Here is a 144,179-nt window from a genome sequence, read left to right as displayed (position 1 = left end):
CTCAAGGTGAATTTAAACATATAAATGAGCTTTTATAAGTTTATTTGGTCGTTTAATATGTGGTACAATCACTTCACAATAAAAGTTGTCTGTCTGAATCTCAGACGAGACCTTTCTGTGTGCCGTTTGTCTGGTATGTGGTTGGCTGTCACCCACATTACATGTCTATTAAACGGTGTTTGGACTCACTTCTAGGGATAGAAATCAAAAGATTGATCACAAACCAAAATCATTTTGATCAAATGGATTAGAATTTAATGTTTGCCTACATTATAAGCTTAGTCAGCTTAGTTGTCTCTGAACAACCGTTTAAACAACCATGTTGTGACATGAAAAAAAAAAAAAATTAAAATATGATTTATTACTGAGCTCAATTAGATGTTTATCTGTCCTTTTCACAAGAATAAACTCAAATACATTCTGTACATGCATCTAATCTTTGTCTGTACCTACTGCTGCGAAGCAAGAGGAAAGGCCAACACAAACAGACAATCACACATAGACACACACCCATAAACACAGCTATAGAGAATTTAGTAACACCAACCGAGCAAACATGCATGTTGTCCATATGCGGCAGGAAGTACCCAGACAAAAACCCACACATGCACAGAAGCAACATGCAAATGAACATAGAAAGGTCGCGGCCGGGGTACGAGTCAGGAGCCTTCTTGCCATCAGGTGACGGTGTGAACACATTCTCTATATTGTGGGTTAAAATATAAAGAAAATTGAAAGAATATATTTCTTTTTGTTTTAATTAAAACAGCATGTGGTGTAAACGTTAGCAAGGTTTATTGTTTCTAACTTATAATAAAAAGGCAGAACAGTCTGACTTCACACACCACACGTTTTATACCTGAATTTTCCTTTTTAAATTAAATATATAATTTTGATTGTTAGAACAAAGCAAACAAAACTAATTCCACTTTATCTCTCTTAAATGTGTCACACAAATAATATCTGTCAATGTTTTCCTTTGGGTCTATCAAGCTTTTGGCTTCATAATAACTGAAATATCGACTTTGACTTGTGTTTTCTGACATCCCCACCATTTCTAAGGCCACGTTCTACAAGAACATCATTTTGTCAAAATGTTTACATTTTTCTTTAAAAGATAGAAACCAATGTGAAAAAAAACACCAAATCAATGCTACATCCGGAGAACATCAGCGTTTTTCTCGGACCTTTCGCACATCAGAACTGTGGGAAATCATTTCACCATTTATGGCAGCTACACGCATCACAAATGAAATAGGAGGAGTAAAGAGTTTTTAAGAAACGGCCTGAAACAGCCTGACTGGGAACAAAACTTTCTGATTACAAGGCCTGTCTGGTAACTGGGACCTTTTTTTTTTCTTGAGAATTGGTTTGCAGATAGAAACTTCTCAGAACCATGCAAAGAAAGAATGATTTAACATATCAAGTCACTTAATCAGCCTTATCAAACAGACAAGTTCCTACATTCTTGTTAGTTGAGAGAAAAAAGAAATGCCACAAGCGTTTCCTTTAGTGGTGAAGAGCCCATTCCTACGCTAACCTGACACAGCTATGGTAATAACTATATTCCTTATCACATCACAAGGCTCCAAAAACCATAAAACAACCTATTCTGGTTCATTAGCAAAAGAGAGGAAAGGTTTTAAACTAACTAGATATATAAAAGTGTTCTTGAAACTCTTCATTTTTGGTAATTAAACGTGACCAAGTGAGTTACAGAAAGTGTGTATTAGATTTACATATTGGCTGTTGTAACAGTAAAAGTGCCTGCTCTCTATTCTAAGCCCTGAATGTTTATGTAGTAGTTGGGGAAGAAGGTGTGGCTTGGATGAGAAACTATGTCACAGCTTCCCCAATTTCTTTTTTTGTTTGGACTTCAGTTTACAACATCTGGAGTTGTTGCAAAAACTGTTTTGTTTCATTCTCTTATTCAAACGAGCGTCTCGTGTCACAGTGTCCTTTCCCCCTTTTCTTCTGCTATTTTGTTGTCTCCTTTCCTGAAATACTGATTTCTGAGACGCGACAAGAGCAGTGCAAACATAAGAGGAAGAGGACAAGAGACTACCTACTGAATGTGTGCTGTCAGTTCCTCTCTGCAGTCACAGCTGTGACCACAGGGAGGTGAGACAAAAATGGATTGCAAGCGATGTGTGGATGTGCTACACCCTGATGCACACGGTTTTTCCTCCACTCTTTGCACGATGCACCTACGCTTTGTATGTGGGTTAAAAGTTTCAGGTATCATCTTTCTGCAAATCCTGTTTTTCAGTGTTTGTCTGCTGGTTTTAAAGCTTCAAATGTGACGTTGAGGTTTTGCTTCTTACAATGGCCCAAAAGCAAATGTGTGATAAGCGTGTGTTCAAACCTGCTTTCTTTAGCAGAAATCCTCTTTAGAGTCACTGGTTAGGATTTTTTTTTTTTTTTTTGGAGGGGGGGGCTCAGTTTTTGTGCTGTTTCATATGTGGTATTTTTACCTTTTCATGACCTGTTTTACATTTACTTTGAGCACATTTTTCTGTGACTATAATGAGTTTTTATTAATTTTCTATTAATTTGACAAAAAAAAATAAACCTGCCACAACAATCTTTATGGGCTGGGGTTTGGGTTACAAAAGCCAAAAATAGGTGCTTGTTATGTCATTCCATTGCTTATTTTTCACTCTCATCTATGCCATGTGGTAAAAAAAAACATTTATTCCTATTATCAATATTGTCCTAATAAAAAGAAGAAAAAAAAATCAAATAATCATTCTTCTGTACATTTTTCCTTTGTGTGAACTTTAAATGCTTACATTTAAACACTTTAAATTTGTAAAACACCTACCTTGACAAATCTTCTTATGTAAAGAATATCTCAATGGGACGTCCTGGTAAAATAAATAAATAAATAAATAAGTAAATAAATAAGTACGTACGTACATACATACATACATACAACAACAAAAGCCCAGAAAAACGTTGTTTTATAAAAAGTGACATGTAAGACTACTCTATTTAGTTCACCCCAAAAATCCATCCGCATTTATGCTCACATAATTTCTGCTATTCGGTTTCAGGGAGGAAGAATTAAGAAATGACTAAACCAGTAATGTCACACAGACTAGCGAAAGACAGATTCATAGACATTATACGTATATTTTTATGATGTCTATATTCTGGCTAAAGTTAATGCAGCTGATGCCTAACAGCACCAGTGTAGCACCGGTAATCTTATCTTAGCTGCTGGGTGATGTAGGTACATGTGTAGGGACGCTTGTAATTGTAAAAGCAGCATCACAGGAAGATTAGAAGTTTAGAAATGGGTATAGTGCATATACCCGCGTACACGCTGGACTACACCACTGCATACATACATATTGTAGTGTCTGACCCACATTATTCTACAGGCATGATTACTAATTAACTACCTGTACAAAGTGTCTGTGCCCCATATGGTTTGGATGGGGTGGTCTTGGGATTAATTCAGATGTGAACTCAGGAGTGACCTGGTCTATGTTCTATTTAAGGAAGCTGATACGGAGGGTCCGTGGGATTTTCCACAAACCGGCTTTGGAGTCTTCACACATTCTGCAGATCTGTTTCTGATGTTGAAGTTTTTTTTTTTTTTTTTTTATTCATCAAGTTGGTGTCCAGACACCTTTTAGCATCCAAGCTACTTCCTTCACCTCAACCCCATCAGACTACACCTCAATATCCTTTGTGAAATGTTTCAAACTAAATAGAGGCTAGCTTCAGATGAAGTGTTTCATGTTATGGACTACATTACCATTATTTGTCCATATTTTCAAAGGAGTCCAAAAACAGACCTTTTCAAAAAGATATACCATAAAAGTTCAGCCTGCAAAGCTCCTGTTATGCTTCAGCATGAACAAAAGACGCTCTTCTCTCAGTAATAAGAGTGAATGACACGTGATGAATAAATTCATTCATTGACAATCCTTAAAAAAGCCCTTTTTCTGAGCTCCCCACCACTCTTTAGCTTAAAGTGTTAAATGAAACTGATTCATCAAAGGGACTGTACAGAGTGTTGAAAATGTCAGAACAAGTTATTTTAGACTTCCCTTTTTCCCTTCCTGTCTGTTGTCTTTAATACACAGTCTTTGTACCCTGTAACACTGTCAAGTTTCTCTTTTTACCCCTCCTACTCGCTGCTATACCACCCATGAAGCCATGTCTATCCAACTTAAGAAGAGTGTTTTACAGTTCTTCCAGTTCCCAAATCTCTACAGTACCGGAGCGGGCCTCATGTTGTGTTACTTAACCAACAAAGTCAGCCTGCACTTCCTGAGTTTCACAACACTTGTGCATCATCTGCTGGTGAAGCAACAGAAAAACCACTGGAGGGCAGTGTGGCATCATGTTGCACTGCAGCTTTTCCTCTTTTCTCACATATTTCTCTCCTGACTTGTTTTTTTTTGGAATAGCCAAGCGGCTGAATGCATTTTATACACACACAAACACGTGTACACACACATACACACCCGCTCACTGTTGCGATTTGGACTCCGTTTGGTTCCTCTCTGCCGATGACTGACAGGTTCTTAACGAGAGCAGCCTCGAGCGTTTGCCCTCCAGGCCTGTACATCAACCATCAACATACAACGCACGCACTCACGCACATGCACGCTCACTCCCATATTTATAAACACATGCGCACACACATCAGACACACACACACACACACACACACACACACACACACACACACACACACACACACACAAGCATGCACTTTCTTTCTTTCTCTGCAGACATTCTCTGTCCCATATCTGAGGCTTGATCCGTTGGCCCATTGCTGGGGGAATGTCTGACAGTCACTGGGAGACGTTTGGCTTTAGCAGCGTTATTATGTTTCTATGAAGCGGCCTTAACCACCACAGAAGGAATGTCAGCTGCATCACTGTTCAATAAGGTTCAATGCAAACGCTGCACCACACAATGCCACAAAGGGCGAGCTGAAGTCCATGTGCATGGATGTACGCGGTCGCCTGTAGGAACTGCGAAGGCCACAATGATGAGACGGCATAGCTGTAGAGGTGAAGATGGAAACCCAGAGCAGCACCCTCCTACCCCTCCCTCTCATGATTAATCCCTCCTCTCACCTTTATTACCTCTCTTTCTTTCTGCGGAGGAGAGGAAGCCCAATTAAAATACTCTGTGGATGGATACGATGAAGAAAGACATACCTCCTCCATGACATTCTCTACCCCCCGTCAGGTGACAGATCTGGTGCATTGAAGAAGAAGAGGAGGAGGAGGGAAAATGTGCAGGCTCCCACCCTACTGCTGCCATTAAATGTTGATGTACAGTATCAAAAAATTATACATACCACATCGAGATGAATGTATAAATCAGAATCTACTGCAGACACACCACACATACATACATATAGTGTTTGTTTGTATGCTGTTGTGGGACAGATTCCTGCACGCCAAACAAATACCTGATGCAGCAGGAGGTGGAGGATGTATCTATTTTTTACATTTCACTTACACACACACACACATACGCATACCAACACACAGATTCATGTCTTCCATGTGTATCTCTCCCTTACCCCTCTTCTCTTCTTGTTTTCCTCTCGTGCTGACCCAACATCCGGCCCTCCCAGGAGATCCCGCTTTCTGCTGCCAGACTGAGCCTGCATAACGCACAAACTCACAGAGACTCAGCACACTGACTGGCTTTGTCTCTCTGTGGACACATGAACTGCCTGTCAATCCAGCAGCAGCTCAGTGCATATCTCAATGCCTCGACGTAGCAGGGGTCAGGTGCTGGAGATGTTTGTGTGAGTGTGTGCCTGCACAGAGGAAAACACAGGGTCAAGGGCCTGGACCTGTGTGAGGACTCCTCTATTCAGGCCCACTAAATAGTATATGCTGCTGATCTTTACCTGCTTTAGTCGTGCAACAAAACACCTCAGGATGGTGTGTGTGTGTGTGTGTGTGTGTGTGTGTGTGTGTATCCCCAGCAGAAGGGTAAAAAACTCCACAGTTCAACTCCAATTACAAGTCAGCAACACAACATGTATACAAACATCCCTATTAAACACTTTTCCCCTGTGAGAACATGCTGGAGGGATTTGGAAAACTGCAGTAAACAGATCACCCTTCAGTGAGAAAGTCCAGAGAGACAGTGGTAATACCAGTCTCCCCTCACACACATACACACTCATACAGATCTAGTTCTGGGCTTTGAGTGGCCATTTAGTAATCTGGACGGCAGTTCACTGACCCAGCACTAACGAGGCAGCGATCCCGGCTTTGAGGAGTAGCGCCTCTTATCTAGTGACCACACAGACTTGGCTATCTCTTGACCGGGTTCAACCACTGTTTAAAATGTTTAGCCCATCCTCCAGTAAAGTTACAGTAAGCAGGGATTACATGAAGAATATTTTTACTTTTTTCTTATGAACTAATTGTGCAACATGAGGTACCTTCTTGTATATTGTTGCAGAAGTTTGCAGCTCCATGTTTGACTGTATTAAAAACCCCTTTTTGAACTCAGAAGTGCAAACAATAGCACAGTTTCTCTGTTAATGTCTGTCTGGTAAGATTGGATAAATGGTCAGTGGTTGAGAGATGACAGGGTGGACATGTGATGGCCGAAGTGTCAGGGACTGGGGATTCACCCGTTTAATGAGAATCTATGGCCTGGACTAATAAAGGGTCTGACTGAGAGGCTGTGACAACTCTTAATGCTCACATATATAAATGGTGTGGGTGGCTGGCTGAAGGGGGTGTAGGATGTCTGAGTGGACATAATCCTTCAGAGAGGATGACTGGCATGTATCCTCATATATCCCCAACATGTTAGAAATAGACAAATCGCAGAAAACCACAAAGCCGCCCAGAGAAGCAAAGCAAAAAAAAAAGAAAAACAAAAGTTGGTAATTGCATGGTGTAATTAGTCAAACATTAAAGGGAATGCAGAGCTACATTTAGAAAACACTTTAATTTGTTTTTTCTGAAACAGAGCTAGCTCGATAACATGTGAGTGCCATACCTGAACATGAAAGGTACAGTTACTGACATCTAGTGGTGAGATGGGCATAGCAACGGCTTTAAATGTCAGTTAAGGGCATTTTTTTCCAGATACAAACATGGTTTCATCTGTGATTGGACCTGGTGGCCTCAGGTGTAGCAAAGACTGCACTCCAAGTAACTACATTTATGGCTTTTAAGGCATTATTTAGTCCAAATGGTCCACAAGCAACTATCAAACAAAACTGGTGCTGCATTTTTAAAAGTCAGATTGTTTTTGCCTCACAGAATTATTTGTCCATTTAGAGAGACCATGGTGAAAATGGTGGCACTTTACGGCAGCTGCCATGTATGTGGACCCACTGCACATGGATGAAATGGCTTGTTAAAAGTGGCTTACATAAACGTTATTTCAGTAACGCCATTAAATAACCACAGAAATACAGTTATACTAGATTTTTCTGTCAGCTTGTTACACTGCATTTTTAAATGTGTGCCACAGGTGGTTAGCTTAGCTTAGCCTAAAAAGTAGCAGTGCTGCTAACCTACATGTGTTTTATGGAGTTCGATCCACAAAGAACTCATCTAAATGTGATCTAACAATGGCATTTTTGTGCTGCTTACTGGGAATGGGGTTGCGGGGGGCGAGGATGTGACTTTTCTAGGTTAATTACCAAACTACCAAGCGTCCACACAAAATTTTTGCCTATAAAATAGTCTGGCTGGGAGCCTCTTTCATCTTAAAAAAAGATTTGTGTGAAGATTAAAAAGGTATAATGTTATAATTAGTCAACTTTACAATAAGGTTACTGGCATACATGTTGCTGCTGACAGTCAAGGTCTTTTTTTTTCACTCTGCTTCAGATTTTGCACAAAGCTACCTCAGCTGTTGGTTGTTTCTTCATATAAATACCAGACACTGATATTTGCACTCATTTAGATAACCTCACAATTTTTCCAAAGTGTACATTTATTACATAGGAAGCTGATTACAAGGAGAACAAAAATTAAGTGAAAGGTAAATATAAATACAACTCCTGGTTTTATTTGCATTTGGGCAAGTGAAAATGGTATTTGATCCCCCCTGTGTGGCAGCTATTCAAAGAGGTACACATTTGAAACAACAATCCAAAGAGTGCACACATGTTTGGAAACACACACATACACACACACACACACGCCCAGGCTTTGTTATGTTGAGAGCATTTGTCTCTGTACGGCAGAGAGGGGTTAAAATCCGATTGAGTCAATATCACTGGAGAATAGCACATTCAGTGTGCAGTCTGAGTGTGTGTACGACTTGTGTACACGTGTGTGTTTGTGCGTGAGCAACATGGAGCCTAGGGACTTCCTCCCTCTCCGTCTTCAGCCCTCAGTTGAAATAGAATTGAATAGTCTGAATCCTCGATGGTAAATGTTCACAAAGTCAATACCAACTGTTAAGTCTCCCCTGCATTGGGGTTAGGGGCATTACCATTTCTGAGACTTCAGAAAAACACACACATACATAGACACACATACACAAACAGCGCAGGCATACTCACCAGATACCCCATGAGATGATAAAATATTTTTGAATCTTTTGCAAAATGCTTACTGTACATCCTGCTTGAAAATTCCCTTTTAGTGTAACACATTCATTGAAGGTTTGTTTTCATTTTTGTTCACTAATCTCAGAACAATGAACGTGGCGGGCGTGTGCCGGTTTTAAAGTGACATCAGTGCCTGAGGGACAGTGGTTTCACTGATCTGACTAAGCACCAAATCCAGTTCAATGCAAAAATCTTCAAACACGAAAAGGGAGAGGGGAATCGTATTAATATTAACTGCAGGGAATACTTAATCATTAAAAGATTACAGGTCCAAAATAGACTACTGCTGGCATGCATTACTTTGCAAAAGTCAACACTAAAGACTACAATGTATTCTGGTTTGCTTGGATATATATATATATATATATATATATATATATATATATATATATATATATATATATATATATATATATATATATATATATATATATATATATATATATATATATAAATGTATATATATATGTGTGTGAACAGTATTTTGTAGCTTTCTTCTTTATAATGAGTCTTACACCCCAAATTAATTAGATATATTTTCAAGACTAAATCATGTTAATGTCTTGTCAGAGTAATTACTTTATATGTTGTAGATTAATGACACAGTTTGTGCCACAAAGTGGCTCTTGTGTTTATCTTCGCCTCTAAAATAAATTTAAATGGGAAATTTCTGGAAACCATAAATACATCTAGTACATGGTCACAGTGGTGTCTACAACAAACCAAAACAGAACTGAAACTCTGATTAATTGAACTTTGTCAAGTTAGGCTGAGTTATCACAATTATAGCTGGTAACTGAGAAAATGCCAGACTGGACATCTATGTGAAACATTTCAGCTTCTACCAAAGCAAAATAAAATGGTGAACACACCTATAACCTCAGTGTTGCAGCCATCTTTCTCCCAGTTCTGCATGTTTGTAACATGCTACATCATGAAAAGCTGTTTTTTTAGGCAGTAATTTCATCTTTTCTCCAACCTAAAGTTTTTTATGCCATAACCAAACAACAGCATGTCATACCTAAAGAATATAACAGTGTTGTAAGGAACTTAAATAACTTGAACAATGAATTGTGGCGAATGATGGTAAAAAATTATATTTTTTATGCAGTTTTTTAGTCCTAAAGTCCCACCACCTCTTCTGTCTCCTCACATGCACTTTGTTGCCACATTATTGAAAGCCACACCTACAAGTTGCTGGAGCATTTGTGGTTTGGTTGAGCTATTACCATCATTGTGCTGACAACAAGGAACAGCTTGGGTGTGTCGTTTTAGAAATGCTCAGATTATATTAGTTGTTTGCAGTAACTTTTTAAGGGGACAGCATGATTAGAAACAGGCTGGGACATAAACTGAAGTTTATTGCACGCATCAATGCTTACAGGGATTGACTGTTAGATAGATTCACTGTTCGTCTTCATATTATTACAGCGCTGCAGTTGATTTATTGGTTATTAAACTTTGCCACAACACATGCAAAAACATATTCATATAGCCTGAATGGCCTGCCGTGTGAAGAACCACAGCATACGTTTAGTGCCCTCTGCAAGCATTCAAAATGCGTGCAGTTCCTTTTGGCTCAGGTCAGGCACAGGTTAGGGCCATATGAGGCGGCATTCACACGGGGCTTCTGTGCAGAACCATGAGTTACTTTTAGGAAATCTTTTACCCAGTGTGGTAGCTCGCCTTTACGAGCAGAGCAGCCTCTAATACGTCCTGCTGGCCATTAGCGGTGGGGTTAGTATGGACCTTTTACCACATCGCAGTGTCTCATTGGAACAGCAAGCCACAAAACCCCAGGCTCTGTCACTCAGTGTCATTTAAACCAGGACTGATTGGAACTCTTTGTGGCCTTTGCTGTCCTACCTTCCTCCCTGCTTGCGCCCTTTCCTGGTCGGTTCATGAATAATGAATGAGGATATATGCAGGCTGAGCTCAGATATTAATGGAGCTGAAAAACAGAAGGATAACCATCCTTTGTGCTGCCAGCCATTCCTTCTCTGTGCTGCTAAAGCTGCCCCTGCCCAGTCCCCCCTTTTTCTTACCTGGCCTTTTCCTTTCCTTTTCTTCCTGTCCTTCCTTCTGCTATGCGTGAACCTGCAGCACAAGACAAAGCTCAGCCTGCGTCTCTATTGCCTACAGTTATTCTCTTCACTCCTGGCTGTCATTGTGGTGGCAAAGGGTGGACAGAAACTGTGAAATGAGCAGCTAACTTTCAAATAATTACATGGGGAAAAAAAAGCAGAGGACATAAATGAAAGTTGGCTTGGCTGGATTTTTGAGGTGGCTATTGTCTTTTATCTCACATTTATTCAAGGGCATGGCAGTAAGGGTTCTGCTTTGTTTGCCCCTGTCCTGGATTTCCTCTAACCCTTCTATGATTTGTCGATGCTGCCCAGTGAAGCCTCCGGCCAATCTTTGCCAGTCAAGGGCATGAGGAGTAGCAGTGTTTGGGGGTGGGAAGCTGAGTAAACCCTCATAGTTTTACAGAAGTCTAACAGCAATATTCCACCATACAAAAACCTTTTCTCAAATGAATTAATGATAATATGTTTTGACATGTCTATGGCAGGAAAAAAAAAAGCTTGACATGTTGCACAATATTGTTGAGAACAACCAATAAAGGCTTTCTGAAAGCATGTGGCATGAGAGGCCTGGCAGTCGGTGGAGTCTGGCAGAGTCGCTGCTCATCCTTGGATGACTTGCCCATCTGAGCCAGAGGGCCAAATAATGGGCAAAGTCTTCTAACCCTTTATCTGTGCCAGAATGTCTCCACATTCAACAATGTCACATCTACACCTTATAAGGTCAGACATGGAAATCGCTACGTTTCAGGCCAGAAAACTGCGAATTGGCTGCTGATGGAGGGTTGTGGTGGGAAGGTCGGATCAAGCTGCCCTCAACCTCTGACCTGAAGCTGTATTATCATCTGTGGACCACATGCCATCTTTCATCACCAATTTATCGCAATAAAGTCAATCGTTTAGAAGAAACAGAAACAAAAAAAATAATTAAGTTTCACTTGGTAGATTTACTCTTCATATCAAACTGAGTCACAGGATCTTCGTGATGCTTTTATGTGACTTTATCGCTTCACAATTACAGCTCATTTGAGCATTTTGCAGCAGTGGAGTCAAAATAGCCTCCAAACTGTTACAGGCAAGACGGAGTTACACCATTTCAAAACAGTGGTCAGTGCATCCAATTACTCTGTCACTCTGTTTGTATTTCATCTCTATATTCATGTTTTCTCACAATCATTACTTTTTTCATGCACACACATTGCACAGTTTTAACTTTGCACAACTTGTTAGTAGGACTTGCAAGTTGGCAGCACTGTTTTGCTGTCCACATACTCCAAAGACTCATCTAAAATATATTTCCACCACGAAGGAAGGTTTTGATCTTGGAAGTGAAGCAGAGTGTCAGAGAAATACCGTTAAAAAAAGGAGTAGAGTTCAAAAAGTTGAAAATCTAACTTTTTGTGCTTGCTTGGGTGAGCGTTTCAGCTAATTACGCGCAAATCCCTCACGCTCACAGCTCCAATCCACCGGCGCCGCTGTCTCAGCAGAGGACAAAGAAAACAAAGGAGACTGACAAACAAACAGTGAGTGAAAAAAAATATAAAAGAGAGGAAGCTTTCTTTCCATATAGCAGCAGAGCTGAGGTGACAGTGGCGTTTAATCAGTTGGTTTTTGCAGCGCCGTCAGCATGAGCAGCCTCAGCGGTGCAGCCCTCTGATCAGTGCTGGGAGAGGAGCTCCCCACCGAGCTGCTGCCGCCCCTGAACCACAGGTCAGTCCTTGGTGAGTAGGTTTCATTCTGCTGTCGCCTTCTTAGCGCCATCTCCTTCTCTCATTAAGATACAGAGTGTGTATGTGTGTGTACTGACGCATGCATGTGGGCTTATGTTTGGCTCTGTGCGTGTGTGTGTGTGTGTGTGTGTGTGTGTATGCATGGAGTAAATGCACCCCAGGACTAGCCTAAAGGGGATGTGGATTCCCGGCCTCCGCTGAGATGCGGCAACACAACTAGGATTTCTACCAGTGGGGGGCTTGTGTGGGTGTGTGTGCACTTGTGTGCGTGTAAATGTTTGTTAGACAGAGATGCAAGATGCATCAAGTGACTCGGTGCCCCGGGGTCAGACACACACACATGCTGGTGCTGCAGCAGGGTAAACAAGAGCAGGCTGTTAGATCTTATCAGCCTCATCACAGGCTTTATTATGCTGATTTGGGAGTATACTGTAAACTAATCAGGAACCAGGGAGTCACGGGGGGGACTTTTGGCTTAAAGGTTAGGCGCACAGAGGGAGCAAAACTTGCACTGCATCTAAACTCTTTAACTTTTCATCTCCTTGTTTCCCCCTTTTTTTCTGCTCACGAAGTTCCAGTGCAAACGGGGACAACATGCAGCGGAAAAAGTGTAACCTTTCACCCGGGTTTGAAAGGTCCGCTTCATGTCTGCCTTCAGAGGTGTGTGGTGAGTGACTGGCACCCAGGAGCTCGGTGTGGACTGGGGATTTTCTATTGAAGTCAGGACTCTGCCTGCCTGTCGCTGTATGCTAATATTGGCCTTTCACAAAACACACTTCAGCTTCATGTTTGTTCACTTGAATAAATGCATATGATTCTTATTCTGTGCTGAACATCTACTCTGACTCGCACAGCGACATGACAGCAGAGTGTTATAAAGTTCACAATGTCTATTAATTTTGAGGCATCTGAATAACACCGCAGTGTTTATTAGACCAGGCTGCATCCTTAATAAATAATGAAAAACAATTCCCTTCTCATTTTGTGGACTTTATAAAAAACAGTTTTTTTCCTTTCTTTGATACATTTTCCCTCATTTCAGCCTTTTCTAAATCAGTTTTTGAAGGTGAAAATGTAAAAAAAAGGTTTTAATTTGGCTCTCTGTTCACCCGTGTTCTTGTCTCAGCAACATTTAGGTCCAAAAGAACACAAGCACACAGATTTGTGGCGCGCTGAATAGCAAACAAACAGGATGACTGCTGAGAATATGCAGGTGAGAAGTGAAAGTTACCTTTTTTTTCTGGTCCTGGAGATGAGCAGAGACTATTAATTAAGTGTTTTGTGGAGATGTAGTGATGGACTGGGACACTGAAGCAGCCTCTGGCAGATTTGTCACATCATCAGCAAGCAGGCGCATTTAAAAATATACCGAGTACTTCTGCAAGTGTGCAAAATAGATTCAGAGGTAGCTGGTCTTGAGAAAAAGCTGAAGAACATGCAGAATGGGTTGTAAATTAAATACATACAAGGTGCAAGTGGTGAGACTAAACTTTTGAAGGAGACTTTTACTAAGATTTCACTTTACTGTGTCACAAGTTTTACATTTCATCTTACTTTTCTGTTCCAACAGATTTAGACCTTCTTGTTTGCCTGTTTTTAACTGGGACATGTAGTGCTTCCCTAATCAACACAAGACATTTTAACCAGTTCAGGCGGAGCTGTACTTGCTGCTGTGCACAGTGACCACGGTTGTACTGAACAAACCAAAAAACAGCTAAACCTCAAAATAGTGATCACATATTAAATACAATCAGTTAAAATCTTCAGTTTCAAGTCTATTCAGTGGAGAAATATCTTTTTTTATATATATTTTATACCTTCCTCATGCCTACTTCCTCCTGTATTCTTTTCATTCATTCATTCATTTTCTGAACCGCTTATTCCAATTCAGGGTCGCGGGGAAGCTGGAGCCTATCCCAGCTGGCTTTGGGCGACAGGCAGGGTACACCCTGGACAGCTCGCCAGTCCATCGCAGGGCCTCCTGTTTTCTGCACAATGCATTTCAAAAACAGGCATTTTACTATTCACACCACTGCTTTTTACTCTTTTATCTTTCTCATTCTAATATTTAGCTTTAAACAACAGCCGAGGTTCATGGAGCACGTTATATTTTTTTACAGAAAACATTCTTCCAATACGTTCCAACAGCATCTAACTAACCATTAAAGACCCATGGACTCGCCACATACTGGACTGTCCTTGATGGTTGCACGGTTCTCTGTCAGCTCTGCAGTGAAGTGAAGTACAACTACAAAATCAGCCAGTTGTTTTTGTTTTTTCTGCTGCCACTTGGAGGCACTCTTAGAAATATGTGGACCAATCTGAGGTAACGGCTACTCTTACCTCTCTCTGGAGGACCTGTAGACATTTTAATGCTACACTGGAACAGTTTTAAACTGATGTGATGTATTATCAATGTTTGCAAATCCTCTGACACTAATAATACATTTGGTGGTTTTCTATATTTCATGTTATTAGAGCACAAGGTTTTTAGATGCTCTAAAGGCCTCAGCATTAAATAAACATAACATTTGTTAGACAGAGCATCAGTTTTAATCTGGACCTGAGTGCATTGGAGAACCTTGCTATAATAATAAGCTGTCTTGTGCGTTTTTGTGCAGGCTGTCATCATAAGATCGCTTCTGTGTTTAAACCAAGCAGACCCCCTTGCATACCCCCCTTGAGTAGGGCTGTCTGTCGTTTAGGACTCATAAACAAGGTGCATGTTGAGAGTCGAAGGGTCCTACCGCTTCAGCGTCTCCTGTCTGCTGTCAGAGAACATGCAACAAAGCAGAGCGGCAGAGAAGAGACAAGGACGAGACGGGAAAAGAGGACAAGACAGAAGCAGACATATGGAGGGGGAAGACAGAGAGTGGGCTGACAGGAACATGGACGCAACAGGAAGGAGAAGGGAAGAAAGAAGAAGATAGATGGAGAACAGGACAGGACAAAAAAACTGGTGAAAAATTAGAAGAAGACAATCCAGTCAGTTCGTGGACACTTAAGAGAACAAATGGAGAAAGACATGATGAAAGAAAGAGATGGACAGAAAGAAAAGAATCACAATTTCACCTCCTGAGTAGGAGGAGGAAATATTTAGGAGAAATAAAGCGATGGAATTTAACAATAAAATACACAACTTTATACTATTGAGCCAAAAGTATCGACGATACAGATGCAGTTTACAGAGACCCAAAAAATATCACAAAGTCAATCCCGGGTGTTGTCAGGTGTCAAAGGGAAACTAGTTGCTTCAGAAGACTTAAAGGTGGAGTATGTAAGATTTTCAATATTTTCAAAATAAATTAACTAAACAAATAACTACAATCATAATTAGTTGTTTTTTTTTTTAATGTAGGTTCCAGTCTGTCCATATTTGATGTGTTAATAAGTTACAAGTTTAATTAATGACAAAGACCCTTCTTAAATGTTTGCCTACCAGTAAAAAAAAAAAAAGTGCTTTTTGTCATTTGTCATTAATTAAACTTGTAATTCAATAACGCATCAAATATGAACACACTGGAACCTACATGTTCAAAAAACATCTAATTATGATTGTAGTTATTTTATTAGTTAATTTATTTTGAAAATATTGAAAATCTTACATACTCCACCTTTAAAGAATAATCAGTTTCTTTTTGTACTAGAACACAGTATGCTGTATGCTGGAGAGACCACCCAGGACATGTTTGTACCACCAGATGTAGATTCACTCAGTGAATGTTTTTGCCATTAATCTATTTTTCCATGAATTTGTTTGTTTATTTTGCCAGGTAAACAGCAAAGCAAAAACTGAAAGTCTGCATGTGAAAAGAGCTGAGCCTTTAGCTCAGGAAGTCTTCATTGGCTCTGTGTGTGTTAACGGCGCAGCGTTGTGTGTGTTTATTTTTTAATTACAGGGCTACAGGATTCTGACATGCCTGTTATGATTTCCTCATTTGTACTTTACTCAGCAGTGTGTTTCCATTTTGGCTGTGTAGATTCTGGGTGGGTACAAGAGCTTCAGGGCCCGCAGCTTACAATTTATAAAGTTTCTGGCTGAAAACTTCAAGCCCTGGGCTACAAGCTCACACTGGCTGAAGACATAGCTCTAACCCTTTATGGTCTGAGAAGACCATTTCCAGAAACACTGTGTAAAATGTAAATGTAAACAAAATGTGATCACTTGTAAATGTCAAAAACCAATATTTCACCAGCATAGACATGTACATCTACAACTTGCCTGTGAAAAGTTGGGACAACTCCACGGATTGCTGATTGTACTGTTTTTCTAGTCTTGTTGAGCACTTCTCAGTCTAAACACAGGCTATGCGAGGGCGTGGTTAACCAGCAATGGAGTAGGTCGCATTTTCGAGGAGCTCCGCACCAGCCTTTGAAAATGTAACATTTTTTTTAAATATCGAACTCCTTTTGATGGGTGCTTCTGCCATTAACACTGTTAAGACTGTTTAAATGCCACCAAAGAAGACAAAGAAACTTGAGAGTCGCGCCAAGACGGACAAAACTGAAGAAGAAACTGTTAGCAAGTTAGCCACTATGGCTACCAAGGGCACGCTAGCAGACGAGCTAACCCCAGGGGCGGCAGGTGCTGACCCTTCGCCGTCAGACCTGATGCAGGCAATCGTTAGCTTGCAGTCATCAGTGGATAGCAAGTTTACTGATATCTCTACAAAGATTACCGCCATGCAGACTACTTTATCCTCAATATCTGGGAAGCTAAATGATATGGAGGAGTCTGTAAATGATCACGAAGCCAGGATAACGGAGCTGGAGTCGCTGTACAGCTTGCTCCCAAAGGGACAGGATTTGCAGCACAAAAAACTGGACGACCTCGAATCCAGATCAAGACGCCAAAATATCAGAATACTTGGTGTCAAAGAAGAAGCCGAAAAGGGGAGACCGCTGGAGTTTGTTTCGGACCTTATTCCTAATTTGCTAGGGATTGAAAACTTTCCGAGTAAGGTTATTGTGGACAGGGCTCACCGCGGACCGGGTCCCAAGTCAGCTGACCAAGGCAGGCCTCGTCCTTTCATTGTGCGGCTACACTATTATCAAACGAGGGAGCTCATCGTCAGGCTTGCTGCGAGAAAAGGCCCTCTGCAATATGATGGAGCGAAAGTGTTCATCTTCCCGGATTTGTCCCAGGACGTGGTTGCTCGGCGCAGGGAGTTCGACAAGGCCCGCAAACGGTGCAGAGATGCTAATCTACGCCACGGTTTTCTTTATCCGGCCCGCTTTGTGGTGACTTTGGACGGGGACACTCACACTTTTAACAAGCCGGACGAGGCATTGAAGCTCCTTGATGAGAAGCTACCCACTGATACTAATAACTGATTGGAAATGGTCAGCTGCAATGCTGTTTCAGCGCTTAAGTTGTGGACAAGTTGAGACGGACTAGTAATTTTGCTTTTACTTCTACTAATATTATTTTTATATACATATACATTCTTATATTTTGTGATTACTATTATCACGAGCTCTATGCATATATATTTTTTTTTTCAGTAGACTTGTATTAGCAACAGGTAACATTTGTGTGGATTGGTGGAAACGTTTAATTTTTTTTTTGTATTTTTTAATTATTTAACTGAATATGGTACAATTGCAACATTTGGGGATTTAAACGTAATTTGACATTGTGTTATGAGCCAGTACTTTTTATATCTTGTGTTTTATGCTGGTGCGGGGCAGTGGGTGGGGTTTTAGAAGGATGGTGGTTATTACAATGTTCCTATTGGGAAGGGGTAAGGTAGAGTTGGGCTTCGTTAACTCTTTGTTAGTTTGGTTGTTCTTGTGTTTCAGATTTTTTTGTTCTGGTTGGTGGCACCATAATTCAGTTTTTGTATATGTGGAGAGTTACTTTGTTTACTATTTAAATTACAACAAGAAGAATAATGTCTCCCATGGCTAATAAATCTACTTTGAGATTGGTCAGCTGGAATGTAAAAGGCCTGGGGAACCCTGTTAAAGGGCCAGAGTGCTTGCACATTTAAAACGTTTGCTGCCTGATATAATCTTTTTACAGGAGACACATGCCAAACGTTCAATCCAGTCAGTCCTTCGCGCCACTTGGTTTGGACAGGCATATAATGCAAATTTTGGAGCTAAAGCAAGGGGAGTGTCAATTTTGTTTAGAAAAAATATTCCTTTTTGTCAGGATGCAGTTGTTCTGGATCCGGAGGGAAGGTTTTTAATTCTTACAGGTCTTTTGAACTCTGTTTCTGTTACTCTAGTTAACATATATGGCCCCAATTATGACTGTCCAGAGTTTTTCCAAAAGATTTTTAAACTAATACCAAACCTGGACGGCTCTAGTATTATTATAGCAGGAGATATGAATATTACTTTGGATACACATTTAGATAAAAGCTCAACAAAGCATTCTCAGCAGTTAAAATCAAGTCAGGTTGTCAATAATGCTCTGAAAAATATGAACATTTTAGATACATAGAGACTGTTATATCCCACAGGTAGAGCATATTCTTTTTTTTCTCCTGTCCATGGAACATATTCTTGCATAGACTATATTTTTTTAGATTCTAAGTTGATTCCGGTTGTGAAGGACATAACCTATCATCCTATTTTGGTTTCTGACCATAGCCCAGTTTCTGTGGATCTTGACTTAGCTACTTTGGCTAATGCTGGAAGGAGAGATTGGCGGTTTGATCCAACTCTGTTGAAGGATGAATCCTTTCTTAAGAAATTTGAAGATCACATTATAACTTATATACAAGAAAATGACAAGGGTGACGTAAGTGATTCAATTCTTTGGGAGGGATTAAAGGCAGTGATTCGGGGGCAGGTTATATCTTTTACAGCAGCAAAACGTAAATCCAATGAAATAGAACTTAAGAACTTGGAATCAAATTTACAACGTTTAGAGCGTGATTATCAAACATCTCCATCAACAGAATTAATGGGTAAAATTACAAAACTGAGGTGTGAATATAATTGTTTACTCAATAAACGAGTATGTTTACAAATTGCCAAGTGCAAACAGAATTTCTTTGAATTTGGGGATAAGCCCCATAAGCTACTTGCTCGAATGCTTAGAAAAACTCAAGCCTCACAAACAATTTTGTCAATTAATGATAAGAATGGACAAACTGTTAGGGACCCTCGTGATATAAACAAGTGCTTTAAAGATTTTTATTGTGATTTATACAGCTCAAAGAGTTCAACTAATTTGTCAGTGATTGAAGATTTTCTTGAGAAATGCAACCTTCCTAAGCTGGATGATGCCGCAGTTACAGACCTAGATGCGGACATCACACTGAGTGAAGTAAAGGCTGCTATTAGTCAGCTTTCAAATAATAAGGCTCCTGGGCCTGATGGCTTTGGGGCAGAATTTTATAAAGCCTACTGTACATTGTTAGCTCCTCTTATTTTTCGGATGTTTAAGCATTCAAAATTGTCTGGCTCTTTACCTTGCACTTTGTACCACGGAGTTATTTCATTAATTCTTAAAAAGGATCGTGATCCTCTGTCTGTTTCATCTTATCGTCCAATTTCTCTCCTTTCTGTTGAGACTAAAATACTGACAAAAATATTGTCAAATCGCCTAAAGGACCATATAGCAAAACTTATCCACACGGATCAGACTGGGTTTATTCCCCAAAGATACATCTATTTTAATATGCGTAGACTGTTTAATTTAATCTATAGTCCAGATAGAAGTGTAGACGACTCTGTGGTTATAGCTTTAGATGCTGAGAAGGCTTTCGACCAGGTTGAGTGGCCGTATATGTTTTCTGTGCTGTCCAGGTTTGGTTTCGGTGAGTCTTTTATCAATTGGATTAGAATTCTATATAGTGAACCTACAGCTTCTGTTCTAACGAACAGTAATATATCCACACCATTTCGACTGCATCGTGGTACTCGTCAGGGTGATCCCATTTCCCCTTTTATCTTTGCTTTGGTTTTAGAACCTCTTGCTGCTCGAATACGTCTGAGTTCTAATATTTTGCCAATAACACATAATGGTATTCCCCATAAGATTTCTGCCTATGCAGATGATGTTGTACTATTTCTAACAAAACCGTCTGTCTCTCTTGATCCCTTGTTACAGCTAATTAACTTGGACGAAAAGTGAGCTCATGCCTTTGTCAGAGAAGGCAGATTTGAATTATCTGGGTACAGTTCCGTTTAGAGTTGTCACCGATAAATTTGAAAGTCTTGGGATTACAGTAACACGTAAACCATCACAACTTTTGAAGTTGAACTGGGATAAAAAAAATCTCTCAGTTAGGTAAAAATATTGAATTTTGGAATACCTTGCCCATTTCAATGGTAGGGCGAATTAATGCTGTCAAAATGATTGTGCTCCCCAGGTTTTTATACATTTTTCAGTCAATTCCAGTGTGCATCCCTCAGACGTATTTTCAGAAATTGGATTCAATCCTTTCATCATTTATTTGGTCAGGTAAAGTTCCTAGGATATCTAAAAAGCATCTTGCAAAACGTAGGGTCAGTGGTGGTCTTGGCTTACCTCAGTTTAAATTATACTATTTGGCTGCTCATTTAAATATTTTCTCATACTGGCGAAGATGCACTCCTGGAGCAGATCTGGATGGGCAGCCGTCATGGTTACTCATAGAACACTTTTCATGTAAAAACACTTGTCTTCCTGCACTTTTGAACAGTCCTGTTAAGGTTAAAAATACATCTTATCATAAAAATCCTATAATTCATAATTCTTTGAAAGTTTGGAATCAGCTTCAGAGGACTGTCAAAGCACCTAAAATGTATTTAGATGCTCCCACATGTCACAACCATGCCTTTTTGCCTGGATTGGAGGATAATATATTTAATATATGGCGTGAAAGGGGAATCTCTTCACTTAAAGATTTCTACATGGATGGACGTTTTGTGTCTTTTCAACAGCTGCAAGTTAAATATAAACTTCCAAATTCTCATTTCTTTAGATTTCTACAAATACGTCATTTTTTTAGATCTGCTGTTCCTCATTATGAATCTGTTCCCCAAAACACAGCACTGGATAGTTTTTTGTCTGTCGAACCATATTCTAAGGGTGCTGTTTCTAGATTTTATAATGTTCTTCTACATGTGCAAAGTCCATCTTCCGATGTCTTCAGAGCTCAATGGCAAGAAGAACTTGGGGTAGACATTTCAGAAGAAATCTGGCAAAATTGTATCAAGAATATAAGTGGCAGTTCTATAAATGCTAGGCACACTCTTATCCAGTTTAAAGTAGCACACAGACTACATTTTTCTCCAACCAAGTTGAAAAAGATTTATCAGAATGTGTCAGACGTTTGTATTAAATGCTCACTGGAACAGGGGACATTATCACACCTTTTTGTTTATTGTCATAAACTTCAACCATTTTGGAACAACATTTTTGATTTTCTTAGCAAGGTTATTGGCAGAAGCATTCCATGTACTCCTCTTACAGTTCTGTTTGGTGTAACGGATTTGGACTGGGCAAGAAGTAAGAATGTATTAAAGGTTATATCACTGTGTACATTATTGGCAAGGAAGATGATACTATTGTGCTGGAAGTCCGACAAGCCACCTTCTTTTGATATGTGGTTGAAAGATTTGGGTAATGTGCTATACCTGGAAAGAATTAGATATACTCTGGCTAACCAATTGACTAAATTCGATAAACTCTGGCAACCGGTGTTTAGCTTGCTGGACAATCTCAAGTAAATGGAATCTGTTTTATTTTATTTTGATTCTCGGTTTAATATTATACTTGTTGTACCACCACCAGTGTTGTTCTATTTTGTTCTGTTTGTCATTGTTGTTATGTCTCTTTTAAATTGAAAATCAATAAACATATTTTTTTTTAAAAAACCAAAAAAAAAAAAAAACCACAGGCTATGTAGGGCTTCTTTTCCTGCCACACAGTAATACACGTATCCAAGGCAACATGCATCTTGCTGAAATGTCTTGCTGAAGGACACTTTGACATGTACTTTGGGAAAGCCTTGGCTCTAATCACTGAGCTTCCAAATGGCAGATGTCCGCTCTTTCTACCCAACTAGACTTTGCAGCATCCAGTCTTCTTTTAACAAGAGCCCAGTCAAGTCTGGGAACTGAGGAGACAAGTTGTTGGACCTTCAGGAGAGGAATGTTGTCCCAGTTCTTGTCTAATATGGGAATTCTAGCTGTTCAACAATCCTGTGTTGTTGTTGTTGTTGTTGTTGTTGTTGTTTTTGTTGTTGTTGTTGTGTTTTACATACAACTATTGCAGTTTGTTTTCCATTTTCTCATGACTTTGTGAAAAGTCTGGACTGCAAGTATGAGGGGCCATTATTCAGAATTAGCCTCCCACAGACACGTGTGAAATTGAAATCATTCACACACTATACTGAAATATCCTCTCATATGATAAGCTAAAATCACTGTGTAAATTCCTAAATCAAATTTCACTACAATGTGTGAGAGGCATTTTACTAGTGTGTGTGAGAGGTAAATTTCACTTGTAAAGGAAGTAATTTCAGTTAAAATGGAAGTCACGTAGGAGAAAAAATTAGCGCAATTTCAAAACAAACGCTTCAGGACACGCTACATAGCCATCTAGTGTCGCTACTTCCATCCCACCAGCAAGAGAGTTTGACTGCGGCCTCTTGAAATCCAACACAAACCAGAAGTGTCTGAGTGCACTAGTCACAATGTCCATTTATTTGATTATTCTTCTTCTCCAAGTTCAGACTCCGTGTTTTAAGGTGAGAGGAAATGAAGAAAATATTACAAGTTTTTTTTCTTGTGCTCTACGATGTGTCGAGTCTTTGCAAAATGAAGACACCGTTGGGCAAGAAAGGCTGTATAGATCGCCAGACTATCTACGTTTATTACAGCCGTGTCCATGTATGACCAAGACCATGAAAATACCAGTAACCTACTAGAATCACTGTAAGGATGTTTTAGACATTTGTTGCAAGAATATGATGCCAGGCAGAGATCCACTGATGTAGGTGTCAATTTGACACTACCAACAACTCAGACTGGAGGTCCTGGTCGACCTCGTTATAGCATCACCGCGGAGCAGATACATCACTGCGTGTCTGTTGGGATGACGTGGCAGGGAATCGCAACATGCTTTGGAATAAATCGGAGAAGCCTATACCGGCACAGACAAACTCTGGGGACTCCGGCCTTTAACATATGCAGTACTGTCAAATGAAGACCTGGACAGTACTGTGAGTATTATCCTGGAGAACACCCCAAATGCAGGTGAAGCGTACGTTATTGGCAGCCTGAGATCACGTGGATTAAGGGTTCAATGCCAGAGGGTCAGACAGAGTCTGCAAAGAGTGGATCGGATTGGGTGATCATTCAGACGGCGACATGCCAGACACAGAAGAGTGTACAGTGTTCAAGCCTCCAACCACTTGTGGTAAGCGATGATATTTAAATGACTTCTAATGTACATTGTTCATTAACACTAGAATTGCCAGTGGTTCTCTTTGTATTTAAATCCTATGAGTCACATATTTCCTGATTCTATCTTTTTTATATACATTAATTACCATAGTTTTAATCATTGAAATTTTGAAATGTTTGTGATACAAGTTAAATTAGTAATACTTATAACTAGATCTGCTGAGAACATTTTATTGTTTCCAAGGAAAACTAACGCGCAGCTATCAGCTGTGATGTCGCAACATCAGTGTTGCTAGGCAACCGTATTGCGGTCCTGTCCAGACCTTAGACCGTACATGAAAGTTTTCTTTTTATATACAGTCTAGGTCCAGAGAAACGAGACTGACAGATGCAGCTTCGTGGATTTGATTCAGCTAGTGATTTTTACATCGAGAAAATTCAGGAAATTTAAACATTTCACCAAACTGATATAGACTTCAATACATAATGTGCTAGTGTTTGGATGTTTATTGGTGCAATTTAGTGACTCATTTTGTGCAAAAATTAATTTTTTAAAATATTAGCCCTCAATAATTTCAAAATCTCAGAATTTAATTGGTGGGTTTTGTCTTTTGTATATGCCTGAGTCATAAAATGGCTGGAAAGGCAAAATATACTATTTAAATGTAATTTTTATTTGACATGTTGTATTCATAGAGTGAAAATTATTCTCTGATAGTTCAAATGTTAGTAAAGTAAGGAAAAGCAGACCTATATTCTGCATAAATGATCAGTTTCAACAGTACTGTTAAAATGATAAATTATGAGACACATAATAATACAAACTGATTTTGATGTCTTTTTTCCAACGGGCACTTTGATGGGAACCACTAGCTCGTCAGACGGAGGATGGTTTTTCACGGCTGCATCGATGGCTTCAGTCATACAATAATATAACTGAGGTGCCTTTCAAACAACAGAGCCACAAGTGTCTTGACATTTTTTACAGGGAGTACAGACATTTGGCTCAGCCTTAAGAGTCAGATGTGACCATGGTATGGAGAATATTCAAGTTGCTCATTTTATGTTGCAAAGAGGGGGACTGAACAGTGTTTTTACCGGTGTTTCCGTACACAATCAAAGAATAGAAAGACTATGGTCAGAACTCTATTGAGTTGTGTCTAGACAATTTATGAACATTTTTAACTTTATATAGGAAGAAGGCATTTTGGATTTGTTGAATGAACTGCAGCTTTTTTGTTTGCTTGTTTATGTTTATTTACCCAGAACTGAGCGTGAAGTAACAGAATTTATAAACTCTTGGAACAATCATGGCCTGTCCACACAAGGTGAGCAGATTCCTCTGCAGCTGTGGCATACAGGTGTATCATAAACGATGTTTTTCAAGATAACTATGCTGTTGATGAAGAAGGCCCATTACCACAACTACAAACCAATAACAATGTCATAATTCCTGACATTGACATAAACATTAATGAAACCACAATGAACATTATCCAGCTGGTTAATCCACTTGAAAATGATGGGAACTGTGGAATAGATACATTTTTGTCACTTTTGCAGTAGATAATGGATCAATAGCAAATTATTTTCAAAGTGCGGTTCTCTCTTTAACATTTAAATAAATTATTTCTTTTCTATTTTTTAAAGTTATTTTTCTATTCAAAGAAAAGTCAAAAGAACACAAAGGATGAACAATGAAAACTACTGAGGAATGACTGGGAAATGCAGACGTCTCATAAAAAAACAAAAGTATACCACTGAGATTCATGACAGGGCATCATCTTCCTAATATGTCTGAAGTGTATCCTAAACAACTGTGAATGTGACCTGTTATCAAAGGTCTTTATAAATATTTACAGAACTCTAACCTTAGACAAGCAAATGCATGAAACCAAACCATAGAAGACGTTTTAAGTTTATGTTCCATGAACAACTCTTACGACCCAGACTCTGCTAGGGCAACTGAGCCGTACAAAAGAAAGACTTGTGGCAAGGTGTACATGTGGACCAATATAGATTTATTGTCCAATGGGGGAAGACGAGGCAAGAACAGACCAGAAATGGCCTCAAAACAGCCAAACCAAAAGCAAAACAAGCTCATAAAGCGGTTTTCCAAACAAAAGCAGCACCAGTTTAACCATTAAAAAAAAAAATCCAAAAACTTACAGATGTAACACTACTGGTTTTACATCCACAAACAAGATTTAAGAACTACAAAAAATAACAAAACAAGAGAAAACAATGCAGCTCTATTGAAGTCCTCTGGAACTACAACAGTTCAAAGTCCCCATGCCAAAGCCAGCTGAGGGAAGACGACTACTGAGCCAGTGGTTGCCGCTGAGTGAAGGACTCCTGGTGTCTTTTAAGTCCTGGCGATTAGTGGAATCAGCTGAGCTTGGAGCTCCAATTATCCAATGAGCAGGGTGGAGATGAGCATGTGATGGGTAGCACCAATCCCAGCCAGGAGGCAGCAATCAGAGTTGTGTTTGAGCAGGAATCCCAGCTGAAGGTTATCAGAATTAGTAGGCTGCTGAAGAGCCGTAACAACAACCAAATATGTTGATGCTCTGCCAAAGCCATATATGTTTCCTAATGCAAAGTCAAACTTTTCCTTGAACAGCTGGTATAACACATGTAGTGGCAACTTAATGCAGTTAACACACGTGTTTGCAATAGGGAACATTGGTGTGTAGGAGAAGTCATCATCGCCACAATGAATGAACTGAACAGAAGGCGTGGGTGAAAAGCCAACAGGTGGTACCATTGATGCACCAGTAGCAAAGGCCAGTATCTTCTCCAGTTTTGACTGTCCTTCCTCATCTTGTACAAAAACAGAAAATAAACATAATTAACTGTCTATAAACTCATTTCAGAACTTCTTAAACCAAAGCTTTAAACCTTCAGTGATTTAGGGTGATAGAGATATAACTTTGTGTTTAAAAATCCAACAGTGAAAAGGTGACATTGTAACAGGAGTACAATGACCTTGACAAGTTTGCCAGCAGTAGTACATTATTAATAGTAATACACAAAAGTGGATCATATTGGCTTAATACAAGATTTTAATATCTTTCACATATTTTTAAAACAGTTCTTTGCTAATGAAGGGGCGAAGCCACTGGAACGTTTAAGATCCAGAGGTTTTTCTGACCTGGTATAGATACCAATATGTCCATCAACAAACAGCATTCTGCGTGTTTACAGCATGTTCCCAGCAAAGCAGTCAAAATGGAGTTTTTCTTCCAGCCTAACACACACCCGTGATCCTACACACAATTTTCCTGTCTTACATGGACTTGCATCAATTGACCCTCACAGCTAAATTAATCAGCCTGTAAAATACAATACACACACCACACTTTTAAATAAAATGTTCATGAAAAATGTAGGACTTGTTTTCAGTACCAGGAGGATTTCATAATACAGTAAGGCTGCTGCCTCACTAAGATTGTTGCCAGGTTGCTGAGCAGATATCTGACCAGCATTTGCGTATCCTCCTACTAACTCCCCCACCACTTCTTCGATGGTTTGTTTTGAAATTGCGCTCATTTTTTCTAGTATGTGACTTCCGTTTTAACTAAAGTTTCTTCCTTTTCAAGTGAAATTTGCCTCACACGTTGTTGTGAAAGTTGATTTAAGAATTAACACAGGGATTTTAGTTTATCATATGAGACACATAGTGTGTGAATGATTTCAATTTCACATGTGTCTGTGGGAGGCTAATTCTGAATAATGTCCCAACGGCCTCTCATACCAGTATCTGGACTCTTTTACGGTGAAACCGTGCTGTTGTAATAGATGCAGTATGTGGATAAGCTTCTGCAACAGCATAAAATAAATGCATGAAGAAGACAGAAACAAAAAAATTATATATGCGTTCCAAAACAATCTGGATTTTAGAAAATCGTCATGATGCTTAAGATAAAAACTAAATGGACAAAATCCACAACATCCAAATGAGAATAATAAAAAAAAAATCTTTATACATTGGAAAAATGTTAGAAAGTATGACATAAACATAAATAAAAATGACAACTGAGAAGAAGTCAAAACATTAATAAAGCAGAAGAGTTAAGAAAAGAATAAAACGATGTGTACAACAAGAAAGAGGAAAAAATAAATCAACAGGAAGAGAAGGAAAAGGTACAAAAGAATAGCTAAAGTCAGGGGAATAAAAACCTAGGGAAGATATGGGAAAGAAAATGTTTAATAAAAAGATGAGATTAGAAAATCAAGACAGAAGCGACACAAGGTAACAGGACGGGAAAGACATGGAGTCAGAAAAGACAAAAATACTGAAGACTGATAAGAACAAAACTTAAAGAAGATATGAAAAAGGGATGGAAAAATTGGACAGGAAAGGAAAACTGGAGAAGCAAGGACAAGACAAAAGATGAGTAAGGAACTAATGAGAAAAGTAAAGAAAAGTGGTCAAATAAGAACCCTGAATCGAATGAGGCATGACATCTAGCAAGAAGAAGCTAAAAGGGGACAAAATAGAAAGGAAGACAACAAAAAAAAAGGACAAAAGTGTCCAATGAATACGACAAACACACTGAAAACACGAGACAAGACAGCAGAAGACAGCTGAAGTCAGTGACCACCAACTTGTGTGAAGACCTTCCACCTGACAGAACATCCGCGCTCTCCGTCGTCTCTGGGATTTCTATAAAAAATGCTTTGTGGTTTTTTTTGTGTGCGCACATGTACGTGTACAAAAAACATTTTGGTTATCCTGCATGCACACACACTGACACACACAGACACACTGCTCACCTGGAGGTGGTGGGTGGGAGTGGGAGGATGGGGTCTGTGTTTAGCTGTGGGCCCCGCAGACAGGGCGATCAAAGGCTCCTCAGTCTTTGTCTGCTAACGTTGAATAGACAATAGTAAAGAGGGCTCGCTTTGATTTCAGCTCACTTTTATTGATCACAGAAGAGCAGGGATTGAAATATGAGAGACAAGCCTGAACTGGATTCTTCTTTAGCTATTGATTATATCCAGAACAGACAGCATTTCACAATGATCCAAGTTTTTATTTTATCCTCTCTATTCTTTTTTTTTTAAACCATGAAAAAGTGTGTCTGGCTTCCTGCCTGTCTTTCAGGTGGAGCTCATAGCTCCACCATTACTTTATCAGACATTGCCTTGTCTTAAGTCTCATTTTCTAACTGCTTCTACAAGTTGACATCCCAAACTTATTTAGGATATACTGACAGACACCCCCAATGCTCCCCCCACCATCCCCCGTTGTTCTCTGTCATCTTTCCCGCTCTCCCTCCTTGACAACCCGTAAACCTGACTTTTAGGAGGACGTTTTGTTTCCATAACTTCAGAGGCGGTGCAGTCGGTGTATTTGAGAGGCAGAGGACCGGAGGGGCTGGGTGCAGCACAGAGAAACTGTGGGAAAACAGAAACACAGCCTTACACAAAACACAGTCTTAACGGGGCCCCAAGCAGAATATTTGGTGGGCATCTGTAGACCACCTCAGCACCGGGCGATTATTGTTATTAACCTTACAGGGTTAGCAAATTCAGAAACATGGCCTACTTTGATTTGTGCTTATTGTATGAGCTAAGGAAACAATTTAATGACTTTTGATTTTAAAATTGGGAAAAAAAAAATGTGCAAAGTACAACCTTCCACTGCTAAGTAGATTTAAACTCTATTATGACATCTTATGTCAGTAAACCTGAAAGATACTACAGAGCTCCGGTGCACTAAAACTACATGCACCATTCTTCAGAACTAGCAGGAATGAACTAAAATAGTTTTATTTATAAGATACCATGATCAAAATGATATAAAGTGGGATTTTTTGTGTGTATTACTATTTTGTTTAATTATCTAATATAATTTTGTTATTTCTTAAACATTGTTTTTTTTGTTGTAATGATATTTATACATATACTTATTAAAGGGCAGATTAAATTGCTAATGCCTTACTTTAACTTGGATGGCAACAACACAGCCATATGAAGCTATTTTCTATTGCATGGATGGCCTTAGCCCATCTCACATCTTTCCACCATGATGCTGATTTTAAATGCCTAAATATGAGGTGGACAGGCATTTTTTTTGCAACAAGGTAAGGTGAAGAACTGCTTATGACAGTTTAAATTTAACGTGACGCCCATTCAAGGATAAATTTTAATGTGCAACTATACAATTAACAGCAGCTGAAATGCGACCAACCAGCTTGCAGAGAGTTTGCTCAGCAGCACTCCTCATCAGCACATAAACACTTCTCTTCGTATCTACTTCTATTTATCTGATGGCAGGAATAAAGATGGCGAATGAGCAGCCGACAGTCCCTTTATCTTTAAGAGTGGCTCTTTAGGGCCTGTTTAAGTTGGCCTGACAGATGTGGTTATTTGGGGACAGCTCGTTGGCAAGTTTATGGCCAGAGTGCTTATTTTACTGGGGCCGAGCACATGTGCTTGTCGCAGGGAGGGAAGTCTGTTTGGAAGTCTGGCACATGGTTGAGATACTGGAGACTTAAGAGGGCATAAAACCTGCCTGATGTTTATTGTAAAAAAAGAGGAAGAAAGAAAAATGGAGGCTGTGAAGAAGGGATTAAAACAATAATAAAGTCTGACAGTGAAATCATAATCTGGTTATAATGGTGTTGATTAGTAGTTAAATGAACGATTATATCTGTAATATGCAGATGCATTCCTCTTCCAGCACAAATCTGTTATATTTGTACCTGTTCTTGTTGCTTTGTGTTGCTATTTTATGCTATTTTACTAGTTTCAAGAACATATTTTATAAAAAATAAATAAATAAATCAATCAATGAGGCGCTGACAACATCCACTCTTCCAGCATCTTGGAGCACTTAGCATAACTGCTCTGTGAGTCGTCTGCTTCAGCGTCTTCTATCCCCGACTGAGTCCATGATGTTGAAATCAGTACTCTGTGGTGATCAAACCATCTGTTTCTGGATGGTTCAGATGAAGATGATTTGAAGATGATTCTGGTTGGGTGGTTGTCATGCTGTACAGTGAAACTGGGACCATTCAGATGGCGGCAGTGTGCAGTGAATGTAAACCTAAATACATGATGTGCTTAAAAGTGTCGAGCAACTCTGCGTGTCTGCATTTTATCCTACAGCAGCAGGTAAACAACCGATTTAAAGATGGAATACGCTGGTTCCCTTTTCAAAATGTGAAAACACACACGCTTAGAGTATGATTTAGTTCACACTGCATCTTTCTCTGCTCACCGGATGTGGTGTGATGAACCCGGAGGAGGAAGAGATGCGGTCTCAAACTGTGTGCGTTGAGCAGGATCCTTCCCATGCGACACACCTTTAGCCACCTGTAAAGCATCTCGGTGAGTATCAAGTTTCTTTTGAACATGTTTAAGACGGCATTTGTTCCCAATAGTTTACAGTTTGTGAAAGCGCTTGCTCCGGAAAGCTGGGACGAGGCTTCCGAGTTAAGTTTTGCGGGGCGGCATTTTACAAACCGCCTGTAGGCCTGCTGGATGGGCGAGGGAGAGGGAGTGCATGGCTTTTAAGAGCCCCTGACAGGTTTAGTGAGCTACTTGGCTTTTTATTTTGGCTCAGCTCTCTGCAGGCTGCTTGTTCTTTACTATGCCCCCTCTGTGCCGGCCTGGTGGTTGCAGATTAAGGACATGCAGAGCAAGAGTCACTCGTTACATCAGTGTTTGTGTGTGTGTGTGTACACATGCTTATTATGTGTGGAGTTTACTGTGTATGCGCCTGACTTCACAGATGCTGGTGTGTCAGCAACAACGCTGATGAGTGACGCCAGCGCTGGCCTGCTGGATGTAGCTTCCAGCTGATAAATGACTGCAGGGACCGTCTTTCTTTACCTGAACCGCACAACTTTCCCCCAGGAGAGCAGCCACTGACAAATATTCTAACCTGAAAACCGAGCAGGCCTACAAGACAACTGTTTCATTCTAAATATGAGTTTAACCCGTTTAAAGTTACTGAAGTTCAAACAATAGCAACCTTCAAATGATGAACAGGATTGTGCTGCTGCTCCCGCCTGTGCTTGGAGACCGTCCCTGGTGATTCTTATCTCCCCGCAAACTAATATGTTTGAAGCTGAGGCTGCCATTGCCAAGCATGCGCCACAAGCTATTTCAAATGTGCAAAAAAATATTGATATTCCAGGCTTCTAAAAACAAAACAAACAAACAGAGAGAAAGGGGGGGGGGGGGGGGGGGGATCCAAGTCGATGTCCCCTGGAACGGCCCCATTTTTCTCCCGCAGAACACTCAGAGATCACCTGGGACGAATGATGAACTGTGAGAATATTTCTTCTTCTTCTTTAAATGTACACACAAGCCCAAGATGTACATTGGTTATAAAGTAACTTATAATTAAAACATCTTTCAGCTCACATGTTATTCAGAGACTCTCCATCTTCTTCTGACTTAATAAAGTTGAATTATGCACATTTCTGGGACCTTATTGTTTAAAAGGCTTATTTAAAAATGATCAATTATTGTGTTTTATTAATAAAACCATTGACTGTATATAAAGAGATGGACGTAGCCTCCATGACGTCACCCATAGGTTTCTGAAGAGCTGAATTGAAGCTCTGTGGGCGGTTTCTACCGTCGCCATGTTGGCAGCGTCATGCGCGTCGTCTCGCCCGGAAAATACAAAAATGGGCAAAGAGCTGGAGCTGAGAGGGCAGTCGTGAGTGTCATGGCGTAGGATTGACATCAAGCGAACTCCGAGCTTTCTGTAGCTAAAAGCTAAGTGAGCTAACTCGGAGATAACAGGAGCTAACCAGCTAACGGAGGTAAGCGGGCTAAAGTTAAGTCACGTTATTAACCATCTAAAAACCGCGGTTGTTCTACGTTCTTCTTACTTGAAGCCGGAGATTGGTACCTGTCAATCAAAAGGACCCGCCCCTAAATATGCCGAACTTTGAGATTAAATTACTTTAAAACGGGCGAGTTAGAAAAAAATTCACTCCCCCCACAGTTGTCATGAAGATAAACCTGACCTATAAACCGAAAATGGATTTTTGAACCAGGCTGTAAAATATTTATTTCTGCCGTGAAGTTGGCCTTTTTAACATGGGAGTCTATGGAGATTTGCTCTGTTTTGCAGCCCCTAGTGGGTGAAAGGGGAACTGCAGTTTTATGCACTTCCGCATAGGCTTCACTTTTAACCGCCGGAGGCTGAACAAAACACAAATGTGGATGCAGATTTCCTCCAGTGTTTATTCAACTTCTATGTCAAAAGCAGGGGTGTCCAGCTCGGGCCCTTGAGGGCCACAATCCTGCAGGTTTTCCATGTATCCCTAGTCCAACACACCTGAATCAAATGAATCCGTCACTGTGCAGAACTTAATTGACAGTTGGATCCGATTAATGTGAGCCAGGTGTGTCGGAAAGTTATCAAAACCCTGCAGGACATCGGTCCTTGAGGACCGACTTTGGACACTCCGGGTCTAAAGACTTCCAAAGGCATTCAACTAGGTTAAGATCTGGCATTTATGAATGGCAAAAACTATTTTCATATCTATGAACTAATTCAAAACAGCATCTTACAACACAGATGGGATTGTTGTCCTCCTAGCTGATATTATGCTCCCGTCCAGACAGGACAGCAACAAAAAAAAAAAGCCCAAAAGTCATTGAGTCGCTTCATTGTGAAGCTCAGCATTCATGCTTTTACAGGTTTGTTGAAATTTGACTTCTGAGAAAAAGCCAAATGATCACTTGTCACATCATATTTCTATTTTTACCATCTCTGTGGTTTGACACAAGCCTCACAACTGCAACTCCTGCCATCTGTGACGACAAAAATCTCTCACTTCATCCACAAAGGCAGAATCTACTGGTCCTGCTCGACACTTTTTCACATGAATTAATCACCGAGCGGTGCACCCGCGTATCAGCGTTCCTTGTGTTGCCACATTCTTTTATAATAAAGTGTTTTCTTTGCATCACCAGTCGGGGAAGGCTTCTGATCCGCGGCGTGTGCAGTGTGGAGTTTTCGCCACCAGATGGACTTCTGGATGCATGGATATGCACTGTTTGGGAAACAACAATGCAACCTATACACACAAATGATAACAAAAAAAGCATCAATACACACAACATGCATGGCCAGTTTGGAGCGCCAGTTTAGAGCTCCACTTTGAAGCGAGTCTGTGAGGGTGGGGGCTTAGATGCCGGGAAAGGCCAAACAACTTGTGTATTAATTCCAGATATTTACTTTTGTTTGTTTTCACTGTGTTCAGGGCTCCATGGGAGCAATTTTTGCTGTGATGAATCTGAACAGCAGTCTCTGTGGAGTTCATTACAGGGAGAAAGCCACTGCCCACCCCCACTGCTCGACGGCCAAGAGGGATTTGGAGGACCCAGAGGGATGGGTTAGTTAAAGGGGGGGGGTGCAATGGAAATAAAATAGAAGGAACGAACGGTGTTGAGTGAGACGAGTTGGGGGTGGGGGGGTTGGCCCATGGGATGCAAGGAGGAAGGAGACCACAAACACTCAGCTAATGACCTCCAACATGCTAACAACAGCGATAATTAAGAGAATGACACAAATGGCTGTGGAAGAAAAGACTGAATTGTTTTCTTCACTTTGACTTTGAGGGAAAAAATGAGAGTGAATGTTCTGAAAAAGCTCCTACTTTGGCTTTAGGCACAGAAAATTCCTTGAAGAAGTACCATCTTCTTTATAAGTAGAAAGATTTCTTAAGAATAACTGGGTGGCTGAAATGTAAATTCCTCTTCAGTGTGAATGCCATCCTGGAAGGACAAAAACAAAATTTTTTTTAAAAACCCTTTTTGTTATTTTAGAATAAACACTCTGAAAGTGCTCTGAAATACTTTCATCACCTTTTATGGTAGGTATCGAGTAAATTCATGTGTTGTCTCCAGTATACTGTGAAGCCATGACTCAACTCTTTGAATAAAAACTGATGTCTTGTCAAAAAAACTTCCTGTTATTAGAGGTTAACATACACCAGCACAAGTGGAAATATATCAGTGGTTGCTGTGTGTCTCTAACTATCACACACTGCACATACCCACTGTACCTCTGAGTATGGCGGGCTTGTGTATTCCCACGCTCCTGCTGGTCTGGGCTGGAATCCCCTTTTTGGCAACTTGTAAGTAAAATCATATAAAATTGTTATTTGTGTTGAAATCAGATTTTATTCAGCAGGTGCGGACATATAACCCTTTCATACATCTTAAAGTGGAGATGTGATGCCGCAAAGGTCTGGGTTGAAATGAAATCCAAGCTAATGTCTTATTTTTTTATATAAATGTACTTTGAATGTACTTTTACTTTTCTTGCAGAAGCACACATTTCTGCTAATATAATTTTTTTTCCTGTCTTATGGCAAATTTGTTTAACTTCTTCTCTGTATACACAAAAATAATAATGATAATGATTATTTTATTAAAAGACATAGGAATTGTCTTTAAAAGTAGAAAATGTTTAATACATGAAGCAGCGAGTATTTCTAATAACTTTATAGCTTTTGTTAAAAAAAAATATTAGAAAAAAAATAGTGAAAGAGATAAACAGATATAGATTTATTCTTTGCTTTAGACTTTTTTGTTAAAATCTAAAGTCAACCAAGATCGGTGTAAGAAAAAAGTTTGTTGTCTATAAACTACTTTATTATTGATCATAGGGGCTTTTTTCTGCAGTAGAAGCAAGGGGTGATACTTCCACAAATAATATAATTTACAGTAGTATGTTCAAACCAGTTCATAGTACAACATTCTCACTGTGTCAGTGCCGAGAATATAATTTACCTTATTTAAAATAAAAAATTATGATGGCTTGATTTTATGTATATTATGTTATTTTTCCATTTTAGTTTGTTTAGTTTGTTGCAAGACCTAAAAACCTAAATTCTTTCTCAGTGTTCACTTCATCAATACAAAGTATAATTTACTCCTGTTTTCTAAAAGTTTAAGTTATGAACATAGTTTCTTTATGATTGAGAAATAACTCAGGTCTGTGATATAGTTGCTGCTGGCAAGGCGTCCACGTAGTGTCATCAAACCTTCCTTTTTATTATTTCATTTGTAATGTTTTTCTGACGCCGCTGTTTAAATCATCCCCATAACAGAAATAAAGCAGTGTCATCTGCAAACTAACAAAAAAAGCATTAACTGATATATATATATATATATATATATATATATATATATATATATATATATATATATATATATATATAAATGTGTGTGTGTGTGTGTGTGTGCTCATATTTATTCATACCCTTTTATTATTATTTTATTAAGAAGGAAAAAAACAAAAGCCTATAAAATAAGCTGAAATTGACTAAAGTAACAATAAATAAAGATTTTATGAAAGGGTGGATTGCCCTCTCCGGGTCGGGAGTCAGGTCCTGCCTCAAGAGGAGGAGTTTAAAAATCTCGGGCTCTTGTTCACGAGTGAGGGAAGGATGGAGCGTGAGATCGACAGACGGATCGGTGCGGCGTCTGCAGTAATGCGGGCTCTGCGCCGGTCTGTCGTGGTGAAGAAGGAGTTGAGCCAGAAGGCAAAGCTCTCGATTTACCAGTCGATCTACGTTCCTACCCTCACCTATGGTCATGAGCTGTGGGTCGTGACCGAAAGAACGAGATCTCGTATACAGGCGGCTGAAATGGGTTTCCTCCGCAGGGTGGCCGGGTTCTCCCTTAGAGATAGGGTGAGGAGCTCGGTCATCCGGGAGGGGCTCAGAGTAGAGCCGCTGCTCCTCCGCATCGAGAGGAACCAGTTGAGGTGGCTCGGGCATCTGGTCAGGATGCCTCCTGGACGCCTCCCTGGTGAGGTGTTCCAGGCACGTCCCTCTGGGAGGAGACCCCGGGGAAGACCCAGGACACGCTGGAGGGATTATATCTCTCGGCTGGCCTGGGAACGCCTCGGGATCCCTCCCGCAGAATTGGCAAATGTGGCTGGGGAGAGGGAAGTCTGGGCTTCCCTGCTTAGGCTGCTGCGCCCGCGACCCGACCCCGGATAAGCGGCACGAAGACGAGACGAGACGTGGCAAACAAATAAGATATTTTCTTACATATGACATCACTCATAAACTAATATTTTGTTGAACAATCCTTGAATGTTTCCGCTACAGTCAGGTGTTTTCTGTTCCTCTCAGTCAGACTTCTGCACCTGTTGACAGGTATTTTGTCCCACTGTCTCTCACACCATAGTTATGCAACTTAACTAATGATGATCACGTTAGAAATAAATAATAACAAGCTGGAAATTTATCTTGCAGGATAAAAATTCCTACATGTAAAATAATAAAAGCAGAAAAAGAAAAGTTTAACACCGTGTACATTCAGACAGTTACTGGACATGTGGTTCTCAGTGCAGGAGAAGGAGTAAATGAACTAAAGGCTAACAGAGCCACACACTTACTACACATCGCAGCTATGATTACATGAGACACTTTGATCTGACTTGGAGCTTATTCAGACCATTTGTTCTGAAGGTCTTAACCAAGAGAATGAAGTGTTTTTAAAAAAAAAAAAAAAAAAAAAATCTTGTGAAAATAAACTGTCAGCTGGTCTCTTTTATGCGCAGATGCAGTTTCCCGTACGTGGAACTATATAATTAATATTGATCATAAAGTTGCCGCGTTCTCCAGGATTTAACTCTCACTCATACACACAGAAACAAACAAACAAGCGTGTTGTAGAAGCTTTCAGTTGAATGGTAGTAATCAGATAAGGACTTGCAGTCTTACAGCTCTTAAAATAAACGGAGAGATGATTCGTATGTTAAGAGCTGTTAAAGTCACATGTTGGTTTAAATGATTAGCAAGTGGTTTATTTCTTCTTGGGACTTTACTGAAATACTTTTTGAGCATAAACACAAATTATGGTTTTTATTGGTTTTAGATTTTCATTAAATAAAGTTGTATCTTTGAAAATATTTGAAGAAGTAATACAACCTTTACCAGCATGTGTAAATGATTTGCCAATTACTTTTTCTTGTTTGCTTTGTGTGTGTGTGTTTGTTTTCAGTCCTATAATATCCAGTTTCATTATTTCAATGGTCTACATATTTTCTCAAAAACTTCTAAAATCCATAGAAATTTTGAGGAAAATAACCGAGCATACAATACTACACAGCTACAGATTACACAGCTAGGATTATAATGATCAAATAAGGGTTTACAAAACCTATAAAATATCATTTTCAATATATTACACAATGATAACTCACAAGCTGACTGTGTGGAAAGAAAAAAATGATTCTATTCAAGACATACTGTACATTAATCAATATGGTTCTTGTTTTTTGTTAGTAATACTGCAAAGTCCATTTTTTACTCACTTTACTTAAAGGAACAAAAAGCAAAATGGTTTTAAATCAAGGTTGGCGGTTACCTGTAGAGCAAAACGAACTGTGCCACAAGCCACATGTGCAAAGTGGAAACACGCTTAGCAGAGGAATATCACCACTCTGTGGAACATGTAAAAATAACCTCAAATGTTTCTGTTGTTACTTTTGAGTGAAGAAGAGCTCAGAGTTGAACTGCAGCCCTTTTTAGCGCTCACGGCGGTAAACTTTACAAATACAAGGCCATTCCTATCCGACCCGTTCTTTATGCAGAAACTTCTTCACCAACAACCCTCGTTTTACTGGAGGTAACGCCAGATCCTGGTTGTCCTCAAAGTTTTGTTGTGCTCGCCGCCATTTTTGCTTTGAAAATACGAACTGCCATTGGTCGCTTGCTGTAGCCTGGTATAGAGAGGGAGGGTCATAAGAGAGGAGGCGGCGATTCATATGAACTGTGACCAGAGCCGGCTCCAGACTTTAGGAGGCCTAACCCTTCCTGCCATGAACAGGTTTTTATGTAGGCGCAAGACCCTAAATCTTAGTATAACATCTGTAAACACATAGTAAATAAAAATATGACTACACGTAGCATCTTTTTTTTTTTTTTACAGTGTGATATTTCAAGATAAAATAGCTGAGGAAAAGCCAGATTATAATCTCACAGCGAGTCAACCAAAACAGCCGGCGCGTTTCAACAACTGGCCTATAAAACTCTACGTAAAAGTGCAAAATATCAATAAATAGAAATAAACTGTTGTAAACTGTGTGATCAACCAGCGACTAAAGGAGATCTGTTTGTGTGGAGTGTGCAAAAATGAACTTTCAAAATATAAACAAAATAAACTTAGAATTAAATGAAACTTTTAATGTTAAAGTTAAGTTTGCTTCTTTTCTTTTTTAAGTTTGTTCTGAACTACATTTATTTATTAACTGTTAATCGATTAGTCTGAATTTTTCTTCAAATGGGAATATATCTAATATATATGGGCAAATACTATTGTTTATTAAAGAAATGATCACTCATTCAACTTTAAAATTCAGCATCTTAAACAAACAGTCTACGAAATCAATAGATTAAAACATATAATTTTTCCTCCAATTTTCTCTTTTGTGTAATTTTCTAGAAAATGAAATGATGTTGCTGTATGTTACGTCTGCACACACTCCAGTCTGAGGGATTAAGAATAATTAGTAGCCTATTCTGTGTGTCTGGTTGTAAATAAATATTCAGGCTCCACCAATGACCCAGTTCCAAAAAACATGAAATAAGTTCAGGAATCATATGACAGTGACAAAGTAATGAGCAGTCACTGAGTAAAAGCAAAAAAAAAAACGTATTTTAGTTTGCATACAAAGTGACTAATATGTAAGTATTCTTTTATATATATATAAAAAAAAAAAGGTTTATTGGTTGCTGTGAGGTGTTCACTAAAAGTCTAAAGACAGTTTTAAGTCTATAAACTGGATTAAGTGAATACGTTTTACATTGTTTCTAAAGGTGGATTGAGATGACTGTGTTAAAGTACCAGTGAGGTACAAATAAAGTTGAGTTAAATTACAATTAATTGATTTGAACTAGTTAATGAATGAAGCAGTCTTTATGATTAATAATTAAGACATGTTATTACCTTTTTTTATTAACTTTATTCTGGTAGTTTATCATCATTTATATTTTTTTCCTCTGAATTCCTCGGAGTAATTACAAGCAATTCCTCAATGATGAAATTCTCATTGATGAGTTCTTCTCTTGTCTTGTTTGGACCGTTCAGTTCAGTCGAGTTGGAAATGACATCATGGTGTTTGCATGTTTTCCAACTAAAGATTTAACTCAAACATCGTTACCAGATTCATTTGACTGAAATAATCCCACTCCAAACTCATCCATCATTTGCTAAAACAGTTCATATCGGGCCGTACGAAACTACTAAGCAACACAACCGGTTTAGAGACGGCTGTGAAGAGTCACTGCAGAGCGTGCATCTCTGCTGCGAAACAAGAATGCACCAAACCACATCCTGACACTCATCGTCTGACTGTCCCTGATCGCCTCAGTCTTCAGTGTTTAATGCTTCTTTTTAAAGGATGAAATATTTGCACATTTGCTGTATATGAATGGGTTTACACATGGATCAAATCTAATTTAAATCTATTTTCACTTGACATGATGAAATGATCTCGTATTGGGAGAAAAATCCTGATGTGTAGTAAAACTTTAAAAACAGCAGGTACAATGTAAAGAAATCTCTCTCTCTCTATATATATATATATATATATATACACACACACACACACACACACACACACACACACATATATATATATATATATATATATATATATATATATATATATATATATATATATACATATACATATATATATATATATATATATATATATATATATATATATATATATATACATATATATATATATATATATATATATATATATATATATATATATATATATACTTTTTCCTTTTTTTTTGGAGACTTTTCAGTGTTTTCCTGGATTTGAAGTCTTTGTAAATGAGTCAGAGATAAGGCCAAACTAAAACCAGTTCTGTAAGTGTAGGGTGGCTCTGTGTTTTAGTGCAAGGCAGGAAATAGCGGTTTGCCTACTGAAATAGCAAATGTGGTGTTTTTGTCACATTGTCATGGCAACCATGTTGAAAAGTATTGTCTCCTCCACATAATGCATTTGACCCTGTCGTTGAAAGATGAAATGTGGTACTTAAAAAGATAAATTGGTATATTAATATTATAAAACATTTTTGTTGTTTATATGTTCATTTGATCCAATATATGAATTTCTGAACAGTAGTAAAACATTTCTTTTTTTTTCTGTTTTGTATTTTCAGGTCAAGATGCAGGTGAGTAATCATTTACATTGAACTTACATATTATAATATGATGCATAATCATTACAATGTTAAAATCCTTCCAGTAAGACCAGTTTATTATTCAGCACAATAGTTTTTCTCTTTTATATTTCCAGGTAAAACCAGTGATTGTTGTCATTTATATTGAACTTAATGAATAATCACCACAGTGCTCTTCTGTAATTACACCTCCAGCAGCAGCAGAGTCACAGTCTTCTCCAGAATGTCAGTGAGATGAGCAAACATGCAAAACTCTTGGAAATTAAAACTGGATCTCGTTTCACTGAACAACCGCAATTCAGGATTTACCTACAAAAATGACAAGATAAAAACTAAAATACCAAAGTCAGCTTAAACACTCAGAAATGAGCCTGAATTCATATTAAATCTGCTTCATTCATTCATTTTTAATTGATTTTTATTCAAGTCCAATAAAGGAAATACTTGCAGTCTCTTTTCAGGTTGAGCTTTAATTGCAATTATTTATCATTTCATTTCAAAGTATAAATAACTTCTTATATGAATGTTTAGCAGTAACATGAGCTGAAAGTCTGAAACTACACCCTCAAGTCAAGATAAAACACTTTGTGTACGTGTTGAATTTATCAGATGATTTCCTGACTCAATGCTTGTTTATAAAACAAATTATACATTTTTTCATCTTTCATTTTGAGAAGTTTCAGCAAAATACATTTGAGCAAAGTCAGTTTTCTTTGTGGTAATCCAACATTTACGCTCATTTATGGAAGTGTTCATCCCAGTAACACGGCTGGAATCAGATCTGTAGTCCTGGACTGTCCTGAAAATGTCGATGAGTTTCATAAAGACGTTTCCACCACAGAAACAATGATGTCATTCACTTTCCAGCCAGTGAAACAAGCATCTTCCTGTCTTTCTGACGGTGACTCACTGCAGTCATCACTTTGACTTTGGACAGAATATTGTTGATAAAATAGGTTTTAGTAGAGACACTCCTTAAAATAAAATCTGTTTGTATTTGTTGTCTGTTTAGTTAAGAATTAGTTTCTATATTTATAATATATTAAACTTGAACAATTTTTCAAGTAAATCAGAATTACGCCTGGATAATGTGAAGTATAGATGTAGAGTGTATATGATGGAAATCAGCTCTGCTGAGGACAAATCGCAGATAATTGTGAAGAATTTACAGTTAGCTGTTTTTTTCATGAACATCAGGCCAGACGTTGCTTTTTTTGTTCAAACACTATAAATATTTTATTTTTCAAAAGGAACGTGTGGTAAATGTGAAGTTTTGTTCAGTAACATCGTCTCCATTTCCAAATAAAAACACATTCATTGACATTTTTAAAGGCAAAGTACAGTACGTATATATTCATGTTTTAATGTTTTATTTTTGTACTTTAATCACTGAAGCAGGAAACCAAACAAGTCCTGGACCAACCCCACCTCCACCGTGTGAGTATCAGTTTACATACCATGTTTTACAAACCATTGCAGTAAATGTGTCCTTTCTGTGTTTCTCTCTCTTTACTATAAAAGTATATTTACAGTAGGTGTACATATAATTTTAATTAATTTATTTTAACTGACATCAGAGTTTTGTTGATTTTTTTCTGGGCAGGTTTTTACCAAGTTGAAAGTATCCAAGGTGGCTTCAAGATTAACATGACGAATCCTTCTGATGGAAACTACAGCATTACTGTTACTGAACAAAACCAAACAGTGAAACATGAGAAGTTCATCGTCTCCAATAAAAACCCAACACATGAAATCAAACATCTGAAGCCCTGTACTGAATATATGCTCAGCGTTGTCAGAGCTGACGGACAAATAACCTGCCTGTCTGATAGACATAAAACTGTAACAGAAAACATGAGTAAGTACAAATACTTCATACTTTTGTTTTGTCATTTACTTTATATTATATTATAATATAATATAATGTTATAATTTACTTGATATTATTTGTTTCATCAGACTGTAAAACAGATATAATACGGTTATTATTTGTGTTTTCAGCTGATGATATTAAAGACTCCAACAACCCGCCTGGATATGTTTGTTACCAAAGTGACTGGAACGTCAGCTCTTTACTGTCATCAACACTTAAAGATAAATATGAGCAAAGAGAAAAAGGAAGATTCTGTTTCAAACTTGCTGACGAGGATTTTTGCTCAGATTTTAACATAAGCTTCTCTCTGGAAAACTGTACGGTGTCCTCCTTTAATCGCAGCAGATATATTTCTGTTGGTAAGAAAACAGATAAACACAAAATAAAACATTATTTTAAAAATCTCACCCTTTAGATCTGATTTTATCAAATTTTGTTTTTTTATTTTCCAGATTTTCTCCCTTCAAGCAACATCAAGCAGACTAAACCCACAGGACTTCCTGCTAAAATAGAAACAAAGTTGCCTTCAAAGTGTGAAAACGTCACAGTTCATTACACCTGTTCAGGTAAGTTAACAGATGACAAATACGAGACTGAACAGTCAGAAACTTTATAAAATAATGAACATCAGAAAAACACGGACATTTAGAAAATCTCATGTTCATGAAACGTTAGAGGCCTGATGAATATTTTGATGTTTAATAAATGTTATTTTCTTTATTTTCTATGAAACTTTTCATTTTTATCTCTGAATAAGTCGACATTTTATGTAAAGAAAAAAACATTACAGCTTATAAGAACTGTACATTTTGATCCAGTTAAGGAGGAAATAATTTCATTTTTGTCTCTCTTCAGAAGACGGAAACAAAAATCGGACAGTAAATATTTCTGATGTGGAGCCTTTCACTGAGTACATCTGTACTGGTCTGATCCAGCAGAACAACGTCTCCATACAAACTCCATCCATCCCAGTTCATATCATCTGTCGTATGTTGATGTTTACTTCAGTAAATTACAGATTTTATCACCACACAGTGTGAAATGACAGAAGTCACATGAGCTGGATTTATTGTTACTGATGTTGACTGTGTTCCAACAGATCTCAATATAAACAAGACTGATCCTGAAAAAACCAATATTTCCACTGTACTGAAATGGAATACAACCAGTAGTAACTGTGGAGATGTTCTCCAAAACCTTCCCAAACTCTCTTATAATACTACTCCTAACTGCTCCTGTCAGACACCAAGTAAGTGAAATGCTTTCAATTTACTGTCTTTTAAGTTTCTATCTATAAATGTAGTTTTAGTTATTTTGGGGATAAAATGTTTGGATCATTTTTATTAAAGAGGAAAAACGAAACAAAAAAAAAAAAGACATTTAAATGAGTTTCTGCTATTTAAATGTTTAGAAGGATTTAGTTTCTTAGTGAATGAAACCCAGAAGATCTATCGAGTCACGTCTTGCTTTACATTATTAAGGCAAAGCAAGTTTATTTCTGCAGCACAAAACAACAACAGTGTGATTCAAAGTGCTTTATGGAGACAATAAAACATTAGAAAATAAGAAGCAGAATTTAAAATTAAAACACAGAAATAACATTAAAAAAAAGGAAACATGTAGATTTGGACTTAAAAAAAACCTCAAACTAATTGTGAATAAAAACGACTGAAATGCAGCAGAGAACAGGAGGGTCTTTAACCTCGGTTTAAATAAACTGAGTGTTTCAGCTGATCTGAGGCTTTCTGGGAGTTTGTTTCAGACATGTGGAGCATAGAAGCTGGATGCAGCTACTCCAGGTCTCATTTTGACTCTAGGAACTGATAGAAAACCTGATCCAGAGGACCTGAGGGGTCTGGTAGGTTCATGATGGGACAGGAGGTCTCTGATGTACTTTGGTTCTGAACCATTCAGAGCTTTATAGACTAGTAAGAGAACTTTAAAGTCTGTCCTCTGGCGGACAGGCAGCCAGTGTAAAGACCTCAGAACTGGACCGAAGTGGTCCACTTTCATGGTTTTAGTGAAGACAAACAGCAGAGATCTGAACTAGCTGCAGGTGTCTTATTGATTCTTTAGGAAGACTGTAAAAACACTGTTACAGTAATCAAGTCGACTAAAGATGAGAGCATGGAGCAGTTTTTCCAGGTCCTGCTGTGACATCAGAGCTTTTATCACTGATATATTCTTAAGGTGACAGTAAGCTGACTTTGTTTTTCCCTTGATGTGTTTTTTAAAATGTAAGTCCGAGTCCATCAGTGCACCAGATCTCTGGCCTGGTTGGTGGTTTTCAGGTGTTTAGAATGAAGCTCTGTGGTGACCTGTAGTCGTTTCTCTTTGGCTCCAAAAATCACCTCAGTTTTGTTTTAGTTTAACTGAAGAAAGTTAATAAAACACAAATCAGGAGGTTTTCCCCTCAGAACTGATCTGAACCAGTTTCCTCTGCAGAGACAGATGTGAACAGATGTCAGTCTGCAGGTCATGTAGCCAACGGTACGTTCTGACATTTTAACCACCAGGACCAGAAGCAGTGATCTACAGCAGCAGAGGCTCATGGGGGATTTGATGGAAATGTTCTTGATGTGTAACCTGACTAAATATCCTGACATGGATAATTCTGCTGCTTTAACTTGAGATTTACAGATGTTTTTATATTAACATGTTCTCATTAAATTGGTATTTAAAGGGATCAAACCTGATGGAGGAAGTTATGAACTTACTGGACTGACACCGTACACTGAGTATTATTGTGAACTCCAGCCCACCTACAACAACAAGCCAGTTCCCTGCAAAACCGAGACCTTTAGTTGGAGAACTGAGCCTGGAAGTAAGTAAACATAAACAAATTCAGAGAAAATTCAGATACACATTATAATGAAACTCTTTCACTCACAACTTCTGTTGTTTGATTGTTCAGATAAATTTAATCATTTTTCTCTGAATTTATATAAAACTGTTCAAATGACAGATGTGTGTATCTCTCTATACTTTCACCATTTTTATATTTCAGGTGCATGTTAGTCAAGATATTCCACTCATATTTCACTCTGTATGTTCTGTAATTAACTTTTTACATTTTTTTCTTACAGTACCAGCAGCTGTCAAAATTCAAGAAACAGAAAATCCAGAGAATAATGTGATCAGAATAAACTGTCATCACGATGCCAGAAAATTCTATGGACCTAAAAAACTCTATATAGCATATCTTAATGATGGCCACATGCAAAAACATGACAAATGTATATTTGAATTCAGTGATCTGAGTTACCTTACAACCTACACTGTTAAGGTTTGTATAATATATTAGTTTGACAAGAACATTAAAACTTTAAATTGTTTATTAAAGTCACATTCTCTCCGTCCAGGTGGTTGCTTACAATGGAGAATTATGGAGCTTACCTGTAACAAAGGAAGTTCACACTCTCTGTACGTACTGTTCAAATGACAATCACTAATTAAATATAACTTTACCTTGCTTTTGAGTTCAAAACTCGCTGTGTTGAATCAATAATCACCTGGTTTAATGTTTTGTGACCTTCATTTTCAGACAATGACAAAGCTGTGATTGGTTTTGTGCTTTATCTAATCATCGGCATCATCATCATCATCATCAAACTATTTACGGCCTACAGGAAGAAGCAAAGAAAGTCCAGAAAGTAAAGAACATGCATTTCTTCCTCTTCATCAATTCTCCTGTCACATCTATCACTAACTATCAACAATCCTTTTAAAGTCATTGTTTCGGCTTATTTTCAACTTTTTCTCCACAGAGATGAGAATGAAGAAATGAGGCTCGAAGCAAGTAAGTAGATTTCACTTGTCAGACATTGATAATCAATAGTTTTTAATCAGCACATTCAACTGTTGCACCTATAAGCTGCAGTTTTCTGATATTTACTCATTCTGTCGTGTTGTAATGTGATATTTTCTTTGTTGTTTCTGTGTTAAGTCTATGTTAACACACGGGGTCCTGGGTGGGCAAAGCCAGACGGTCACTTGTGAAGAAGAACCTGATGGAGCTGCAGACCAAACCATCATTTACTGATCATCTAGAAGATTTTTACAACACATTTTTAATATTCACCAAATGGTTATGAATGGGCTGCACGGTGGCCTCACAGAATGTCACCGGTTTTAGCCTCGGCTAAAAAAAAAAAAAAGACGTCTTTCTGTGTGGAGTTTGCATGTTCTCCCAGTGTATTGGGGTGGCTTTTCCCGCAGGCCAAATACATGCACGTGAGGTTATTTGGTTACTCTAAATCCTCCCTAGGAGTGTGTGTGAATGGTTCTTTGTGTCTCTGTGTTGGCCTGCGATGGACTGGCAACCTGTCCAGGGTGTTCCCTGCCTCTTGCCTAATGACTGCTGGGATAGGCTCCAGCTTCCCTGCAACCCTTAACTTGACAAGCAGTTAAGAAAGTGACTGATCACAAATGGTTATGAGATAAGAATGTAATTAAATGCAATTCTTTTCTTCTTTTTCTGCTTCATTTTAGAATTTTTATCAGCTAATAGTTATTGTGCAGCCCTGTGATGGACTGGCGACATGTCCAGGGTGTATCCTGCGTCTGATGCCAATGATTACTGGGATAGGCTCCAGCTTCCGCCACCCTGAACTGGACTAAGCTGTTAAGAAAATGATAAATGAATTAGTTGAAGATTGTTTCTGTCCACATAACAATATATCAGTGATTCTTTTCTAACTGAGCACATTTAAATACAAGACATTAAAAACACACACAGGCACACAATGTATGTCAAACACTCAGAAAAATAAAAGTATGAATAGAAATAAAAATACAAGAAATAAAACAGGGTCAACCTGAGGTGTTTAGGACGCCCTGAGCTGAACCCAGGCTAGATGGAAATTAAAAAAGGAGCCAAATATTTCTTTTCAAATATACAAAATGGTGTTTCAGTACCTTGCTTTTAATTATTTTTTATTTAAATTAGTTTATTCTGAATTTTGTTATTTGTTGTCGTCTTTCATGCTTCTTTAAACCCTCTGCAATGCTTTTAATATTTTTAAACTTGTGCAGTCCAGCATTAAAGCACGCAGAATGATTGTTTTATGTAAAACTCTCTGAATGACTTGAAAATGAAATGTGCTGAACAAGTTAAGCTGCTTTACAATCCACTCTAGATATCACACATAGCAGTAGACTGGAGATTATCTGCATTACAATGTCCAGACATGCATGTTAAAACCAGGTATGATGATGGACAACGTTACATTTATTCTAATATTTAATGTTTTCTGCTTGGCAAATTTGACATTAAAAATTAAACTAAATTAAAAAAGTTACAGAGTTCAGGTCATCTTTGCTCAACGCTCCTGATGCTTTTTTTTTTTTTTCTGTTTTCTCTTCATGCGTTCTGCCTCCCCCCTTTCAGTACAGAATTTATCTGTTACATTATCTAATGAGATCAGACCCGGGGCCCGTTGCATAAAAATACAGGATAAGGGATAAAGTTGGGATATCTTCATCCGGGTTCATCCGTAATCTGGTCGCACAAAAGCAGGATAGTGAAAAGTGTGAAATGTTATGACGTTAGTTACCATGGAGATTCATTCTGTGGAGGAAGGCTGCACCAAATCCGGTCTGGCTTCCAGGATCTATTTTATCTAATCCCCAATTGCACTCAGCAGTCACCACAAAGGGAAACAAATATTTATCCCATTGCTTACGACACATTTATCCCACTGAACTAGACCCACTGTCATTATGTAAACACTTATTAAATAAAAAAAATTCAGATAAAAGATTTTGCAATTATTACGTAATTTACACTTCCCCATGGGCTACATATACCATACAGGTTCCATATAAATAGACTGCGATGGTGTTTATTTTTATTAAATATGGATGAAAAAACAAACTCTGAAAACTGAAATCACACACGACATCTACCACAGTGGTTCCTCAACCTTTTAAGCAGACAAGATAGCAGATCCTGACTGGGCTGAGCCTTAAATGGTGAAAACATCAGGAGGCCAAAGGTCATTTCTATCTGAGCCCTTGTCCTGGCTTTGGTATTATAATTTGCCAGCTTTGCCTTCTGTAGGTCTGCCTGCAGTGCCAGGAGGAAACGCTGGAGGGCATCCCCTCCGTCCACCGGTAATACACCTGTTACAAATCCTCTTTGATGCCATGGCGTGTTTAATGGCCAGGGAAGGCAAGAAAGATGTCTGGTAGTGCTTTAATAGCCAAACACGTTTACATAATGTGTCAGTTTCACCTGTAATTTCAACAGGTTTATAACCAGGGACGACTACACAGATGTTGACTGTTGTTGTGATGGTTTCAGCAGCAGCAGCGTTTGTACAATACTTACGCATTCCAGCAGTCTGCAGTACTCTGCCACACTTCCTCTCAGTTTACAACCATGGTGGTCTTTCCCTTCTTTGGATTTGGTCCTCGACTTCTTCATGCTTCTAGGATTTCCTGCTCCAACTGGGAAAAGTGTGCCACTCTTGTTTCCATGGTAGATCAGCAAATCTGTGACTTCTCAGTCTGCAGGTCATGTAGTCGACGGCACAAACAGTCATTTTAACACGACCAGAAGAGACCAAATCCTTCAGAAGCGTTGGTTCATGACGGATGTGATGGGATCACATCTGATGGAGGAAGATGTAAACGTAGTGGACTGAAAGTTTACGCTCATCATTACTATGAAATCAAATTCATTTCCCATCTTCAGCAGGAAACTGAACAGAGCAATGGCTACAGTTTCTTGTAGATTGTTTAAAGTTTACCGATGTTGCATTATTGTGTTGCGATATTTTCTGTATGTTTCTAACATGCAAAGCCTCGTTGGAGCTGCATATCACCATGTATTCAGTATGAGGAAGATCTTTGACCTTTTACAACTCTGCCTTGTCAAAGCTGTAAATCCCGCTTTGCTGTGAAAGCTAAACACTCCAGGACATTTAGCTGTTTTTTGTTGTTTTTTTTGTTTTTTTAATCTGTGCAACTTTTTAATTTTCCTGTAAAATTTAATAGTTTTCATGTAAAAATAACTCAATGTCAGAAGCTGAAACATTTACAGTTTTTTTGAGTATTTTTCTGTCAACAGCACAAGAATTTGTTTAAACAAAGATTTACAAGTTGTGCTGATTCATCAAAACAAATATGTATCCAGTTGTTTTCTGTTGGCGGGATTCGAACCGCCAACCTTCCGGTCATTGGACGACCTGCTCTTCCTCCTCAACAGGATGTGTTTGAAAACGAGCCAAAGGCGAGCAGAGAGGGAGGTGGAGAGACATGCAAGCTGTTTATGATGAGATTTTCCACATAAGATTACATCTTTATGAAAATGAACTATTCTGATTTTTAAAAAAAAAAAAAAAAAAAAAACCCCCAAAAAAACTAGACTTTATCTTACATGTTAAATTTGCAGCAAAAATGACATCTAACACAGAAGTGTCCAGCTCCGGTCCTCGAGGTCAACAATTCTGCAGGTTTCCATGTATCCCTGCTCCAACATACCTGACTCAAATGAATCAGTCATTGTGCAGAACGTAATTGGCTGTTACATCCATTTAATGGAAGTCAAGTTTGTTGGAGCAGGGATACATGAAAAAACCTGCAAGACAGCGGTTCGGACACCCCTAAGCTAATACATTTACCTTACCCAAGCACCAATTTATGTTGAATGAGCAGATGAGTTAAAGCATTTGACTGGTTTTGTACATCAGATAGACCTACTGGTTTCTTTTTTTTAAATAGATTCCCACATAAACAACTTTTAACAACATTGCAGATGAGTAGTTATTGTCTACTGCTCAAAGCTAAATGTTTATTCTTACGATCCACAAAAAGTTAAACGATTTTATTTACCATTATGTCAATAAACTTGGATAACAAGATAAAAACATCCTTTCAAATAGTCCTGGACGCCCCGTGGAAATGTAGTTCAGCAAGTGGACAATAACTAAATGTTCCTTTTTGGTCTGTGAGATTAATCATTTGTTTTTGTACGATTAATTTAGTTTCTTTGGAAGTGGGCTGAGGAAACGTAGCCACATCCCGGCACATATACGGTGAAAAGTTGTTCTGATTCATATATTTTTAAGAGTATATGTGACCTGGTAAGACCTTCAAACATTCACGTCCAAAAGAAATTTCAAACCTTTATTACATTTACTTTTCATACATGGTATTTATAATATGAGCATTTATTTTCAAATGAAATGTTGAGAAAACAAATCAAGATGCCAAAACAATAAATATTTGATTGTAAATATTTTTTACTTTCTGGACACTTCAATACCAACATTAGCAGGCATGCAAAAACAGTAAGTAAGCTAGATGGACATGAAGGGACATGAAACGTACATTACATTACAGAAAGGAAAGAAAAAACAGAATAAAGAAACAGTCATAATCCTTAAAGTGACTTAGCTCTGTGTGTATTAAACATTCCCTCTGTATGGTTAAAAAAAAAAACTAACAAAAAAACTAATACTCCATTCTCTTACACAAATAAAAGAACCTTTTCCCATAAATATGGTGTTTTGGTTTTATTGATCATCCACGTCGATTCACTTTTAAGCCAATATTAATTCAGCAAAAACTTTCTTATAGAAAACTATGAGCGGCTGCGTCTTGAAGACAAAGGAGATTCTACTTTAGTATTTTACTCATTTTACTCTATTGTATAAATTTGGAAGTCCTGAACAGCATCACAACTAAAAATCTCTAAAAAGTGCTTTAAAGCAACAACTCCCAGACATAAACAACAGAATACTGCATTGTGTTGCTGCTATGCACACATTCTTCTTTAGAATGTATTGATACAACTTTATCTGGACTGGAGCTAAAGATGATTAAAAAGACTTGAATTGCAAAGAAACTGGTTTGGCTTTGGCAGAGTAAAAGGTGATGTAAAGGAGTGAAATCCAGGGAAAAGGGTATACACATGCCAACGGAAAGGGCAAACACTGGTTTTGCCGTAATCTCTAAATATCAACACTTTATCAAAATATTCTGTTAACCCCCCAAAAAAAAAAAAAATTTACATTTCTTTTTTTTTTTTTGCTCCTATAAGTTTTGATTCTGTATAAAGCGTGTTAACAGTATTAGATAAAAATAAAATGGGCTTACAGTTTGGTTAACAGTCTGTTAGATCATATAAAGTGTTACCAAGCGCTGTTATTTGTTATACCTTCAACGTGGTATTAATAATGTCATGATACAAATCTTGGATAACCAGTGTGGATCTGATCCACTAGTGTAAACCTCTTGATGTAAACAGTTCAGTGGGATCTTAATTTCTGCACTCTGTACAGTAAAACACAATTATGTTGTCTTCTTTCCTCTTTCCAATTTTTCCATAGATATAAAGCAGCTGTCTGCGTGACTTTACTTGCATGTCCTCTTGGACAACAGAGGACATCAGTTCAGTCTAATGTGCTGTCCTCATAGCATGGACAGCTACACAATGAAAGGATCTCCTATCTCTTCTTTGTTACTTAATATACACATACGCAGAAACACTGCAACACTAGTAAGAAGGTCTCGGGTTAAACAGACCTTCCAGTGGGTGAAACGAATCCACAGCATCCTGATGGAGAGCTGTGTTTTACTCTTTTTCTTTATTAATTTGTTGTGTTGTAATTTTTGGTGTCCTGAGCATCATCAGACTTGGTAACATCTGTACAACCTGCTTATGTTGAACAGAGGAAGAATAATGTTGATATCCTGGTGTAAGGTAAACAGCATAAAACTGTTTAGTTTTGTGTCTGAAAGGCTGACAAAAAGAGACATTTTCAAGTTTTTAGACCACACAAAGGAGTCCAAATGATTTACAGTTAAAGGGTTATGAGGATATTTTTCCAAGTTCTTCCCATCAGTATGTTCCGAGTCTACCCTTCAATCAATATAATAAAGCCTGATCAAAAAAAAGGGCGAAAATCTAAAGTCTTTATTTGGCCCTTTAATAAAATGTCAAAAATAATCAAAAATATTTTTGTATGGTTCAGGTTTGTCACCATGTGAAATGTTAAAATGATTGTAGTGCATTGTTGTATCATTACTGTCTCCACCGGGGGGGCAGAAGGAAAGAGTCAGGCTGTGTGTAACAGGGTTTTGAGACACATTTTTGCTATAAAGTGATGCAAAAAGTCTCAAAACTGCATGTATCAAATGATACATGTGGCACTGTAGAGTTAAATGATCCTTCCGTTTTCTAATACATTCGATTTGATCACCCTCCAGTAAAAAGTGCAACACAACACCACCTGAGTCATCAAACTGTTTTAGTCCCAGATTTGCTGTCGCAGCGTGAACAAAAACCTCTTCCCGTAAACTTACATTAAAGGTTTTAACTTGCTAAATAACTGTATGATCTCAGACAGTGAAAGTCAACAAGACCTGGGGAAGACTCTAAATAATAGCGGTCAAATTGATAATAAAACATTATAAAAATGGATCCCTCCCCAAGTTTATCTACTTGAATCTGTACTTTTCAATGTGACATTACAAAATTGAAAGGAAATATTTTTTACTAATCCGACTGTAGGGGGGAAAAAAAGATGATTGCTGTAATAATTATTATAATAATTTTCCTGCAACAGACATTTTGGGTGTCATAACTGATACACTTCAGATGAGTAATAATACATTAGAATAGCCGAGGGTAGAGCCGTAGAGATGTGCGCCCTTTTTGTTTGAACGCTATACTTTGCTTTTTTGGTACAATACTGCTGACTGTCCAAAAAATTGTTAGATACTTAGGGGGTACCTTAACGGTCCTAAAAGTTGTTTTATCTATGGAAAAAGACACTAATTGAGGTAAAGGGAGATTGTCTGAAGCGTGACGTTCCCAGCTGTGAGAAACGTCAGCCGTACGAGCTGAGAAATGAAATGGAAGAGAGAAATCTAATTCCTAAAACTGAAACCTGGCATTCAGATGTAAATCTGGATTTCTGAATATTCAGTTTCAGCATTTGTGCCAGTCACTTTACAGACCGTAAACAATAAAATCTGTTTCATGTACCAATCAATACAAGACGCTTAACGATGAGTAAGTTTTCATAAAAATGCTTAAAGATGTGTTACAAGTCCAGCATGAAAAGCAGGAGGGAATATTTGGGGGGGGGGGGGGGGTCTGCGAGGCAGAGGGTGTGTAACTCTGGGCTTAGCTGCTCTGCTGTGTCACATTCTGCATATGTTTGGCAATGTGATACACGTAGCCGATGTCCGGCCTCTTCTCTGGATCAGGGTTGATGCACATATCTACCAGGTTCCTCAGCTGAAGAAAAAAAAAAAAGGGGGGGGGGGGGGGGGGGGGGGGGGGGTGGGAGGCACAAAAAGAAATAAAACAGTTAATGACGCTGAACTTGCACCAAATGGAGCAGATCCTGGGAGAGGAACAGACATTGTGTGGGTGACGTCGTTCCAGCACGGCTATGGCAAAGCAACAGGTCACCAGGACGGAGAAGTGATCGCTGATTGGTCTGTCCAGAGCCCAGACACAAGCAAGCAACCCAAGCGTGATCCTCCACCACCACGCTGGAGGATCAGAGCATCGGACAGACGGGCTTGCAGGCCAAAAAGAACTGCTTTTTTTATTTTTTTTTTTTTTAAAGAGAGAAAAATAATACAAGATGGGGAAGGAGAAAAAAAAATAAAACATCTACATGAGGTCGCTATGGTAACTGTCTGCCGACTTCCTGGCTGGTGCGTGGCACCAGCTTCTCATCAGCCGTTGTTTTTAGGTGTGTGTGTGTGTGTGTGTGTGTGTGTGTGTGTGTGTGTGAGAGCAAGTGAGAAAAAGATGCAAATTCAGACGGTCTGAGAATTAGTTGCACAGAATGGAGATGGGGGAGAGCAGAGATGCAGATATGTAAAATATTCATGCACTTCTTTGCATGGCGAGTTGGGTGGGGGAGTATCAGGTGGAAGGGGGGGGGGGGGGACTAGCGAATGAAGGTTTGGGGTGAGGAGGGGGTGGGGGCACAGACGGAGATGGTTAAATGACACAACAAAGATGAGCAGCTGACAGTTTGCTGCCGATCCTTCAGGAGCATTGTTTACATCCAGACAGGCGCTGCAGGCACCCCCCCTCATCTCCATCTCTCCATTGCCCTGTCTCTCGCTCTATCATTCCCGCTATCTTTCGCTTTGTCTTCCTTTCTCCTGGATGCGGGTGACATGTGGGGTAACGCTGAAGCTTAGCGTGGTGTATGTGTGTGTGTGCGTGTGCCTGTGTGGAAAAAGAGCTCCTGTAACAAATATACACTTGCACAATTTCTCTTGCAAATGCAAAAACACACAGACACCAGAGAGGCTTGAAATCCTTCACAATTAGCCTTTACCGGCCTAACGGAGTAAATATTGTGCTATAAGAAAAGTATTTCTCAGCTAAATTTACTTTTGAACAGAGAAACAGGAACAAAGATCCAATTCAAACTCACCACAGTGAAGTTCAGGATGCAGAGTCACTGACTGGGGAGTGGAAGCCATGAACACCAAGACAGTGTGTTTACACAAGCCTTGGAGTGTTATGGGCATTACTGATTAGTTCTATTCAGCCCAAGAGATAATAAACATCACGACAACTTAATGTTTGCAATGATAAGATATTCATCATAGAAGGTCAAAACTAGATTCACATCCTCATGTGTGTTACCTGAGCCATTGTGTGTTTGCATCATTTTGCAATTTAACTGCAAAAATGATACTTTTAGTTTAGTTTCTTTGTGGATTTCAAATTTTAGGAGCTGAAAACACAAGTTACTGGATCTGAGTCTAGTTCTATGATTATATTGAAATATAATTATATATATATATATATATATATATATATATATATATATATATATATATATATATATACACATATATACACATGTATGTATATATATATATATCTGGGGATTAATAAAGTATTTTTCATTCATTTCATTCATTCATTCATATGGGGAGGGAATGGTGTGTTTGAGTCCATACATGGACTGGCGGCGCTTTGACAAAACCGTTTTAAAATGTGGGAATCTATTAGGGGTGGGAAAATCCAACCGAAAAAGCAAAAATCGTGATTTTTTGTTTCACAATTTTAAAATAGATTTTTTGTTAAAAAAAAAATCCTTTTTTTTTTTTTTTCAATGAAATAAAATTAATCTCCTTCAACATTTTTGTCATTTTTTTATTGGTTTTATTGACCTTTTTACTTGTCTTCTTGGGCATTATCGCATCAGAATGGTGGTCTGGCGACTGTGTTGTTTTCTCCTAACTGAAATCAAGAAAAATTACTAGCAAAAGGAAGTTTTATAAATTTTTTTTGTTGTTTTTAATATGCGAAAATCAGCAATATCAAAGAATTTTGAGAATCGCAATTGAAATCGAATCGGCACCCAAATAAATCGGAATTGAATCGAATTGGGACAAAAGCATATCGTCACAGCCCTAAAATCTATTATAGATGCACAGAACGATCCCCTGACCTAAACATACCTTTGGTTGTTGCATTTCAAGTTAATACACAGAAAACAGAGCTACACTGAGTTTAACGTCTACACAGTCGCTTCAGACATCAGCATCATGGGTTAGATCTGTAATGTCTTTAAAACTGAGATTTTCAAACAATTTTCTCAGTTGTGGACATGACCCACACACTCTTAAGCCAGAAAAAAAGGAGGATCTATATTAATTCAAACTTCATAATAATAATAAAAAGATTTGAGCAAACTCAAATCTCCTTGACAATTTTTTTGTACAATAAATAAAACGCAACGACTAATGATGAAAATCAAGTTAGCTGAGGCTACAACATGAGGAATCAGGCTAATTTAATATCCTACAGAGCTTTAATCTGCCTTCAACAAAGCAGAGTCACTGCAGAGACACCTGCAGTTTGTCTCTGTGAATGTTGCATGCATGAGCACTTGACTAAATACATTTTAGAAGAATGAACAGGGGAAAAGAAGGCATGCCAACACAGAGCCACATAGATTCATATAAATGTCAGTGATAATCAGCAGTATGACTATCTGTAACCACAGTCTGAATACATTATACATCTGTGCAAGGCTACGCCTTCACAGAATTACAGGAGATGATTTAACGTTAATTTAGGGAAACACGACACTCAAGCCCTTTTAATCTAACCCTACTCTCAGGCATGACCACATGCTTTTGATATGTGCATTTAATTTTCAAACGGCTAAAATCATAGCCAGCCTTTTGATCACAGAGTAATTTCATATGTTGTGCTGGAGCCTAGAGAGATGGACGGATTTCACTGGCATAGAAAGAAATGAACAATCTATAGGAATAAAAATCAAGAGAGTTGCGCAATTTAAGAGAGGCTGAGCACATCTGCTGAACGAAAACAAATGAAAATGGGTAAAGCTTGGAGATTATTGTGTTTGTTTTGAAGATTTTTAGAGGTAAATACGAACACTGAGCAAAACCACGTCTCCTTTGAGGCAAAGCAGTTGACAGAAAATCGTACTTACCTCTTCTGAGTAGTGATCTGAGGGAAGAGGAGGGTAGTCACACTGTTCTATCTTCTTGCAAAGGGAGCAGAGGTTCATCTTATCCCCATAGAAGGGACTCTGTAAGGCTGCCATCTAAACACAGAGATGTGAAGTAAAAGGTGAGAGACTTACAGAGGAAGTGAGACTGCAAAGATAAAACTGAAGTAAAATCAAACTCTCAACAGGTGGTGCATGGAAAATACTGCACCATGGGTTAAAAACTGTGTCTGCACAGCTTACTGCTGAAGAGGTGCAAGATTTAACGTAGGGTTATGGTCTAAGGGACAAATATAAAGTAAACAGGAAGCTTGTTTTCCTAAAGTATTCTTTCTTTTCACGCTACTTTAAAATTGTATAAATGAAATGAAAGTGAGACGAGACAAAGAGCTAAGAAAGGAAGGGGGGGGGGTTTGAGGATTGCAATAGGAAAGAATTTTTCGGTTTGCTGGAGCAGAAAACAAACTGTATTTTCTAGGAAAACAAATGAAGGCAAGCAGAGCAGAATGGGAGAAAAGTGGAAAAGTAGAAGTCTGCTGCTGAGTGGAAACAGGTCAAAGATGCTTTCTGCTATTCTAGGAATGGAAAACTAAAATATAGCTTCTTTTTTTTTTTCTTCCAAGGCTTATGACTGACTCACTTCCTATTATCTGAAAGCACACATGCAAGGTGAAGCCTGCAGCAGGCCTGCATAACAGGCACACTGGAAGTTCACTTTTTGCCCCTGCAGAGTACTGTCAAAATGAATATCTAAAGGCTTGGCCATCATCATCATCATCATCATCATCATCATGAAAATGAAGAGCTTCATGCCTAATTTTAATTCATATGTGGTTTGACTGTATAGTCTATCACCAGGTATTTATAGGAGGCTTATAAAAAATCTACACGATTACATGTGTTTATGTGTAATGTACGTTAAGTCTATAATCTGATTCCATATCCTGCAACTGTGGAACGTCTGAGGGCTTCAAAGTGTTGCTTACGAGAAATATTATGTCGCCTTGACTGAATGTAAAAACGAGAAGCAGCACATAGGCTCTTAGCTGTCAAAACTTTGGGTTTTGTGTGGTTTCTATGATATTCTAGTGTCTAAATGTCACCTTTAACAACAAAGTCCAGTTTGAACATGAGCCTGAAAAGTACTTCTTAACTTGGGAGAAGTCAGTCATGAAGGAATGACAGCAAACGGGCATGTGGAGCATTAAATAAAAATATCACAGGTTTATCAGTGGCCAGATGAAGATTTAAACATTTTTTCTCCAACATATTATATAATGTGTTTGACAGCATGTTAACTGGGAGTGTGAATGCAGAAGGGAAGAACGTCTCCACATGTAAACCCAAATGCAATCCTTCCACACAAATACATTCATTTTGTGTGAATGTGTCATAGTTTATATTTCTAGGCAGAACAAGATGAAAACGTTTGTGAAAAGGACTAATGGAGAGAAATGACCAGAGATACAGATATGTTTCAGCAACAACAGGGGACATGGAGGTCATCAGCACTGAATCTGCGCAGATTTTAACACAACTTGGGATGAAATTGTTCTTCACTCCTTTCCAAATGAACACCCACATTTGAATCTTTCAAGTTTTCAGAAGAATACTTAAAAACAGAGGTAACACGCTGCTGGTGGCTTCATCTGCTCACCTTTAAAGAGCAGGAAATAATAGCTATAATGCCAAGTGGCGACTACACGGTTATATTTTCCTGCAAACCACAGGCAGTGTCTGAACAGACCCTGGCACAGGACCAGCCTCAACACAGCTTTATTATTTCAGTCTTTAATGACAGATGTGTCAAACTTTGATGGAGCAGAGACAGAAAAATCCTTGTGTTCTGCGGGGCAGATTTTGACAAAGACTCTGTCACAGTCTCCAGCAGGAAGTCAAGATGACTGCAGCAGAATCTCAGTGGGCCATCTCTCCTCTGGACATAATTTACCATCATGCATCCACTGGCATTCTTAATCAAATAGTCACATGAATACACCGCATCCTTCCAAAAAAAAAAAAAAAGACCCAACAACATTCAGAAAATGAATCACCCTGTACATTTCCTCTCCTTCCACTCTTAGCGTCATTACTGGGGCTGGCACAGCGGGTGGGTGACAGTGATGAGATGTGTTTGGAATGAGGATTTCCTGTGTGTGTCAGCAATGATGCACTTCCATTAGTGATGAAGATACATAGATTTCAAGTTTGATTGTGTACTGTTTGAGATGACGATACACGACCATTTTCACTGAAGTCTAAATTAAAAAGCAACTGAAAATGCATTTTTATTGGCTACAACACAGACTGCAGTTCCAGACTGGTTCAAGTTTATGTACTGAAACGATATCTGGGTGGACCCTGAAATTTCAGGGTTGTTAAAAAAAAAAAAAAAAGAAAAAAGAAAAAAAAGATTTTAATCAAGACAAAAAAGTTATTAAAATAAAATAAAATGACTACTTGAACAGGATAAATTAGATAAAAAAGTTCATTTAAATGGAAATTAACAAGAAGCTCATCTGTATTATAGTATGTGTGAAACTATAAATAACAGAACACCTTTTGCATACAAATTAATTTAACAATTAATTGCACTATTTTAGTACATTAGCTGCACAGCTACAACAGAAGGCTTCAGGTATTTCTCATTTGCCAACAACAACATTTGCGAAATCAACATCAATGGACATTTTTCTGTTATTTTAAAATTGAATCATTTTCCAACAACCAAACTGACAGCTCGAAGATGCAAAATAAAGGACAGTGCCAAGTAGACTGACTCAGCTGGCTTCCTTTAAAAAGGAAAAAAAAAAAAAAAAAGAGGAAAAGAAATTACTTCTTGCTACAAAAACCTCCGTGTCTTGGAGAAGACCATGCGGAGAACATTTCTAATTGCTTTCTAACAAACAAACATGGTGGGTATATTTTTAGGTATCTAGCCAAGTATTAGTGTGTTCCAAAAAACACACATTCCTTGATAAGACAGTGGAAAAAGATAAAAGCGTGAGACAAAAACAGATAAAAAGGAGAAAAGCAGGCAGCTACAGACGCCAGGAGGCGAAGGGTTAAACAAGACCCCCTCGTATTTTCATGCATCTTCTGCTTTTGACAGATGAAAAATGTCAACTGTCCTGTTTGTATTTGGGAGTTTTTGCACTATTCATCTGCTTCATTAGTGCCTGCTGCTCCTAGCCCCTGACAGCTGCCGGCCCCCTGCTCTCAGTGTGTACACACAAGCATAAAGATGCATGCCCGCGCACACACACATCCACAAACACACACAAAATACACACTTGCTCCTTTTTTCAGACTGTGTCGTCGCAACGGTTTAGATGATTGACTCACTCTCTGACCTCTGAGGCCCTGGTGTGTGAGTGTGAAACTGTCTGTTGGTGTGTGTGTGTATGGTTCATTGATATTCGAGAGACATAGAATACGCACGCATGCCTGCTGTCTGTCTAAGGGGTGTGAGCTGCTGGTGGCAGAACACACACAATTTCACAACCACACAAACATACACAAAAATTTGCACTTCTGGATTTGTGAGGACACTCACTGACATAATGCATTCCCCAGAACCCCCCCCCCCCCCATAGCTAATAGCTAACTGGTTGCCATTACCTCAGCCTGAACCTAATTATACTATAGAATTAAACCTGAATCAGAGCATTTTATTTTCCAACCATTTTCTGACACTGTGCTCGTATATTTCTATGTGCAAAAATAATGCAATAAATTTATCAAAACTGCACCTTTACCAGAAAATAATCTTAGAAATTCACAAGTGAATCATGTCGATCGGAGATCGAATGGAAATATTTTAAGTATTAGTGATAAAAGTCAACGATGCTCAGCTTAAACAGTCGAGAAGAGAGAAAACAGCTCTTATAACACGAGCAATATGTAAACACATCTGAAGAAGCTACACAGCACAGTCTGAGTGCTCGTGCATGTAACTGCAACCCACACTGCAGAAAAATGCTGGACAAGCAAGACGAAAAAGTCCAAAGACTTGTGGTCAAAAAAGCCAGTAAGCAAACTTTGCAGATAACGCAGGATGTCATCCTCGGTGTACTGGAAGCAGAGTGGATACACAAGACTTGGAAAAAAAAAAAAAAGAAGAAGAAACATCAATCTTCAGCTGTGCTGCTGATCTCTGGATAAGCAGTGCCATGCTGTGGATTATTTAACTCTAGCTCCACGCTAACCAAAGCCAGAGAACATTAATCTGACGGATCTGGACGTGTCAAAAACCTACGTTCAAGTTGTGTTGGAGCAAAGTCAAAAACAGAATCACGGCTGCAAATTATGACACTTTACTTAACCTGTTTGTCACTCCCTCCTTCCAGCTGGCCATTCAAGGGTGTTTTGTTTAAAAATGTTACTGACATGGCAGCAGTTGCTCAGGGAACAATAAAATACTTGGTAGGACTTCAGGTAACATGCAACAAATCTTCTGGTCTGAGGTATTCTTTCAAATAAAAATCAGTGAATTACACTTTTGCACATCTGGGTTCATTCCAGTGACTATTTGTCAACTGGGAGGTCTTCATTGTCACGGTAGACCCAAGATTTTGATGACCATCAGCCTTGAGCGATGAAACATCATCTAATGTTGGAAGCTCCAGCTCCAGGAGCAAGAGCTCCACGACAACCTCAACACCTAGCATGGATGCCTCTAAAAATAAAAAGCGTATGTGTTCCAGCTCCATTTAAGGAGCTTACTGTCAAATAAATACTAATGCTTGAGCTCCATTTATACTAAATGCCCAGAAGTGAGAGTACTTTAACTTGGGCTGACTGAAAAAGTCCAACTAACTTTAAAAAGTCTATTCCAATGTAAGGAGAGAAAAAAATGGTGCAACCATCCAGAATTTTCCCTGAGTCCACAGCTCAAATCAGTCCTCACAAAAACACACACACACTCTATTTAAAGCACACACATACTCCCTCCTTTGTTTTTTGGTTTTTCATATGCTCAGGTGGTGTTTCCCCCAGTCCAGGCATGTAAAGCTAGCATCCTTGTGTGTTTTAAATGTCTGTATGGGGCCTTCCATTTTAATTAACATTGATCCTGCTCTCTCACTCCAGCTTCTCTCCCAGTACGCCAATTAAAGGAGCTGCGAGAGGCAACCATCCTCCCCCCAAACCCCCGTTCTCCCTGGAGCCTTTCCATCTTGGGACTGAAGGGTTTCTCACATCTCTTTACTTATTTATAAAACACATATATTAAAAGCACATCAAAATAAACATTTAAATGCTCACATATAAGATCTAACGCACATAACAAAATAAAAATATTTTACATTTTCTATCTCTTTCTACGTCTCACACAAATGCATGATCACACTCTGCTATAAAGTGTGGAGAGCATGACTTTTTTATGTGCTCAGTGGTCCTTCATGAGGTTTTATGATGATATATTTATCAAGGCAATAAGTCACAATGTAGGGACAGTCATTAGACGTACCTACACCCAGTGGAGTCATCACTGCTCTACTTCAACACCCTAAAAAATGAAAAAATGGAGAGGAAAGTAATGGATGTGCGAGTTGAAAGCACGGGATCTTTACAGTGGGCTGAACCTTTGAAGAAAATTGTTTAAGAATATTTTCTCATGTGCCAATCTTGCTGCAGCTGTACTGAGTCGTGGTATTTGAATTCAGAATTATAAAAGAATAGCTAAACTTTTTTTTTTAATTGCACAATTCTTAACTTTTCAGAAAGAAAATCTTTAACTGAGCCGTGCGACACATAACGCAGAAATACAGCGTGATGGGAAATAGTTGCTGGTCAGATACTGTTGCATTTTCTGAGTGAAAGTATTGACCATAAAGTTGTTAAGTGAGACAAATAAGCCTGAACAAAAAGAAAAGTATCATACAATCTATTAAAAAATGTCAACTTCATTGCTCCAAAACAAGCAATTGTTTTTACAAAACCCTGGCTGCACTTGTGTGAAGAAACTAAAGATTAACTCACAGAAATGACTTTGGGGAGGTCAGATCTGAATGATGTTCCAGAAAACACAAAAGAAACATTTAATCATTTTATTATTTATTTTCAAGCTTTCCCTTATTAATCATCTTGTACTTATCATTGTCCCATTGAGTGTTAAATTGTTACGTCTTCTTTCACTGACTGTGATTCTAGACCTGCATATAAGCTGGTAGTCTGGATGGTCTGCCATTATTTTTCCTTTCTAGACCATTTTTTCTTACTAGACACTGGTGATCTGAGGAATCAAAGCAGGAAAATATTGTCACTGCCAGTTCTTGATGCAATTTTCCTATATACAACTAAATAATTATTCCAAGAGTTCCTTTAATTCATAAACCGTTATATACACTCAGAACATGAAAGCAATACATAGAGTTGTTAATGCTAAATGTTAAAAACGTCTTACTTTAAGAATTATATGGAGAAAAATCCACAGGGATCGCTCATCACATGCAAACACCAGCTGCTGGGAATCCAGCTCTTTGGGGTCTCATAAAACCAACAGCAAAACAAAAGGGGAGGGAAAGGAATGAAGCAAGAGGCACGAGACATGGGCACAGTCAGAGGTATGGATGGCTGGGCTCAATAAAACATGGAGACACATTCTAATAAAGCTTTTCAAGGTTTTATCCTCCACTAACCTGATACCAAACACAGGAAGCACAACATGTCAGGCAACCAACAAAGTGTGTGTTTGTGTATAATGCAGTTCCTTTACAGGAAACAGATTTGGTGTGCGAGACTTATTAATCCAAGTATGAGGTGGTTTTGACAGTAAACAGAGGAGAGAGCATGAAGAGCCTGAAGTCTTGGTATGGGACTTAACCAATGATTTGCCCTCCTGGTCTCCATGGGAGACAACACAAGTGAGCCTCCATGTTTACAAAGCGAGGTGAAGGTCAGCTGATGTAATGAGGTTGGACATGAGGATAAAGGGAACAAACAGAAGAGAAGAGGAATATGGACAGAGACACGATGACCAGGTATTGACAGACAGACCCTCTGGCCTTTAACTCCACCTCTGGACTTGAGAAAAAAAAATAAAATAATAATAATAATAAAATAAAAATAAATAAATAAAAAAAAAAGCAGGCTCTCTCAAATGAAGCCGTTTCACACATAAGAAACAAAACTCCCCGAGATAAAAACACACCAAAAATACTGGTGCACTCCCAATCCCCTACTGTATGTTCAGAGAGGAATCAATGAGAGCTAAAGGGACCACAAGTGAACATTCTATGAGAATTTCACATGCCTGAAGGTTAAGTGAAGAAAAGGAAAGTAGAAGAGAGCAGAAAGCAAAAGGAGGAGAGAGTTCTAAGAAAGAGATAAGTTTCCTGACACTGGATGCAGTGTGGAGCGCTCTTACCAAGAAGGAAAGCAGGAGCCTGTTCCTCAAAGAGAATATGCATGGTGTGGTGAGCACTGCTCTGGTAACAATAAGGTTGTAAAATCTTTATCTCCACAGGCTTCTTGCACGGCTCACCTTGACCTGATGGTTGGAGTTCTGTCTCTGCTCTTGTACCTCTATCAATTTCTCTCTGAATGAACCCCCCCCCCATCTTTCTCTTCGCTCCAGCAATCTATAACCCTCCTCTCACTATTTGTTATTCTCCCTTTCCACTTTTTCACCTCCTCCCCCTCTCTGGCCTTCAATCTCCTTTCGTTTCACTCTCATATGACTTGTACTGCCTGTGCCCTCAGCCTTTTCTAGCTTCCTATATAGATTCCTAAACTTTTTCACCTTACATCTTTATTCCTGCCTTTTGACCTCCTCAGGGAGCAACAAGTCTCATCTATTTTTATCACTTTTGCTCTCCGGATATCTCCTCGCTCCCCCTGGTTTCCTTATAACTCTCTCACTATCTAGTCCAGATTGCAGCGGTGACAGGTAAATGCACAAAAGAGCGATGTATTTTGCACAAACAGTACTCCTGCACTCATGTGAATAGAGTAAATCAGTACTGCGTAAACACTGAATATAGACTGGGAAGTCAGGGAAGTGATATCATTATTAGCTTCATGAGCAGAATTTAATAAAAATACTGTGAGCAGACTAGCTAAAACCAACTTCATTCATGCATAATAAAAGTAGCATGTTTCACATAAATACACACAGCAAATGCATGTAAAAAAGTACAGAAAAAGAAGGTGACCTACAGCATCCACTGTTCTTATGACTGTTTTTTTCTTTAGCAAACCACTGATATCCACTGCCGCAGTGCATTGTGGGGAACAAATTAGCATGAAGGACTGTGGTCTCTGAGCAACCATGACCTGCAAGCTGAGCTTGAACTTCTTCTTTGCGCGTTCTCCACCTCTATGCCTGAGGCGCTGTAGAGAAGGTGTAGTCAGTGGTGCGTTGAAATGCAGCCCAAATGGTCAGCAACTCAGGGGAGTCAGGAGATGAGGGGAGGAAACTGTGGGCATTTCCTTAGCCGACAGTAAGCTGCTGAAATTCTGTGTGTAGTCAGTGCATGTGAAAGCTGGCAAGAAGCAACATCTGATTGACTGCTATCATCCACGTCTATCATTGTTCTGCTTTTGACCCTTTCGTCTTTGTTCCCTGCGCTGTGTGGTCTCTTCCCAGGATCGTCTCTACTCTGGTCTTCGGCAGAGCCCTGCAGTGTTTAGCTCCCGACTAATCAAACTAGTCAGTGTCACTGAACAGCATTATCCAAAACACATGGCCACATCAGTTCATTTCATTCACCAGCTTGTCTACGTTGAGCAGGTTCCCGTTTTAACAATGTTAAATTCTCGAGGACGAAGCTCAGACAGGCCACAGGTAAAAGAAAAATGGATATAGTCATGCAATGGATCACTTGAATATATCATTAAACAAAGATAAATAAATAAAATTTTCTTTGCATGATTTTTAATAGTAAAGAGAGAATAAAACTGCAGTCTGATCATGTGGAAATGAACGTGCATATTCATATACTTCTCATATGTGGGATTGTGAACGGTCTGTTTATGTGAAGATCTGAATCTGTGTCTTCTAACGTCACAGTGGACTGTAAGGTGACAGTGTGGGCAGGTTTTCTGACAATTTACCTCGTAAAGAATGCATCCCAGCGACCAGATGTCAGATTTGAAGTTGTAGCCCGTTTCATGTATCCTCTCTGGTGCCATGTAGTACGGAGTCCCCACTGCAACACAGACGGAGGGAGGAGTAGGAAAAGGGAGAAGGAGAAACAGGAAGAAATAAAGCAGAACAAAAAAAGACTAAATGTTAACATTTTGATCAGTGAATCCTTTTTTTCACCATTTCCTGACTAAAATGTGAAAAAAAAAATGGAGGCATAGATCTAAAACTATGACTCACAGATGTTGGAATATTTTCCATGATTCATGAAGAACGCCAAAGAAAGGGCACCTTTAAAGTGCACAGCTTTTGTTCGTTCTAAATAAGGTTAAATATGATGACATATAACATGGTTAGATATCATCATACATACCCAAACCGCCAATGCGACGGCACCATTACTGCAAAGTTGCATACATATGTATAGAAAACATATCCGCACACACAAAATATACATAAATCAGTTTTGATTAGTGGGGCTCAGTAATGATCTGAAACAGTGGTCAGAGAATAAGCTCAGGGAGCAGCAGTGGAGTCTTAAAAGCTGGCCCGTTTCTGGTTCTGGTTTTGAAACTCAAGAATTTCAAACTGCCATGGCGAATGGCAGAGCGCCAGAAAATCAGACCGTCCCCCAACTGGACAGAGAGAAGAGGCACAGCTCAGCATCGCATCCATGGCACACTGCAGGAAGCCTGAGAAGGTTCCCGTTTGACTGGCTGCTTCTATCATCTGCTTTCTGTTTATTGTGATTTCCCATGTAAAGGTCCATCAAGCAAATCCAGCTGAGGCTTTTTATTGATGACATATGGTGAAAGGATGAACATTTAATCAGCAGACAGCCTAACCTGTGCAGAGAACTTCTCGGGCCAATCATTCCTCATCTTAGCAAACAATATTTGAATGGAGGCAGACTAAAATAACAGCTACACGACTCTGCTGAGCTTCTCTACATCAGCTACTTATTACATCACATAAATAAATAAATATCATCATCTTGCTCCGTTTTGTAGCATTATTTGTAACATTAAACAATTAAAGTGTTCATCCATTTATTACTTAAGTGTAAATATCTTTTTGCAACAAATGTAGTGAGACTAAGGTCTCCTTCAGGCTGTTATTCATTCCCACTGTATAGAAAAGTTCCTCAGTTTTCAGTGCAATTAAACATGACACCACCTCGCTTTGCTTCCTTCAACTAGGGTTGATCATATATGCATGTTTATACAATTAACATGGAGAGCAATGTAAAGTTTTGTTGGAAGTAAATCATTAACACTTGACACCACAGACTATAAGGCAGAACTACCAGGATCTGTAGTTCATAAGTTCACGTTCAAGAGGAAAAAAGTACAAAGCTGTTGTGTTTTTGTTTTTTTGTTTTTTTTTTTACTCTGCATGACACCTAATTCAATTACATGTTTTTTTCCCCCTGTTGTTGTCTTTTTTTTTTTTTTTTCCTCCAGATAACCCAGTTTTTGCTCCAAGCACACATAAAATGTGCACTGGGAAAGAGGCAGATGGAGTAACAGGGTGAAGCAGAGTTTTTATGGACGGTAACTGGTAGTTGTTGAGTTTACAGTTCTCACATACAGCTGAGGAGAGCTGGGTATTTGAGAACAGATCTCATGTGGAAAGAACTCTGGAGAAAAGTCAGCTTGCATGAAAATGGTAGGAAAAAGCCTTAACTGCACACTCACAGTACTAACATACACACACACACACACACGCACAAACAAACTCTCCAGAGCCATTCGGCATATTACCAGGTCTGAGAAGCTCAAATATTATAATTGCAATTAATAAAACTATAAAGGATTGGTTTGGGGGGGCGGGGGGGGGGGGGGGCTGACTTGAGGTCTACAGGAATTGAAATGAAAGCTTGCACTTTCTAATTTAATTGAATTTTAATTTGGGTACAGATCTAATTGGGTTGAAAAAAAGACGCTTTTATCTTAAATGTGTGATACTGAATGAAGTGTTACCTGTCTTTCTAAAAATAATCTGCTTCTGTACCACAAGAGAAGAAGCAGGAGAATAAATGGAAGCATACAGGGTTCTGGGGATTGCTGTTTTAATTGGTCATCAGGTTGCTGTTGTTGTGAGTTATGCATGTTCTTGCCTCTGTGTGTGTGTGTGTGTGTGTGTGTGTGTGTGTGTGTGTGTGTGTGTGTGGGTGTGTGTGTGTGTGTGTGTGTGTGTGTGTGTGTGTGGGAAAGATGTGAGGTCTCATGGAGCAGTCTGAACAGGCTCCCCTAACATTCATTATTAGTTGATTAAAAGAATCAGCCTCTCTTATGCTAATAGCTGCATAAAAAAAGGCAGCAGCACTGGGCTTAGACTCCTTGAACGAGCTGAATTAAGGGCACATTACTTATTCATGCAAATAAATTGAAAGTCATGTTGGGATTGATTTCCATTATTGTGAATAGCAATGGCAACACTGTTTTCTCTGCACAACAACATAAGCGTAGTTGAATGGGAGGTGAGATGCCATCCACTATAAAGAGCTCTGCACTTTTAAACCTATCCTGCACATACAGTGAAAGAAAACAAAAACTGATCTAATTTTAAATGCATTTATTGATTTGGTGCCATTTATTCAGTAACACTTTAAACCTAATGCTCCTACAGAACTACTGAAGTGTTTTAGAGGGAGTTTCCATTAATAAACTTTGTTTTGTGTATGCTCTGTTACCAGTTATTCATTTCATTATTGTGAACTGTATTCAAAGGCTGTGACTGAATCCCTCAGTTTAGAAACCTCTGCTCCATTCTGCTGAAACAAAGATACAAAATCCTTGGCAGTGATTCAACCAGACTAGTCTGGACCAAATTATCCTTATTTCTCTCAAGTATCTATTATATTTTTCTTCCTTTCTTTTCTTCCTTATTTGTTTGTTAGTCCATCTGAGCCCTTACCTCCAGTTTGGCTGTCCACCCCTCACTGTTCCCGTTTCACTTGCTTGACTTCATAAGTCTCGACATACAAGTTGAAGATGTCACTATCATTTCTAACATCAGACTACTCGATGAATATCTCATTTTCCCCCAGTGGCCATTGTTAACACCTTCCTCATTACAGGCGTTAATTGCAGGTATATTACATTCCTCATTATAGGCAACTGGCAGTAATATGAAGTATGATGCACAATTGTCAGATGATTGTTTTCATTTTCAATACTAGAACTGTAGTTAATAATCCTCAGCTGTATTTTTATTTTATATATATATATATGTTTAATTATTTATTCATTTATATTTATTTATTTATTTATATATGTATATGTATATTTATTGGTGGTGGGAAAATGGAATCAAAAAATCAGAAACCTGGATTTTTTTTTCTTCACAATTTTAAATCGATTTTTTTTTTTTTTGTTTAGTTAAAAAATTTGTTTATTTTTCTTCAAATAAAATGAATGCACTATAAAAAAAATTTTGTTTTTAATTGATCTTTATACTTGTTTTCTTGGGCATTACAGCAGCAGAATGATGGTCTGGCGACTGCATTGTTTTTTTCCTCATTGAAATGAAGAAAAATGACGAGCAAAACAGTTTTATACATTTTCTTTTGTTTTAATCGACAAAAGTCCGCAATATCGGAGAATTATGAGAATCACAATTTAAATCGAATCGGCACCCAAAGATTCGGAATCGAATCGAATCTGGACGAAAGCATATCGTCACACCCCTAATGTGTACACACACACACACACACACACACACACACACACACACACACACACACACACACACATATACATACATACATACACACACACACACACACACACACACACACACATATACATACATACATACATACACACACACACGCACGCACACACGCACACACACACACACACACACACACACAAACACACACACACACACACACGTGCGCGCACATGTGTACTTCTGTACACATCTACGGAATGCCATTAAATGTGCAAGTTGGAATACTTGCTGATAGGCGACTTAATGATTATTTGCCTCTGCATTTGTGTGTGGACATGCAAACGTACGAGTGTGCATCATATCACAGAAGTACATGTGTACAAAAAGACTGTCAGAGTGTGGAAAGTGATTTAGATAGAAAATGTGTGTGTGTGTGTGTGTGCGTGTGTTTGTCTGCGTGTGTGTGTGGATCTATGGACTGCAGAGCAGCTGAGTTGAAAGCCTCAGAGCTGACAGACTGTATGCCCAGACCTCCATCTCAGCTCCACCACCCTGCTCTTCTGTTCAGTTGGGTGACTGGGCTCGTTACATGCCCACGCGATTTTGTGCACACACAGACACACACATACACTCAAACACACAAACACACATGCACATGTATGGTCTTTGTGAGGTCATTCACTGATTTAATGCATTCCCCAGCTCCTTTCCCTGACCTTGACTATCACAACTAAGTGGCTCGTCACAATCCTTTACCTCAGCCTAAAGGGGGTTCTGGCATTACCAACGGCATTCCTGCTTTTCTAAAATATCCTCTACGAGACCATCAAAATCTCAAACTGGTTCTTACACACACACAAAAAAAACCATGGCTCTCTACAAATTCTTTATCCCCTTTTTCTTCTCTTCCTTTTTTCTGTCCCATTCTTATTCTCTTGTCTGCCTCTGCTCCCATCTTACTTCTTTCTCTCTGCCTTCTTTTTTCCATCAATGTCATCCTCCTTTCTTGCACCTGATATATTCTATGTTTCTTTTTCTGTCTCTCTTTCACCCAGTTGTTTATACCTTATGCTCCTTTCCCTTTGTGACATATTGCTCTCCCCCCTTTCCTCCTCACCTCACTCTCTCAGTATTCGCTGTCTTCTATTCTCCAATCCTAGCTTTCTAACACCTTTTCCATCTCTCCCCCTTCACCCACACCACTCTCTTTCCATGACTAAAAGTCAAAGCACCAGAGGGAGGGACAGCAGGAAGGAGAAGTGACGACAAGTAAGGCACAGAAACAGCAGCAGGAGAGAAGGAGAGGTGACAGAGGAAGACAGAGAAGATCTGCTATTTGAAACACACAGCAAGAAATGTCAGGGGTAACACCAGGGGAGAAGCCTGGTGTGTCCTGAGTCCCTTTGCATCAGCAAATCCTCATAACATGGTCTGCTTCATCAGTGCAAGATCATCCATATGGTAAATAAGTTAAATTATTGCATGACATTTCACATCAAACATCTAAATCAGGAACTAAACAGTGACAAAAGCTCCCAGATCTCCTTAGTCACAAAACTGTGTAAGCATATTAACAATTTACAAGCAGAAGCACTTCCACTCAATTTATTACTTTCTGCACATCTACTGGAACAAAAAATGTCATTTTAAACTGTTAAAAATAAAAATATAAAACATCGAAATAAACACAGACTATATAGTGAAGTTTGTCTGTAACAATATATTGATGGCTTCACTTTGACCCGTGTGTGGGGCTGCCTGTCCTCTGTCATCCTAAAGAGGGTGCTGTGGACTCAGCTTTTAGTGAGCAATCACAGGCACTTTCACCCTGCTCTGCTGGCACTGCAGGATGTTTAGTTGATGGAGCTTCTGTTTAGCTGATCGTGTGATTAACACCTTCTCAGAGTCTGGATGAGAGGCTGAGAATAGCATACAGTGGTAATAACAATATGACATAGGGAAGTGAGACAGTGTGAGCACGCTGAAATACCGAACTTAAATGACGTGCATTCACTTCAGAACCACTGATTCTGTAACTGGTTCTGTGACTGGTTCTGTTATAAAGTTTTGATCTTTGATCATATACAGACTGCATGCAGTTTTCCAACACCTCAACTGTGCACTTATTTTCAAGATTGGCTCAGGAGGAAGAGCAGTCTTCTGCCAAGCTAAGAGTTGGTGGTTCAATTCCAGGCTTTCACTGACTACATGCCTAAGGGCCCTTGAGCAAGACACTGAGCCCTATGTTGCCTCCTGATGTGTCTATCAGGGTATAAATGTGTGTAACAGAGCAAAGCACTTCGTATGTAAAACATAGAAGTGCTGTGTGTGTGTGTGTGTGTGTGTGTGTGTGTGTGTGTGTGTGTGTGTGTGTGTGTGTGTGTGTGTGAGAGAGAGAGAGAGAGAGAGAGAGAATGGGTGAATGCAACATGTAGTATTAAGCATTTTGAGCAGTCAATATGACCAGAAAAGTGCTATACAAGTACAGTGCATTTACCATTTAAACAACAATCACTGACTGAGGTACAAAAATATTAAATTATCTGTTTGTTTGGTTACATTTTTAAAGTGCTGTTATTATTAAAGAATCTTTCCAAAATCCCTGAGTCACGCTGTTCGGCTAAAATCTGTGGTTTTAAAAATGTCTTACTCATTGCCAGATTTGATGTTGTAACCAGTTACTATATAGGTGGTTGGTTTTTCTTTTTCTTTTTTTTAGATCACAGCCCAAATTTCAGGCCATTTTACCTCATGAAGTGTCTGATATTAATCATTTAACCATGTTGTTACAAAATAAATTATTTCTAAGTGCAGCCCTCTTATGTTCTGATCTTTTCTTGACACGGTAGCATTAGCATACACGAGGTTTGTAACATTTTCAGAATTTAGTAACCCAGTTATCTGGGCTGAAGTCTGAATAACGTACTTTTAAAAAAAATGTTATAAGGTAATTTTATTTTTAACGTTGATAGTAAAGGTTTACGTTGTCAGTGCATCTACTGTGCCACAGAAGATATATGTTGCAACATGTTCATAGCCTGTGTAAAATGGTGAAACTAAAGTGAAACAGGATCCAGTCTACGAGATAATGCAAACATTCGGAGAGATAAGCTTCTCTGGAAAGACAAAATTAGCTTTTCTGTTTGCTAAGTAGCTCTGAAGTTGGCTCCTCAGTCAGAATTCCTCTCAGATTTTCCAAACTAAATAACCCTTTTAGGTACAACACTGCCTACTGGTCTACTGGAGTTTCACCAGGTAACTGGTGCTACATTATTTATTTATTTATTTAAGTATAAAATGCATGTTCTTAACAAAATGTTGATATCTAACCGTCTTTAGATCATGGTAATCACTGAATATTTTACAATAAGTTATAATTAAAAAGATGAGTGTTTTTTAAAGGAATTTTCAATCGACAAGAATATTCCAGAGAATTTGGTTCATATGTAATGAGAATTTCTGCTGGAGATGCTTATCGTGGGAAAAGTCAGGGGGCGTATGTCTACAACGTGTAAGAGATCCAATGTGATACAGAAATCTCGCTGTGGAAATGGTTTCATTGTACCGTTCCATGATGAGGCTGCTGGTAGTGGAGCTGTTAATACTGAAGGTATTTGCACTGTATGCACCAAGGTGAGGAGTAAATAGTCAGCAACATAAAGGTCACCTTAAAAAGAGAGTAAAGCTGCAACTCTTACCAGGTTTCTCCATTAAGCTGGATTTATACTCACGCCTGCATAAGGTCTGTTACTGCGCCACCACTGTAGGCTACGTACAGATCCAGAGGCTTGACACAAACCTCTTCCAGACCTGATTATCCAGTTTTTGATTTTGTTTCCATATTTCTGGAGATTTTTGCTGAATTTGTGTGGTAACCATAGAAGATGCAACACATGCAAGTGCAAGAAAACATTTTACCAGTATCAGCTGGTACACTCACCAGGTGTGTATATATCCAGCTTTACTTACTTTTCTGGATCATTTACACTTTTGGAGTATTAAATGTTGCTGCATTGTGGCCAGGTGTAATACTGCAGACACTTGCAAGCTAAGGCTTGTTACATCCTCCATGAAAAGCAAGAACTTTTTTCTTGACGTCATTTTGTTCTCACGGACATATTTGAAGACAGTTCTCAGGTTGCCAGAAGTTTTTTTTTTCTTGTGGGGCTCAGAAAAGGATTGTGTGATTGGTTGGACATTTGAGGTGGGCGTGGTTAACACGGAAAAGCATGAAGCGGAAAGTTGTCGCTTCTGCCCTTTTGCTTTTGCAGGTAAAACATTGTTTTAATAAAACAGCTGATGGAGGTTGTAACAAAAGTACCAACAGTTTGACAACATGCGGCATTAGAACACACAGACCCAGTCACGTGCACAACCCGCCCAGTTGTGGACAATGTTTCTCGCTAAATATGAAATAACCGGGTTTATTTACATAAAGCAGACATCGCTGCCTGCAGTGACCCCTTCCAGCTTCTCGTGTTGTATGAATGGACCTGATGAAAAAAGAACTTGTTTTTCTTGTTCTTGCGGCCTCAAGAGCAAGAACAAAGTTCACGCTTGTTGTGGAGGATGTAACAAGCTTTATACTCGCACAGTGTCTGTGCAAGGTCGGTTACGGTGTTACCAACGTAGGTTCCATGCAAGTCCGCAGAGTCTTGATGTGTGCAACTTCCAGACCTGATGCGCACCCCTGCAATGTAGCACGGTTACACAGAAGTACTGCCTTGTGATTGGTCAGCTTAGCACCTTTACCCCGCAGAGTCTGCAGTCAGAGAACTACACAAAATTAAAAATATTTTGAAGATCGCAGCCAATTGATAACAATTCATTTAAGAGTCAGAAATATGATCTAACTCTGTTCTCAGAGGGATGGTCTTGACTTACTATTGCTTTGTTTTGTCCGTTAGTTAAGCAGACCAGTGTTTTTGTGTTCAGCCTTAATTGGAGATGGATGGACAGGACTTAATTAAGGTGGCAGTTTTGTGCAACAACTTTCACTTCTTTGACTAAAAACAAAAGTGTTGTGTGATTTTATTACCTGCAAGTGACAGGCAGATCTATCAATACAAACAATAACCCTGATTGTACAGGGCAGCTTGTTTTATTGCACACAGTCACAATCAGAGTTGTGTGACTCCAGCTTCAGTCTTCATCTGTGACAGGGTTAAAGGTCAAGGCAACAGGAAGCGGCTAAGTGGCCTGCGAAGGGGCTGGGCGCAGCACTGAGCATGCACAATGACTATATGACACATGGCACTAATGAAACACATCCAACACTTGTAGCTTACAAGGGGTTGTTGCATGCACATCCACAGCCACACATCCACACACACACACACACACACACACACACACACACACACACACACACACACACACACACACACACACACACACACACACACACACACACACACACACACACACAACACAGTTTTATGTTACCTAGAGAGTGAGCAACGGTTGTTTTGGAGCTGAAAAATCTTCCCAGTCCCAAGTCTCCTAGTTTCACTACTCCTGTAGCTGTGATGAATACATTGGCTGGTTTGATATCTGAAACAAAACAAAACAATATGTTTCCCAGTCAGCTCTCATCACACATGAACGCATTCCAAACATTAAAATATATTTTGAGTTAATGTGGGTGTTAGCAAGCTGTTTTCTGAAGCAACGTTAATGTGACCTGCTTTGGCCTCGGAAATTTACTGCTCTCGTATAGTTGTAAGCGGCTTCTGATCGGGCCGTCTCTGCTAAGTGGTTGTTAAAGCTCAGAGCACAGGGTTCATTAGTCTCTCAACATCCAAATCAAAGTCAGTCAAAACGGAAGTACATCAACCTGTGACCAAGAGTGTGTCTTTGAATGTACAGCAGAGTATACATATGAATCCAGGACTTGATTAGACTGGGCCCCACTGAAAGCACGAGGGCTCATAAACACTGGGATTTCTGGCCAATGTATTCTTTAACACCTACATTTTAAGCCTCCTCTCATCTGACACAAGGCGGGTCCAGTTAAAGAAAATGAAAGGCTTTTTAAACTTCATTTTTATTCTTTTTTTTTTTTTTTTTTTCTGATGCAACAATGTAGTGTTGTATGGTGAAAGAATATCACTCTGCTTCTTAAAAAAACATGAACTTGTAAGAAATGTAACGTATCACTTTAAATGTTGATTCAATATTTGGTGCAGTTTGATAATACACACACAATATTCGTGGATTTCTTGTTGCTTCTGTGCTAAAATATCAACAAACATTACTTTGGAAGAATATTAAACATTCATAGCGGCTCTATAGAATCACATAACTTACAATAAATTAAATAATTAATTATTAATATGTGTGTGGGCAAGCGGATGTGTGCAGCAACATTACCTCTGTGCATCACTCTCCGGGAGTGCATATGTTCAATTGCTCTGCAGAGCTGGACAAAGTACTTCCACACTGTTCTCTCTGGGATAAGCCTCCTGTGCCTTTTAAAGTACTGTAATAGGTAGATGCACACACACATACACACACAGAGAAAAACATACAGTAGTTAAGAATAAACTTGTATCAAAATGCATTAGAAACATGTTGATTAAACAGTTGGATGTATTTTGTAGAACAGGGGAGAAATTTAAGATGGTTAAAAAAAACTTTATATATGTGTGTTTTTGTACAGTATCCCACATTCTGACTCCACTCTTAATGCAACCCAGACCACTCTGTTGTCTGTCTCATACTAAACCAAGCTCAGTCTCATTTTCTCTACAGTCGACAATGGAAAGCACATGATCTTTAGAAACGGAGAGAAAAAAATTTGTGGCACATCTGGCACACATGGATTTTTTTTTAAGGTACAACTTACAGTGGCACAGTGATATAATTTCTTTTTAAAGTGAATATATCATTTGTATATATCAATCAATGAATCTATCTGGGTCTTCCGCGTGATACATAAAGGCAACAACTGATGATAAGAACTCCTCCCTAAGCAGCAGAATAGCAGCAGCGCAGCCTATGAAAATGTTTTAATGTCATCATCAGGATTTTATTGGGTGTTGTTAAAGCTCTGGTTCCAGGAAAGAAAATCAAAAAGCCTGGATTTTAGCCAGCTTGTTTGAGAGCTGTGCACATGAGGATTGCAAACCAAGTGTTTAGCAGACTTTTACCAAGCTAAAACTAAAAGTGAAGCACATGCTATGTTGGTATTCTGACCTAAACAACATCATAAAAAAACAAACATTAATCAAGGAACAACATCTGAATAAAAATGGCTCCTTCACAAAATATAATACCCCTAAGTTCATCCAAGAATATGAATGTGTCGAATCTAAGGCCTTTTACTCTTTAGCTTTAAGCAACTTATTAGTAAAAAGGCCAGAAAAATGTTTTTGTGTGTTTTTCTGTTTGTTTTGGACAAGAATAAACAGAATAAATGTTTTTAGCAAATGGTTGAGATGTTAAAAAGAAGACATTAAAAATAATGTTACAACAACAAAATGGTAAAATTTGAAACATTATTGTTCTAACACTTAGTTAGGTTAGAGCTGGTTAGAGAGGGCTCAGCCGGGTTTATTTCAGTAACTTTTTAAAGAAATTCATCAGAGTCACTGCAATTTATCTCTACCAAATAGTAGACCAGGACGTTAAAGGGTTAAGCTAATTATCCCACTCAACGTGCATCGCATTAAAATCCAATCTCCCTTCACATTTATAAAAAATGTGTAGAACAACATTAATAACCAACCACTTTAAGACATGAAGGCTGAACAGAGTTTAAGCTAAAAGGTTACACAGTTTTGCTTTACAAAATTATAAATGCATTATAAATTAATTAAGTGGAATTAATTATTGAATAAATTATAAGTGAATAAATAAATAAAGCTATAACTATGCCTGGTCCATGATGTCAGACCCACCAAGTTATATATAACGTAATGGCAAATGAAACATTTTGTATTTAATATGCGTGGTGCACCAATTCAAGGCTCAAAAACAAATGGCTACATGCATGTGCAACAAATAACACAAGCAAAAACGCTGCTTCGGTACATTTTTTCATTACAATAGAGGCAAAACATAAACCTGAAGTATTATATGGTAGATTAAGAGGGTACCAACATGTGTGCACTGCATCTGTGAACTGCGTGCATTATAACCTACTAAAAAGTCATCAATCAGTTGCAATACCGAATAGGAAAACTTTGCTAATACCGACACTGGACACAGACTACCAAGTTACATAAGCAATCTACCACACACATGGCTTCTTTAATAAATCATGTCCTCCAAAGTCAGCAGGACAAACACACTGCAAGCTTAAACTGACTGCAGTTTCAAACATGAGAACATCCTTGTTTTCTGCTCAGAAAGTTTTTCTACAGTACAACTAGAAGATAAAACATCAGTGGAGTCTGAGCAAATAAAGTGCAAACACACAACAGTTCAAGCACTGATTAATGGAAATACAGTGTAATTAAAATTAAAAGCATCTTTCATGTCTACATTTCAGATTGAGGTGTGGACTGGACTGGACCAATGAGATGCCTTAGTTCTTCGCTTTATCAACCATTCAGCCTTAACATCTACTGCTGCGTGGGATCATTGTTGATTTAAAATGACCTTCAGATGTTGCACATCAAACCCTTTAATCTGTTAAAAACTTTGTTATACAGAGGAGATTACTTTATAGTCAGCTCAGTGATTGCAAGGTGCTGCGGTTCTGTAGCTAAACAGCTAACCAGTTTGTGTAAGACATTTGTGTTTTTATGTGGCTCGTTTTTAGCCGTGCATGTTAACCAAACACCTCCACGTTGGTCTCACTTATCAGAAGGACGTCGCCCCAGAACTGGTGCAGGCTGGGAAGTCTCAGCTCTGCTGCCATGTTCTTATTTAGAAAGAAGAGGGTTTCTCTTATTAATCATTCCAAACAAGCCATACTTGTTCAAACTTTTACATGGACGTTTACATATTTACATTATTTATAATAATGTCTTAATATACAACCTTTAAAATTCAGACAACTGGAATTTATTTTACAGGTGAATTGGTCTCAGAGATGGGGAGATGGTAAAGAGTTAAAAAAATTTAAACATTAAAGGAAAGTAAAAAGGTGAAGGTGAAAGATACAGAAAATATGAGATAGATGGAGAGATGAGGAAAAGGAGGGATAGACCTTGGCCTACATCCAAACAAAGCCTCAGTGAGGAGCCATTCTTTCCTTGCCCTCCCATTTCCATATCAGAGGACCGTTTGATGTCAATGGGGGAGCTCATAGACACCCACCAACACCCTCTTTTCTATGCCTTTAACAGCAAACACTGCACATGCAATATTCTGTAAGTGCATGCAAATCAAGGACCATTTGATTTCATTTGAATTCTGAGATGGTCAAAAAGAGAGAGCAACAGAGTAGGGAGGAAAAGGGAGAGAAAGGGGGGAAAATGTGGAGGATGAGAAATCAAAAAGAATAAAAAATGTTAAATTAATTTATCACGGGGGTTCTGTTTTACATATGGCACACTGTATGAATTTGTTTACTGCACAATAAGGCCCAGGGAGGGGTAGCTGAGATCTGACTCAAAACTCTGGCCTGCCACTGTTACACCGGAAAAACTAATTATTGAGTTCATTTTAGCAGTGCAGAAGAAAACTGGTGCACAAAAGAGGCACATGCATATGCGTGCGTCGGTGGCAGACATAGGGACACGACGCAACCTGAATACTATCAGCATCTGTGGTAGCTTAGCTAAGAAAGCAGTGACACAGTGGTTTCAACCCACCTCTTCGAGCTGCCATGTTACATCCTTGTAAAATGCAACTCAGAACATTTGCGCCAATATGTGCATCTATGGTTGTGTCTGCACGTACTTTGCTTACATAGGCTATATGTGTTGAGTGAGCGAAAATGTGTGTGTGTGTGTGTGTGTGTGTGTGTGTGTGTGTGTGTGTGTGTGTGTGTGTGTGTGTGTTAGGCCTGCCATGTTCACTCTCTTGTACCACTAATCCTCGCCTCTCCTAATTTGCTGTGTTGAACTGTGCAGATGTGGAGCTGCTGAGTATGACTGCAAACAGCTTGTCAAGCTGTGCTGATACAACGCTGCAGCATCATTTATGCATGGGAGAAGACCAGGGTTTTTTACATGCACAACCCTAATTTGCTGTACTGGCAGGTTTTTATAATAACTGAGAGTTCGATCTATATCGTAGACAAAAAACTGGAAGAATCAAGGATTTTTCTTTTTTACTGCCACTGCATTTGAAATACCCTCACTTCATCTTCTGGTCCAACTCCATTAAAAATCAAGCATGAAAATAAAAAAAACTACCACATTGTAATTTAGTGGTCAACTTGGCACATTACATGTTGTGTAATTTACACAACTATAGATACGCTTTCACTTAAAGCCAGTTTGATTTTACTGATTTATAAAAAGTCCTAACCAAAGTGGACCAAACATCAGAGACTTGACATCTCGCCAGTTTTTTGGGAAAAATATAAACTTTTTGGCTCTTTTTCTCCCATATCTTACATAAATTGTAGTTTAAATCTGTACCTGAGTGTAAATTTATAGTTTAAATCTCAGCATTTATTGTCATACATAACCCCCTAAACACAACACATGCTGAAACTTAACAACCATTAATTATTGGCTACTCTTAAAAAATATCTCTTTCACAGTCTTGGCAGATGGAAACGTATTTACTGGGATGAAAGTAAGTTGCAGGGGGCCTATAGAAGGATGACTCAGGTTGAGTCCAGGTTTCCAGGTACTCAAAAATCCTGTTACAACCACAAAACACAAGCTTCATGCAGTTATTCCTAGAGTTATAAAAATACATCATCTACAGTTTATTACTTGTGTGCCAGCAACAGCTGTTCAAAAACTGTATGTTGTGTTGATTTTACATTACATTAGCCCTCAGGGTCCATGTTTAGTTATTTAAAGGCATCATCAGAAACTATAGCATCTGTGAAGACTAAACAGCCTGAGTTATAACAGCCTATAAGCAAAGCAGTGTTTAGAATAGTAAATATATTAAAAACAAAAAAGGGCCGATAATTTAAAATATTTTCATGTGTCCCTTATGTTGGAATGACTGTTTGGCAGTATTTTCACCAGAGGACAGGGCAGCGTTCAGATTTCACCTCCAGATTCTGGCATTAGTTTCAGACAACAGCAAACATGCAGGATAGTGGAGGAGATGATGATAATACATTCTCAGTAAGAGACACAGAAAGAGGTGGTGCAGTTGATGGCAGGGGTTGGTGCAGTTATTAAACACATCACTGCTTCTTCGTTTTCTTTGTTCTTTTCGTGGGTGACACATCTGCTATACTGCACAAGACTGCCTCCACGGTTTCTGGAGGTACCACTCTTTTTACTCAGTCCGTGAAAAAGCACAGAAAAACATGCAGAAGACAGATGAAAAGCTTTGTATCAGTCTTTTCCGTAGAGCATAAATGGGCATTAATCAGTGTCCTTGAAGTCTCCTGGGACCACATATCAGGTGTTACTTCTGCATGCATTGTTTGCTAGTGCAGCTGTTGTGTAGAGTTCCTCACCCTGATCATTTGAGAGAGGTCCCCGGCATCGGCTAACTCCAGTACTATGTTCAGCTCATTTTCCTCAATAAAAGATGCATGGTACTTTATCACATTGGGGTGGTTCAATTGCTGATGGGAAAGAGAGAGAAAAAAAAAGGCATGTCAGTGGGAAAGGGGCAAAGAGAAGACATGATGGTGACACTTTGTCTTTCATGATATTCTGATCACATCCCACTGCTTCTTGCCAACTATTACCGTATTTATCATCAAAACAAGGTTATCAGACACAACAGAAGTTCTATGTCATGTGCATCTCACTGTACTTTCACCACCAATTAAAATAAAATGGTTGAAACTGTAAGAACAATACAGTTTGGGTATGTGTGGACTTAATGAGATGGTTTTGTCCTCAAGTGTGACAAAGCTGGGTGACATGTCACAACAAACCCCTGTCTATGATGACAACAGCCTATGTGTGCGACACATACACACAGATACACACACACACACACACACACACACACACATACACACGCCTGACAGGCTGACATGGCTGGCAGTCAGAAAAAACAAGCCTCCCAGGCTCTTCTTTAGCTTAGATTCCTTCCTGTTGGTTGGTCAATAAGGCAGGAACAGCATTCCCTGTAGTAAACAAAAAGTTTCTTTCCATCCAGAACAAGAGATGGAGGGGGGGGGGGGGGGGGGGGGGAGAGGAGTGATGAAGGGAAAGAAACAAATGACAGAGTGACACAGACATGGAAAGGGGATGAAGACAGGGCAAGGTGAAGAGAACAAAGGCGAGGATGGAAAACAGAACAGGAGATGGATAAGGTAGGCTGGGTTAGAGAAAGGGGGGAGGGAAAACGGAGAGATGGTGATATGTGGAGAGTTGGAGCCGTGATGTGAGCAGACGGAGCGGGGTGACACGCGTCCTCCGCTTGGCTCTGCTATGCCTTCTCTGCTGTGATTAAAGAAATGTTCATGCTCTGGATGATGCCAAGAAGAGGGGAAAGGAGAGCACAGTAGAGTACACTACGCTACACTACACTCTCAACTTCATCCCTCCACAATCCTCTTCCTCGTTCGCTGTCTTTCCCTTCCTCATGTCTCCAGCTTTCCTTCTCCCTCCCTTGTCCTTTTCTTTGCCAGATGTATTTTTGGCTCAGAGTGGCAGTTCTGCACAGCTCCACACTGTAGCACCGCCAGGGAGTGATGACAAGTACCCCCCCCTCCTCTCTCTCTCTCTCTCTCTCTCTCTCTGCCCACGACAACCCACTGCTCCTCCACAACTTGGACCTCAGGCAAAAGATAGAGAAGAACGAAGAGATATGTTAACATGCAGATGTTTATGTTAATGATGGATGGGATCCTACTGCAATACAACAATCATTCATTGGGAAATATCGCATAGAGTCTTGCATGATTATGTAATTACACATGCTGGCTGAGACCCAACAGCGTGTGTAATTACTTAATCATGCAAGACTATGTGATACATTTCTTGGGCTGGTGATGGGTTTCAAAGAAAAACAAGATACAGACAATGACACAGAATTAGGTATGTCAGTAAACTGTGATGTAATTATACGTCATTGTGTAAATCTACAGAAACAGCTGGTTGAAACATGAGCGAAAGTGTTTGAACAGATTTCCTGACATACCCCAAGTTTGTGAGCTTTGATTAATGTTGCAAAGCAGATCAAATCACAGATTTCTTGTAGAAATCAATGCCTTATGTTATGTGACAGTTTTAATTTAATAACTTTGGAATTAAAAAAAAGGTAGATTAACCAACAGTATATTTTAATTAATAAAAATTTGTGCTACCTCTAAAGAGTGTCTAAATTTGTTAAATTTACATCAGGTTAAAGCAGCTGGTTATTGTCAGCTCTTTGTCTTTCCAGTAAACTAATGCTTTAATCTAATTAGATGCAGAATCCAGACATGCATGCACACACAGCACACATTATAACACAGACACTTAGCTCACAAAACACATAATCCGATGGACACAAGTGGCTGTTGAATGAAAAAAAAAAGGTTAAATTTACAGGTTGAGATGGAGATAGTTATTTTTGGAACCAACATCTCCAAAAAACTATAATTTAGACAAAAGATGGAGTGAGAAATGAGACCCTGAAGTTGAAATCATCATGCCAAGGCAAGAAACCACAGATGAATGAGCAGACACAAACACAGACAGACAAACAAACAAATAGGCACACTGTTGAAAGGCTATGACTGACTATGCCTGTGTGTGCGAGAGTGCGTGTATATGATCTTGGGCGACTATGTGTGTCATTCCAGGCGGCCCATGCCACCGTGCCTCTCATTATTCTGATTTTGCTGTGTCTCCTGTTGGCCTGTCTACTGCAGGAAAAGGCAGAAGGACTGTCTTTCTCACATTCAGTCCTTTATTATCAGGCTGGCTTGGCAGAAGCAGGGCCAAACATAACTTCCATGTTCACTAACAATCAGCTTGCAGGATGAAAAGACGGGCATAAAAAGCTTTGAGTAGGGGAAATGAGGCAAGGGGAGGAGACAAAGGAGATGGATATAAAAACACGGGAGCTGGAAAAAATGGGCCAGAGGAAAGAGAAACAAGCAGAGGGGAAAAAAAACTGTGTGAACAGGATAGAGTAAGAGGATGCATATATGGGGAAGGGTGAACAGAGAACACAAGTGAATTACATAAGGAAAATAAAAAGCAGGCAACTGACAGTGTGACATTTAACCTCACCTCGACCCCTCTTAGCAGGCCCAAAATATAAATCACTCTATCTGTGCTGTCACATTCAGCCAATCCAATGGCCTCCAATTCTCTCTGGGATATCATTTGCATCTAAGCATCTTTATCCTGGACTGGTCCACAGAGCTTTAACGACGTGTCCGAATGGCACAAATTAATTGGTTTTGTTCTTGTGATACATACAGTACATGTACACACACGCACACACAGAGAAAAGAGGATACACAGAGGCAATTACCACCAGAATTGCATGCATGCATCTATGCACGCAGTCAAACAACAAACACAGAACTCTGACACATTCAGGATCTTTCAGACAGGTTGAAATATTGGAGCTGTCATTAGTTTGTTCATTAGCGTTTGAGAGCAGCCCAGCTGACACATGTTAAAGATAGCTTAACAAATGAAACCACTTTATTTGGGGGAGTGGGGTGAGGGTGGGGGGGTTACTAGCAAAGCTGGATAAAGAAAGATAAAGAAAGGGGGGGAGACACATGAGAGACGCTGCTAAATTTCCATGCTGATGCACTGCTGCCTCACTCAAAACATTTTTAAAGATTAAAAAAAAAATACTTCTGGCATTAAAAAAGGAGCCAATAGGAGCCTGGAGGGCTGTAACACTGCTGCATCTGCACACACACACACACACACACACACACACACACACACACACACACACACACACACACACACACACACACACACACACACACACAAAAACACACACACACACAAAAACAGAAACACAACACAAAAGTAATACACATGTACAGTACAGCCGCACATGCATACTCATTCACATTCATATTTGTGTGCGCAGATACCCCAACAGCCCCCTGCGTTTGTAACCATCAGAGGAAATGCACGCGCACACACACACAACACACAAATCCATGCCGTCTGGTGCAGATCAATTGTTTTCCTGTGGTGGTGGGTCTCAGCTGAGGCACCTTAAGAGAACAGAGTACAGCGCATGGCGCCGTCTCCCTCTTCTCTGGTTCTTTACCTTAAGGAGATCTATCTCTTTGATGCAATCTTGCCGAGCTTTGGCATCCATCAAGTTGAATATCTATCAAGAGATCAAAAGAGGAGAGAGAGGACAGAGAGGGTGTTATGACATATTCAAAAAATTGTAAGATGGAGAGATACAGAGAAACTGGAGGGAAAAAAGCACAAAACAGAACATGGTTGCTGTTATCTGGAGGGTGGCACTGGAGTGACTACAGGTGTTTCACATCTGAGTAACATGCACATATCCCTGTGTAAGGGGTATTTGAGGTTTGTGTATCTGTACACATGCTCAATCATAGCAGCACATCCTCTTGTCAGTGTGTAAGTGTATACAAGTCAGTGCAAACTACAGGTATGTGCATGGAACAATATCTGCAGAATTATATTAGAAAACCTGGATTACACTGTCATATTGTGGCTCAAATGCAAATAATTCATCATTTTAATTAGCTGTGTGGAGTTGTCTGATTCCAATAATAAATAGGAAATATATTTAACTGTCCTAACATTTTTTCAGCATACTAAGAACTCCATGTTATGAGACTTTCTTGAGTTTGATTAAGTTTTACTTGTGTGGGACAAGCAGCTAAGCTGATACAGCATGTGGTCCTTTGGATTGTTTTGGAAGCTGTCATTTGAAACAGTTTAAACAGGACAAGCCTCTTAATGTACCTTGTAGATGATGCAATGAACAATTACTGCTAGTTATCACAAGCAGACCAATCAGAAAAAAGGAAGCAAACATACATGTGTCATTACATAAAAGAATAGGGCTGTGACGATATGCTTTCGTCCCGATTAAATTCGATTCCAATGTTTTTTGGGTGCCGATTCCATTTAAATTGTAATTCTCATGATTCCTCGATATTGCTGATTTTTGTAGACTAAAAATGAAAAAAAAAAAAGCTTTTTTTTTTTTTTTTGCTTGTCATTTTTCTTGATTTCAATTAGGAAAAAACAACACAGTAGCCAGACCATCATTCTGCTGCTATAATGCCCAAGAAGACAAGTAAAAAGATCAATAAAAACAATTTTTTGGAAAAAAATGACAAAAAAATTATATTGGATTATTTTTATTTGTTTAAAAAAAATAAATTACTTGACCCAAAAAAAAAAAAAAGTTTTGGTTTTTTTTTTACAAAAAAAATTATTTTAAAATTGTGAAGAAAAGAATCCCCATATTCAATTTTTTATTTGATTTTCCCACCCCTATAAAAGAATACCAGCAGGTAGTTATTTTCCACTGAAGTAAATCGTCTTTGTATCTGAGGCATGTTTCTCGACCTTTTGTCAAATTAAACTTTGTATAAATATATCTGCGGCATCTGGTATAAAAAAAGAAACATCTGTTATGCCTTACCTGAACTTTCTTCAGGGCCACTGATGTGTTGTCTAGCAAGTACCTTGCCTGGTAGACCTCACTGAATTGGCCACGTCCAATCTTCTTTTCAATCTGGAAGTTAGCCAATGAGATGTGGCCCATGTCTGGTTGTTGCTTTTGGAAAGAAAGACAAGAAACTTTTAGCATCTGCAAACGAACACACGGTAAAGAAAGAGCAAATGAAAACAAAATATTTGCAGACGTTTTGTAGTACACATATATTTGTAGTTAAAATGTCAATAACTCCACATTTCTGGATGAGGATAAAAAGTGAAGAGCTAAAGGATGTGGGTGAAACTGTGGTAAGACTGGTTTCTCTAAGTTGTTTTACTGAGGGGCTGCTGATAATTTAGGCAGCATTAGACCGATGAGTCAAGCTGTGAAAGCTCTTGATAAATGTGCATACACTTAGCTCCAGCACCTCGCTAAATACCAGAATATATCCTGTTGTTCCAACTGGAATGCAAAAATAGATAAAAGTTTGCTCTGTAAATTTAAAGTTGTGAACTCACAAGCAGCCTGTTAATGTGTTATCAGAGCCAACAGGTAGCAAAAAGGATCTGATAGTACAATTTTACCAAAATATGCTTGTATCAGTCATAAACTTTTCATTCCTTCAGTGTGTCTTTTCTGTTCCAGTTGAATTTAATATGTTCATTGATAATACTTGTATAGAAGTAAAATCTGCAACAACAGGCTAATAAATTCTTTTTGGCTTCACGGCTGCTGTTCTTTAGTTAAAACAGCTCTGGAGCAAAGGTGAAATGACAAGTTTCCAACAGGGATGGGTAAAATGTCTTATTTACATAAATGCAGGCTTCAAATTGTTCCAGCGCCTTTTTTTTTTTTTCTTCTTCTTAGTTCAGAGGAATGTGGAGCCCTCTTCCTTCATCTGCCAAGTTATATCACCAACTGTCTGGCACTGGGCCACAGACTGGAGGACTCCTCACCTCATCTCACCACATGAGCTGTTGTGCACAATGAGACACTCACAATCCACAATTTTTATTAAAAAAAAGACCAAAACAAATAAGCCAAAATGAGCACTTTGGATATAATGTGTGAAAAATGCAGACTATGTGACCTTTCCAGCCTTTTGGTTAACTTGTAAAAGGCGTTGGCAGGGGGAAAACAGAAGGTGACAGATATCAGAATGCCACATGTCACCAGCACTTCTGCTAGCGTGGCTGTGGGAGCAGCTCAGGGGCGAGCGACTTACGACAGAGGAAAGAAGGGTGAAGAGGGAAGAAGGTCAAAAATTAATCTCCTAAGCATTAAAACATGCAAGAGGAGTGTCATCACATTTATTCGCTCCACTAGGTTTTTTGCATTTTGACAAAGTTACCATGAGTACAACCCAGAGGCTACACAAGATTCCTTCGGTCAACTTCATACCGAGAAAAGGATAAAAGAATCCGATTTAAATGAATTAAAAAGTCCAAATGTCATATTAGGTAAACAGATAAAAAATCAAACCTAAATGTAAATTAAAAGGAACCATGATGAGAACATATCTTTCTTTTTAGAACAAATTAGTTATTAAATAATTCCAATCTTTCATGCTGGTTTTACTACAGTTCAGCAGTGAACAAAACCACAAAAAATAAAAAATAAAAATCTGGTAAATATTACACTCAAATGCAAACACAGGCACACATGAACAGTAAGAGGAAGTGCTGCTCCAAACAGGACAGTGCCTATTAGTCTGGAAGACTGGAATGAGGAACCCATTTAAGCATTTCATTGTTTTTTGAAGCTGACAGCCAAAGAAAGGGGCGTGAACTAGTTGGATGCCCTGTCCAATTAACACCACTGAGGTGTGTGCATTTTTCAGCATGACACCACCATCATCCCGAGCTGTGACAGCCACCATGACACGCTGCTCCACAACCTCCAGTTAAACACATTACACCTACAAAACAATTACGATACTTGACTAATAACTCCCAAAAAGTCCACTGACAATGCAGAAATGCTGCCCCACATAAGATTCTCCTGCAAATCAAAACAGCAAAGAATTAAAAGGAAATAAAAACCACAAAGGCCGACAAACTTAAGGCTAGGGTGTATTTAGGGTGTTTTTACCTTTTGATATCAACAAGATATAATATGTGCAGCGATTCAGGATGGTCATTTAGTTTTATAAATTCAAAAAGAGGAAGAAAGGAAAGGAAGAGCAAAAGAGAGGACAAGAGGGCATTGCTTTCATTCGCTGCGTGGTAGCTTGACAAATGTTAGCATGAGCCTCTAAAGCGCTGTGACAACCGCCTGCTGAGAGCACAGTCTTGCTAATGTGTCTTGGCATGCCAGCTTCGTAATCACACATTTACATATGCAATGACCTACATTTGCATGTCAGATCGCACACTGTCCAGCATGATTAACAGTGGGCACCTCCCCATGTGGAGTCGCCCTGGGTGGCAGCAGAGGCCATGCGAGGGCGGAAGAGAGGGCTGGAGGGAGGGCGGCTTTTCTGGCAGCCAAGGGGCCGGGCTGCCAGGCAGGATTATGTCAGCCAGCGGCCCCGACATTAGACACTTCATTAGAGCTAATCTGTTTAGCAGTGGGCAGTGTATGTAAACTTCACAGGCCATTTGCGGCACCTTTTCGCCCCCTGGCCTGGCCTTCAAAGGGCAGCCAGGCCAGAGCAGACTGACGGGCCGTCTCATCTGCCGCACATGGGTGTCACACAATCAGAAGCTCGCAGCTGAAAGACAAGGGCCCCGTAAACAAACACACACAGTCGCATATACATACATGTAAGGAGAAGACGCAGAGGAATGACCCTGAAAGAGGCAGGGGTCAATGTCTGGATAAAATGGGGTGGCTAGGATTATATAGACCACCCTTTTCAGAAGGATTTAAACTACAGTGCTGAAAATGCTGACAGATAAAAGACGTAAGACTACTTGCAAGTACGAAATTATCACTTGCCACAAAGCAAATCAAGAGGCTTTTTCTGGTGAATGGGATGTTATCATGTACACTGACAGGTAAATGTTTTACCCAAATAATTGTGACAAATTATATGAAAACCTACTGTATATACAGCTAAACAGTGAGATTCAGCGATGCTTTTTGGTTATGTGCCTGCTGCTGCTGTTCTCGACACACCCACTGGCCTACTTCATGAGGACCAAACCCCCCACCCCCCCCCCCCCCCCTACTCTGCCACGGATTGGCCAACAACAAGATGTTGTATTCATCTCATTTAAATCAGGTGTGTTGGAGCAGGGAAACTTCACATACCTGGAGGACGTAGTTTGACGTCCCTCCTCTGACCAATTTAACAAAGCCATATAACTGTAACTACAACCAGTCAGTAAACACCACCAATGAAAGCAAAGGAGAAAGGACCTCATGGACTCGGGATGAGAAAATAAGGATTTTCAAATGTATTCAAATAATAAGATCCCTGAGGCTTGCAGGGATTTTGACTCAGTTAAAAGTTTTTATTAAGCACATCAACATCTTAACACAATGAAATGCACTGAAACAAATGTTTCTTTTTTTGGCAAAAAAAAAAAAAAAAAAAAAAAAAAAAATCCATTTCAAAATTTATTTAAGTCCATCTGTGAGAAAATAGTAGGGGCCACAACACACCGCAGTGGTAGTACACTTGGTACGCAGTCCCTTTTCGTCTTGTTACTGCTACCAGAACACAGAGACAAATGTCACTGGTCCAGCTCTGAGGACAGTTTGATGATCTGATGAAACTTAGACCACAGCTTGTTTACGTTCTGCAAATGTTTTCTTAGACTGTCCAATTCCCATCTTTCTGTAGATAGAAACTCTCCTCTGCTGTGCTGCTCTCAGCTGAAGCATCTCATGTCAATGAAAATTAAGACTTTTGTGTCACTGTGAAATTCCATGCAAATGACAGATTAGCCCGAGCGTGTAGCTCTGATGTCGTTATCCATGTTACTGTTCAAATGATGTGACTGTCAAAAGACAAAGAAATAAGAGGCAGTAAAGTCATTTGATGACAATCTACCTTAAAATTATACTCCTAATGAAACAGGTTTTTAAAAAGAAAGGGACTATGCCGTGGACTTACTCTTTTCACATCATTTCGGTTGGAGATGGGGAAAAGCTGCAGGGAATAAAGATTAAGTGGCAGTTGTGCAAGGCATTGTGGGAAACGTCTGTGAGGGACAGCCTATCATGGGTGTAAAGGTGACACACAACCGCCATGGGCAAGTCACAAGCAGAGGGATTGAAAGAGAGAGAAAAGTGGTGGGAGAGACAGAGCAGGAGCAGACAGACAGCTCATCGGAGGAAGTGTGATACGAGCTGCCCAATAATGACACCATTGCCAAACACAACTGACAAGACACATGGAGAGTGGAAGAGGGGATGCGGAAGACAGGGAAAGGGAGATGGGGTAGGTGTGGAGGGGGACAAGCAGCAGAGGGAAGAGGGTGTGATGTGACAGCCCAGTAGTGCCAACGGCTGCCACACAAAGGCCAGCGGCAGCAGAGGTGCTGTCTCGTATGGAAAGACCAAGACGCATACAGAGACAGAGAGGGACATCGTAGGGGCACATCCACGTGGGGGGAAAAAAAAAGAAAGAAAAAAAAACTCTAAATCTTGAAATTCCACAGTGAACCAGAATTCATAAGTAATTGCAAACTGAAAAATCTGTAGACTGGGGCCATGAATTCAGGTGTCAGCGACAAGAGTTGTTCAGTTAAGTGTGGGAAAATGAAAAGGAAGGTTTGAAACATGGGAAATGTCACAGGACCAAAATAAAGACCAAACAATATTTTATGTATCCACACAGCTTTCATAAAAACACAATGTACTGCGTATTGTTCTATTCTATTCTACAGTCATAAAGCAGACGTATTTATCTAACTTAATAAACTTATTGTACGAACTGTTGAAGAAACTAATTAACAAGGCGTAACAGGCATTTAATCTGACGAGACAGTACTGACAGGACTGAGTTGCTTTTCGATAGTCAAGAAATTTAGGCTGTGACGCATTGTACTGTTGTTTGTTGACCAAAATATGATGATGAGGATGAAGGTTTTTTTTTTGTTTGTATGTTTTACTGTTCAAGCTCTTGACAAAAGTAAGTTTAGTTAAATGCATGGACATTTTTACATCAAAACAAAACTCAAAGTGTATAAAATCTGTCAAATTAGCTTGGATCCCATCCATGAGAGACAGAAAAGGATATGCAGAGACAGCAACTGGCAGCGGGGTGGGGGATAGGAGGGTGGGTTTTACTCCCACCCTCTCCAGTCACCAACCCCCTTGAGCAGGCACCATGCAATATTCATCCTCAGCCAGTCAGCCAGTGAGCCAGGCAGTCAAACCAGCAGGATTCACCCCAAAGGTGCTTCTCATTCTTCTCCTCCAAATCGGCTCCACAACCATACTGCCTTGTCTCACCGCTTCCAGACAGATCTGTGTCTGTCAAACTCTGCAGCGACGATCAAAATCTGATCTGAGGGGGCCTTCTCACTAACCCTCCCACTCACTCATGAGCAAATGCACCATTAAAAATGCACATCTTACCAGCTCATCTCGTTTAACTAATGCATATGCATCATACCTCCGGGACCAAGAGAAATTATATCGCAAGCGATACGGACTATCCTTCATCACATATACAATTCAGATTTCTCTAGGAGTGTTTTTTTTTTCTTGCTGTCAAGCAGACTGAACCTTTGGAAAGTGTGAAACAGATACAGGACTTGTTGAAAGACACCCATCTGGATGCTGGTTAGACAGTCATCTACATAATCTAACTTACTCCGTCTATCTCTCCATCTTACCATTAAATGTGAAATCCATTCAAACATCTTCTGTGTGTGTGTGTGTGGAAAAAAAAAAAACATGATGCAACATAGAAAGTTCACTGTGTTTCCAGTACTCTACACTAAAAAGGAGCTAGGAATTAACACTGATGTAAACTGCTAGAAATAGATTGAAAACCAGGGAGAGGAATCATTAAGGCTGAACAATAACATAATCAACTGCTGGGGGATGAATAGAAAATCTACTGTGTGTAGGACTCCGGGAGTGTTGGCAAAGTCAAATTAATTATTAGAGCTTTTATCTGACTTTCTTCTGTGTGCAGCCCAATTATCCTTAATTTTGCAATTACAATCTTAAAATAAATTAAGCCCCTTGGCAATTCCAGTGTTAATCTAGCCATGCCCTTGCATACGCACAAAAAAACAACAATGAGTACCAACTATTTTTAGTGTTGTTCACATTTACTCTGGGGCATATGGATGATCCTCTTTGTTTAAAGTCTATTCAATACTTATGGAGGAAAAAACATCCTCCTCTAAAGAAATCAATGTGCCTGATGTTAGAGGGTGGTATTAAAACCCAACAATGACCAGATCTGCACAGAACAAACTTGAGATGTATCGAACAAAAGGAAGCATGCAGGGAGGCCGGGCTCTGCCAGCCTCCTGAGCTCTCTGATCAATATTATCAACTCAACATTCATCCACTGCTGTCCATCTCACACACGGGCTACACTGGTTTGTGGGATGACTGGACTGAAGGGCAAATCTTGACGGACACAGAGTAGAAAGGGTAATACAGAATATTCACAGGGGGAGAAGAGGGTGTGAGGCTTCATATGAATGATGTGAGAAATACATAATCATAAATGAGCAAATTATCACTTTATCTGCAGGCAAAAAATATTCATGGAAAAATAATTCTGCTTTATCATGGAATATATCTAGGTTGCCTGTCTTCATGTAAAAACCTTAACCTGTTAGGGACATTTTTGTTTTATGGTTGTACAGAAAAGCAATGACACCCTTGTCTTTTGGTGTAAAACCATTACTGTGTTGCTATGTTTCGTATAAAAATCGGAAATGCATTTGAGAGTTTCCTGACAGGCTGTACTTAAAACTTTTTGAGGAAAATATTTTATATTGTGTAATCAAGGAAACTATCGATGAAAACTATTCACTATTTACACAACTTCTGGCCATTATGACTGGGATATTTTGACAAAACATTGGTTTTCTTGGCAAAAAAACATTACTTCTTTTTTTCAAAAGTCTATGAACTAGCATTCTTCTTCAATTTGATGGACCAAACGAGTGAATCTTGCATGGATAAATGGCAGACTGACAAACTCTGCTTACAGAAACTTGTGCACAAGCACAACTCAGCAGTCCGGCTTGTTTGTCTGTTTGGTGTTTGTGTCTGTTTGAGCTACCTGGGGTTGAAGCGCTGGCACGGCTGCTTGCTGTCCTCGTGGCTGCATGTCCATTTCCATGGTGTTCGGAGCTGGATCCATTACACCTCTGAAAATAAATTATAGGAAAGACTGAGCTGTAAATTTCTTTGGAAAACAAGTCTAATTCAATGAGTCTTCACAAGTATACCGTGTTGCTGTGCCCTAAGCTAGTAAGTGATTGCTGCAACGGTATCTGGTTTCAGCAGAACTGGAGCCCATTTCATGCCTGAGGATTTGACACTCTTTGCCTAAGTCCCTCTCAAGTTACAGCATGGCAGATCTATAGAAGAAAGCAATACGAATCAGAACAAAGTATATAAGATAATGTTTCTCTGTATTTCCCTGGCCTCCCTCCAAGTACCCTTTCTTGGGAATTGCCAGTTATACCAGTTATTTGCACAAGCAGTTCCCCCTTCATTTCTGTTTGCTGAGAAAATGTAGGTCACACAGAGGTGAGTGAGTTACATATGGGTGTACTCCATGATTCTGTTTAATTGCATGTTCTGGCATGTGGCCTATATGGAAACTAACTGTATAAGGTACACTACAACCAGTTACTTATCTTTAGCTCCACACTGCACCATAATAGGACATATCACCTGAATGAATAATTTAAATGTATGATGCAGGAACTTAATTCACTCATGCAATTAGCTTTTGATTCCAGTTTACACCAAATTAATCTCTTTAGGAACAGCACATTTTTTGAACAGATGGATATACAGACTAACAATTAACACCGATTTACTCATAAATAACACAGATCATGCACATCAGCAACTATGTGTTATCCTTATATATAAGGTGTGATGTTCATAAGTGTTAAACATACAAAAAATAAGCCTGGGAAGTCTGTTTGAGCATATACATTTGAACACATAGCAGTAACTTATAGAGGGAAAGAAAAACAATCAAAAAGCAGTGAAATAATAAATTACAGGAAAAAAAAACATTATGAGCAGAAATCCTTAACAAGCAGTAAACACCCAAACTCTGAATTTGTGTGTGTTCTGGAGCAAAGAGTGACAATAGTCTCTTCACAGATCTCTAACCTGTGAAGACAATGGGTGGATGGATCGGTAAATGCCCACTGCTTAGTGATACAGACATTTATTATTGAGGACAACATGTTTATAGTTTATGTCATTTTTAAGGTAAATTCACACCATCAAATCCTAGTTAATTTGCCTACAAAGTCTGCTTCAATTGGGGAAATTGTAAATGTGCAAATGAAATCTGATTTGGACCAAAGAAGCAGGGTTGGTCCACCTACAAACACAGGTCTCAGTCCGCTACATGCGGACCAAATGCAGGGAACGGAGTGCTTTGTGAGTTCAGCACATGGCATCATGGCTCAACACACACACACACACACACACACACACACACACACACACACACACACACACACACACACACACACACACACACACACAGACACAGACACAGACACAGACACAGACACAGACACACACACACACACACGTGCTGTGATAGGCAGTTCTGGATTCTGGATGGGAGGAACAGCTTACATACAGACATGGAAAAATTTGGTAAAAGTTCTAATCTGATAAATCAAAAACACTAAAACCTGACACAGTTCCATATTTTCCTGTGTCTGGTGGTGAGTGAAACACTTATGCATTATGTTAACTTTAAACATGAGACACATTATTGACACAAACAGCAAAGAAAACTGCGCACAAGACTGAAAGCATTTCTCCCATGTGGGTGAGAAATTGTGACTAGATGGCAAAAGATAACAATAAATCCTGACTATAGTTTAATGTCAGAACCTTTATTAAACTGAATACCTTATAACTATATAGAAAATCTACTTGGCAATATCATGATAAATGATGTGTGATAAAATGTGTTATTACTAATTTGTTTTAGTTTTTTTATTCTAAGGTCACATGTTTTCAGACTAATTTAGCTTGTTTTAAGGTTCAAATTATGTTTGCATAACTCAATACATCAACACATAACTAAAGGATATGTTTTCTGCAAACAAACATTACATTAAAAATAAGAAAATAACTCACTATTTTATCAATTTAAAAAAGTTCTGTAGGATTCATCGTTTTGATGTTTGAATATTCTATATTTAAACCTTGCTGAGCCATCAAATAATAGTAAAAACAATAATATACAAAGTCTATAATAAATCCATTAATGAAAGATGATAAATTTAATACATCTCTTAAAGTGAAAAAAAAAAACACAACAAACTTAAGTATCGGATCTTCACTAGGTCTCAGCAGATACCTAATCCTAATCATGAATAGCCCAAGTAATATAATCAAAGATTTGGAAAAAAGACAACAAAAAGCAAGTGACTGAGGCATTGCAATGGTGGATCAGGGTATGATGAACAACTGATTATTTTATTTACATCTGTCTGAAACTGATCATCTACTCTTACTCACTAAATAAAGATGGGATGTTTCAAATACTTTTACACATTTTTTGGCCACTTTTTTTCTAATTCATCAGCCCAACACATGCCTCCCGTTTCTAGATTCAGCTGTGTGCATATTTCCAGCTTTATGATGCTGATAACGGTTTTAAAAACAATTTAAAAAAATATCTAAAATCAACTAATCAACAGTGTCCATGCTACTTACCGTACACAAAAAAGGGCTGTCAAAAAAAGTGTATATAAACTGGCTTTTGGTTGATAGACAGCAAGTTTCCCTATGCTGGGACAAAACAGGTCTGAGGTCAGTTGGGGTGAAACTGGATACATACATGAAAATCTACAGAGCACAGCAGGGATGGTGCAGGACAGGGTGCAACAGATGAAGAACTGACAAAAATGCCAGGAGAGGTGGAAAGAAGAAGCTCGTTAGCCCCAATCCTGTAAGAAACTGTGCAGAGATGTATACCACAGAAGTTGGCAGTGGTTTTAGCTCTTCTTTAATCCCCATTTCCTGCCTTCTGCATAATTCATTTAAAACAGGAGAACTGGAAAAACAAAGAGAGGGAGATGATCATAAAAGGTGGATCAAGGCAAACTAGGGGGGGGGTTCAGCTTAAGCAGTTTGAAAAGGAAGAGTGCTACATCAGCTCTGAGTCTGAGGACAATACATATGAATACAGCGATGAGCTTGGGTTTTAAGGAGTAGGAAGAGCAAAGGCCAAGTACGAGGGTAAAGAAAAGAGAGGAAAAATGTAATGTGACACTATCTGGCCTGGGCATATGATGTGAGAGAATCAAAGACACCTTTGAGGAGCCAGAAGGTGACAGTGAAAGTGCTAGAAGAGTTGTGTCCATGATTACAAGAAATGGAGAAACCTTTGAGTCTGTGCTCATGAAAGCCTACCCCAGGCCTCCTCTCAAACCCCTACTCGCCTAACGCTGATGATACAGAACGAGAAAAAGAGGAAGGGAAAGGAGGAAAGCCTCTAATGATGGAGGGGTCCGGATACTACAGAAGCAGCCCACTTTTCAATTCATTTTAATCACTATTCAAAATCATTAGCTCAAATTTGCAAGCACTCATGTTCATTGGGCCATGAGCTGAGAAAGAGCAATAGAGGGGTAGAGGACCAATTACACCTCAGCATGCAACCCAGTTTTAGAGAGCTTTAAGTAAGATGGTCCAAGACTTGACAGAATAGAAAATGGAGAGGATATCTTACTGTCTCTCAATCAAAAAGAAAAAAAGAAAGAAAACAGTGATAAAAAAAAAAAAAAAAACAAAGCTTTGCAAACTAAGCCAAATACATAAGTCCAACTGCTCAGACTTTTCCATACCCTCAAATCTGGATACAAAAACAAAGTTAATCAGAGACAACCCAGCATGAGATTTACAGAGCCTCAAACAATTAGAAGACCTAAACAACAATGGCTGCATCAAACCAAATTCACAATTAATGAGCAAGAACTTTGGTGGATAAATAGCTCAGTCTATTCCAGATTGTACAAAGGCGGTGCATGTCTGTCTATGGATGGCTGAGGAAAGGAACTAAGGTATCTAAAGAAACTTGGAGCAGTTTTTATCTTGAAGTCTCACTCAAGCTGTACATGATAAGTTTACAAAAAGTTTATTAAATGTGTTTGTTTTTTTTTAAAAACCCATTAAAAAATAAATAAATAAATAAACCGTGATCTTTCCACTCCTTACATGCATAAAAATACATGAACATGTGTGATATATTCCGACCTTCACTCTCTCCATAGTTAGGAGCACTCAGAAAAGGGGTTAAAAAAAAAAAAAAAAAAGGAAAAGAAGACAAAGAAATTTGCACTGGTCCACTGGGATACAACAAGGCCAGTGATGCATAATGCTGCTTGCTAACTATTTATAGTCATCCTTTACATTTTTAGCTTTCAGATTTTTATGAGGTCATGATTATTTCACAGTAGAAATAAATAGCACAGCATGGTTGGCTTGGGCTTCATGTGAGGCCCAGTTTGATTAATTCCTCAACCATCCAGATGAGCTAGAACAATGCTAAGCTTTAGTGTGAGTATATTTCACCTACTAACCCTCTATGAACTACCAGCATATCCACCGGTCCTTATCAGACATCTACTCCCATTAACAACAATGAGCACTCGTCTGTCTTTATCTGCCTCTGTATGCACACCTGCAGATTTGTATCCCCTCGCATCTCAGTTTTTACTTTACATCCACTACCAATGTTAATAGTAAGGATGTCCACTGTTGAGAAAAAAACTCAAGCACAAGCAGGTGTCAGCCCCTCCCCACCTTCCACCTCCCTCGCTCTTGTCCTTCCTACGTCCTACTAGTCGTGCTTCTCTGTGCTGTGTGCTTTTGACATGATCTGGCACGTGTCTAAGAGCCCAGACCACCTCTCTGCTCTATTGTCCTACCCACTCCACTGCGGCATGGACAACTCTCTTGCGGTGAGGGGCCCTTTGTTGGCCGTCTGTCACTTCAGCAGGTGCCTTACAGTAAAAGGCTGAAGCCAGCCAGCCCACGCCGCTTCGTTAGTGTAAAACATTGTTTGATGTGCTCGTTTCATCAGCCCGAGATGGCAGCCAAGAGGATGCTAATAAACACTTGAAAAACAAAAACATTCCACTTTAGCTTGTAAAAGATAAACTGCAATTTCAATGATAAAAGGAGAGTGACAGTCAGCCATGCTACCAGTTTAAAAAGGGCCTCCAACCATAATACCTTTTCTTTTTTAGTCCTCACTTCTAATACTAGGTGCAACCAATTCATGCTGTCAATCATAGAAAATAAACAGAGTATATTGACAAATTGCTGAGTGTGAAAGGAAAGACTAAATGATGTGGGTAAAGTATGCAAAAACAGAGCTATATTTAAGACAGCTGTGTGATCCCGAAGAAACCAGCCTAGTGTGTCAATGACCAGTATGTGAAACCACCCCCACCAACCCCCCGGGTATTACAGAGAGGGGACGCTTGGGATTTGGGCAATGCTTGCACATCCACACCACATTTACAGTCTTTCAAATGCCATCCCACCATCTCATATCAGTTAAAGTAGAAAATAGTGTATAGAATATGTGGAGAAAAAAAACAAGAGCACTTAATTAGGTCTGGTTTATCTACTGGCAATTTTGCCACATCTTTTCTGTATGCTGAGGGTCCGAATAAGGAACCCCGCCCACCAACAATGCATCCTCCCACTTTGAATTAACAGATGTGTATTTATTAATGAATGACACTGGTTTGAGAATTAACATTTTTATGTTACAAATTTAAGCACACTATTATGTTAATCCAGTATCTGAAATACTGAATTTCGAGCCTGACAGGTAAATTACCAAAACAACAAGCTCATCCAGTACCAACCAACTCATTTCAGAATCTGCAAATTATTATTATTATGTGATGTACACAATAAAAACGGATAAAGTGAAAAAGAAGTACTTAAAACTTGAGTTGTACTCAGACTGAAAATGGCTGTTCATCAGCTGATTAAAAGTTAAAGACAACAGGCTTCAGCAAAAATCTGACTTAATATTTGTTTTATGTCAGAATTAAGGTTCTTCAAGTGTGTACATTTTGACAAACTTGACCTTCCTTTGAGATAATTGAGGAAAAACATTAACACTGTGGAAAATATTAATTTCTCCCTGAATTGTTTAAAACCCTTTAGTTTGACATTAGGCGTTCACCATCTAGCTCTTTTTGGAGACAGATCTTAATATATCTCTTTTTTTTTTTCTACTGGAGCCTACTGAAGTCTACTGTGTTTTGGAAGCAGTGCCAAACATCGTTAGCAGTACTGCACTTCATGTAATGTTCCTCTTCAATTTCCGGCATAAGAAACATTTGCAAAGTCAATTTTTCACATAAACGTCTATGGAACAGTACACACCTACCTATGCTTATTTAGTGGGGTGGGGTCTAAATATAGAAAGGCAGAAATGGGGAGTTATGAAAAAGTTCACTGAAATGGATTGAGTCCTTGATATCTGACAGTAAAAAAAAGCTCAAGACCTACCTTTTTAGTTTAGCTTATAACTAAGTTTTAACATTCTTATATTAACCCATATTTATCTTTCTTTTTAGTTAATTTTATTTATTTATATATATATTTTATATATTGATTTACATAGTATAGATTTTATTATTTTATTTTAATGGATTTTATTTTTGTTTAGTTATCACTCCAGCTCTCTCCTCATCGGGGTCCTCTTCGCCGAGGGCTGCCCCTGCTCTGACTGCATGGGTGTTGCTGTGGGGGCTGTCCCTGTCTGGTGGGTCGGGATCCAGCGCTGCAGCTTTACGGTTGTGGCGTGGGTCCTGTCTGCCCGGACCCGGGTGGCCCCCATGGTGATGGCCTGGGTGGTCTTGGTTGGGGGTAGCCCTTTGTGTAGAGGCTCCCTGAGAATACCGTTTCCTTATCTGGTGCACATCTGGTGCAAATGCACCTGGCCATTCATTCATCTTCTTTTAACTGTTACAGGGCAAATAGGGCATGGGTGAGGGTGGTTGTGGGTGGGTGAAAGGGGATGTGTATGTGTGTTAGTGTTTTATCTATTTTGATGTAAATTGTTTTATAATGTAAAGCACTTTGTATTGTTTTTAAGCACGAAAAGTGCTATACAAATAAAGTTTGATTTGATTTGATTTGATACGACTAGCTGCTTGAAATGTGCATGGGACCAATAAAAATACAGATAGTTAATGGTATGCCTGGGCAATGATGCAAAATATCCACAATAAAAGAAAATACAGCACCATAAAAAAAGCAACAGCTTCTGAGATTACTGTTTTTCTACATAGTAATTTAAAATCCATAACTTTTGTTATGTTTGTCTTCATATATTTGTCTTCATCTATAGCTTTTGTTTTCAGAGTTACTTATTTGCTTTTCTCACAGATAATAAAAAAGAAATCAACAATGTGGTGTACCAACTTTTTCACAACTGTATGTTGGTTAGTTGGTCATTAAAAACTGATATTATAATCCTCTCCAACAGGAAAACCCAAAATACATCACACACAGGACTACACACCACAGTATAACAAAGATCCCAAGGCTTTAGGTTGCATTAGTGCCCTGTGGCAACAACTTATGGTCTATCACAATGTGGAACAGAGCACTGCACCGCACTGCAGAGGTTCCAGCCCTCAAGGACCAACAAGGGCTTTGTTTGTTAGCTATGTCACTGACTGACCACCGAATTAGCTTCACCACCTCTGGCACCAGGATATTGGTTGTGACATCCACTACCGCAGGGTTGTGGCTCTGTTTATCTGCAAGGCTAAAGGGCCAGGTTTTTTATGACTATTAATTAATTAAATAAGAACAAATGAGGAAAGTTCAAGCTAAATTTGAGGGAATAAAGAAACACCATAGCTAGGTTAGGCTGTACTGTAAACAAAGAACCGTTTTACAGAATTTTGACACACAGCCTGGTTTTTATTTTGACGCCTTTCCCAATAATCAAGCAAACGGAAATTACCAAATAAAAGGATTATCTCAGAAGTGATTTGAAAATGTGTCCAATACTACCTATATCAGACAAGATAGGGCCATAAAGGAGAAAGGTTGACTATGACTAGGCATGTCATGATTAGAGATTTTCTGGGTACAATTATTTATTATTGTTAGACATAATTATGATTTTATGATTATTATAATTACTCTGCATTAATTTCCCTACACTATAAATCTGTAAAACCACATGCAAAGTCGTTACAGGTCTTTAAACTGTGGGAGCATTTATTTCTAACATAATCATATAAAAACAAAGTAAAGTAACCAAAAAGTCTCATTCCAACTAATTCCCGTCTGCTGTGCAAAGAATAAATTAATCCCACATATTAATGGGTATTTTTCTTGGAGAAAAACATAACACAGTTGGAATAGGCCTCTAACTGTACTTTTTTCTTGAGACTAGGATATAAAACTAATTTTGAACATTTCTTTCCAACCTGCGTAGAGAAGTTCGAAATGCAGGAAAAGCACTGAGCTTGCTTTGACTTCCAGTTGTCTTTTAGCAGAACAGCTGCTGTTTGACTCATAAATAATACTGGAACGGTGGAAATAAAGAAACATGACCACAAATCTAGAATTAAAAATGCTTTCTTCTACAGACAATGACAATTGCCTAATAAAGAAACAGGACCACAAATCTAGAATTAAAAATGCTTTCTTCGACAGACAATGACAATTGCATACTGATAAATAAAAGCCACAGCCCTAATGCCAGGTTAATTATGTTTGAAGAGTGAAACTATCATCACAAAGCACCTATTTAGGGATTAATGTTGCTTTAGATGAACATTAACGCCATTTAACCAAACTACTATGAATTCACTCTAAGCATAAAAAGATGATGGTTATCCTACAGGTGGCAAAATGTATTCAACGCATTTCTTCTTTATATGCAACTTCTTATGTTATGCTTTACAAGTCGATGAGCCAACCTCCACAATGACACTTGGTATTTTTTTCTCTTCATAAGAAAAAAAAGGAAAAAAAGAATAACTTTATTTGTTTGCTGGGAATAACTCTTCCTGTGTCAGTGTCCCACTCTAACTGCAAGCAACCCAAGCATAAGCACCATGATGTAGTGTAACTTCAGTGTTTGTGTGGAAGTTGTGCTGAACTGCTGTTATAGTTTAAACATAATTCTTTCTAGAAAGTGACAAAATTGAGGGATCTTTATGATTGATTAATCATGGAATACAATAGCGCAATTAATTGTAGAACTAAGTAATCTCGCCATCACTATGACCACTTTAAACAACTTAAGTACAAGAAAAGGTTGACTACATGGTAGCAACTAGAGCATGATAAAGGCAGTGTCTTCTTAAAATCTGGAAGTTTTACAGTTACTTTAGCACAAGCTACTGTTTTTCTTTAAGACTGTTGCCTAAAAAGCCACTCAGCCAGAAAACATCCCAATGATCAGAGTAACTAGACGGCAATTGATGATGAGATGATAAGCCTTTTCATTTGAGTTTCTCATGTATGAAATAACTTCAAACAAAGACATCTGGTGAATGAAGTCCATTCTCCCCTAACACAAAACCACCATCTCTCCTTCCCTTAAGGCAGGTTTCCCTTCTCCTTGAACAACTTGACACAGTTAAACTGTGTTAGAATACAAGTTTGTCTAAGAGGAAATGACAAGCACAAGATGTCCAAATCATTAGTAATGTGAGAGGAGCTGTTCCCAGGCATGTCCTCTTACAGAGTTGAATGCTAAAGCATGTTTAAGGGCTCGCATTGGGGCTTTTCTCAAACCAAGTCTTTCGGTATGCTTTGTGAGAAATAGAGATGAGAACTAAACCCCTCATCATCTTCATAGTTAGCCAGTATTTTGGGGGGAAAAAAAAAAAAAAAAACTCAGACTGTGAACCCAAAGAAACCATATCTTGAGCCTGGCTCTCTATTGGGGCAGAAAAAGATGCCAATCCCAAACTGTGGTTCACACCTTAATGTAACACACATATTCATATGCAGACAGATACAGAAAAACACAGAAATAACCATAATATTGGAAGTCTTCAAAGTACACATGCTAGTATTTGGCCCATGGGAACATGGCTCCACAAAAATCAAGCTTTGGTCTGGCTCCGGTTTGGTTTCAGCCCACTGTGGCTTCTGTGGAGGGCCATGCTGGCTGCTGCACACACGCACACACAATCTTATAACCAGATCTGATGTTGTTCAGCACAACCATTTCAAGTATGGTATGTTGCTTCATAAAAGTATATCAACCCATGGTTTTGCCATTGGGAAAAGGTAGATGACTCCTGACTATGAAACTAACAATAACAGTGTTGCTTCCCGTGGCACAATATATTGTAATATGAGAATTGACAATATGTGTAAATGTACATAACAAACACATAACAAAGCAGAGCAAAATTTGCTGATGAAAGCATTTTGTTTTGTCTTCTGTTTTTTTGTGCTTTTTTGTTGTTATTGTCCTGGTGAGAAGGTTTATCTTTGGGGAAAAAACGCTTTAACACTTTAAGCTAAATGAAAATTTCAAGTCTGATCTCTTTTCATTTTCTGGTACACAAAGAAACATATGTATAATTTAATAATGAGTGGAAAAATTTGGCTCATTTCACACACTTAAATTAGCTGTGAGTGGGCAAAGGGTGCAAATCAAAATTTTTAAAAAAATAATTTAAAATAAAAATAATAATAATAATAATAAATCACAAATTAAAATAGAAACGTAAACTAACATGAGCACCACACATGCACAAACAGTTGCACAAAAGCGCACACAAAAAGTTCAATGTTTATTTTTATTCCTCAGGCACTCATCTTTCTTTGCATGAGTGCATTACCCGGCACATCGACAGAGCGTCCCAGTATGTGAGCGAGTGTGTGCGTATCTGACGATCAGAGAATAACGTTACCCCTAAGGGGTCGCACCTCTCTCCGTTCTCGCCCTCCTCCCTCATTCGCTCCTCTCTACTCTTTGCCTGCAGGGATTTCCCTTTTCAGTTCAGAAGAGATGTCAGACCTGTTCCACCATCCCTAACACAGAGGCTGGACTCTGCCCTATATTCACCAAACATCTGTGAAACTCACCAAAACCAAACTCATTCCAAGATCTCAGGACCAAGTGATGCATAACAGATTAATACCTACATAATCTCTTAAACTAACATCAGATCATTTTATCTTTGTCAGGCCAGTGAGGAAATATTAAGCTGTAGATATGGGACCCATAACTGTACGCTGAAGTTCAGTGGTAGTTTTTTGTTTACGGTGGAGCAACACAAAGTGTAAACTATCAGAAAATGCTAACTTTGTGTGTCACAAAACAGATCTCATAATTCTGAAACATCTTCCCCCAATCACCATGAGATTTGATGACGTGACAATAGGAGACTTTTCTGGGAAGCAATGGCGTTTTTAGAATCACGCAGAGAGGTGCAACTTGAAGAAAAAGTGTAAATCTGTGGATTTTAATGTACTTGTGTTACAACACAAAAGATAAGATATTTATAAAGCCATACATACAACACCTGGCAGATATTAAAAAAAAAAAAAAAAAACACCTTAATTTAAAGAAATCACAAAATGTTTTTTCTGCAAAAGTTGGAAATGACCTTGATCCGCATTGTTGAGCAACATTGACTTGTCTGCTTCATAAACGAAAGCCGAATAATATCAGTCAATCAAATGCAAAACATTGTTTTGGGGCAAATGATGGGAAATAAAGTATCTATAATAAAGCGTAACTTGAGAAAATCAACACAGTCATAGTCCATGTGGATAAAGACATGTTTCTACTAACAGCTGAGGAAAAAGACAGATAAAGGGCTACGAGCTGCATTGCAGATATTACAGACATTAAATGGTTGTTTTGTACAGTGTAGTTCTCATTATAGTGGAACAAACTATTCTTATCCAATCTGCTGCAGTAACGCTCAGTTGAAGAAAAATGTAGTAAATAGCCACATGACAGTTAAAACATGCAGCATCACTTTACTGGTAAATCAAATATTATTTATAATGCAGTTTTCATTTCAGAAGAAATAAATTACTTTACATAACTAAAACAATTTATGTATGTTAGAATACAAGTCTTCACGCACTAAAGTATATAACAGCTATTAAAAAACACACACCTAATAGTTGCTATTTACACAGTCACACACAGTTGCACACATACATACAAATTTTATCTATTTATCTAGCATATAAAATTTTTAAAGGTAGCAATGAAAGCAGACTGAATATATAACAGATCACTGAACTGAATACTTGAAATGAAGAAAAGAATTTTCTCAAAAACTTTATTTTCCACATTCAGCCCTCTTCCTCCTTAGAGAATTTACATAGGATGTTTTTGTTGATTAAAATCATCAAAGTGGCAGCAGACTTGGTTAAAATAAGTCTATTCTCAATATAAAAACATAATCTCACATCTCACTTGTATTAAATGATCTAAGGTATCACACAGAAATGTGAATATAGGTTTATTTATATCAGAATGGTGTTCAGAAAATGAAAATGTCAGCTATTGAAAAACTGCAGAAATACAGATGCAAGGAAAGTGAGCAAGAGACACGGATAGACAGAAAAGCTCCCCAACAGAGGTTGAAAGCAACTAAACCAGAGAGGTCTTCCCTGCCACTTTCACATATTAGAATATTAATATTTATGAGACTTCCTGTTTTCCCCCCCTCTGTTTTTTCCCTCAGACGATTTGAACATGAAAAACTTGAAAAGCGCAAATTCCAGGAGTTGCGTATCACAGTTTGACCTGAAGCCACACAGCAGACACCAACCATGACAGACTCACTGTTCAAAGCAGGCGGGAGCTGCTTTCATCAGGGGATCCTGGTGGGTTTTTTTTTTTTACAGTGTGACACCACCAGCCCATGCCATCTGCCTTTTTCTAAAATCAGAACTTCAAGATGTGCTTCCTGCTTGTGCGTTGTTTTTAGGTGGGCTTCACAACCGAGGCCCTGCGTCATGCGAGCTTTAGCTGCTTTGCTTCTTGCTGACTGCTGTTTACAGCCAAGCCTCGCAGTGTGGCGCAATGTTAAATATTCACTGTTAAACTGTCAAGCCAGAACTGGTTGGGAACCCAGCCAGGCATTCGCAGTACTGCAGCATTGGATTCCCCTCTTCTGTAAACACAACCCCACCAAATCAATCTACTTTCCCAGCCAATCCAAAATCAGACCAGCCTGCTTTCCCCCTTTAGCCACAAACTCACTTCCTGAAAGCCAAGCCAAGACGCAAAAGGTTTTTAAGGGCCTTTTCCTCCATTCATACTTAAAGCATATATTCTATATCATAAAAACAGAAATACATCCACACAGAGATAATTTGTACTTAAAAGACACCTCTACCCCAGGCCCAAGTCTCTGCTGACTCTTAATGCCTGCCATCAGACATCTGTAAAATATTTTTATTTGGTGCCCTAATACCACACTGGCAAAGGTCTCTCATCCTTGGCTTGGCAGGACTTCTGAGAGCACCAGCCAGGAGCGCCATACAGGCCTAGCCCCTGCTGCTGCTGCTTCCTGCTGCTCTGAGGGAGTCAGGCTGCCTGCCTCCCTCCCTGACAGTGGGCCAGAGTGGGCAGGAAGGAGAAGGCTAAGGGGAAGCCCCAGGTAGACATCGACCCCCCCAGGAGAGGAGAACCAAGAATGGGGGGGGGCAGATTTTCAGTCCCACAAAGAGCGAAGGATAGACTGAGGGAAGCTGAATAAGTGAGGAATCTACATAGGGGAAAAAAAGGGGGGGGGCAACAAGAGGGAATGGTCTGAGATGAAAAGATTTAAGGGGGGAAATAAAAAGAGATGCGTGGCATGGTAGTGGAGAGGGAGTGAGACAAAGGGCCTTGAGGGCAAGTTGGGCAGCAGGAGTTGAAGGGAGCTTCTTATTATGACTAGTCTTCTTTTCTATATGCCCCCAAGCCTTGACCATAACCTCAAAGCCCTAGGCCACACCCAGAGACCAGGGAGACCATGGAAAACTGCTGTGAGTCAGGGTACAAACAAGGAGAGAGGCAGAGGGAGCACAAGAAAGATGTCTTGCACATACAAATGAGGCATTGTGAAACAAAGAAACAGAAAATGAAGAAATATCAATTTTAAAATGACTTTTTTCCCATACCAATGAGCCAAAAGGTTTTAATATATTTATATTAAAAAATTATATTTATCTAAGCCGAGTCAGAATTACCTGGTGAGTGTAAATTATATATCCAGTCGGTCAAAGCATCCAATAATGCTGTGGAAATTTCTCAACGCTTTAATGCATAACAATGGACAGAGTTTGCATCGGTGCCGTGTTGTAACATAATTAGGTGTTTGCAACATTTACATAGTCTGTTGTTGTTCACTGTTATTTTTTTAACCATGCAGAATCCAACCTATATCGTTACATGACCTTGAATTGATGCAAAACCTAAAGAAGCATGTACTTCACCAATATAACTATTTTTGACAAAACCCTGTTAAGCTTTTACTACTTGCTCCTAAGCCTGTAAACTTTCAAGACAAACAAACAACCCTGACTACTCAGTCAAACAACGATGAGGTGAAGTTAAAATTATCTACTGATTTGTGACCTTATTTGATCAGATTAATTTTGGTTTTTACAACAGATGAGGATCTTAGAGCCACACAGTTACTTCAGAGAAAAAGTATTTTGAACTGAAAAACAGTGGCAGGCAGCAGACTCACATCACACAACAGGGTTAAACTCAGCCCCACGAGGGCCATAGCTCAGCAGGTTTTCAATGTATCCCTGCTTTAACACACTTGACACAATTTAAATGGATTCAACACCCTATGCTGTTCAGCACAATGACTTTATTTGGGTCTGGTGTGTTGAAAACCTTCAGGACTGCGGTCCTCATGGGACCCAGCTGAATAGCCCTGTCATACAATATGTACTGTACTGAGGTTGCTCACTCAGACATGGGTTCTGAAAAGAAATCGCAGTTCATATCAAAAATGAATATATGACTTTTGACAGCATTGAATAAAAAAAGAGTCAAACTTTGTCCTGTTTTACAGTCTGCTTGTTACAAGTAATAGAAACGGTTCCAGTGCTTTCACAGAGCTCAACAGTTGGTGTGCCAGCAGTGAAAATTAAAGTAAAACATAAACAGCTAATTTTTCATTAGTTATAAAAAGAAGCCTAAATAACACCTCTTACTGATCCTTACAATGAGAAATATTACTGGAAAGGGGGAAAATGTAGGAGAAAAGGAGACTATAAGAGAGCCAGTGAAATGTCCCTAGCATTTCACAGTGAAAAGGGGGAGGGGAAAACAGACAGTCTGTCAAAACAAGATGCTCTCATACAAATTTGCTCTCTTCGGCAGCAAATCTCGTGTGAGACATTAAGGCTTATTTGTGGTGAGGCTGGAACAAATGCCCATAGCAAAGTCAGCAAGCAACCAACAAAAAAAAAAAGAAAAGAAAAGAAAACCTTCCTCTCTCCTCACAAATTCATTCTGCTTTTGTCTCATCTCATGACAAATGTGTACTGTCACTGTCACTGATGTGGTGTTTACAGTGGCATATAGCATCTTGTAATTATTCTGTGAAAGTGAATTGTATCCTGAGGCATTTGTATTTTTGCATGTGGATAATCAAAAGCGATAGAGAAGGAGAGGAGACGAGTGGAAAGTGATAGCCAATTAAAAAGGAGGGTTCTGCTTGAGAGCCATCTTTCCGTCATATCTTACTGTAAAATAATGTGGCATTGGCTGTTGTGTTTAAACAACATCCAAATGCACAGCATATTCCCCAAGCTGCAGTAAGTTGCACTCTTTTTTTTTTTTTTTTGTTTATTGGAGCTATTAGATATTAACCCTTGTCTTCAATCTATTTGTAAGAAGAAGAAAAAAAAAAAGAGGAACAATGGGGTGTTCAAGTTTATGCAACTCTGGAGCAGTAGTGGAAGTAGTCAGAGAATTTAATGGTTATATGTAGACAGCCAGAGCAGGAAAACACTCTGCTCTAAACAAAAACGGCTGTGGTCATAGCACTGATCCCTCATTGCCAGCATGTTTAAAAAAAATGCACTGATATTGCACCAAGTCTTCTGCATTTCATCAGTAAACAGCAAAGGCACATCCCCCTGGTGGAATGAATATCCGACATTCATGCATTATTGCATTTTAACAAGTAATTTGCACAATAGTCCTGGATAATACACAGAATTATATTAGCGCTAGCTGCCACCCAAACCAGGGACAAGCAACACTTATTTTGAGATATACTATGCTTTATAGTTACAGTTTGATGAATCTGATTATAAAATTGTGACTTGTTGAATGTATCCAGTTCCAAATGTTAATTTTTAACCCCATCCCTAAAGTTGATGAGTGTTGTTTCACTCCTTACTGAGTGTTAGCATCCTACTGTGGAGAGAGTTGAAAGTCTACTTAAGTGTAAGACAAATATTAGTTTGGTGTTTTAGAACAAATTAAGACCAAAGAAATTATTTAGTGTGCAAAAGGGGATCATTTAGTCTTATTTCAACTCTAACAACAAGCACGGGACAAAAAAAAAAAAAAAAAAAAAAAAAAAATAATATTTATTAATTTGTTTGTTCCATTTAGTGAGCAAAATTTCTGCACGTTGGGAAATGTGCCTTTTATTTTACTTTAATTACTGCGTTACTTTAATAAGTTCCACACTTCATTGCATATGAAAAAATATTTTATATCAAACATGATTTTTGAGTCAACAACAAGGTCAGTGTTAAAAATAAATAAATAAAAATAACATGAGCACAAATAAAACCTTTGCTATTAAACAGACCACTGATTCTGTGTGGTCAAAGCATAAGCTGACCCAGAGGCATTAGCAGCGTTTCATAAAGTTAAAAACAAGTCCTAGGTCAGAATGTTTTATACTTGCAAGTTTTTGTAGTGAGTTTCCCACCAGAGCACCAGACAGGCCACTGAAAAAATGCATCAATGCCACAATGAAATTAACAACTTTTGCATGACACAAGGAGCTGCAAAGCAGCAAGTCAGACTATTTGAATGCCCAAAACACCAATGACCCTTCATTTAACTGTGAAGAGTTGGATATGAAAAATATTGGCAGGCTGGCTTTTTAAGCGCAGGGCAAGAAGCTGTTTAGACCTCCCAGAGACATTTCTGAAGACCTCATGCTAAACTCTCGCTAAAGTGAAGCTAGAAAAGAAAAAATTTCTTCTAAACTCTTTAGAGGTACTAAGTGTCAAACTATCTTTTCCTTAATTTTGTTCTTTATTTTAAGACAGTGCTTTTTTTTTTTTTTTTAACATTGTCTTTTTTACCTTGTTCTTTTATGCTCTAATAATATACCAAAGAACCACAAAGAGAAAACTAAAATAGCTTGTGTAGTGATCTACTATCTTTGCCAGCACCGTCTCTGTACAATGGCTGGCCAAGGTCTTTGACATCATGCAAAAGACAGTGTTTAATGTAGCTCAAAAAGGCCTCGGGAAGCATCTTTTTTTTTTTTTCCTCAAATATGCTTTGTAAAAAAAAAAAAAAAAGAAAAAAAAAAGAGCAAACATTTTTTTTTTGTTCTTTGTGAAAACCCAAAGGCAAAATGACTGTTAAAGTGGTCAGATGACAAATGTCTCATCTGATCTTTAATCCAGTAGAAGGGCCAGCTTCAGGGCTAAAACAGGAAACTCTCACAGGACTGAGTGATTTGGTAAATTCCACTGTGCTAAATCACTTCTCTGAGAGCAGCACATTTCTCCACATCAGTAAATAGCAGTTTAGTTCTCACTCAGTCTGAATGTCTCAGAAGTACAAGCTGGGAAATGTGTATGGTGAAACAATCCACCAATTTCCCCATGAAAGACTGATTAAAGCATACAGTTAGCGATCTCAAAAGCCAACTTTTTGTTAATTATAATTAATAATATCAATAACAAATTACCCAAGTCATTTATCATCATAGCAAAAATAACAAATCCCTACTTGTACGACTGTCCCTGTTAAATCCTAACAATAAAACATAGCTAACTAAGTTGGTATTGCCAAGACTGTCAGAAGCAATCCACCTCTCATCAGCTGAAACTCAAAGACCATTATCCTGGCAGAAATCCCTCAACACGGAGCCTGATGCAAACATTTGTCAGCCATTTTCTGATTATCCGGTTCGTGACACATTTCTTGATTATCAACTTCACAGAGCCAGCCAGTGTTCATCTCAATCACCTGATGACGCTGGCAGATTCAAGCCTGTTGTCCCTGACGATAATGGGATGTGGCAACAGAGAAGTGAGTAATAATTGGGTCAACAAGGTATGTCAGCTCCCACTAACGCGCGCTTGAATCATCCCTCTGTACTCTAGCCAGATGTGACTGTATGACGCCTGAAATATTTGGCTGTGATGGGCAGCAGTAGCAACACTACATGAAACACAGCTTTAAACGCACATGTAAACCCCCCAATGTGCCTTTTTTTAATTTACCTAATTATCAATTAAGTGAATATTTTTTAATAAGCAAAACCATAATGCTCTTGTTCAAAAACAAAGAAGGAACCAAATACGTCAGTCTTCAAGAGTTTTGCAATAACTACCCCCATTGTAAGACACACAGAAATCTTGAATTCTTGCAATATTTTTCCGTTGAAATAAACTCTAAAAAATGTTCTTCTTACCACAATCTTTTCCAAATAAACCCCACCTTTAGGAGTTGAACTGTGTTTAACTTTGTGAAACAAACATATGGAAGTAACACAAGGAAAGTCTTTGTAAATTACTAAAAGCCCCAGAAAATAAATGTTCATGAGAAAGCAAAGGTGGAATTTTGTTTGGAGTGCAGATGTTTGGTTTATAATTTGATCACTAACACTACATGTGCTTCTAGATCTATTAGTTGTGATCAAAAACATTGTCTGATCGATTTTCAACCATTTCTCAAATGCAACTAATTTTTTTATTAGTTACTGTTGCACACAACATTTCACAGGTGCAGGATTTTTATCTCACATGAAGTCTGTCTGTGTTTTCTGTCATCATTCCCCCCAGAAAACATGCTAAATCACATAATCTGAAAATGAACTTGGAATCACTGTAAAAGGCAGAATACTGGGTAATTTGCTTATACGTGGGTGTGATCTGCTATGCCCACCAATTTAGGAGTTTTCCACAGTGCCTGAACCAAAAGAAGAAGAAAAACTAGACTTCATTTTCACTGCTGTAGCTACCCGTGTATATGCCATCATCTGCATTGATGGGTCTTAAGTCTAACCAAATTTATTGAGGACTTTCACCAGAAAATCAAAGTAGCCACAGCAAACTTTTTGAGCTGCACCCTGAAGCTGTCCTGCAGAAAATCCCATGGACTCACTCGCTGTTGACAAAACTACTCATTATAGAGACTTCCATGGACAACACAAAGGGGAGTTGCCTTTCACAAAATTCAGATCCAAATTGATGAGTTTTACAAAAAGGAAAGAATTTAACATAAATCTTTTGTCTTAAAAATTTTGTTTCCACAGTTTCATTCAGTTCAGTGGAGTTAGCACTTTGAGCTTATTTGAAAAATAATGATTTTAAACATTCATGCTTCAAGTAAAGATTAACAATTTTTTGTTTTAATCTATATCATAAATCTAAGTGATAATTATTAGGTAAATTTAGGTGCAAAGAACTAGACAGTGGAAAGTGTGGGTGCACAAGCAACCTTTTTTTCCCCACTTGTGCCCTCATACTGAAAAATGAGGTGAATTATGTGCAACAAAAGGTAGAAGTTAGTCTGGAACCATGATGCAAAGATACATACAAGTTATATCAAATGACTTTGTGTGGTACTTATTTTTATTCAATCTAAGGTACGTTTCTCTATGAATACTAGGGGTTGACATACATAAATAATTATTAAAGGTTAAGCATGCTGTATTCAACTTAAGTTTACAAATTCCTGGTTTCATTGCTTCAGAAATGAAAGTCTGAGCACGTCACGAAAATGTGTATTTGAGGCATAAATCCATAATGAGTGTAAAAAAAAAAAAAAAAAAGGGTTTTACACATATTTAGCCCCTTTTCCCCTCAGGACCTTGTGAAGTAGTGATGTTTGCTGTTAATGTGGAGTTACAGGGTTATAACGACGTGGAATGACATCAGAAGCGCTAGTGTCATGTTTCCATCACAGGCTTTGCTGTGTGGCTTCCTGGTAATGTAAAGAGATCTTGGTTCGGTTAAAGCTCTTCTGAAGGACTTTGCAAACATATCATGACAGTGTTATTGTTAACCTTCACTGACAGCGTTGACTGGGAGCAATTCAAGGTAGATAACGTTAGCAAAGCGGCATGCTACTTAGCTAACAAGCTAGGCTAGTTAGCAAACTCCGTGGAAACTTTTTCCAAGTTCATGTCAGCCTCGAAGTGAAGCAAAAACTGGGGTCAATGTTCATTTTATAAAAGTGACAGTTCTCTAGCAAGCCAAACATTAAGGTAGCAACAGTGTACCAGAGGTTAATAAGCTGTGAGGGAGTTTCATAAGTTCCCAGTGTCAGTACTCACCAGGAAGTAGGACTCTGCTGCTGCTAGGCTATTCCTCCTTCACGTTAAGAGTGTCTTCCAGTGGAAATGACTACTGTCTTTGTTTTCACTTTAACTTTGTTCACAATGTCGCGACAAGAAAAAGTCCTCACGGCAGGCTTTGCTTGTTGCGTGGCACTCTGTAAAGTTTGCAACAGAAAGTTCTTGTTCACAGAGCAGCGCGCCTGTGCCGTGGACTCTATCGAGACGCGTACGTGTTTTCAGACAGATACTCCACTGGAAGGCCTCCTCATCGCCACACTGCTGACCCGGGTGCCAGTAATGTAAACAACACGGCGTTCCCGGAGCACAAGGGAGGGAAGCTTTCAAATACCGCGAGATTCAACAGCTGCGGCAAGTTTGCGCTTCTGCGTGCTCAGTGGTGAACATTAGAGATCCAGCAGTTTGTGCATATAGTTTGTGTCAGGCTGCAGTGTGTTTGATTGGGGGAGAGGAAACCAGGAAAAAAGGTGCCACATGTAAGTGAAATTTTGGGGTGAAAAAAAAATCAAGCAAATGTATTAATTAGGTAACTGTTCCATTTTTCCATTGTAGGAAGGAATTATTGAGAAAAAAAATTTGAAGCAGGCAAGTTTCTATCAGTGCTTTTTAACAACCTACGGAGGTAAAAAGTGAAGCCTATGCGGATGTGCATAAAACTGCAGTTCCCGCCTCATCCGCTAGGGGCTGGCTCCAAAACAGAGCAAATCCCCATAGACTCCCATGTTAAAAAAGGCCAACTTTCCGGCAGAAATCAACATTTTACAGCCTGGTTCAAAAATCCATTTTTGGTTTATAGGTCAGGTTTACATTCATGACAACTGTGGGGGGAGTGAAATTTTTTTCTAACTCGCCCATTTAAAAGTAATTTAATCTCGAAGTTCGGCATATATAGGGGCGTGTCCTTTTGATTGACAGGTACCAATCTCTGGCTTCAAGTCAGAAGAACGTAGAACAACCACGGTTTTTAGCTGGTTAACAACATGACTTTAGCACGCTTACTTCTGTTAGCTGGTTAGCTCCTGTTAGCTCCGAGTTAGTTTGGTTAGCTTTTAGCTACAGAAAGCTCGGAGTTCGCTCGATGTCAATCATCCACCATGACACTCACAGCCCCCCTCTCAGCTCCACCTCTTTGCCCATATATGTATTTTCCGGGTGAGACGACACGCATGACGCTGCCATGATGGCGATGGTTGGAACTGCCTACCGAGCTTCAGTTCAGCTCTCCAGAAACCTATGTGTGACGTCACTGAGGCTACGTCCATCTCTTTATATACAGTCTATGAACTTTGCACAGTCTGATGGTTTTATGAGTTTTACATCTATGTGCTTTTTTTTTTTTATTATAAATAAATATGCTCACCCGCACTTGGACGGTTTACAGCTAGTCATGCTGATGTTGTTGGGGCAGACAATGTCATGAATAGCAACACATGTTGTTCAGAAACATGTCATTCAGTAATGGTGCCTTCACAGGTGTGCATAGCATGGGAACTCAGACACAGGCATAGATGATGGCTTTTAAACTGTAAAAAGGCTGATTTTCCTCCTCTTCAGTCAGGAAGATGCTGCATGCATGACTTTGGGTCTTCATTCTACAGCACAGTTGTCTTTTTGCCTCAGTTGATTGAATGGCATGATGGAGATTTAACTTTAATTTGTGGGTTCAGTGAAAACTATGTTCTCTGACAGTGGTTTTCATAAAATTCTTACGTCCATAAAAGACTTTTTATTATACAGAATTTGTGTCCATTTTTAATGCAGTGTTACATTAGGGTCCAAAGATCAGAGCGACTTAGCGCTTCTTTTCAGCCTTGTTTCTCTGGATTCTCCTCATTTATTTATTATATTATGCAAAGCATTTAATAAATTCCTCAACTTCCTCCCAGTTTCATATTTAGAATGATCTTTGCTTAATGATTTTTGAACTCTCAGTCCCTATACGGTTGTCAGCAAAGTGATGAACCTTCGAAAGACAAACAGCCGCTTTAAATGAAAATGTTTCTCAAAAGTAAAAAGAAAAATCAACTTTTTAACATTTCATGTCTGTTTGATATTTAACACAATCTTCAAATCAGTTGCGAATAGCTGCAGTTTTGTTTTCAATCAACATTTGACATTGCATCCCCAATTTTTTAATGATCTTATTAACTGGCTTCAATAAGCAAGTTTAGCCTTGGATTTACAATAATCAGTCTAATGAGAATATAAAGTGACAAATTTTTCCCAGGTTTTCCGTCACATCATACAGTATTTTTTTCACTGAATTAAAAATTACTGCAAAAAAAGACACAATAAAACACAAAAGATCATGTTTTGTGTTAAAGAAGAAAACCATTTATTAAGTATGGCTTAGAATATAATTTAAAAAAAAAAAAAAAAACATGCTTAGAATGCTACATCATATTTTATATGTATATCTATCTATGTATATATATATATATATATATATATATTTATATATATATATATATATATATATATATATATATATATATATATATATATATATATATATATATATATATATATATAGATAGATAGATAGATAGATATATTAGTAAAAATTATAAATATGGAAATAATCTCTGAATTTGGCCTAAATTAACAATAAACAGCTAGACACGAGCAAGAGATGGTGGCAGATTTGGCTTTATGCATTCATACTAGTGAATATATGTAAAGTCTTGCTTGTTATTGTAATCCAGATCCATGCAGAATTCCTGCACATCCAATTATATGCATACAGTCTCTAATTGGGAATATTAAGATCACTTATTAACAAGGGCTGTGTTGCAGATTAGCTTGAATGGACAGCGAAAGCAACCAGAGCTGATCAGCTTACGTTGCTTTGATAAAAGCTTCGGCGCTGATTTCAGAGTGACAATTCAAACACAGGAATCACATCTGTCTTCTTCCCATTCCCCATTGTTAATAATCAACAAGTTACAGGGGGTTGTGTTTCTTCTCCATACTTCAATAACCGTTTTTGTTAACCTCAGTGCAAATATGGAAAAGGAGAGATGCCTGGAGTGTGGGATTTTCTCCCCCCTTTTTCTTCAACAACAGTTGAAGATTAAAAGAAACGTCTCACAGAAATCTGTCAATTCTGTATGTGAATAATGCTGTGTGGAATTTAATGGCATGAGTTATATTGAGTTTCCTCTACACCCACATTTTCTTTCAATAAGATCAATGCCGCTCAGTGACAGATAGGGACGGTCTTTTGTATCTTCAAATTTCAGGTTTCTAAGGGAATAATTAGATGGATGGATGAAAAGTAATGCATCAGTCTGCAAGGGGAGCTGCACCCAGAAATCCTCTAGTTCAACACGTATGCCTGCATGCCTGTTTGGTAGAAAACTGTTTAATAATCGTGTTGGATTTCCATTGTTCTAAAAGTGGCTCTCTGCACTGATCTGGTGCTTTAAGCCAATGGCAAACTTTTTGTGCTCTCTTTGCAGATATTGTTTATTTAACAAAGAGGATTTTTATTTGATTTGGGGATATTTTTTAAGTGTGAAAACTACTGTCATCTGTTTCGCTCTGTTCCCTTTTAAACTTTCAGGTGTCGCTTGCAGGTGAAATGAAGAGGATTGAATCGCTGAGTTTGTAGAAACACTTTAGACATTTTACTGTAAATGTGACATTTAACTCTGATGTGTTACACCTGATTCTTGTTCATATTTTGGGCATTTTCACTGGACAAAGCTTGCAAGATATGTAACATGGCAATGAAGTGACCTGAATTTGCCATTATTGTCTTTCTCTTCTGAATGTGGCCAAACTAAAGAAAAAAAATTTAGGTTTAAATTTTTAGTTAAAATTAGTTTTAAAAACCCTAATAATAACAACAATAACTATGCTGGGAACAAGCTATTTGTTCTAATTCAACACATTTTAATTTTAGGGCAGTTCTACTTTGGATTTTCTGTATATTGGGAAATATACAGAGTTTTTGCACCCAGAGGCTGTAAACACATTTTAAACATTTAAAAAGCAAAAAGATGTTGGTGTTTTCACACATGTCATTTTATTTCCCTGTGTGTTGTTGATCTGGCTCAGGGGTTAGGTATGTCTGCAATGTGGTAGAGACAGAAGCTGCAGTCAAAGCTCCTGTGATCAGGTGCAGACTTCATAGAGACCAGCAGATGGAGGGGAGAGGAGCTGCGTGCATCCTGAAGGTTTAGCAGCAACTGAGAGGTTACACTCCGCCAGTACAAAGATGACCTGTCACACACTGAAACATGCTGTATCAATGCAGACGAGCTTCCTGTTTATGTACCCCGCAGAGCACAGCTATCACAGGAATAGAGAGGGGGATTACAGATGGAAATATGTATGAAATGTTTTCCATCTCTGCATATACCCAGCCCAACTCGGAGGAAGCATGCATGTGATGCCTGCATTTCCATTTTATTAACTAATTAATGTTGTTTTGTCTTCAAAGTACAATGCAACCTGTAGTTATCAGCCTTGATTGCAGCATTTTCAAGGTTGTCTAGATGTGAGCCGTCAAATAACAAATAGATGTAAATATAGAATAACAGCACAACAGAGAAATAAAGGATTTATGGCATGTGGAGAACACTGCACAAATGAGGCACAGGAGAGATAATGTCTGTGATAATGTGAAGGACAAAACTGGCATATTATTTCTGTCTGGCTTACTTTATGAAATCCATTTCTCAGTGGCTGCTTTTGTGTGTCTGTGTCTTTTACGTGTACCTGCATGTGCACAAATGTATTTGAGAGTGTGATCCTTCTCTTGGCAAACGCCCAGCACAGTGGATTTCTGCACCTGCTCAGCATCAACCAGAGGCAGGCCCCTGCCCTACACACACACACACACACACACACACACACACACACAGAGCAGTCGAGCTGTGTCTCACTCACATCGTCACCTCTCTGACATCTGTCTGCATGTGTGTCCTGGTGCTGGTGTGTGTTTGAGTTAGCAGGGTGGTTGCTGTGTGAGGTGGGGTTAAATAGGCGCCTAGCAATGAGAGGAGGGAACTGATGCGGAACTTACACCGTATCAGACACACACACACACTCACACACAACCAGTGACAATGGAAACAACACTATCAGAGCAACATGTTAACTGCAGATGCGCCCTATGCCTCAGTGATTATTCCATACTTTGTTTTGACCCTGTCGCCTGTCACTGTGTGTGTGTGAAATGTATGGTAATGCATGTGTGACTTCATTGAAGAACTCAGAACTTGTTTTTGTTGTCAAAATGGTGAAACAAATATGCAAAGAGGTGGGGTTTTTTTTGTTGTTTTTTTTATCCTGATGTCCAAATCATGGTATTGTCCCAATCCACTGGTATAAACTGACATGGACAACTTTAACCACTGGCAAGCTGATGACCTTTTTGTATGGGGATCCATAGATTTGCACCATCCTGCATCCTCTTCTTCCTCCTCGTGGGCGATTGTAGCAAGATGTACACAAGCAAAATGGGGAAAGTAAACACCGTTTCATACAAATTCATACTGTAAAGAGAACCACAATGCTGACAAATTACAAGTTGTTGCATCCGTTTAGGGAATAAAATGCTTGAAACGTTCTTTTTTTTCCAAGACTTTAATGCTCATAAAGTGAAGAAAAAAACCACAGGAAATCCCACTATTTTCCATGATAGCAGGCGGAGTGGTTTTCCTTTCGGTCTTTTATAAGTAGCCTGTGAGACATGTTTCTCTCTAGCAGACCTTATCGTATATCAGACCGAAGCTGCAAATGTCAGCTCCAAGGAGGAACAACATACAATAAATTAATAAATTAGTAACCTGCTGAAAGTCTCAATCTTAACTTGTGAAGTGCAACAGACACCTATTGAAAAGCTGTTTTTAGTATATGTACAGGTAAGAATGGTATATATTAGTTCAAGGGACATCAGTAAATGATCAAATGCACAGTCATATTTATACCTATATATAGGTATAAATATATATATACACACACACACACACACACACACACACGCACACATATATACATATATATATATATATATATGTATATATATATATATATATATATATATATATATATATATATATATATATATATATATATATATATATATATATATATATATAAGCAGCACTAAGTAAAATATTTAAGTATCTTTAACCTTTTTTTTTTTTAAATTCATAAATGATTGGGTTAATTTCTGCTCAAAAACCTCAGCTGACTTCACAGAAAATCGCTGCTCCTTCACCTTATGATGAAGATGACGCCTTTAATGGCCTAAATTGCTGTTAAACTTTATGGAGCATTCTTTGAACCAGTGTGAGTCTGACCTGTTTTTATCTTTGAAAAATTAAACATGTCTTTGTGTTTATGTTTTTATATATAAAATGATAGTCTATGAAATCTCCATCTGCTGCATCTGTTGAAGCAGTCGTGTGTATTTTTGGTTTCTAGCCAGCTGCTTTGGGCACTTGTTTAAGCTGGATTGGTTTTTATGAAGTTTTTTTTCTTTCCTTTGTTTGCAAATGGCACATATGTCTGGATCACCCAAGTTTTCTGAAAAACCTCCTTGTGTGACAGAAAATATGCTGCTTTGTCAGCATTGTTGTAGTCAGAGTACACAGCTGTCATTTATTGTAACGGGAGAGAGAGATGAGAGACATAGAGTAGCTGTCAGTTGGCAGAAGGCCTCTTTTCTTACCTGTTGCTGCACATAAAATGCTGTTTGTCTAAAATTTACTTATATTTAATGCCATTGTCAATCAACACATTTTAGTTTTTTTACTTATTTAAGTTAATGAACCAGAATACATTTGGTGCATAAATAACTGAGCAACACAAAGTCACATACAGTTGGTAGGTTCTGTGTTACGCCTCACATTCCTCTTTATATGACATACCTGGACGAGGATGAAGCAGCCTCTTGGCAAGATGTAGGCTGACTAGGCATTGCTTATAAAAAAAAAAAAAAAAAGGCACACACACACACATGCACACACAAATTCTATAGATAAGATGCATTCCCGTCATTTGCAGCAAACCCCTGAAATTCTTGTCAACACCGAGGCCATGATGTTGTCCAGAAGTTTCATCCAGCAGCTCCTGAGCTGAGCTGGCTGTGTTTGTTTGTGTTTCTGCTCCAGCCGGGCTTCCCGTAGCTCTGTGGTGTCAACCTGCCCACCTTCCTCCCGTCAGACCCGAGAGACGCAGCTCTGCTGCCACAGTGCACAGGCACCCTGGCGACTGAGGTTTCCTCTTTGGACTGACTGAAGTGTTTGCCTTTTCCCACATTGTTGGAATTCAACACCAGGCTGTTTACTGGTCCCCATGTGGCTTCTCTCTCTCCCACTTTTTCTTTCTTTCTTTCTTTCTTTCTTTCTTTTTTTTCTTCAAACACACACACTGAATCCCATATAACAGTGTATCTCATATATCATGCTCCAGTCAAAGTGGTCAATGGATTGTTTTAGTCTTTCTTTGCTTTTATTACAAAAACATTTATGGGTGCAGCTCCATGACTACCATTTTAGGTTCCTTTTTGACTTTTTAGTAAAGTTAGGGGGAGAAAAAAATATATAGTAAGCCAATTATAATATACTCTAACATACAGGAACTGAGATGTAGAAGCTAAATATTCAGGGATCACTGGAGAGTTTTACAAATACCCACAGTAATGAGCCAAATGAGGTATATCACATACAATAAACTGAATGTTAAGAGCAAAATAAACTTGAAGCAGCTCCATCTATGTTCTCACAACTTCTTTTTTTTTTTTTTTTGCTTTGTCCATGTGAGGTACTATATCTGCATGACGGACATAATTCATGTGCTTTATTTCGCAGCTGACAATAAATCATACAGAGGATCAAAGGAAATAATATACATCTCAAGGAAAAATGTTAACAAGATGACGAGGTGCATGCAAAATGAGAATCTCTTCTTTATCTGCTTTGTCCCCCCCCCCCCCCCCCCTCCACTTCCTTCTCTCGGTACAGCCAGATGGCAAAGCTCCAGCTCCACAGTCCTCTTCATACACTCATCATATTTGATGGGCATCCTGCTGCCGAGTTTCAAGGAGGCTGCGTGTTTACGGAGTGACACTCGTGACAAAAGAAAAACTTCTATTTAGCAAGCTGATTCTTGGCAGGGGTGTTGGGGGAAGGGGGGGTGGGGGAGGGCAACATGTGTGTATATCGTGGATATATGTTGACATGTGTCAGACAACATGTATTGTGGGGATGTACAGTATCTGTTGTGCTTACAACAAGAGCAAGGCAGTGGGAGAAGGTTTGTGTGTTGTGTGCATGAGTTTGTGAGAATGTGTGTGTGTGTGTGTGTGTGTGTGTGTGTGTGTGTGTGTGTGTGTGTGTGTGTGTGTGTGTGTGTGTGTGTGTGTTCATACCAATAAAATCCATATCATCTTGGTTTCACACCGACCGTTGACTGTCTCTCAATCACACCCTGCCTTTCTGTCAGGTTTTTAAAGCTATGTTACAGTACATTTTTATTATATTTTTGTCCATCGACTAATCCAATACAGAAATACTTTATTTTTTTCACATTGAAAGCATGAATATCATACATCGCAGGTCTCCTCTGCTCATGGACTCAAACACTTATAGGACAAACTTCTGCTCAAAGAAACAACAACAAAAATGAATCATCTGTTTTTACAATTGCAACTGAAACAGGTTTTATGTTGGTTGTTTATTTGTTCTCAATATGCTATCATGGTTTCCTAATATTGTCTTTGTCTTCAATGGTGAGGAATTCCCATCAAAGTTTTCCCCTTCTCTTAATACTTTAGGGAATTTTCAAACGTCGGGATGTATGGCTGTAATGCCCCAAGATTTGTTCTCCCTGAAAGAAACGATAGAGTAAGAATATATTAACTACAGAGCAACCTGGCTTTACGGGGTCTGCATTTACTCTTACTTCATTTTAGGTTTACCGATATGCTATGCATGAATATATACTGCATACGTATAGAGATATAAATCAATATGTGCTTTGCAGCATTCCTTTTTTTAATTCAAATTTATAGCCATGATCATGCATTAAAAAGCAATTTCATGTTTTTGACTGCAGGGTTTAGATGCAAATCCATGGGGCATTACGTTAAAAACCATAAACATCATAAATTAGGAAATAGAAATTAAAAATGGAGGCAAAAATGAAGACATTTAACTGGTTGTTAAAAACTGAGTGCTCTCGCATTTGTTGATGTGATAAACATAAAACTGTATTCAGGAAAAGAACACGAAAATGGCAAGTGTAATGAAAAATAAAACCCGCTTAAAGCAAAGTATTTTTATTCACACAAATTTAATAAGATATATAACAACCGTTTGGTCCATAAATATTTAAGGGGAAATAGTTTCTATACACCATCTTTATCAAGAAACAGGGAAACATGGACAATCTTGATAGAACACTTACTGTACTCAACTATTAACACGAAGATCAATATATAAGGTTCTTGGATTTACCCAACTATATCTGAAAGAGTGCACAAATGCTTTCTATGACATCGCTGCCCCCTTTTTAACAGGATACACCATAAAAAGATCTTCGGAAATAAGATGCAAAACAGTACAAAACTAGTGAGGCGCCAAAAGGATGTGAATCAGTTAACAAAGAACACATATATCCTGAATTTCACAAACTTTCTCCCAAGTTATAGCATAAGGCACATAGTAGAACTGAGTTAGGCGTCTACTTCATAAGTAGATCAAAGAGAGCCACTTTGTTCCACAATAGAACAAATTGTGACGCTCACAATGAAATGTATTAACTCCACTGAAGATTTGCTCGATCCTTCTTTTCTCTCTACCTTTCAACCAGAAGAAACATGGTTTTTTTGTTGTTGGGTTTTTCTTTCTTCTTTTTTTTTTTTTTTTTTTTTTTTTTGGTCTGTTCAGTGGCAAGTGTCAGGAAAGAAATTGCAAATATGGCCAAACAGGAGAACACATGGACAATGACTTCCCACTGGCGGCCTGTCACGACTCCACCCATCTGAGGTCATTTGACTGTTTGTGTCAGCTCTACAAATCTAGTCTGCAGTGTTGCAGCCGCTCGATTTCTCACCCCGAGTCTTTTTTTTTTTTCTTTCTTTTTTTTTTTTTTTTAAATCACATCGTTACCCTGAGCATCATGATAAGAACAATAATGCACTTTTCTCTGGGCAGTATATTGTCACTGTGCAATTGGGTTTAGCTGTGAATCCATGGATATGTTTACTAGGCTTTATCCATTTGACTATGAGGCCTAAAAGTCCAAAAAAAAAAAAAAAAACAAAAACAAAATTTAAAAATAAAAAGTGCTCAGTCATGATGACAATCGATTATAACAGTGCCCATAAACTGCTCTCCAATCTGAACTGAATTTCTCTTGCCGGTTTCTAATTGGCAAACAAATGCGATCAATGTGACTGTATTACATGTTGAACAGTTACCACTGCACAGATTGTGGGTTTGTTTCTTTCTCTGTCGCAGTCAGGTTGAATCCAGACAGAACGTGTGGTTTCAGCTTATCTGCCAGATCAGCTGCAGCTCCTAGGTGCTTAATAATGTCATTTAGATGCAGCTCTGTGAGATACTCCAAAGATCTGACTCCATCCAAATCAGCCCTCTACACTGAAACATTCGAAAATAATTAAAGCCTGTTTTCTGGGGTTACCCATGTACAGAACATTCTACAAGTTTATTTCCCAAATGACTCCAAAACAGAAAAACAAAAGGAAAATGGATATTAAAATAAGTTTAAATCGGATAGTCAAACACAGTGCATTCATAGACAGGTTTCTGGTATTATTTTAAATTTGACCAATTAATTATAAATTAAGAAGGACTTTTTTTTTTTTTTTTATCATAATTCAACACAAAATGTACAAATAAAGTCAAATCAGGCAAAAAAAAAAAAAAAAAAAAAAAAAAAAAAAAGTCTAGTTTTCCAGACCAACTTCAAGTTTAGTTTAGCTTTTTTTCCAATAAGTTGTGGAATCCAAGACAATTTTTCTAATCTCTTCAGCTTCAAGAATGTCCAAGAATCCTAAATCGATGTCTGCATGTGCCACGCAGTTTGAGATGCTACACATTGTAATGATTTCCTTCTGTTTTAAAGTGGTCGCTGCCCGTTGTTGCTCTTGTCGTTCCTGTTTGTGTACACAGTACAGCGCTTTCTGTCCCAAGGAGCTGTCTCTGCTTGATTTTTAAAGGTGTCACTTTAAAAAAAAATAAAATGTAAATAGAGGAAATAAACTAAAATAAAATTTTAAAAAAAGGCAACTGAAAGTCAGACAAAAAAAAATAACAATCAGTCTGCTAGAGATAACTTGTTAGAAAAGATTTGTCAAGGTAGTTTGTGAAGGGCTCCCCGAATCATGGCTGTCCAAACTAGAGGTGACGGAGGTCACTACAGTGATAGAGGGGTTTGTCAGGTCTGTTAGTGTGGCCGCGCTGGAGGGGGGGGTCAGGGCCCCACTGTCGGATGAGGGTGGAGGGAGTGAGGTGCCATCAGCCTTATCAACACCTCCATTCTCCTGTCGCAAAACGTTCCTTCTGAATTTGGCTCTTGCGTTTTGGAACCAAACCTGCAAACCAATCCCAGTGTGGCTTTTACTTTTTGTGTTTAAGTAGGATTAAATTTTTAAAAAAGAAAGTATCAAATCATCTGAACAGTAGATTACATATCATAATTATAAATCTTTATAATAAGATCACCTTCATTATTTTGAGCTTAAGGGGCAGGTAACAAAGAAGCATCTAGCTCCTCAACACTGCATACAAAAATGTGGATTTTAATAGCAAATCATAAGAAAATCCTATATATTTTTTTAAATGCGAGAGTTGAATTACACTTTTTCTGTCCTAAACGTAAAAAGGACATGTGCACTCTCATTACCAATGATATTAGCAACATTTTTAAACTTACATTGGTATGCTTAAGAACTACTTTTCTCCTTTATTTTCTCAAAAAGTAACATTTAAGAACCTAAAAATTTCAAGTAAAGACCCCTGGATATACATCTAATGACTACATGGACCAACAAAACAAAGCAGAACTGAAAAAAGATGACATTAATGATGTGAAATGAGGGGACATGAAGGTGTGAGGTGCACACACACATGTGAGGAGTGATCACTTCAGTAAAGAGGAATGGCTGCTTGCTTACCTGTAGAACTCTCTTAGTGAGGCCTGTTTTCTGAGCCAGCTGCTTTAAGTCCTTGGCGTCGGGGTTGTGGTTGATGGCAAAGTAGGATTTCATTGTCCGCAGCTGATGGTGCTTGAAGGAGGTCCGCATTCGTTTGGTCTTCTGCGTCGGAGGGTAGGCCTGCTGGTCCCGGTCCAGGTGGTCAGTGTCGTTCTCGTTACAGCCTGCGGAGAGAGCAGAGAGCGGAGCGCCGGGGTGGTTCAAAGACTGCAAGACCGGAAAAAAACTACATTTTTTCAACACAATGATAGATTTTAAGAATGTCTTCTGTGATTTTTAGACTTAAACTTAGACAGGCTTTATCATTCATATATACATCAGTGTATGCAGAACAAAATTCTGTTGTATCAACTCATCAACAGTGTTAAAAATATATCAAATATGCCAATAAGTAGTAAAAACAAAAGAAAAGAAGAACAAGAAAATACTGTACTAAAGTATTATAAAATACAGATTAACGGTAAAGTTAATGGAGCAAACCACTCTATGACTTGTTGTAATAGTCAGGACATTAACTGGGATTTACATTTTAAAAAAGAAATTACATAACTCGGTTGAGAAAGTACATAACTAGTACATAACTAGATTGAGAAATGTTAATACTCTTCAGCTGAGCAACTACATTCTAACCTCTAGATCCTTTGACAGTCAAAGAAAAGGATTTGACCCCAGAACATGTACGATATTAGAAGTAATGGTTGTTCCTTTTTGCTTTTCTTCTATAATCTGTGTTTCTATATTTACAACAGAAAGCAAATTGATGAATTCTAACCATGCACTGGGAACAGGTTAAATGGCCTCAGCTTGCATTTGCAAAGACTAAAAGGACTAATGGGCCTCATTTGTCAGCCGCTTTGTGTAAAATACCTAAAATGGATCTGCTAAATTAAACGTTCGCTTAACTAAGCAGTACAGCGATGCTGGGACGTTTATCACTGCCATGAAATGCTCCTAACACACATTTTTATAATATCAGGACACTTCTGTGAATGTTGAATATTCCTACAGTGAAAATGTGCTTTGAGAGATGTCAAACAAAACGCAGAATTGAAAAGAAAATTGTCGGCACATATCTGAGCCTTGACCCATCTCTCACTTTGCTGGAAAAACGAAGCTCCAGTTACAGGACGTCTACATCGTATGAAATGTTTTATTGATTTTCTTGTCTCCTTGTAACTCAGATGCTGACAGGCTGCATTTCTCATTGGCTCATAAAATATCACATAAACTATCCAAACACTACTTACAGTGTTAGAGAGGAGGACAAGCTCTCCTGGCTAATTAAGCGGCTGGACAGGTACATGTTCTGTATGTTAAGAAATTAAGTTTTTAAATGTGTAATATTATGGTAATAGCATGGAAATGGTGTGTAAGAGTTTCCTTTTCCCTGCACCATGAATATAACACCCACTGACATTTTCAGGGGTGTTTTTCTTTTTTTTCAGTTTCAATCCAGACTGGTTTGTGTTTGTCTTTTTATCTTCCACTAGGGGTCTCCATACCCACACAAGACCAAAACTTGACTGAATGGTGGTGGTGGTGTGTGTGTGTGTGTGTGTGTGGGGGGGGGGGGGATACACAGTAGACCCACAACTTTCCCTGGTGAAAACAAACATGAATGTTCTCACTAAAGCCGGAACAAAACCTCAAACAAAACCTCTTCCTATTTGTCATGAATATGAGTCTGCTGATCTGACAGGATGATATATTAACACGAACAGCTTGATACTAGAATGGGAGAGGTAAAGCAGGTGTGTTAATAATATCACAGCCCAACAGAGGAACAAAAGCAGCTTTTTTTTTTTCAAATAAAGAGGGAAAAGACTGCTTGAAATGTTCATACTTGCCACTTAAAATTCAGTGTTTTGTTTATGGTGTAACATTAATCTTCCAGGTTAAATTAGAAGAAAATAACATTCATCTTAAATAAAGGGAAATGTGACCCCAAAAGTATAATAATCTTCTGTTTTTTTTTAAAAATTATATATATATATGTCTGTAGATTTTTTTAAAATGCATTATATTTTATTCAATTAAATATTACAAGTAAAACATATATATATATATATATATATATATATATATATATATATATATATATATATATATATATATATATATATATATATATATATATATATATATAAAACATCCCCCCTGGCAGCTTTAGTGTGTCTAATGTAAATAATAAGTTAACATGGATGTAAATAACTGTATTTCTCTATGTATTGAGGGATTTACTATGTTTTTTTGTCTTGTTTTTACCTGTTGTGACTGTTTTATTACGCGCTTTGTTCATGGTGAGTATCCTAAAATCATTTTTCTAAAAAGTCAAAGGATTCAAATGGTTTTATTATGAATGCTTCAAGGAGAACTTCAAGGTTTGCATAATCCCCCGCAATTTCGTCTGCAAATACCAAAGCAGACTTGTCTGAATGAGACAGTCCGGCTGCACAGCGCCGTGTTTCCAGCCCTTGGCCCCTCTCCCTGCAGCAGGCCCCTCTGCGCGGAGCTGCTGCGTCCCTGAGAACAGCGCTGACCGCCGCTCAGGAGGCCAGAGATTCCTACGTCAGCTTCAATTAACAAAGAACAATTCACGCGCAGATTACCCCTATTCCTCCCTATTTAGCAGGGACAGAGGAAACTTGGCGCACAATGACAAACTTTGTCAACCGCGCACTAATTCGCAGAAAGCGACAACAAAATGGGGACGCTGCAGGGAAGGTTGGGGGGGGGGGGCGAATTTGTATCATCCAGCGACTCAATGCGAGATTTGAGATTAACCCTTCATTTAAAGCTAATTCAGGGTATAGTTTTTGCTCTGACAATTAAAATAGAATATACAACACGAAAAGCAGCATCTTTACGCATCGATGGCAAAGTGCATTTGTTTCAACTACTTACGAAATGCAGCTTTATTATTTTCTAAATTAATCAGAATACTAAAAAAAAAAACAAAAAAAAACAATGAGCAAGTTTGGATGTGTGTGTGTGAAAGGGGTGTGGGGTGGTGGGGGGGATTTTGATGCTGCCCGGATCATGGAACGGTGCGTAAAAGACGCGTGGACACAAAGCTGCAGATCAATTAGCCTGCGGCTGTGGGGGATTCAGGCTATGTTCACCTACATTTGATAAAATAAAGGGGTGGGGGCTTCATTAAACAACATATATTTACTTAAAATGTGGAAGACATTTAGAGGTGTAGTACACGGTGTTAAAGTGGAGAGCAAAGAGAGGAACCGGCTGGATTTAAAATCAAGTCTGCTGGCATAAAATGAAGGGGGCAGACTACGTCACTTTATTTATTTATTCGTATTCTTTTATTAAAACAATATTTAAGCTACATATCTGCAGCTGTGTTTAACGTGGCGACACTTTACGACAGCAAAACCCGAGGATCCATAACTCAAAATTTCTGCAAATTCATCGTCAGTAACTGAGCTTTCAGTGGCTCCTGGTGAGTTTCCCAAAGATTGGATGTGGGCCACATACGTCCATGTTTCTGTTTGTATTTTTTCCTGGGATGCTTTTTGACATCTGACCTCGGAGTGTCCTTAGTTTAGGTCTCTCTGTGCTCCACCGCTGTGTCCTTTAATGCACCTTTAAGGTCAAACAACTTAGTGACGTTTTGTACCAAAGCCAACACGAGTCCTGCTCATTTCATCTTATTTTACTAATGTGAGAATGAAAGCTCTTTCTCTTTCTTCTTCTTCCTATTTTTTTTTAAGGAAAGCCTATCCCCTCACCTGTGTTGTAGCTGGGTATATCCATCCCCATGGCCGGGCTCTTCCTCTTGCGCGGCCTCCCCTTCTGCGCCGTGCCGGTGCCGTTGAAGTAGGGCAGAGTGAGGCCGCCGCCCTTGGCTGCCAGCTCGGCGAAGTTAAGCTGGGGGTGGTAGTCCGGTCCCTGCACCAGCGTCTCGAAGTGAAGCCGGCAGTACACCAGGCTGTCCTTCATACCGAAGTGGTCGCCCGTGGTCAGGGTCTTGTTGCAAGTGGTGCACGTGAAGCAGCTCAGGTGGTACACGGAGTCGCGTGCTCTCATCACCATCTCTGAGGCCGATATCCCGAGGTGGCAGCGCGCGCACCTCTGCACGGAGAACCTTCTGGAACAGACACATCGTCAACACTTCTCATACATAAAATAAATTTTTTTTAAAAATTTAAAAAAAAAAAAAAAGAAGAAGAAGAAAGAATTGGTGGAAGCCAATACAAAAACTTTTCATCTAGACTTTAATCTACTATTTAACAAAAAAAAAAAAAAAAAGAAAGGTGTGTGACCTGGGCCTATTCTCTGGCAAACAGCCACATCTGTCCTGCATCTGTGTGTGTGCGTGTGTGTACAGATACTATCGGTCTTAAATGTGGTTTTTTTTTTTTTTAAAGAAAAAGGAAAAAAAACTTCATAAAAGCAACAACTTCCTGTTTGTTGGCATTAAACTGAGCTCCAACAGCTCATCTTACATCACTGAAACTTCAAAGCTTTTTTATTTTTATTATTCTCACAAACATTACATATGTTGTTGCATTCTGACCCTTGCATGTTTATGGAAATGCATGTAAAAGAATGTGGGAACCCCCCCCCCCCCCCCCCCCCCCCATCACTAAATGATTATTTTTCTACCAAGCAGCACGAGAGCGCGTGAGAGGGTGACTCATATATTTAATACGTGGTTTACATTACACCCCAAACTATAGAGCTTTCCACCTTAAACCACTGTGGTCAGGAAACGCAAAAAATAAATAAATATATATATATATATATATATATATATATATATATATATATACATATAAATAAAATACAATAAAAATTAAAAATAAAAAAAGCACAGCACCTTTAGGATCATTGCTGATACCAGTAACACAAAGCAGCCCCCCTCCCTGGGTGACTGTTATGATGTCATTCAGAGCAGAATGAGGCCTGTCAGCCTGTTGAATCAGGACTAACAAGATCATTGCAAAAAAAAAAAAAAAAAAAACTCTCCTAAAAGTTGAATCAAGAAATCTCCTTAAAAAACAATACTATAAAAAAAAAGTCTGTTTGAACGGAGCAGATGTTTCTGTCTGAAATATAAAACATGTTCAATGATTGACCTTCATTTTTCTTACCTGTAGTAATCTTCCTTGCAATAGATACTTCCATCCTTGGCAAAACACGTTAGCTCCGACTCCAGCGCTAGTTTACATTCACAGCATTTCAGACACCGCAGGTGCCACTGCTTGTCCACGGCCAGGAGGTAATATCTGTCCGAAATCTTGCCTCCACAGCCGGCACACAGAGCAGGCTTCTCCGGGCTCATGGAGGGCATGGTCTGATAAAGGGATGGGGGGAGAAAAAAAAACAAAAAAACAAAACGTGTTCTTTAAATAACAGCTCATGCAAACCTTGAATAAATAGATGAATAATACAAGCTGAAGAAGCTTTCTGAGACATAAAAAATACTATGAATGTCGTACAAATAAATATTACAACGTTTGGTGTTTCTGAGGCCACAAAGAGAGAGAAAATATTTACTGCTAGCCTATATTTTTGTAAAATTTCCTTTGTGGTTATTATTTTTGCTATTGATAATAATAATAATAATAATAATAATAATAATAATAATAATAATAATAATAATAATAATAATAATTTTGGTTCTGGTCTACAATTGTAAGAAAAATTTTTAACCCTTGTTTTAAATATTTTAAGATGTAGTAAGTCATCCTGCAGTATTTATACTAATTATTTCAGCAGCTGTTAAAAATAACTGCACACCTAAATATCCACGTGATTCCACTTTTGGGGAGATTGTTTTTTTTTTTTTCTACAAATAGCTAAATCCCCCACGCTGCTGCTTACCTTAAAAAAAACCCCAGTATGGCTCACCTCCACGTAAAACAATAGCAGTCCTCAGTGGGGAGTGTTAAGAAAGGTTTTTTTTGGGGGGGCTTTGTTTTTAAAATGTATTTAAAGACACTCCGAGCTGCGTGGCTCTCTTACCGACTCTCTCCCGTTGAGCTGCATGCCCTTCGCCAAGCGCGACTCCGTTTTCGACCTCCTCTCCATCTCCTCCATGATTCCTTGGATGTGATCCCCGGAGATCCCGTGGAAAAGCATGGCTCCCGGTCCTGGACGCAACGTGCAACTGCCTGCCTCTGTCTTGCAGCCCACAACTTCCATATACTGTGCCGCAGCGCTGCGCCCCGTTCTCTCAGCGCATCCGAGTGGGCTCTGAGGGTCTCTGGGAGAGGCGCACAGAACAAACAACACAACTCCGGAGAGTCAGACCACCTCCTCGACACAGCACAAAACTGGAAGAAAACTACAGCATGGGTGGGACAGGAGTGGTGGTGGTGGTGCACCAGCGTTTTCCCTGCTTCCCGTGAATGGCTCTCCTCCAGGGAAAAAAAAAAAAGGAAAAAGAAAAAGAAAAAAAGTATATAGTCCAAATGATGCGACAAACCGGTGTGGAGGTGATGGGGAGGGAGGAGGGGAGGGAAGCTAAAAGTGTGAACACTCGCCAAAAATAATGACAGAAAGTTTTTTGCTTCTTCTTTTTTTTTTTTTTTTTTTTTTTTTTTTTTCCTGATTTCTCTCTCCCAGTTTCCCAGTCAGGGGGTTCCTCGGTGCTTGGAGGTCAGATTGGGACTGCCTGGATTTGAGAACCGTGTCCTATTTGTGAAGAGAGCAGAGCCGGCCCAGTCTGAATAATTTGGTAGGAGGAGTTCCTCTCACTCTCTCGCTCTCTCTCTCTCTCTCTCTCTCTCTCACTCCTTGCCTGTCTCTCTCCCTCTCTCCCAGCCTCGCCACTGATTTTCTATTCACCAACAAAGAGCTGTCACTCTGCCCTCAAAAACCCCATATTCCGGCACCGAGAAGGATTCCTACTTTATGGTACTGACATTTTCATTACTTTTATTCTCCCATTTAAAGGAGCGCAAACTAACATATAGTTTTAGACGTAACCTTGTCTTCACACGTATTTCATTAAAAAAACAAAAAAAAACAAACAAAAAAAAAAAACAATCATAGATAGCCTTTATATTTTTAAACAATATAAAAATACACTGTTTTTAGGTAAAATAGTCTGAAACTGAAACAAATATTTCTATATAATATAGTTCTTAAGGTCGAGTTATTTATTTTAGAATTTAATTAAATATAACAGAAAATTTCCTGGTTCAAGTTGGCTTAAAAGGTTCTTAAAAATATATTAACTCTGTGTGTGAGTGAGTGTGTGTGGCATAAATGTATTGTGTTGGGCGGGGCAGTGATCAGTGACAGACAGAAAGGCGGGCACAGGTTGTAATAAACAATATATAACACTTTTTTTGCTATTGTTTTTTAATGCTGTCACGTGTTTTTTCTTCGGATGCTCCTCTGAAAATAATTGTCTAGTCATAATTTCATGACCAAACTGTCTTTTCTTTTCTTTTTTTTTCCTATTAAAACTAAATGCCCCATCCTTAAAACACCAATTTTTAGGAGTTAGATGCTGTCAGTGATTCATTAACACAGTTCTTGTCATTTCTCTGCCTCTTGAATGAGGCCAAAACCTCGTTGCCTGCAGGAGAGTCTGATCTGACAACCAAAAACTCTACACACATATTTTATATTTCTTTATGCAAACAGGCATGTGGAGGTTAAAACGAAATAATAAAAAATAAAAAAAAATTAAAACAGAAGACCCTCCAGGACACCACATGCAGGAGAACCATTTTAACTTGTACTTTTTTAACTAATACTTTTTTTTTTTTACATCTACTATTTTCCTTCGTGTGTGTAGTTACACACAGCACAGTGAAGGAAACACACAGATCGGTGTCACTTTTAAAGGCTGTGAAAACTCTGTCACGCGCACTTTAAAAAGGCATGAAGGGAACTGGTTTACCCAGTATAAAAGGCCAAGCATGGTGACAACTAACCAGAAATGAGGCAGCTCCTGGTCTATTTAGAACAAACACGACACATGCATTCAGAAAGTCCCAAATCCAGGAAAATGAGCCAGTGTGTGTGTGTGTTCTGTGCTTTAGTGACAGAATTTTTGCAATATATGCTGCGATTTTAGTTCCAATAATAGATTTTGCACAGACTCAGGGGGGGATGCAGGTGTGGATGTTTCATCTCAAGAAGTGTAACATTATCATGTGAACCCCCCCACCCATCCTTATGCTCCCTTACCACACACACACACACACACACACACACACACACACACACACACACACACACACACTCGCGCACCATGAGGTTGTGTTGGCTTTAATTGGAGGCCCCTTGATAGCAGCGCTATAAGTCGAGGCTTGAACCCTCCTGGACGGACTGGACCTGCAGCTGTTCTGCAAAGCACAACGTTCATTTGCTGCCTGTCAGTGTGTCCGCAGCAGCCGCAACGCGGGGAAAAGGGACTCAAAAAGGGGGAGGGAGGGGAGGGGGAGAGAGGACAAACGGATTGCATTTCACCTGGACAAAGACACCCTGAGAGGAAAGATCAAACCAGCTCTGTGTGATATTTTCTCTGCTTTTTTCCCCTTTAATTCTCTGGAAAATGTGCTTTTTTTATACCCCTCCATGCAGCAGAAAGTAATTCCTACCTGCACAAGTTTTTGTTTTTTTTCTTCTGAAAACATCTATTATCCCGTTAAGGTGGATTTTTTTTTTTTTTTTTTTTTAAAGAGACGCTGTTTTGACCCGTCGCCTCCAGCGGTGACATTTCATTTGACTGAAGAGGGTTTAACAATGTGTCAGTGAACACCAAGGGGATGAGGGAAGCATGTCTTTGTGCTGTCGTTTTGTTTTGCTGCTTTTCTCTTTGCTCTCTGTCTAATCAGGCCATTAATAAACCTGCAGATTCATTTACTTCTCTCCCTTTGTTTGTTTGTTTGTTAAAGCGCAAGTTATTTTACCCAAAAAGAGCTGAACACACGCATTTACACGTAAAACTAAAAGCTCAATATTTCTAATTCTAATCTACCAATAAATCAGTCTAATTTCTGAATGTTGAAAAATCCCATTTCATTGTTTGCTTTAAATAAATAAACTCGTTTTAGTATCAGAGGATAATTAAATCTAATAAATGCTGGTCTGTTTAAAGTCTTGACGTTGAAATAATGATAATAAATGAATAAAAAAACTAGTGTTAAACGTTTATAAAAAATAGCTTTATATCCGTGTGGGCCACAGATTTTCTACTTAAATAAATTCTGACTATATTTTCACATATAAACCGATTTATTCGTCCTGAAACTCAGATTTTAATACTTAACCTTACAAATAGATTTTTACTCGCTTAAAAAAATCAGTTTTTAGCTCAATATTTACAGAATTAAGTGTGAAAAATGCTAAAAGTTGGTTTAGAATAGTTGGTGCAAAATAAACGAAATAAGAAAAACAAACAAAACAATCGACTTTAAAATAAAGCTGGTGTCAAGGTTTTTTTTTTTTTTTTTAAATTCTTTTACACCACATTCCTTCTTAACCCGCAGAATATTAACCATGTCAATGTATTCATCATCAGCTGTGTCGCGCATTGCTCCACACACGCACAAACACACACACACGCACACACATACACTCACTCATCTGTCGATTTTATTCGTTTTTTTTGCGCCCAAACACGTCCTGCTTTGCATCATTATTCCCCCCCAAGACTAAATGTGAATGGAAAAGGTCTTACCTGAGGCTGTGCGGTGTGTGAGCTCCCTGTGCAGCGTGCAGGAGGAGCTGCGGACTGTGCGCAGTGTGCAGAGCAGACAGAAGGACGGTAGATGGGGGGGCTGTTCCTCGTTTCTCAGCTTCCACTTCTAGATCGAGCGTCAATTAAAACACAGGACATTTAAATATTCCTCTCTCGTATGCAAGCAGCCCCCAACGCTGCACATGCACCCAGGAAAACAGAGGAAGGCGCGAGCCAATGGCCTACTCAGCATGTAGGTTAGAATCTGGGATGTAGTCCAGAATGAAAGGGGGCTAAATTCAGTGATAGTCGTTAGATGTTTGGAATTTTTTTTTTGTATATTTCTTTAATATAATATTTACTGATATGTATTTATTGCAAATTGTGTGATATTTACGTTTTCATTGTTTTTGTTTATTAACTCCAAAACAATCAATCAGTGCAACCTTGATATCGAAATGATAGTCGACGTCATGCACATCTGCAGCACTTTAATCATAAAGCAACAAGTCACATCATTACATGTGGTTATTAAATGTATTTTAATACAAGATCCGAGGCAAATGCAAACAGTTGCAGCTCTGATTTGATTGGCTGCAGAGGTTGGCGTGAATAAGTAATTATTTGGGTTTGCAATCAAACTAGACAAAGATGGAGCAGAGCCACACGGAGGCAGAGAGGTGGTCTGAATCTGACATCAACTCCAAAAAAAAAAAAAAAAAAAAGAATAAATAAACAAAAAGTGTTAATCAGTTCATGAATCGAATCCACAAAAATCAGGTAGATTTCTATCTTTCTTTTTCTTTTAAAGCTCAGTTGTCAAGTATCTGAATTGAACAGAAAGAAACCTCAGTTAACCCCCCCCCCCCCAACTCAATCCTCACTCTTTCCTAAATTGCAGCCATTTTTTTACATAACTCCATTTTCAGGCCTATATTTGTATGTCTGTCCCTGTAAGTGTCTGTCCATCCATCTCCTCTGCAGAACTGAGCAGAAACACTTCACAGAATCTCGGCTGTAATGAGGTGCTCTGCACACGTGGCCTCTTGTACTGCTATTCAAAGAGAAAAAAGGAATTAAAGTTGATATTCACATTTATTCAGTCATATCAACTTTTTTTTTAAAAATTTTAGATTATAGAACATTGTTTTGTTTGAGTTTGCTTCAATTAGGCTTTTTTTTTATCCACAAAATATATCAAAACATCTAAAATGTTGTCATAATTTTATTAATTAAATCTCCATCTACATGGAAGGATAAAAAAAAACAACAACAAAACAAAAACACCATCCAGTGTATAGCCCATTTTCTGCTCCATCTGAACTATACCTTCATTGTTGACATGAGAAGGAGGATCATCCTGAAACCTCACACACACACACCACTTGGAGAACAACACACAGCGGCAGAGATGGACAGACTTTAATTAACAACAAACGAACAGGATGCTGTGTTTGTGAGCAGCGGTGCTGGGAGCAAAGGGTGACAATTAATTCCTCCTCTGTAGTGCCTGTATAAATGATCATGTGCCACACTGCTAACAGTCATTTTGCTTTGCTCCTTCAGCCTGGGTTGACATCACAGTGTATCTCATCAATAATGCAGCAACGCTGAGATCCATTTCACTGTGTACCACAACACGTAACGCGCATGCAGCGTTCTCCAAGCGTGATACCCAGACAGGCAAAGCGGCGTGCTGGGCTCGGTGGTGAAACCGCAGACAGCAGCACCAACCGGGATGCCTGCTCGGCTTCCTGGATGCTTGGCTCCTGTCTGCTGTAGGGCATGGTAGGGTAGATTACCCCACATCCTGGGTTCATCTGCAGTTATCATTTCTGGGTCACCTCAAGTGACACCCAGTCTCACAGAGGGAGCTCTCAGTCAGTCCCAAAGCATGGCTAGAAAAGGAGCGAAGGAGAGGTGGAGGCGAGGAGCTGAAGAGAGGAGGGGGAGGAGGAGGAGGAGGAGGAAGGGCTCTCCTAGGATCTGCTAGTGCAGGGAACCACAGGCTAAACACTGACAGAATGAAGGAAAAGGATGGGAAGGGAAGGGAGGGGGGGGGAGAAGAGGAGGAGGAGGAGGAGGAGGAGGAGGAACAGAGGGAGGAGTGAAGCACTGTAAAGCTGTACAGTCACATGTATCTCAGTCACATGAGCCTGGTTGGGTGGGTGGGTGGGTAGGTGGGGTGTGAGGATGGTGAGACATCCTGGAAATATTTACAAACACGCAGTGGACATGGCTCCATGAATGATGACTGAAGGAGAAGAAAGGCTGAAAAAAAAATACAGAAGAAGAGAAGAGTATGGCCACAGCGATGCTGAGGAGTCCAACATACTAAAAAATATCCAAAAGGAAGATGCTCATTAACATATTCGTAAATCCTCGTTGTCATTTCCGTCATTAATCTTCTTCACTTTCACCTCCTCAAACTTCCTTCACTTTTCTCTCTCTGTCTCCTCCAAAAAGTGCCCCCCCCCCCCCCCCCCCTTCCCTCACTACCTCTCACCACCTCCCTCCACCCCATCCGTTCCCCACCTCCCTCCACCCCTCCTTCGATCTCCTCCCTGCTCTGCTCTGCTGGAGCTCAAATCACAACCTCGGTCCCTGGCAGATGGAGGATAGGAGAGAGAAGCTCTTAACTAGCCAGCCTGAGTCTCTGCTCTCTGCACACCAACTGCTGCCTGCCTCCCCTCCCTGCCTCCAGAGCAGCTCCAAAAGCACACTGCCACCATCACACACACACACTCATACACACACACACACACACAAATGCTCTCCTTCAACTCCACTGGGGGCAGAGTATCCTCTTGGGGAACGGTGCGTGTATTAGTCCATATCTGGCCACACTAGAAAGGACATGGAAACATAATAGATGGATGTTCTCCATCATAATATAACCTTACAGCGCCGAGCGGCTGGTCTGATGAGATGCGACGGCTCAGGTGATGCTTGTAAATGTTACGTTGTCAAACAGCCTCCTTCTTTTTACTTCCGCCATTCATTAAAGATGAAATCGAAGGCAGCGCAAAGTGAGAGAAGTTAGAGGTTAGACGGTGCAAAAGCTAAAGAAAGCAATGACATCGTCTGGTAAGTGTGGATAAGAAATCATATACGACTGCTTCAGTGGAGACCCGGAGGGGGAATAAACAAGCCAAAGCCCTCCTCGAGCTCTTAGGTGCCTTTGACTGCCCCTGACTTTCATCTGGGCTCATCTGGCGATCATGGCTTTGCCTGGCATGAGTCTGACCACCAGTTGCGGTCCGAGGGAGAGACTGCCCCTCTGTGCTATTTGCAGCCCTGTCTGTCCAAAGGAATCTGCTGCGCTGACTGTCACTCAGTGACCATGTGTGTTTTTTTATCACTAATTCTACCACAGGGATGTGGTTGTCCATATGACCACTGTGGAAGCTGCTGCCCCGAGGCGAGCTGACATTGTCTGTGTAGAAGGACCAGACGTTGATGTAGGGGCTGCTCAAATGCTGCTTGAATATCAAGACACCCGTGCACGTAGCCGTACGTGCACATGCACACACAAACAAAGTAGCGCCTGGCCAATTGCTGAGACTGATGTTCCTTTCAGCCATCACAAGCTGACACTCAGGGTTTTTTTTTTTTTTCCCTCGCCAACCAACGTGTCAGTTCTTGGCTGGTCTGGCCAATGGTGATGGAGACACTGTAACTGACTGTGGTTGGGGCCTTTTTGGCCGCAGGGCTGCTGTGGCTGTTTGAGATGGTGGGGGCATCTTGGCCTGTCAACTGGTTGTGACTAGAGCCTGTCTGGTCACAGATCCAAACTGGACAGCTCTCTTTCTCTGCGGCTAGTGCCATCATGCTGTAGAAAGGCACACAGTGCATAGCTGCCACTCTGCCCCAGCATAGCATATGCTCCGGCTGAGGGTCAGAGATGTTCAGTCCAAAATGCCTGAAATAAACACCTCACAAGTCCAGCTGATGCTTGGAACTCGGAAGCTCCTCTGCCACACACACAGAATATTTGTGTGTGTGTGTGTGTGTGTATATATATATATATATATATATATATATATATATATATATATATATATATATATATATATATATATATATATATATATATATATATATATATATATATATATATATATATTCAGTTATTTGTTATGTAGTAATAAGTTAATAAAACACTAATATCAAGATTGTGGGGCATTTAAGTATAATTCCTTTCTTCAAACAATTAATTGAAAGAAGCACTAATAACAGTGATGGGTACAGCACAGCGTCAATGTCATTGTCTCAGTAGCTTGTCATGTAAGTGTCATCTTGATCTGAAGATGTCAAAATGTGAACAATGTGATGAAGAGGACTTTTTAGAAACAAGCTGTCATTGACTGAACCGGAATATTTCATGTTTATCTTAACTCATTCAGACAACTCTTTTGGTTTTTATTGTTTGTTTGTTTGTTTTGTGGTTAATCACCTTGTTAGAGCACGTTTTGCAATAAGGACTTGAACACAGTTGTAGCCTATGTGCATTTAAAAGTTTAGAAAAGAGTCCAATTAAGTTCTTATAAAGGCATTTAACGCATTGAGGCATCTATCTATCTATCTATCTATCTATCTATCTATCTATTTATATGCCTATTTCCATTCAGCTTTCATAATAAGGTAGCAAAATCAGCATATAAACGTTATTAATTAATGAAGATGAATATTGAATACATATGTTTGCTTTCATGTTACCTGCAATTAATTCAAGATGTCACATGACTCTAGTTTATCATTTTCTAAATGATTGATTGACGCAGTTTATGATTCAAATAAATTCTCAAAGACTGATTTCATTTTATGACCCAGATTATGATTCAATAAATAAAATAAAAAAAAAACAAAAAACAACTATGTGATTTATTCTTACAGTATATTAAATAAATTCTCCCCCAAATTTGTGGAGGGGATTTCCTGCTGTTTGTGTCCCAGTCACCAACTGGTAAGCTTGAACATGATGGGGGGGGGGGGGATTGGGAAGACGTGGAAGGATGAGGCAGACATGAAAGTTGGCCTATTTCATGGTCAGGCTGCGGGACCGCCGAGGCCCTGAATGGCAATGCATCTACTTTAATGTGACAGACAAGTCCCAAGGCAAAAAGCCGCGCAGCCGCGGCACGCGCGCGGGCCCAGGTACTTGATGAGTGTGACACCTTCACTGTCCCGCTGCAGAAATGTTGCTGCCGCACGCTCCGCTGCCTCGGTTTAGAATAACAGCAAATAAACTCGCCTTTCATCCCGCCTGACGAAGCGTCCCCATGAACCTGTCCTCCCCAGCACTGCTGGGATCAGGAATCTCCTTGTAGCCGCTCACAGGGCTTTGCTCCGATCACTAAGCACTTGCCTTTGGGACCCACCTGCCACAAGAAAACTGTGGCCTCGCCAGTCCGCGTTTGCGACAGGATTCTGCGGCAGACACATCCTCTCATCACGACGCTGTTTGCCCAATCAGGCGGAGACAGGAGTGTGTGTGTGTGTGTGTGTGTGTCAGCTTCAGAGAGAGCGCCCGAAGGCATCGCACTGCCTTCCCACACACGCACTCGCCAAAAGCAAGCGGCCCATCTTTCCTCCTTGACGTCTCCTGCACGCACGCAGATAGTGCAGCGTGAGCGCGTGACCTTATACCTTGCGCGATTACCGTGGGCTGCAAAAGTTGCGGTGTGAAGCTCAACCTCTCTTCTATATTGGCCTATTAGGAGCCACAGGGCGCACCGATGGAGCGAGCCTGCCTATGCATGTGCGCGTCTTGAGCATGCTGGTGCACATGAGCTGATCTATTGCAGTCCTGGGATGAGAAGGCCCAGGAGTTCATTAGGGCTGCAGCTCAGGAGAGCAGCCGCAGGGAGCTGCGCTGCAGCCAAGTGTTGCCAGGAGGCTGAGATGCAGGTCCAGTGGGGAGGGCTGCTGTTGATGTCCATGGCATGTTTGCTAACAGCCTGATTCGATCAAGTGGTGTAAAAGCAGTGCAGCCAAGTGCAGGGCTGGCCCCTTGCACCCCCCCCTCCTATTTTTAACAACCACAGTGTATCAGTCAAAGGTAGACATTTCAGTCAAGCACTTGTGGAGTGCAAATGATGCTAATATTCATGCAGTCGTACGTTTGGGAGGGGGAAAAAAATAACAAGAAATGCAAAGCGAAAGAGCACAAGACTCCATCTGAATATCTGCAGTTATACTTTCGCTTATATGCCCTTTATCTTGAGGGCGAAGATCTAAAATGCACTCTCAGTTTTCATCTCCATACTCCCACAACCCTTGTAAATGCATCTGAAGAGCAGAATACTACAAAATATTAAATACTCTTGAAGATACATGAAAAAAAAGAAGCTCCAGGCGTTTCATTGGACATTTGAGAGAGAGAGAGAGAGAGAGAGAGAAAAAGTGCAAAATATAACAAAACAAAAATGTGATAAGAGACTATTTTACATGGGGGTCTCATGAACAAATCCTTTCTCCCCTTCACTGTTTTGTGACACTGAAAACATTCCTATGAATAGTTGTAATTCATAAGAAGTATTGCACACACACTACCCATATTTCATCATTTATTACACAGCGAAAATACGACTCTCAAGTAGTCAAAATAACGACAGGCAGGAGAAAAGCAAAGCGTGTTGGGCTCCGTTCCACACAGGCATCTTGCATTTTACCTTTGTTCCGTCTATACATAAAATAGGGAATTGAAGCGCTTTTTCATTGCAGGGTCCTTCACGTTGACTTGACCATATGGACACTACAGGAGAAAAATGAAATAAATTTATCATGTTCAAAGGATGCATGAAGCAGCAAGAGACATGAACATGTTCAAAAAAACAGCAAGTGATGAAGGAACAAAGTGAAGAAAAAAAAAACCCAAAAAAAAAGCAGCAGATCAGGATGAGGTAGGATCAAATCAGGCCTGAACAGGGGCAGCACACGGGAGGAGAGAACAGAAGAAGACGGAGTGGGACAAGGCAACACTGAGAAGGAGGATGGGATGAGACTGTACTAGGCGGGACAGAACAAACCAGAAACAGACTTACTGGGACAGAGCAAAGTAGACAGGAACATTGCAGGCACCTGATGTGGTTATATATTCATTTTACACACATTCAAAGAAGTACTTCATAACTTTATCAATTTTATCAGCGTTTCTCTCCAAACAACGGCTTGCATCCTGCCTCTACTTTGACCTCTCTCTAGTTAATAAAAGTCAGTTCTATGCTGTCTTATCTCTTACTTGGTTTCTTTCTCTCTTTCTTTTCCTCTTTTCTTCTGATGAAGTCTTCTTGCGTTTCTTTAATGAATAAGTCAGTCAAAACGGCCATTGTGTTGATATCCAGTTGCATGTGATGCGGTGCATAAATTGTAAAATGATGCAGAATCTTGATAGTAAAAGTTGTGAGGTGCAGTTTCTCAGGTTCAGGATGCTGCTGGGCAACGACGGCTCTATAATAAATACTACCTTAGAGTCAGACACGTGTATTTCTAAGGTCAGACGGTTGCTACTTAATTATACCCTGGCCAGTATTTTGTTTTTTATGTATTAGTGTTTATGCACATCTGCCCACAGCTGCAGAAAAATCAATCCAACTATTAAAACTCTGCTTTTACATTATTTCACTAAACATATTTAAACATTTAGAGCATATCAATGGTGGCATTTGTGTAAAAACAGATGTACAAACCAGCTCTGAGCTGGGACAACTCTGAAGCCTCTGATTGTCCAAAGATCAATGCTGCAGTAGCACAGGGCAGAAACAGTGGTGTGTTCAGTGAGAGACTTCTTCAGGTTGGCTACAAGCTGGAAATATTCATAGTAATACTTTCTACACTGCTTGAAGTGTAAAATTAATTCAGATTATTACGGAGTATAGTATCTCATTGTGGTTGCTTTT

General features: G+C 39.0%; 3 protein-coding genes and 1 long non-coding RNA gene across 6 annotated transcripts in view; 1 reads left to right on the top strand and 3 right to left on the bottom strand.

Annotated features, from left to right (window-relative positions):
* The first annotated feature begins 43,269 nt into the window (after positions 1–43,269).
* On the top strand, positions 43,270–44,059 carry LOC306759330. Its single transcript, XR_013771419.1, has 3 exons — positions 43,270–43,384; positions 43,674–43,805; positions 43,918–44,059. It is a non-coding gene; the product is annotated as an uncharacterized lncRNA (long non-coding RNA).
* A 7,642-nt stretch (positions 44,060–51,701) lies between these two features.
* nek7 (NIMA-related kinase 7) lies at positions 51,702–114,684 on the bottom strand. 2 transcript variants are annotated; one of them, XM_079244650.1, is made up of 10 exons: positions 114,401–114,684; positions 93,934–94,021; positions 86,712–86,846; positions 85,347–85,409; positions 81,610–81,720; positions 76,434–76,542; positions 75,507–75,614; positions 66,353–66,447; positions 57,278–57,391; positions 51,702–54,069 (listed from the first exon to the last, which is right to left on the bottom strand). In XM_079244650.1, the coding sequence occupies exons 2-10, from the start codon at positions 94,012–94,014 to the stop codon at positions 53,956–53,958; spliced, it is 930 nt and encodes a 309-aa protein (XP_079100776.1). In that variant the 5' UTR covers positions 94,015–94,021; positions 114,401–114,684; the 3' UTR covers positions 51,702–53,955. The 2 variants fall into 2 exon arrangements, with proteins under 2 accessions (XP_079100776.1, XP_079100777.1); XM_079244651.1 differs by lacking the exon at positions 114,401–114,684 and adding an exon at positions 94,103–94,125.
* Positions 114,685–123,208: 8,524 nt separating this feature from the next.
* lhx9 (LIM homeobox 9) lies at positions 123,209–132,782 on the bottom strand (the record flags this gene model as incomplete). 2 transcript variants are annotated; one of them, XM_079245019.1, is made up of 5 exons in its annotated part: positions 123,209–123,265; positions 126,579–126,781; positions 130,364–130,722; positions 131,729–131,931; positions 132,603–132,782. In XM_079245019.1, 5 exons carry the CDS (start codon positions 132,780–132,782, stop codon positions 123,209–123,211), a joined length of 1,002 nt encoding a protein of 333 aa, XP_079101145.1. The 2 variants fall into 2 exon arrangements, with proteins under 2 accessions (XP_079101145.1, XP_079101144.1); XM_079245018.1 differs by lacking the exon at positions 123,209–123,265 and adding an exon at positions 125,742–125,996.
* Positions 132,783–142,864: 10,082 nt separating this feature from the next.
* cUnh1orf53 (chromosome Un C1orf53 homolog) overlaps positions 142,865–144,179 on the bottom strand; it is an 8,519-nt gene continuing 7,204 nt past the window's right edge. Inside the window, exon 3 of the mRNA XM_079245286.1 lies at positions 142,865–143,035. Within this exon, the coding sequence (XP_079101412.1) occupies positions 142,964–143,035 (72 nt within the window). The 3' untranslated portion in view covers positions 142,865–142,963. The remainder of the gene's footprint in view (positions 143,036–144,179) is intronic.

The sequence above is a fragment of the Telmatherina bonti genome, assembly GCF_933228915.1.
Source record: "Telmatherina bonti genome assembly, chromosome: 8".
In the NCBI taxonomy this organism is placed as follows: Eukaryota; Metazoa; Chordata; class Actinopteri; order Atheriniformes; family Telmatherinidae; genus Telmatherina; species Telmatherina bonti.
This window is presented reverse-complemented; position numbering and strand designations above follow the sequence as displayed.

Coding starts and splice junctions, on each gene's coding strand:
- nek7 (XM_079244650.1), bottom strand. CDS start 94,014: ATGGATCCAGCTCCGAACACCATGGAAATGGACATGCAGCCACGAGGA. Junction 66,448..75,506: donor AACCGTTGCTCACTCTCTAG/GTAACATAAAAC, acceptor TCTGTGTTGCAG/TGGGGACTCCGTACTACATG. Junction 57,392..66,352: donor TGGGATGCATTCTTTACGAG/GTAAATTGTCAG, acceptor CTCTGTGTTTAG/ATGGCAGCCTTACAGAGTCC.